Source organism: Barbus barbus (genome assembly GCF_936440315.1).
Source record: "Barbus barbus genome assembly, chromosome: 40".
Classification (NCBI taxonomy): domain Eukaryota; kingdom Metazoa; phylum Chordata; class Actinopteri; order Cypriniformes; family Cyprinidae; genus Barbus; species Barbus barbus.
Window position 1 is genome coordinate 23,818,913 of NC_136718.1, and position 105,143 is coordinate 23,924,055.

Below are 105,143 nucleotides of genomic sequence, written 5' to 3' on the forward strand. Positions count from 1 at the left end.
TTTATTCAAATATTGACTTTGAATTGGTAATCAATTGTTGAAGCTACAATATTAAGGTGTGCTGACACAAAAATCTTTTAAAAACCAAGTTTAAACCAGTAACCAGGCATCACAGCTGGCAAAGGGGCATATATTGTCATTATTATGTTTTATTGCTGGTCTTCAATGATAATGTCAAGTTACTTCAATGTATTTGCACCAAAAAAATGATAAGGATTTATGCTGATATTGTCCAAAACCACACTTTGCCAGGGGTGTTTCCAAACTTTTGGAGGGCAGTGTACCGCTAGACCATGAAAATACTGAAGAAAATATATTTAAAATGATTTTTGTTCAGTTCATATGGTATGTATAAGCACAATGTCCCCTTCGGGAACTCGAGCTACGTCCGAAACGCTTAGGGAACGCCTTCGGCGTGACCGCGCTCTGAATCATCTGTACGATCAGTCCAATGGAAGGGCGAGGCTACACGGGCAGGTGACGTCACGACCAGGAAGCTTTAAAAGCACGTGAGGTGGAGCCGGCTTCAGCTTTCTGTCCTTCAGCAAGCGGTCTGTCAGTCCGATATTTGTTTTGTGAGTCTTATTTGGTGTTGTTTGTCAAAATAAAGCACTCCAAGGCCACAAGTAAACCAAAGCATAAGGGCGATCTCGGATCACGGTTCAAGCTGTGTGTTCCTCCCTGCTCTCGCTACAATCACGAGCGGGGATACACACAGTTTGCGCGTGGTCTGCCTGGGCGCGAAGCATGCTGAGTCGGCTCTCGAGGGAGCGGCTTCGCTACGCACGCTTCGCTCCCGGAGGGCTCTCTTCGAGAAGGGAGCCTTTGGGAGTGTTCCTCACGGTGCTGGCTGCCGAGGCAGAGCGGCGGCTGCACTCGTGGGGCTCGCACATGGATCAGGTGGAGGGGATGAAGACGGGCGAGCCCCTATCTTCTCCCTTTCCCATCAGATCCAGTGCCCACTGGAAGCCCGCCCCGCGGTTTCTTCCCCTAGAGAGAGGGCTCGACGCTCCGTTTGTCTTCCTCCGAGGAGGTGGACGTGAAGGACGTCGATGAGCTTTGTAAAGCTGCAGTGTTTGCACAAGCATATTATGAATGACGACATCATTATATTCGCGCGGTCAGCTCAAAGATAAGGGCTGATTGTGCTTTTCCCCGCCGTAAGATCTCGCGGTTCCGGTCCGCAACTGCTGAGGCATGGCTGTGAGTGAGATCGCGGGGATTGCAACATGGATCTGGCGGATGGGTTGGAGACGGGTTCGCCCTATCTCCACCTGCATTACCCAGATCTATCACTCTCGCTTGGGGCTGGAAGCTCGCGGTGCGGTTCTTCCCCTTTGAGTAGTGATGTTACGTTCGTGAACGAATCGTTCTTTTTGAACGAATCTTTTAGGTGAACGAATCATTCTCGTTCACGTAATCCATTGACTGAGACTCATATTTCTCGTTCACTGAAATTCCTCCCTCCACCGCAGCGCGCCGCTATTGCGCGCATGCGTAGCTCTGGACCGTTTCATCTGTCAAAGAATGACTAAACCTCGAGCCAATAGCCTTCGAGTATGATACGAGGACGGAGCATGTGATTTGTTGAATCTAGTGAACGAATACGCCCTTCATTGAGTTGCTTTGAGTTTGAAAGAGTCAAATGAACTGTTACATACATACATCTCGTCTCATTATTACGTTCGTCGTTCGAACAACTGGTTCTTTGTTTTATTTTTTTATATTATTGTTTTATTTTTTTTATTATTTTTTTATTTATCATTTTGTTTTATTTATTTATATTATTGTTGTTTTATGTTTGAACAGTTACATACTTTTAAATAAAAAAATATTTAATTATGTTAGTCATGTCATGCACTTTTGTTTGTTTAAAAACTGTGAAACATAAAAAAATATGGCAGTATTGATTATTTGCGTCACGTCATCCCATCTCATTTGCGTCACGTGACTCACGTCAGCAAATAGCATTTCAGCTCGGGTTTAGAAGGGGCATGTAATTGGTTGGATCGAACGAACGAACGAATATAATAGCATCATTGACCGAGATGGCTCTGTTTTGAGTCTGAACGAGAGAGAGATCTCCCGTTCGTGAACGAATTGAACGAACTGGTAGCTATACCCAGTTCGTTGACCGGGTAGGTCGGCCATTCTGTCAATCTAGTTCATCAATCAGCAGAAAGCGGATGCAAAGCACAGGTATCCGTACTGTGCACGCTTGTTTATATTCATATTTTACATACAGAATAACTCCTCGTTTAACATAATCTCAGATTTGAACGTGTAAATCTCTGCCTAAACAATTAAATGTTAACTAGCCTAGTATGCAAACAAATAAAAAAACACTTGTGCATTGGTCATCCGAAAAGAGTATAATTTAAAAGATAAAAAGAGTAATGACTTTGATTACTTATTTAGACTTATTTTATTCATTTAATGAGAAGGGCACACTTTTTAATGAAGCCAAATCGGTTTTTATTTTGTAACAAGTAAATACGTTAGTTGAACGGCACATGCTGACGTATTTGTGTAATATGGAAAAATGGTCACTGAACGAATTAGTGAACGAATCTGAACGAATCATTTTGGTGAACGAACGAAAAATGAACGAGTCTCTGGAAAGAACGAAAATTTCCACCACTACCTTTGAGTGAGAGCTCTTTTGCAGCGCGTTGCCGAGGCGACCGCGTGCATTACATCATTCTCGTTCTTATTATGAATCCTTTTCAGACCGTGTTCACTCGTCTGGTTGTCTTTCTGCATTTAATTTTTGAGGAATTAAATGATGCAGTTCATCTAACTAGGAGAAGTTAGATGTGTATTATGTATACACATGTGTATATAGGAGCCTCTTGGGACTTTTCTCGAGTGAGAGCACGATGCTGTACCTTTCTTCCTCTGAGTGGTCCAGCTCCTTATTTAGGGAGCATCACCTCTCGTACTCCCGATAATATTGGAGTCAGAGTGGCGCTCCCGGGCCAAAGGCTTCTAGCAGAAGGCGGATCTGCGGATCGTCATTCTCACTTAATTTGTGGATGCGGCACTGGCCCCGCTGCGGCTTCAGGGCATCCGCATACTGAATTATATCGACGATTGGTTGATCCTAGCTCAATCAGAGCAAACGGCGGCTCGACATCGAGATGTCGATCTCGCCCACATGAAAGACCTGGGGTTAAGACTAAATGCCAAGAAAAGTGTGCTTTCTCCATTACAGAGGACCACTTATCTGGGCGTGGTGTGGGATTCGACCACGATGCAGGCACGTCTGTCCCCTGCTCGTAACGAGTCGATCCTCACAGTCAAGAGAGTGAAAGAAGGCCAGTCACTCACTGTCAAGCAGTTTCAGAGACTGCTGGGTCTGAGGACAGCGCGTCCAACGTGATACCTTTTGGCCTGCTGTACATGAGACCCCTACAGTGGTGGCTCAAGGCCAAGGGGTTTTGGTTCTCAAGACCAAAACCACTCCGCACTTTCAAGGTCATGAGACGTTGCATACATGCCTTAGACATGTGAAGGAAACCTTGGTTCTTATCCCAGGGCCTGGTGTTGGGAGCTCCTTGTCGCCGTGTAACACTAGCGACGGACGCGTCCCTCACCAGTTGGGGAGCGGTCATGAGTGGCCACTCTGCCCGCGGTCTGTGGAGTGGCCGCCATCTGACATGGCATATCAATTGGCTGGAGATGCTGGCCGTGTTTCGAGCACTCAAACACTTCCTCCCAGACCTAAGAGACCACCACATAAACCACCAGGGAAGTCTGCGGTCGCAACCCTTGTATAAGCTGGCGCACCAGATCCTTGTGTGATCCCAGGACAAACTCCTCTCATTAAGAGCAGTGCACATTCCTGGGCATCTCAATGTGAGAGCAGACGTTCTGTCGGGAAAGGGGCCGAGGCCCAGGGAATGGATGCTTCACCCCAAGGTGGTGAAGCAGATATGGAGAGGGTTTGGCCAGGCACAGGTGGACCTGTTTGTGACTATAGTGTCAGTTCAATGTCCCCTCTGGTCCTCTCTGACTACTCCAGCTCCTCTAGGACTGGATGCTATGGTACAGACTTGGCTGAGGCTTCGTCTGTACGATTTTCCCCCTATCGCTCTGCTCCTGGGAGTTCTGGCGAGAGTGCGCCGTGACGAGGTCAGTCTACTACTGGTAGCGCCGTTCTGGCCGGGCCGAGTATGGTTCTCAGACCTGATTTCTCTCCTCGACGGCACTCCATGGGAGATTCCCGTCACGGGAAATCTCCTCTCACAGGCGGGGGGCACAATCGTCCACCCTCGCCCGGAGCTGTGGAAGCTGCGGGTGTGGCCACTGAGGGGGCACAGCTCATAGCTTCCGGTCTCTCAACCGAGGTTGCTGAGACCATCCTCCAATCCAGAGCTCCCTCTACGAGGAAACTGTACGCCCTGAAGTGGAAGCTCTTCACTTCATGGTGCGGAGGTTGCCAGCTCGACCCAGCTAACGCCCCGATTGGTGCAGTTCTGGAGTTCGTGCAGGCCTGTCTCTCCGCAGGGTTAACCCACTCCACCATTAAGGTGTACATGGCGGCCATTGCGGACTACCACGTTCCTATCAGTGGTCAGTCAGTGGTAGACACCCCCTAGTTACACGTTTCCTCCGTGGTGCGCTGAGGCTGAGGCCGCCGGTACGTTCACTTGTCCCCACGTGGGACCTGGCTGTGGTACTAGAGGCTCTTTGCAAGGCTCCCTTTGAGCCCATTGAGGAGATATCTGACAGACTCCTCACATTAAGACTGCCTTCCTTCTGGCTATTTCCTCTCTAAAGAGAGTTGGTGATCTACAGGCCCTTTCAGTGGCCCCTGCCTATCTTGACTTTGCGCCCGGTATGGCCAAAGTTTTTCTCTACCCCCGAGCGGGGTATGTACCTAAAGTTCCCTCTGTGAAGCCACAGCCCGTTGTACTTCAGGCCTACTGTCCTCCTCCCTTCAGGGAGTCCGACCAGCAGAAGCTTGGATAGTGGATGCTATTAATATTGCCTATGAGTCCTCTCAGCTTCCCTTGCCGATGGGAGTCAGAGCTCACTCAATCCAAGGTGTGGTGGCCTCCAAGGCCTTCCTAGCAGGTGTGTCTATGCAGGACATCTGCAACGCTGCTGGGTGGTCCACGCCCCTCACTTTTGTAAGGTTCTATGACCTCGACATGCGAGTCGCTCCGGGCTCTCCTGTTCTCTTGTCCTAGTACACACTGGGCAGGGACTTGTCAGTCTGGCGGCGTGGATATCTCGTTCCCTAAGCGTTTTGGATGCAGCGTCTCATTCCTGAAGGGGAACGTCTCAGGTTACGCTCTCCACCCTCAATACCACGACTGAGGTGCCCTTGAGCAAGGCACCGAACCCCCAATTGCTCCCCGGGCGCTGCAGCATGGCTGCCCACTGCTCCGGGTGTGTGTTCACGGTGTGTGTGTGTGTGTGTGTGTGCATTTGTTCACTACTCACTGCTGTGTGTGTGCACTTGGATGGGTTAAACGCAGAGCACCAATTTCGAGTATGGGTCACCATACTTGACAATACGTCACGACGACTTTAACCATGGTTCCCCGAAGGGAACGAGATGCTGCGTCTCGAGGCCATACCTCCGGCATCCCTGCCAGCGCTTGCTTCATTCCTTGAAGCTGAAGCCGGCTCCACCTCACGTGCTTTTAAAGCTTCCTGGTCATGACGTCACCCGCCCGTGATGCCTCGCCCTTCCATTGGACTGATTGTACAGATGATTCAGAGCACGGTCACGCTGAAGACGTTCCCTAAGCGTTTAGGACGCAGCATCTCGTTCCCTTCAGGGAACCATGGTTACATAACCTGAGACGATTTTGCTGCATTGAAGTTCCTACAAAAGAGAGGAAATACATTTTTTATTTAGTCACCAGATCCAATATTTACTGGCATTTTGCTGTTTAGCGAGTGTTGTTTTTGGACCCTGGGTATGGTGCATTAAGGAACATCTGTGAACCAATAAATATCCCCGCTTCCTCAAATTATGTATGTATATAATTAATGATGGAATTCATGGGCCAATATTTTGTTAATACTGTGGAAAATAATGCATCAAAGCATTTTATATACAATATTTTGTTTTGTGATGAATTGGGCAATAATGCAGTGGACTCCATGTTTCTTTCCTTTCAAAGAACTCATCCTTGTTTAATAAACATCACTAATAAATGTGTGGTAATACCCAAACCTTGCTTACTTACACAATATGATGAGTAGCAGTATTTACACAATTAGCTCTGGGGATTTGAACAAACCACTAACCTCAAGCAAGCACATAACGACAAAACCAAGAACCATAACTCAAATATGTGACCTGTTAAAGGAAGAATGGCAGGGCTGTTTTGCTAAACACAAACATATAATTATGCACAGATGGGATTGTAAAATAAATTTAGGGAGAGGATTATTAAAAAATAAATAAATAAAAATTTACTTTTTGTTGGTGGTGTCAAAGGTTTTTTCCAAAAAAACACAACATCTTGACAAGTATCCTATTTATCTGTCACTTGTTTGCAGCTAGCAAAATTAGATGCCAATGCGTCCTCAAAACATGCCATTAAAAGAAAATATGACCTAAATTAAATGTTAATTTGTGTAAAGGATAAATATTTTTGTGTTTAATTATTAGCTGAGAGGAGGAATAATTGAATTTAAAAATAGAAACAATAATAAAACAATCAAAACATTCTTGACAATCAACTCTAAAATGTTTTTAATGCATATTAATGTTGTTTCACTCAGCTGTTAAGTGATTTTATTACAATTAAGACTGCAAAAAGTAGGCCTATGCTGTTGAAGAGAAAGACAAGGTAAAATACTGTTCATCTACTTCTCCCATTTGATCTTTTTACTTTGACTATCACCCTAATACAATCAGATACAACAGTAATTTCTCATATTTATTACAATATATTTATCCAGTCATCTCATACCATTAAATTATATATAATAAATCCTGATAAATTGAACATTCAATACGGTAAGAGATGACTGGATGCTTTCAAATTATTTCCTATCGAACTGTCACCAACTGAACTGCGGTCAAGCTTAAAATATAGTGAATTAAGCTACAAACTCGATAATGTACAATGTTTCCATCTAAATACATTTTGAGGTCCAGCTCGTCATTTTAACCCATATGGAAAAATACTATAGTAATTTATAGTAAATACTATAGTGTTTTTGAACCATACTATAGTAAAGTGTATTATACTGTATATATAATATAATATTTACAACACTTTGTTAATAAATGCTACAGCATACTGTAGAATTAACTATAGTGAACTAATAAATACTGTAGTATAGCCTAGTTATTTTTCACTTCAGTTTACTGTAATAATTATTGTAATATAATATAGGTTACCCTATAGTTGTAGAAAATTTAGGACAGTATTGGGTAAAGTAATTTGTTTATATTACTATAGTTGTTATATTACCACAGCAACTATACCACAGAATTACCACAACAAATTAATTTATGTACTTTACTATAGTATGGTTCAAAAACAATATAGTATTTACTATTCACTATTATCAGTAAACCAGTTACCTCACCTGAATATGTTCATAGATTTGTGTTGGATGTCTATTTGTAAACATCAACCTTTTTCACATATTTCAGTTAATGTTATAAAATAATAATAATAATAATAATAAAGGTAGGTGGTAGACCTGATAAGTCTTTCAAAGTGGCCTGGGGAGCGAAGGTTTCCAAAGCACATCAACTGCTCACTGGAGTTCCTCAGGGTTCAGTTCTTGGACCTCTCCTCTTCTCCATATACACTACATCACTGGGTCCCATTATACAAGCACTTGGTTTCTCATACCATTGCTATGCTGATGGCACACAGCTCTATCTTTCATTTCAACCAGATGATCCAACGGTAGCTGCATAGGTTTCAGACTGCCTGGCAGACATCTCGGCATGGATGAAAGAACATCAACCATAGCTCAACCTGGCAAAGACTGAGCTTCTTGTCTTTCCTGCCACTCCAACATTACAGCATGATTTTACCATCCAGTTCATCAATAATTAGCCCATCAATTTCGGTCAGAAATCTTCAATGACCAGCTGACTTTGAAAGACCACACTGCAAAAACTGCTCGATTTTGCAGGTTTGCATGGCACAACATCAGAAAGATCAGGCCCTTCCTTACACAGCATGCAGCATGACTACTGCAATGCTCATCGGGCTGGACTTTCATCATGCACTGTCAAACCTTTACAAATGATTGAGAATGCTGCGGCATGACTGGTCTTCAGCGAACCCAAAAGGGCCCATGTCACACCTCTCTTTATCTCCCTGCACTAGCTTCCAGTTGCAGCTCGCATCAAGTTCAAGACACTGATGTTTGCATATACAACAGCCACAGGCTCAGCACCTTCCTACTTCCACTCACTTTTGAGAATTTACATCCCTTCCAGAAGTCTGAGATCTACGAGTAAACGACGCCTCGTGGTACCATCATAGAGAGGCACAAAATCACTTTACAGAACTTTTTCGTTCACCGTTCCTGGCTGGTAGAACTTCCCACCCTTATCCGGAATGCTGACAATTTTCAAGTGACACCTGAAAACTCATCCCTTTTGTCACCATTTGACTTAATCTTAAAAAAAAAAACCACTTTGCTTTCTCTTTCCTTAATCTCTCCCTGTCTATCTTACACTAATCTGATCAATGCAAGCGCTTTCCACATTTATTTGCCTCTTTATGATAAATTGTTATTGTATTCCTCAACTGTAAGTCGCTTTGGATAAAAGCATCTGCTAAATGAATAAATGTAAATGTAATAATAAACTTACACCTTAAGAGTAAATTTACATGTTAAATGAAATGTCCTGTGAGGATGACAGGCTTACAATCTTGAGTTTTTAGTAGAAGGGAATAAACAGAGTAAATTATTACTATGGGCGAGATTTCTGTCTTCACATGATGTGTTTGTCTACGTATTTGCATTGCATATCATACACAGTTACCCGCCTCTTTACGTTCATTAGTTCAGACAGAAAATGAACGTAATTATTTCTAGGAAACGACTGCCAGTTCATACACCCTCTGTGCTACAGAAGAACTTTCCATTCTTTAAGCTCTGAAAATGATTTTCCGAGAAAATCACCTGATGAATAATGCTGAAGAACAGCCAAGATATGTTTGAACAAAATGAATAGTGCTCAAATATTCCGGTACATGACGATAAGAAAAATTATCAATTATCAGACTCAAAGTTGAAATCATTCATTATTTTTTACTCAAACTCATATCGTTACCGTTTCCCAGTAAGTCCAAAAAAAGGAGAATTTTTGAAGAATATTGCAGGTGCAGGTCTTATCTACATAATGACCAAAAAAGTTTTTGATTTGAATAAAATTGGTGTAACCTGACAAGACGTTCACCCGGAATTTGAATTGAAATGAAATGCAAGTGGAATTTTCATGTAATTGAATGAAATACCCATTTTGGTTGCATTCTGGGCAATTAAGTGTTTTTCAACCCTTCAACTCATAAATCTTTCTTTAAAATATTCAAATTTCAAGACTTTTTTTGTCAAATACAAAAACACAAATTTGTGAAAATGGAGATGCTGTGTGCATGCGTATGACATGTTTCTTTACAATCTGACAACTACTTGTCTGGCATGCGTTGCCAGCATTTTAAGTGATTTTTGCAGATCTGTGTGAACAGATCATTTTGCCAACATTGTCTGGATGCTTGCAAAAGTTTGGAATGGAACAATTTTAGCACATTTTTCTATGTAAGATGTAAGAGCATTTCTACTTAAATTGACAAAAATATTATGACTTCAGATAAAAGCTTTTTTTTTTTCAGTACAGTCTTCCTTTCAGAAAAAAAAATACCCAGAGCCTTTTCTCTGGAGAATGAAATTATAATTTCATAGCACAAAACGGTTTACTCTTGTAAACACAATGAGCAATGAGCCATGACTGAGCAAACACCACAAAAACAAAAAATAAAAGACAACCAATACAATTGTCCGGCATCCTGCACCAGATATTAATGTATATGACTTTGGTTTTCTTACTATTGCATCCTATTACAATATAAAGTCAAAATTGTGAAATTAGTAGAGAAATTAGTAATAGCACAATTAGTATTTTCCTTTCTCATGTCTAAAAATATCTCCCAATGCACTCAGATATAATCAAATACTGTGTTTATAATAATCACTTTCTGTCAGCAGCAACAATGCATTTATAATCTCAAACTGGTTGTCATTTTTATTTTATTTTTGAGTGAGGGAAAGTTCAGGGCATGATTTTTTTTTTTTTTTGTTTTTTTTTTTTCTATCTGTGACTCATGAACGTTTTGCTTCCTCTTCTTCATATGGTAACTCCTCATCTTCCTCCTCCACCTGCTCTCCGGATTGGCCTCGGTTGGGAGAGATGTTACCGTGGCCAATGTCCAACACCTGAAGCTTGGACAGGTGAGAAAAAGACTCTTCGGACACCGAATGAACTGAGAGACGGTTAAATCTGAGGGAGAAAGAGAACGAGAGGCAGAGAAAGAGTTAATGCAACGGAAGCATCACGTCAAGGCTGATTTAAAAGCAACTTATCAGAATCATCACAAGTGAAACCTGCAAATCAAATGCAATCAGGAAGACATTTTCTAAAAAATGGAAAATGTTTCAGCATGTCATCTCGTTCCAGTTTAAGCTGCGAGTGGAGCCATTTCTCAGAAAACATGAGTGGCTTCATCCTGAAACATCACATGTTCTTAAATCAAACAGGAGTTCAATGAGGACGAGAAGCGTGCAAGCCTGTATTGTTATGAATAGACTAGCTAAATTGCCAAAAAGTTACACTGACATGGGTTGTAATGGCTCAGGCATGTCCATTAAGAAACGTCCATTGAGTTCATATCCTTCCACTTGAGACTGAGCACAGAGTGTTTTATTGACGCACATGAATCTATCTTTTTCATTATCTTCCATCTTTTTATTGATAGAGGCTGTAGAGAGCAGAGGACACGATGTGCGGGAGGAATGTGCCTCTCCCACAGGAACATTGGGTTTGGAATCAATTGCCAAATTTATACTTTTTCATTATGTTCACTTCTGTTAATGCTTCTTGAACATCTGTGTTCTTCTCCTCATGTAAATGATCATTTTTATTTTTGGACAAACTATTCCTTTCATATTGCTCCTGGAAAGCTGTATTGCTTTAATTATTTTCTTTCTTGAATATTATAAAAGTCCAGAAATTTGACTGAATAAAGAACAATGTAGGTCAATACTGGTAAAAAAAAAAAAAAAAAGAACTGTTATTTATATATTTATTTATTTTCCAGGACATTATCCAATAATGTTATGGAAAATAGTAAAATGCACAATACAATGAAATGCAAAATTCAAAATACAGGTAAAATAACTGTTAAAAAAATATATATTTTAAATATGGAAAGTTCCTTCATATTAATACAGTATATTGTGCCCTGTTTTACAGATTTTGTACAGTGCAGTAACATTAAAGTCTTTCCATTTTATTGAAAATTGAAATTACATGATATTTTTATCACTTTCTCTCAATAAAGCTCTGTTCATGAAGAAAAAGGGGAAAAAAATGAAAGACCCAAAAATCTGGTAACATTTTTCCTCAGTAAAACTGTTTAATAATAATAATAATAATTATTATTATTATTGTTTCTATTGTTCTTATTTGTAAGATTACCTTGAATGTTGTGAAATATATAGATAAAATGGAACAATAATAAATTACTTTGAAATATAAATTACTAAATTACTAATTTATAGTAAAATATAAACAACTAATTTTTCAGTCGTTATACATAAAAATCCATCTTCGAAATGCATCATTGTAATACATAACACATAGTTCAGTTATTCAAAATTATGCAACCATACTATGGTGGCTTTATTACAAAAATGAATTATTATTTTAATGATAAATGTTTTGTTCATAGTAAATATTGAGAGACTAAGATTTGATTTAAGTTTGCATTTCATTGTGATTTTTATTGCACCATATACTGGTGACTGAAATATACATATGGTTTATATTATTTGATTATGTGCTAGACAAAATTTATTGTTCCGACATAGTGACTTATTTGCTGAAAAGTTGTCAAATCTTACATAAAAAGAGTGTTTATCCTTTTAATATACATATATTCTATTAAATAATTTTGCATTTAACCCCCAAAATAACTACATATAGAAAGTCATTTTGTTCATCTGCAGTGGCACCTGCTGGTTTTGAAAGCATGCAACCAGCACTTAAACCAGTCCAAATCTATCTCTGTTCCATATGTTTCTGAAACTGATAATCAGGTCTATTGTGTGCTTTCTTTCATGCGCTCCACATGCTCTCAGTCTCTGTTTACAGTCTGAACGCTGTTACTGTATGATTTTATGGGAAATGTTCTCACCTCACGTTATTGTGGCAGTAAGTGCAGCTGTGAAAGCTTCAATATTGAGTTTATTACAGCAGAGCAGATCAAGAAACATATGTTTACATGAGAGTTTGAACTCGTCTGATTTTTATCCAGTTTTGACACCAAAATATAAGCATTCAGTCTCTGCTTGCGTTTCTGCACGTCTAAAATGCAAAATCTAAATTTGCTAAATCAGGATGATAGACAAAAGTCTGTATGTGCTGATCAGGTTTTGATAAAACAGTTTATGACTTTTACCTAAAGGATGCAAAAGACACAAAAACGTGAATGAAAAGACAATAAGGAAAGGATCAGCGAGTCACCTGAGGAAGATGCTTTTGATGTTGGGTGTGTTGAGGAAGGCTGTGGCAGAAACGGAGCTGATTCTGTTGTTCTGCAGGTGAAGGAACTCAAGAGACTCGGGCAGGTCAGGAGGAACGTGTGACAACATGTTACCGGAGAGATCCAGCGTCTGAAACGCACAAAGCAAGTTCAAGCATCCTCTTTCTCCAGATATCAAGGGGAGATTCGGCCAAGCCTTTGAAATGGGAAATTATACTTTGCGGTTGAGCAGAATCTTTCCTTGGCTGGAAACAGCTTTTAGGAAATCATGCAGTGAAACAGACTGCTTCTTTTTATATCTTATCTTTATTCCTCATGTAAGAGCAGAGGGTCTGCTTTTCCTTTCCAGCTGATAACAGAAAACAAGCTTATCTACAGGCAAAAGAAAGGAAAAATGAAAAGAAATAAACTATAAACATAGGAATTTTTTTTTTTTTTAAAAGACATGAAAAACTACATAAAGAATTATATAAAATAATATGAAACAAAATATTACAAAAATAAAACTTATTTATTTTCATCAGGTCACCTTATAACATTAGTCAAGGTTACTTGCACAAAAACAGCTGCAATCTAGTTGATTACTTGGCAAACTTTACCTCATTTTAAGAGCGTAGAGTCTGCTTTTCTTATCCAGGTAATAACAAAAAATAAAATTAAAAAAACCTTACCCCACAGGCAAAATTAAACAAAATAACAAAATATAAAATGAGGTGGAAGAACTTATTATTCATGAGCCCAGCAGTCTGTCAGAATTGATCGTGTTTCATATTTGTAGTATTTTATTGTTTTTTTTTTTTTACTGAAAAGCTGAATTACCAGGAATGTCTAAAGCACCATGCATAAGAAGAATAGGCTATACATTCACACTTTTTCATTCATACACGGTTGCCACATTTTGTTCTAATCATTAAAGTACAATTATAAAATTTCTTGAGTGGCTGATGATCTCTCACCGTGAGCGCGCTCAGCTCCTGCCAGGCTCCTTGGTAGATGGAGTTCAGCTTCAGCTGGTTGTTGGTCAGGTAGAGCTCCCTCAGTGAACTCATTCCCTTCAGAGCTCCTTCCGGTATCTCTGACATCTGATTGTCCTTCACCTTCAAAACCTGGAGGCTCTTGGGAAGACCCAACGGCAGCATCTGCAGCTTGTTTCCCGACAGATCCAGGGTCTCCAGGATGCGGAGCTTCCTGAAGGCCTCTCTGTGGAGCTTGGCGCTGGTGAGGCGGTTGTAGCTGAGGTTGAGCTCCGTCAGGGTGTAGAGGGTGATCAGATCGTTGCGTCCGATCTCACTGATGAGGTTGTGGAGCAGCATGAGGGTCTTGGCGCGGCGAGGAAGGCCGCGGGGAACCCGCTCCAGAAGGTTGTTGTACATGTGGACGGTGTGGAGACGTTTGAGACCCTGGAAGGCAGCCGGATGAATGGTGCGGGAGCGGAGGTGGTTGTTGTGGAGGAGCAGGTATTCCAGGTTTCGGACGGACGTCAATGCGTTCACTGTGATGCTTTGGATTGAATTCTTCTCCAAGTGAAGCAGGATGAGATTTCGAGGAAGCCCGAGAGGAACCGTGGTCAGGTTGTTATTGGACAAATCCAGATATTCCAGACTGTTCAAGTGACTGAGGAGAGAAGGCAGGAGAGTTTCCATCAGTTACAGCTCAGGTAGGGGTTTTACAAGGTTAGGAAGACGAGAGCTGTGCAGAAGAAAGAGTGCAAGGTAAATTATGTGTTTCTTGGATTGTTCAGTCATGCTGACCTGAAGGTCTCGTTGTCCATGCCGTCGTTACTCAGGAAGTTGTTTTGCAGGTAAAGTTCTCGAAGATGGAACAAATTATCGAATGCACCTGCGGGGATCTTTTCCAGCTTGTTGTTCTGCATAGAAACAGACGAAAAAAATAATCATGACAACTCATTTTGAGGTGCATTGATGCAATGATGCCATTATGTATCTGTATATTTTAGATTTTTGCTTTGATGTCCTGCTGCATGTCTCTTGATGTCGGAAGGAGGTTTTAGATGGTTTGTTCACCCAAATTAACAATTTGCATCAAAATCAATGAACCAATGACATTTGCCATTATTGACAATCTCGTTTAATTCAAATATGGCAGATCAAGACTAACAATGCATCGATGCTGACATTTTGAAGAATATCTCAAATTGAAAAGAAAAATTAAAATAGATAATTACTTTTATGTCATGGCCGATAACTAACAAAATGCTAATTTTTATTCTACAACCAAAAAATAATAAAATAAATACAAATAGTAAAGCAAAGCAAGCTACTGTACAAGCAAATTTAGCACCATAATCATCATTATGAAACATGGATAAATGCTTCTTCTTTTAAAATCTGCTACATGAAAACTATAAAAAAGTTTCTTATTAGTGTACAATAACTGCTCCACCCAACATGTGGTGTTAAAATGGTAAAACTTTGCCATAATATATAGTTTTCACTTTTAATTCAATACTATGTAAGTTTTATGTAAGTTTTTAAAGCTAGATATTGCCTCACACTTGATGGTGGTGATATATTGTGAAAGCCTAGTCAAGACAAACCATGCACGTTTGACATTAACAATGAGACAAGCACATTGTGACGCACCGTATTTGAATAAAACAAGACTTTCAGTGCTGAGCATGAATGAGATGTGACATCTGAACCGGAAGATGCATTAGGGAGTCAGGAGGGGAACTCATCATTTTTGTCAAATTTATTTTTGGCTGCACTGCAATGACTACCTACTTTCGATTATTATCAAAGATTGCATATGGGGACGTGCTTGGGGAATTTGGCAATTGAAAATACAACATTTTAATTTAATTCTGCAAATGTACAAAATGACATGAATAAATATTACTTAATTTGGCTGAAAGAAAGATTCTAAAGATCCAAGTCCTTCATTTACAACCGTCATTCTAGCAGGTTGAACAACAGGAAACCATCTGGAAATAAACTCGAACAAAACTAAAAGATGGTTTACTTGGCAGCCATATGTGCAAGGCCTCCAAACAGCTTTTTAGTTCACGCTGGACCAACGAAGAAATCTCAAGCTCAAAAACTATACTTGCCAAAGTCACATTTCACATGAACATCTAATAAGTGTTTTTAATATACTGAAACAGCATTAAAAACCTTATTTCAGGTTGGTCACTTTCTATGGGATCCAAAGCTTCTAACAGCAGTTGCAGTGATGCAGTGACTTTACCAGTTGGTGATTGGCTCTTTTATTTAGGAGGCGGAACTTATTTGGTCATATTGGGAGCTCCAATTTCTCCTGTTCATAGTAATGCGAGTAAACCACCTTGGATTAATAGAGGCCTAAACCATTAAAGACCCAAAACTACAGAAGAAGTGGGAGTTCAAAAAGATGGAACTATACCTAGTTGATAAAAACATGTTCTAAGCACGTTTTGAAAATGTTACGTCTGAATGTTCTGTGAGACACAAGAACTATTAAATGTAAGAGCACAATCAATCTTCTCATTCTGTTCAAACACTCATAGCTATCTATAGCTTCAGAAGGTTTGAAATATTGTGCTTACAGGCCACTTTATGGTGCTTTTTGTGAGAAAATACCACTTTAGACCTTGTACAAAGCATATGTATGTCTTAGGAGAATGAAAGTGGTTTAAAATGACATGAGACTGAGTACATGATGACTGAACTTATTATTTCACCATTTAATGAGCCTCGCAGTGGTCTTACCTTAAGGTGTAGGCGGTAGAGGGCGGTGGGCAGAATCTTAGGGACATAACGGAGGAAATTACTGGACATAATGAGGATCTCGAGGTTGTTTGATCCATTAAACATGTTCTCTGGCAGACCGGCATCTGTTAGCTTGTTGTTATGGAGATACACTGACCTGAAGCACAGCACACAGACTGTTAACACGGAGTCAGAAAGCAACACTCAAACCCTGCCGTGAGAGCGCTTTGGGCTTACTTCAGAGCCGGCTTCTGGCCGAACGTGTTGGGGAAGATTTTAGTGAGCTGGTTAGCAGCAAAATCAGCGCTGACCAAAGAGGGAGGAAGGTGTCTGGGAGCTGCTGTGAGCTGCAAACAAGTTTAAAGGACAATGTCAAAACAAGTCGGTCATTACGGCAAAATGAACACTATGTAGTGGAATGGGTTATTTATATGGATTGTTAACAAATAGATAAATAAATGGACTGAAAGACTGATTTGGGTTGAAATTATTTCATTATGTGAGAAGAAAGAGCTAAACTACAGTTTACAGTTGGCAAGATTTTTTTGTGTTTTTAAAAGATATTACTTCTGCTCACCAAAGCTGCATTTATTTGAATAAAAATACGGTAAAAACAGTAATTGTAAGAGAACTGTTGTGTGTGTGTCATGTGTTCCTGCCTCTTGTGCCCATATTTGGTTTGTTTCCTGTTCTCGTTTCATGTAACTAGTAGTTTATTCGTGTCCAGCCGTGTTCGTTAAGTTACCTGTGTATTTATAGTCCTGTCTGTGTTGTGCCATTTTGTCTGGTCTACTCGTTACTCCCCGGTGTTCCTGTCAGTGTCTGCCTTGCCTTGTCCTGCCCTGATGTCCTAGTAAAGTATGTTTTTGAGTTACATCCTTGTTTCCGTGTTTCCTGTGTCCTCCCTGCGTGTGCACCGTGACAGTAATACTATCAAGTTTAAAATAGTGGTAATCTGAATATATTTTAAAATGAAATTTATTCCTGTGATGCGCAGCTGAATTTTCAGCATCATTGCTCCAGTCTTCAGTGTCGCATGATCCTTCAGAAATCATATGATCAAATATGCAGATTTGATGCTCAAGAAACATTTATTATTATCAATGTTGAAAACAATTGTTCTGCTCTATATTTTTGTGGAAACCAGGGCACCAGGATTTTTTTTTTTTTTTTTTTTTTTTTTTTTTTTTTTAAAAACATTCAAAGCTTTATTTTAATTGGTACTCCTCCTTCACAAAATATTCATGTAAAAAAAGTCACACAAAAGGACACCAATATAGCATTGTGGGGTAAAATATAGCAATACCTTGAAATACATATTTCCCAATAGATTTTATTGATTTTTTTTTTTTTTTTTTTTTTTTTTTTTTTTTTTTTTTTTTTGCTTCAACAAAAGGTTTATTTTATTTATTTATTTTTTGCTTCAACAGAAGGTTTATTATTTTTATTTTATTTTTTTTATTTTTAAATTATTATTTTTTTTGCTTCAACAAAAGGTTTATGTTTTTTATTTTTTTGCTTCAACAGAAGGTTTATTATTATTTTTTTTTTTTTTTTTTTTTTTTTTTTTTTTTAATTTTAAATGCACCCAGGCACCATAAAGAAAAGATTGCATTGAAAACCCTGGATCTCCATTGTCATGTAACTCTAACATACTTCAAGGTTAAATAGTTTTTTTTTGTTTTTTTTTTAAAAGAAGTTATATTTATGTTAAAGTTATGTGTGCAAAATAAATATTCCATTCAAAGCTCAAGGAAGTCGTGAACCAGAGCCTCTGAAAGAGCTGAAGTGTGTGTTGTGACCAAGACCTCCAGCGAGATGAAGGTGTTCAGAGATCCTTCAGAGTATATCAGTGTGAAGTGGACAGATTGAAAAGAGAGATATGAGCAAAAGAAGATATGCAACACGCTGCAGTTACTGAGCTGCCAGGTCACATTTATAGTGGTGCATCTGTCATATTCAGCCATTAAACGATTTTCAGTAACGAGTCTTGATTATGTGTTTCATATGGAGATTTCATTTCTGGTCACAGTACTTAAGATTCAGCTAGGCAAATTATCCAATGCATTATGCAATGCAAGTATAGCATCACTACAGATGCATAAAATAGGCTACACATTGAAGGAGTGTATTGCAGATCTACAATGGCCCTCATAATAATGTTAATGTTAATAATAATTATTTATCAAAGTTACATTTATGTATGTTAGAAAATAAGTTGAATATGGCTTTAGTCTGCCTTTTTACTCTCTAAGAAGCTGCTCTCATTGTGTGTGTGTAGTTAAGCATATTTGATCAAATTCAGGGCAGAGCCCGGCAACCTTGAAGTACAGATAACTGTTCTCTGTGTATGTGTGTGAATGTCTTTGCAGCTAGATGCAGAGAGAGAGCTCTAGAAATCGTCATTTGCCATCACCCTGATGTCCATCTCTGGAGAGACCTATTGCGTCTGACCTCTGATCAATTGTCTTCAAAATAAACACTAGAAGATATGCTTCAAGTTTTACATCCATGTGTGGAAATTTTCTAAGTTTATCTACCAACCAGAATCTTGCTTACCTATGTATTGACGTAATTAGTGACTCTAATTAATGTTAGAGTATAACTATTGGTGTCTAGAACATGTACGCAGAGCGGAGTGTTGAAGCTGACCTTTGCAGATGAAACCGCAAACTATTTTCTTCAGTAATTGTTTCTTTAATTTATTGCATCTCTGACTCCTGGTCTTTGTTCATCATACCTGGTCCTTGGGTTTTAACTATAATTCCCCAACAACAGTCACAGTCATTATCACAAGATGTTAACTGATGGACTGGAGTGGTGTGGATTATTGTGATGTTTTTATCAGCTGTTTGGACTCTCATTCTGACGGCACCCATTCACTGCAGAGGATCCTTTGCTGAGCAAGTGATGAAATGCTACATTTCTCCAAATCTGTTCTGATGAAGAAACACACTTATCTACATCTTAAGTGGCCTGAGGGGGAGTAAATCTTTGGCTGAACTATTCCTTTAACAGACTGGGGTGGCAGTTTGTACAGAAAACAACGACCAAAAAAAATGGTAAAAATATAGGCTTGGTCAAAATATGCACAAAAGTTAAAAAGTAGAGATTATTTCCTGGATAATAAATATTTCTGCTCACAAACATGCTATTAAGAGCCTCGAACAAGTCTGAATACCTTGCATGTAATTTAAGCCACAAAGGTAGCAAACTTCGCCAAATTTACTGACTCAATATGGCAAGAATGAAAGTTACACGTCCAACACAATTAACGGGAAACATTCACATCGGCGCGCATGCTTTCATTGGTGTCTTGCTTTTCCAGCAGGACGGTGAGATTACACTGGCCAGTGTCGGATAAAATCTCAGTAGGATCTCTTTCTCTTGCCGTTATCCTTTTTTAAGTCCATCAGCAACAAATCTGTCCAGCGCACGCTCTGGAGGTCGCCGGGACCGCTTTAGCTCCCACCGCCTGGCACGCACAGCTGGGTGATTAACAGGGAAAGCTGGCACGGTATGTCCAGAGAGCATGTGTGCGCGTTAAAGCCTTGCCATCACTGTTACCAGCTGGCATAAGAACAATCCACAGCACTGACGGAACGAGGGACTGAGGGGAGATGCTCACGCCAAACTGGCTGCCAATAACAGAACACGACCGACTGTCTCATGACCAACATAAACATCAAACTCCAGTTCCCACCAGTCAGTGTTAAACAGACCTGGAAAAGGCTTCGGTCTTGGAAAACGAATGTTAGTGAGTCACTCTCAGGGGCCGTGACCCCTGGCATTAATTGAAACTCTACATTTTAGAGACTCATCTAATTCTGTTTTTAGTTTGTTGTGAAAAGCGTGCACTTTGCCAACAAAAATGTCGCAATTAAACCACAGTAAGCTTGATTACATGATAAATAGCAACACAGATTTAGTTTTTGAAAACATGTTTTCTGGGTCATGTGAGCGTTAAAATTCTAATTGAAAATTTTGAATGTTCTCTGAACATTCTAAAACAAGCAGGAACATATTTAAAAAAGCGTTAGACAAACGTCCAGCTAAAACATTTTAGGAAAAAAAAGTTCCATGATATGGAAATTCCATTTAAACTTTGAACAAACATTCTATCAATGTTACTGGAAAAAAATGTTTGTTCATAACTTTGCCAGAATGTTAACCAAAGTAGGCCGACTACTCGAGAATGTTCCCTGTTATCTGGGTAGCATTATGCTGATACACGCTGAGAACACATTAGCAACCACAAAGCAATGCCCTGCCAACTACTCTAGCCTCATGGCAATCAGAAAACGAGGAGATATAAAAGTCCAAATTTGGATGCAAAAATACTTGTGGTTATCATTCCACAATCATTAGCTCATTAACACATGACCACCCACAATTACATGTGAACGGCTATTCAGTCTATAAAATGCTGTAGGAAGGAGGGAATTATGCTGTGAGGTCAATCATAACAGAGGTCATTTGCAAAAAGTCTTAAAGGTCTTAAAATGATGTGTTCAGGGAAATGTAGGATATATCCTCATTAAACTCAAGCCATGAAAACTTCACATCTGAGCCTGTGATCTGCATTCAAGTTAGTGAATAAAGAAGAAAGAGAGAGAGAATAATAATAATAATTTGTTACATTTATATAGCACTTTTCAAGGCACTCAAAGCGCTTTACATACAAGGGGGAATCTCCTCATCCAGTGTGCAGCATCCACCTGGTGATGCGCCAGAACGCCCACCACACTCCAGCTTATTAGTGGAGAGGAGATGGAGTGATGAATCCAATCAGTGTATGGGGATGATTAGGAGGCCATGATGGTCAGAGGCCAATGGGCAAATTTGGCCAGGATGCCAGGGTAACACCCCTACTCTTTTTCAAAAGACATCCTGGGATTTTTAATGACCACAGAGAGTCAGGACCTCGATTTAACATCTCATCAGAAGGACGAAAGAGAGAGAGAGAGAGAGAGATGAGAGTTTGAGAACAAACATCGATGACTCACCTTATTATTTGCCAAGTATAAATAACTCAGCCTTTCCAGAATATGAAACCCTTCATCATCAAGGCCTGCATGCGCACACACACACACACACACACACACACGTTATTGCTTGACATGCCTCAAATACCTCCATTTCATATTGCATTTCAAGAATGATTAATGTTTATATTAGCGATGTATACACACACAGCTACATAAACACACTCTATAATTCAAAAGTTTGGAAAATGTTTAAAAGTCTCTTCTGCTCACCAAGGCTGTATTTATTTGATCAAAGATACAGTAAAAACAGTAATTATTACACTTTCAAATAACTGTTTTCTTTTTGTTAATATTGTAAAATGTAATTTATTTCTGTGATCAAAGCTGAATTTTCAGCATCATTACTCCAGTCTTCAGTCACATGATCCTTCAGAAATCATAATAATAATAATAATATGCTGATTTGCTGCTCAAGAAATATTTCTGATTATTATCAGTGTTAAACATTTTTTTTAGGATTCTTTGATGAATAGAAAGTTTAAAAGAACTGCATATTTTGAAACAGAAATCTTTGTTACATTACAAATGTCTTTAGTGTCACTTTTGATCAATTTAATGCATCCTCGTGTCCATGTATGGAACAGCATGTGTGTTTGAACAACTTGAGAGGGAGTAAATAATATCAGGAATTTCATTTTTAGCCACACTTATGCTTTAAAGAAAAGTAATCTGATGTTTCTGCTGATTTATTTAAATAAAAACATTTCCATTTCAAACAGTCATGTTGACCACACATGCAGGAAAAAGTGCGATCCAAAGCCAGCAGCTCTTTCAGCACTCTTCCCTTCTGCATCCCTCCATCCTGCTCTCTCTCTCTCTCTCATCCTGACCCTCTGTAACAGATTACTCTGTGCTGTTTTCAGCCTCTGTCCTCTGCTGACCCTCTCAGCAGCCGTACCTTGTGTTGTGAGCCGGTTGTTCTGTAGGTTTAGGGTCTCCAGCTGCTGAAGACGTGACAGATGCTCCAGCATGACCTCAGTGATTTGGTTATTCTGGGACAGAACAGAAAAATAAATCACATTTAACTCTGATGCCAGGAAAGACACATATCAACATGCTCAAACCGTGGCTGAAAAACCTGCTGCACACAATTTACCACATGCCTTCTGACGTCTGATTGATAGTTCTCACTTTTTTACCAAGTATAATTGCACAAACACCCACATTTAGCTCGGGCTTCACATGTCTTTTTGCTGTCAAATCTATACTGATGTTTATAAAGTGAATGTAAGAATAACTTTTATAGCAACTTGGGTTTACTTGATCATATATGCATCAATCATCATTGTATTGCATAATGCATTGCTTTATGTTTTGATCATAAAAGTAAGGATTTAAATATCATCTTACTAAGACATATTATTGGCAGATATAGAGCAACGACTGATTTGTCATTTTATGTAAATATCTGCTATACTGATATTCATCTCACTGATTTAATATACTATATGAGACATAAAAGCATGATAGATCAAATGATACTCAACAAAAAACACATATGCAAACTTTTCTTTCAGATATTTTGTCTAAAGTTTTAATAAACTGTTCCATTTCAATAAATGTAATTTTTCGGATTATTATTTAATATGTCGGGATTTAAAAGGGTTGAAGGGATCATTTACTCACCTTCATGTTGTTCCAAACCCGTACAACTTTCTTTCTTCTGTGAAACACAAATGGAGAAGTTTAGCAGAACGTCCCGGCTGCTGTTTGCTATACACTAATAAAAGTTATATGAATGAGAATGGATGCTTTCAAGTTCCAAAAGGACAAAAAAAAAAAGTCTTCTGGAGCCATAAAATAATTTAGTCTGCTTTCCGATCTTAATTGCATTTCCATATTCAAACTAGTGCATCATTATCAGTTATCAGACTGTCATTTTTTTAAATGAATTATGTAAATAATTACAAGAGAGTTTGAGTCAATTGTCAAATTATAAAACATCACAAAGTATGATAATCATTAGTGTTTTTATTCTTAATGACCCTAAAATAACCATTAAATTGAATGGCCTGGTTACAATACAAGCACCCATAATATATTTTCAGTGAACATTGATATGATTTTTATGTTTATCACTAAAAGCTACCATATGGCATCCGAAGAACTGAAATATAGTGCACCAGTCATATGAACTACTGTTTTTGTGCATTTTATTGACTTTTTTTTTAATTCAACAGCCTTGTAATTAAAAGTAATCTGGACATTCTGCAGTCTGTCTTCATTTGTATTTCTTAAAACAAAGAAAGCATACAGGTTTGAAATAACATGAGGGGCATTTTTAGGTGAACTATCCCTTCAATGGGTTGGAAAATGTATATTAATTTATTTAGGTCTTTTTTTATATATTTTTTTTAATGTTTTTGAAAGATGTCTCTTCTGTTCACCAAGGCTGCATTTTTCTTTTTTTCTTTTTTTAAATACATAATACTTAAAAAGGTATTTATTTACTCAGCAAGAGACTTAACAGACATTTATAATGTTACAAAAGATTTCTAGTTCATTCAAATAAATTTATTTATTTTATTTAAAGCAAATTATTATGATTTCTGAAGGATCATGTGACGCTGAAGACTGGAGTAATGATGCTGAAAAATTTTAACAGTATATTCAAATAGAAAAAATATATTTTAAATTGCAATTGCAATTACAGCTTTTACTGTATTTTTGTTCAAATAAATGCAGCCTTGCTGAGCATAAGAGACCTTTCAAAAACATAAAAAAATTAGTAACACTTTTATTTATGAATAAATTAATCAGTTGAAGTGGAGCAGACCTCCCAGCTCTCACATTTCAAGCATTTAAGATGATGATGAGTTGATGATCTCTGTCAGATTTTATCACCAAATAAACAAGAAGCAAAATATACAGGAAAAGTGTGCATGGGGAAGCAATCAGAATCTGCAAACAAACCCACGCACCTGCAGGGACAGCTGACGGGTCTGTTCGGATAAATCCTGTGGGAATTCAGTGAGACTGACTCCATTACAGTCCACCGCTCCCTCCTCACTGCAGCTGCATTTCTCCGGACAAGATATCTGCAGCTCCTCATTTTTCACTGTTACGGGTGGGTCCTCCGCCTCTCCGTCCTCCTCACCCAGCTTCAGATCCGCTGTTTCCACCTGACCTCGAACCAGAGTCCAGCCCAGCAAAACCAAACACAGCAGCTCCAGCAGGCCACGCAGCTGACCCATCGCTTCCGGGACTCAGTGCTTTCACTCGGGCCAAACGAGATCTGAAAACCCTCGCCAGACACTGAATGGTGTTCCCCGATCCAGCTAGAAACTGTGACCTGTGATTCAAAAGAATTGATACTTTATGGATGTACTAAAGTGGTCATCTGGGGATAAACCTTCTAGAAAAATCAGTGAGGAAAGAATATTCTTACAGCAGCTCCAGGGTTATTATAGTATTATTATATTTTCTAACTGATCAGACTTACAGTTTTCTTAAAAATGCCAATTAAAATTCTGAAAAATTATTTAGACTATCTATCTATCTATCTATCTATCTATCTATCTATCTATCTATCTATCTATCTATCTGTCTGTCTGTCTGTCTGTCTGTCTGTCTGTCTGTCTGTCTGTCTGTCTGTCTGTATATCATCTATCTGTCTGTCTGTCTGTCTGTCTGTCTATCTATGGCTTTCTCTAGCCAACATAAAGTTTGTACATAAATTATTTCAATGTTTCAGTTTTATTTAACAACACAACACTGCTCCAAACCCCTTATGACCATCATTTTGCCAATAGGTCCTGTTACAACATCGTTTGTTCACAACATTTTAGTCAAACAGCATAGTTGTAACTGTATTCCCAACCTAAAACCAAGGGAAATGATAGCTTGATGTGAACATCTGTCAATCTTCACAATCTTCACAACAAGGATGTTGATCCAGGAACATGTTCTACTTGGCAAAATCATTTTTAGCATACTGAAATATCAATTTCAGTGACTCATCACATGCATAGCAGGCAGTTTACATACAGTGAGGTCCAAAAAGGGATCACAATAAACTAAAACAAGGAAATAATACTCCATATAGAACCTTTTACATCCATAGAATCTTTACATTTCACAAAAAGTTCTTAAATTACAGTCCCTGTTATAGTGTAATTATACATTTAAGTACGGAGTAATATTAATTAACTACATGTACTTAATATATGGTTAGGATTAGGGTTACTTGCATGTAATTATGCTTAATTTATTGTTATTATAATAGTAAGTACATGTAACAAGGATTTTTAAAATGTTCTTCAGACACACATTTTTTTCCACCTTTATTTTTAGGATTGTGAATAACATAATTGATCATGAAGACATTAACCATGTGATTTATTTTCTTGCCCTGAAGCTCGTTTGAACAGCTCAAATCATGCTGGAGAACATGATCAAACAAAAGAGACACTACTTACTAAGACGTTAAGAAAAGCTCAAAAAGGAAGCTTTTGGACCACGCTATGCATATTTAATGCTCAAATTCTTTGCCAAACAATAAAAGTCTCATATTAATGCATAAAATGTTGTTTCTAAAAAAAAACAAACCATCTGTTCACGGTTTCCATAAAGTTCACTGTTATGTAACACTGACTGTAACTCAAGAACATCATCCTCAGGTCAGCTACTAAAACATATAGTACTATGAAAAACACATGACTCTAGATAACCTCTAGCACACCTGTTTAACATCAAAAACAACTGGAATCAGTTCACATGCTGTAGGAAAACTGAATGGATTGTAAGGGAAACAACATGTATGCAAAGTATAAAAGTATAACTTCATACCTCTGCTTCTTCTGAAAGTATCCAACAGAGTTAAAGCCAAAGTCCAGCGTACGAAAGCTTCCTAAAACAGCCCAAACACATCATAAGACCAGCAGCGCTGGAGAGACACGGTCAGCCGTATTACCTTCCAGATGTGTGAAGAGCCAGAGAGGGAGAGAACGCAGAAGAGGAAAGAGGAAAGTGGTGTCGCCAAAAAATTAACGCCTTACTTCTGTTCCTCTTGAAAAAAAACTTTTCCATGATTGTAGTTGAAATATGAGGCTGGTATGGATTTTTTTTTCTTATTCTGGGAAAACATACAGTAATTTTGCACACACTGTAAGTAGCTGGTTGAGAAATGTTCTCACTTTACTCTTCACATTAAGAAAGTTCCTGAGCAAATAGGAAACAAATAGGTCAACCCAGAGGAACATGTGGTTCTTATTTGTCTCTTGGGTTTGAACTGCATCACTTATCATACGCATGCCTCTGTAGATCTCATCTAACTGCATGTTGTTGTTTTTATTCATTGCCAAATGAAAATTCACTGTTATTTGTCAAATGTCTGCAATGGATCCTCTGCAGTGAATGGGTGCCGTCAGAATGAGAGTCCAAACAGCTCATAAAAACATCACAATAATGCACACGTAATCCACACCACTCGTCCATCAGTTAATATCTTGCAAAGCCAAAATCTGTGTGTTTGTAAGAAACAGATCCATCATTAAGATGTTTTTAATCTCAAACCTTCGTTTTTGGGCTAAAATACGAGTCCATACAGTATAATCTATAATAACGCTTTCTTCAGTGAAAAAATCATCTTGTCCAAATCAGGAGAGAAATATGCACAGATCAAGCACTATCCATTATAAATTAAGAAGACGATTAAAGAAAACTAATATTTTATTAAAAGTTCAAAATTGGCAGATGACAAAATAGAAACTTTTTTTTTTTTTTGAAGTAGCATGCATAATAACACCACAATTGTGCTATTAGAAAGCAAATAGGACTCATTTTTGATTTCATATTGAGTTATTTTGTGTATTAATGTACAAAAACTGTCCCATGCAGAGACGAGCATTAGAACTCTGGAGCTGCAGAGGTACACAAACAACAAGAGCGGATAGAGAATTCCTGATCCTGCCAAGGACAAACTCTAATGTTAAAGACGGGGAGAGTCTCTCGTGTAAACACATTTCACAGTCGTTATCTCAGGCAGTTGCACTTGCAGACTTTTTCAATGCACTGAAATGTTTCCTTAATGGCCACAAAAATGAGACAATGTGCAAGATGAGAGTCACTGCGGTTCAGCTTCAGGCTGATGTTCTGATTTGTGCGCGAGGAAAAGGCACTTAACCACAACCTGAAAAACTAAGGCACACACACTTCACAGCTTGTTTCCTAAGATTGTATGCTATGAATATTGATGACAAATTGCTTATGTTCCTGATTCAGATTAAATGTCTGCTAACCGGATAAATGTAAGTGTAAATCTAACACATGCATCTACAACAAACAGGATATTTACAACTTACAATTTAACTAAATTCAACAAATTGAATCATTGTTCCTATTCATTTACTTTTAAATCTATGTTATAGTTTCTAATAGCCATATTCTTATCATATAGATATGCCGTCAGAATGAGAGTCCAAACAGCTGATAAAAACATCACAATAATCCACACCACTCCAGTCCATCTTGAGAAGAGAAAAAAGTGCATGTTTGTAAGAGACAAATCCATCATTAAGATATTTTTACCCTCAAACCAATGTCTCAGGCTAAAATGAGAATCATCTATCCATAATATGGATTTTTTTTATTAATTTTTTTTTTTGAAAAGGTCATTTGGTCAGAATTAGGAAAAAAAATATATACACAGACGGCCTGAAAGTGAGTAAATGTTTAGCAAATTTTAAATTTCTGGGTGAACTATGCTTTTAAACTAGGACAGAATAGAGTATTTCAACACAGAAGGAAAATGACACTCTTCAGCTTTAAGCGTTTCAGGTGGCCAAACACCTGCTCAGAGCCGCAGTTTAATAAAAGTCACTTTCCTTTTTATTCCTCTGTGTCTGGTGGCTGTTATGTCGGACATGAGGAAACAGACAATAAAATTGATGGCCTAGAAATTTATTGCCTCAATACACACTTCCTGGAGAAGCGCCGGCGAACACTCCCTGAGGTCAGACAACAGATGAGACCTACAGCACACGCTGGCAATCCAATATGCAACTCGATTTCCCTTCTTTTTAGCTCATCCCTCCTCTGAAATTTAGAAAACAGGACCCAATTTGAATACCAATATGAGTTCATGAAAGGTGCATTTGATGCTTGGAGTTCAGCTCTCAGGAGAAGAAGCTACAAGAAAACTATTTCAAAGTGAAGGTCGTTGAGAAACATAGGATGCAATACAACGCCTACAGAGAAAAAACAGTGCTTTTAACAGTCATTTTGCTGTGAAAAGCTCAAGCATGCTTTCATGAGAACGAAAATCAACAGCTGCTTCTCTAGAAAACATTTATTTCTATATAGCATTACTTTCTCAGTCTGTCTTTGAAACCAGTGAAAAACAACATTAACTGTAAATGTAAGAATGTGAATCAATTCCGCTCATTTTACTCTACTGCTAATCCATGTTTACTGTACCTTTAAAAGGTTGTTGAAGTTTCAAAGTACCTGTTTATAACTAGATGTGTGCAAAACTCCACCAAACCTAAACATCTCATCTCAATTTGTAATTATATCAATGCAAGAGCACTAGAAGGAGCAGCAAATTATATAAAGCTACTCTAGTGTTTTTACCATGGTAAGAGGTGTTATGCATCATACAAAGAAAAACATTCTTAACCGTGGTAAAAAATCACTGTAAAGTGGAGACTCAAGTCAATTACTGCTGTAAAGAAAATGCAACAGGAATAAATGAAAGATACTGATTTTCTAAAAATGATAAGATTAATAATATACAACAGTTTACAGTTAGGCAATATGATATTCTGATATGAATCTCAACTGATGTGAAATAACAGGTGTGCATATATTGCCTATTTTTATCAGCTCAGCAAATGAGATTTTAGTCATAACATTTTCATAAAAAAAAATAATTGTCAAGTCAGGTCACCTTTATTCATATAGCGCTTTTAACAATATAGACTGTGTCAAAGCAACTTTACCATATCAATATAGGAAAATGTAAATGTAATGTAAAACAACAAGATTAAACACTCATCGTCCAGCTCAGTTTAAATAGTATCTGTGCAATCAAGTCGACGATCTAGCTGGAAATTAATTGTCCCCAACTAAGCAAGCCAGAGGCGACAGCGGCAAGGAACCAAAACTCCATCGGTGACAGAATGGAGAAAAAAACCTTGGAGAAACCAGGCTCAGTCGGGGGCCAGTTCTCCTCTGGCCAAACGAACCAGCAGTTTGTGCTGAGGACTCATCCGGTTCCCGAAGTCTTGTCCTGATGGCCATCTAGGTGATGAGTTCTTCACTGGGGATCTGTCTCTGGGGCTCATCTAGGTGTCCTGGTCTCCGCTGACATTCAGGGCTGTAGAGGTCATCTCTAGGTGCTGATCCACCATCTGGTATGATTATGATTAAAAGATGAATATGAGACAAAACTACAGAATGTCACATTTTATTATTAGCTGTTTCAACACATAATGTTTTACCAAATAAAAAGAACAGCACTTTTAGAAATCATCCCACTCATTGATGTGAGCATAAATATTGGGACAGTTGAACATAAGGCAGATATAAAAGATTAAAAGCTATTATTTAGTCGCAGATCCCTTGCACACAATCACAGCAGTGAGTCTGTGACCCATAGACATCACCAGACTCTTGGTCTCATCCTTTGAAATACTTTTCCCAGCCTTTAATGCAGCCAGTTCCAATTGTTGTTTGCTTTGGGGACTTTCTGCCTTTACTCTCCTCTTCAGCTGGTGAAATTCATGTTCAATCAGATTTAAATCTGGAGATTGACTTGGGCAATCTAAGACTTTCCATTTCTTTGCTCTTATAAATTACTGGCAGGGTGTTTTGGGTCATTGTCCTGATGCAATATGAAGCACTTCCCAATGAATCTGGTGGCATTTTCTTGAATATTGGTAGGCAAGATGGTTTTGTACCCTTCCAAATTCATTCTGCTACTGTCATCATACATTAAGTCATCAGTAAATTTGAGAGGGCCTGTTCCAGAGACAGCCATGCATGCCCGTGCCATGACACCACCTCCACCATGCTTTACAGATGAGGCTGTATGCTTGGGATCATTGCGGTTCCCTTTTTTTCTCCACATTTTTGCTTCCATCACTTAGATAAAGGTTCATCTTTGTCTCATCGGTCCATAAATACAGTTCCAAAACTCTTCTGGCTCACCTTTGTGCTTTTTTGCAAACTCTAATCTTACCTTTCTATTTTTGGTGCTGGTCAGAGGTTTGCATCTTGCTGTGTAGCATCTGTAATTCTGTGTCAAAGTCTCCTGAGGACAGTAGATTGTCAGAGCATCACCCCAGCTTTCTGGAAGTTGTTGGTGATTTTACAGACATATCTTTTAGGGTTCATTTTCACAGCTTTTATGATTTGTCTGTCATCAACTACTGTTGTTTTCTCAGCCGATCAGGTTGTTGTTGGTTGCTGGTGTCGCTGGTGGTTTCCAAACTCTAGATTTCTTCATGCCCTTTGTTTTTTGGGGAAGTCGTGGCCTAATGGTTAGAGAGTCGGACTTGTAATCCGAAGGTTGCGGGTTTGAGTCTCGGGCCGGCAGGGATTGTAGGTGGGGGGAGTGAATGTCCAGCGCTCTCTCCACCCTCAATACCACGACTGAGGTGCCCTTGAGCAAGGCACCGAACCCCCAACTGCTCCCCGGGCGCCGCAGCATAAAATGGCTGCCCACTGCTCCGGGTGTATGTTCACGGTGTGTGTGTGTGTTCACTGCTGTGTGTGTGCACGTTGGGTGGGTTAAATGCAGAGCACGAATTCCGAGTATGGGTCACCATACTTGGCTGAATGTCACTTCACTATCACTTCACTATTTTGCTAGAGCTCTAATTGACTTCCTCTTTTCTTTTAGCATCCAAATTGCTTGCTTTTCTCTCAAAGTCAGCTCCCTCATCTTCATCCTGGTTTGTGTGTGTCATCATCGAATGCAAGATTCAGAATACAGAAGTAATGGATATAACTGATTCAACACATTCCCTGCTTTTAATATCTGAAGAATTAATGCAACAGGACACAGCTGATCACTTAGAAAGACCTGTGAGGCAACTGCTCCAATACTTATGCTCTCATCAGATAGAGGGATGAAACTCTAAAAGTGCTGAACTTCTTAGCTGGTAAAACATCTATGTGTTGAATCACTCAGTAATAAAATGTGACATTCTGTAGTTTTGTCTCATATTCATCTTTTAATCATATTTGTAAATGTCTTGACTCCACAGCCAACAGAGCAATTTTGTCTTTACTGTTCCAATACTTTTGGAGGGCACTGTATATATATATATATATATATATATATATATATATATATACAAACTGGAACCATATGCTAACATTGGGGAAACATTCTGTGTTCGCAGAGTTTATGATTGACAGCTGACAGCTTTGTTTGTCTGACCAGCAGTAGAGGGGAAAATGTTCAAGAAACCTGTTTGAAAAACATAATTTTTGCAAATTCGCTTTCATGCTAATATGACTAATATAATATGATACAATAATAAGCATTCAGAACTGTAATTAATACTGCATATAATACTGAAGAAATGAAGGATTCAAATGAAGGACAGAGAGAGTCGAGCTGTGGAATGTAGGTCAGAGCTTGTTAACAATTTCAGGGATTTAGTGTTTCAGCTAAAGTTTTCAAAGGAAAAACAAAAGCGTGGCAGGCTGGACATCGGCCAGTAGCTTTGGGTGGAAATGTCTGAGCTTTCCATGAGCGCTGGAATGCACACTTACACCGGATCATCTCACGAGAAGAGCAAGAAAACGATATACAGACAAACAAGCTTCAACATGATCTGAACACTCAGCAAAAAGAAAAACGCTGGTTTATGTACGCCTTGTTTTCATGGCCTCCACATTAGTTGTTTAACAGACCTGTATGCAAATTGACTTCAGTTAGTCTTATTACACGGAAATTCCTCTTTTGTCCCTGCTTCCCTCAACAAAAAACTTTTTTTTTTTCTTTCAGTGGTTTTGGATTGAGGAAAATAACAAGTTTATGATTCATACACGTTTTGTTCATGATAATCAAATTAAATTGATAAATTAAAAACAGACACTTCCCATTTTGATGAGAAAGATTAGGTTTATTTAGTACAAAAGTATTTTAGCATCTGATGGGGAAACACTCAAAAAACATTGACATGATGCTACAATTATACCTGTGAGATGCTGTCAAATATATCCATACACTGTTCTGATATATTTTTATTAATCGGTGTTTGTTTTATCAGAGCAGCACTGTAAACCTGCTCCTAATAACCTAGAATAACTATAAAGACGAAAGAGAATTAATCACAATGCTGCTGCACATTTTAATAACACATCCGTCCATCAGAGCCTAGTGTGTAAGTTTATAGTTCGCTGGCACTTTCCCAGGCTTCACTTCCAATAAACCCATTCAGAGCAAACAATCAATCCACACACATACAATTTAAACAGTTATTGGTGCCAATCAAAGGGGAAAAAAATAAAAATCTAGAACATTATTAATATAGCACTTTTGTAACCATCTATCAGACTCCTGTGATTCATTTAAATAATTAGATAATTCACCCAAAAATGAGATTTCTGGCATAATTCACTCACAAACCCACGCTCGTAACGCTTGAAGTTTATCTTCAGAAAAAGACTAAGAATAGCCGTATGGTTTACATTATGGAAAAGTGAGTAAACAATGGCCAAATGTTTATTTTTGGGTGAACTATCACTTTACCTTGTTAGAAAGAGCCTCAAACTACAGCGCAGAAACTCATTCGGTGTCTGACTCCTGCAGCTACTCTAACAGACTCGGTGGGAGGGGCTATTTATGAAGGCTCCGCCTCTCACAGCTTGGCTTTGCCCGGCTGCAGCTGCAGGTTTTGAAGCTTCATTGCCATGCCCATGTTTCCGGTGATCTTCAGTTTGCCTTGGAAGAACGCCTGCATGAAGGAGAGAGCACAAAAGAATGATTAAAACATTGAGTTTTTAGAAAACTTAACCTCCTGAGAGGATAAGCTATTCATTTGTGTCCCAGAAATTCATTTGCGTCTTGGCAGAGGACATTAGTTTTTTTGAAGTGTTTTTCTGTGACCTTACATACCGCACTTCAGCGTCTCAGAAACAACATGAAGGGCTATTCAGAGATACTAAAAGGGGGTTTGGCCATGAAAACATCCTCTGCCTGTTTTTTTTTTTTTTAAACAAATGAACAAAAACATTTGATTTTGTATTTCATTTCATTATCTGATTGATATTCAGATTGATTCTTGTAAAAGCCTTGCAGAAAAATTACAGTGTATACAGCCGAATATGATTTTCTTTTTCAATAAATACATTGAACTTGTTTTTTTTTTCGAAAAAGCACTTTGTAAGGACATCAGGAATAAGCACATAAAACAAAAATGAATAAATGCTGTATTGTATAATATGGAATATTTAGACAATATACTATATGTAGTAACAAATTGTGTAATGAGTAAGGAATTGAACATTGTATAAAAAAAGTTATATGTATGTTTAATGGAAGTTAACATTTATGTGAAAAAGCTGAAAAACACAGCTGAGATCAAATAAATAAATAAACACTAATATTTACATTAACATAAAAATAGATAATTTGATATATTCTACATAACACATTATTTAAGTCACAAAGTAAATATTGTTTAAACAAATGATTTTGTAATACTTTTCATAAAATATTTCAATACTAAGTTGAAAGTTTGGTTCATATATTTAATCGAAGTTAACGCTAATGTTAAAACAACACACTAAATGAATGATCAAATGAACAATAAATAAATGAGTCATACATCGCATGCAGAGGCATAGCACACGTGAACGTAATATTGTAATTTTTTTTATTAATTTAATTAATTTTTGATGTTCTGATGCAAGTTCACCAAAAAAAAAAAAAATCAAGGCTAAACAATTCAGTTAACCTTCATTTACTGTCAGGTGAATTATCTCTCTAGTCACATAAAAAGACGAGCCGTGACATGATTGTGCAAGATCAACAGCAGCTGCGGTCGTCCTGACAGGCTTTAATGAGTGCAGAAATGCTCCTCGCAGAAGGGATGAACCCTGAAGTCATTTCAGTGAGTGACTCATTAAAGCTTTGTCTGTAAGCGGTGCACAATCCCGTACGCCTCCATCCCTGCTAACAGGAAGCACTCAGGTAGCACTAAAACAGAGCCGCGAGTGAACGCAGTTAATGACTTCTCGTTTCAGACTGTTCCCAAACATCGGTTACCAGCTGCGTGGAAGCAATTACAGAATACAAAAATGAATTAAGGTCAGGTAAATATAGCCAGATTTCACGCTGATGGATGGTACTACAAAGCGAGCGAGGAAACCACCTCACTTGTGAAACTCACTTTTCCCACAGACATGGCTCAGTGAGAGGAATCTCAATTCATTTACATTAAAAATTATGTAGATGAGTTTTTTTCTTCATCAGATTAGGAGAAATGTAGCATTCCATCACTTGCTCACCAATGGATCCTCTGCAGTGAATGGGTGCCGTCAGAATGATAGCGGATAAAAACACCACAATAATCCACACCACTCCAGTCCATCAGTTAACATCTTGTGAAGCCAAAAGTTGCATGTTTGAAAGAAACAAATCCATCGTTAAAGTGTTTTAACTTTAAACTATCACTTCTGGCCAAAATGTGAGTCCATAATCCTTAATAACGCTTCCTCCAATAAAAAGATCCATCTCCTGTTGTCCTCTCACATTAAAATCCACAGACATATTTGTTTAGAGTTGTTTTTGCTTAAACGGTGCTTGATTTGTTCATATTTCTCTCCTGATTCAGACAAGAGGACTTTTTCACTGGAGAAAGAAATATTGTGAATAGAGGACTCGTATTTTAGCCAGAAGCAACGGTTTGAAGTTAAAAACATCTTAATGATTCATTTGTTTCTTAAAAACACGCAGCTTTTGGCTTCTCAAGATGTTAACTGATTGGTGTGGTGTGGATTATTGTGATGTTTTTATCAGCTGTTTGGAGTCTCATTCTGACGGCACCCATTCACTTCAAGTTGACATAATGCTACATTTCTTCAAATCTGATGAAGAAACTCATTTCAGATGATTTCAGATGGCCTGAGGGTGATTACATATTTAGCAAATTTGTATTTTTGTGTAAACCTTTCCTTGGGTTTGTGGTGGCATAATAATCACAATTTAAAACTAGATCTAATAGCTAATAAACAATGATGAATGCAAAGGTGGAAAGAAAAGAAAGAAAGTCAAATCCTAGAAATCCTTACTACAAAAAAGATGAATCACGAAACTTCAAATTTAAATGAAAAATGGTTATTTCGTTTTCGTTTTGATAAACCCGCATTTCCCAAAAATTAAATGATTTTTTCCTTACAATAACCTGGTTATTGTAAAAAAAAAAAAAAAAAAAAAGTGTAATTTGTGGTTACTGAACCAGTTCAGGTTGATCGGTTTAAACGGTCTCACTGGAGCTTGTTGATCAGTCAGGGGTCAAAAACATCTTTCGCTCCATCTGTGGCTTTTCCATGAAGGGTGAGGTGGGGAAATTTGAAGGAAACTCTCTCTGTTCCAGATGGGAAGCCTCACAATAATCTCTCTTTCTGAATGTGGGCCATTAGCATTAAAAAAGGAAAGTGAGTGGGGAGAAAGTGTTTTTGAGCGTTCATGGAAAACAGGAGGTGGATTGAGATAATGTACAAAAGGAGGGTGGGAGCTACACGAACTGGGCTTTTAAGCACTCAACCTTGATGTTCCTCTACAGAGAGACCTTGAATAGAAAATGTCTTTACATTTCCTTTATTCAGTTGTGAATCACAAATTGATATAAAAAGGCACTCTCCTAGCTAAAAACAATATCGCTTTGAATTCACCACCACATGCAGATCTTAATGCATCAAAAAAACTACGCAGGACAGTGTAAAGGAAAGAAAAATATCTGGGTTCATGTGGGATGAGTCTCTGTGGTACGTTCAAACAGGAAAACTGAGACTAATCAGCCAAAATCATAATTATAACCATACAAACCACTGCTTTTGCAGACATTCTAGGGTTCCTGCTTTTTTCAAGTTATTATTTTCCAGGATATGTTATGCAACCTATGTTTAAAAGTCAGCATGAAATGACATTTGCAACCTATTTTAATTGTATAATTTGACACAGTACTGTTCAAAAGTTTGGGGTAGGTAAGATTTTTTATGAAAGAAGTCTCTTCTGCTCACCATGGCATGCATTTATTCGATTAAACAATTTTAAAATATTACTACAATTCAAAATAGCTGTTTTCTATGTCAATATATTTTACAATGTAATTTATTGCTGTGATCAAAGCTGAATTTTCAGCATCATTACTCCAGTCTTCAGTGCCGCATGATCCTTCAGAAATCATTCTAATATGCTGATTTTCTGTTCTAGAAAGATGTATTATTATGCTTAACATATTTGTGAAAACTGCAATATTTTTATGAATAAAAGGCATTATAAAAGTACGGAAGCGTATTGCATTCACTTGAGGAAAAAAAAACTACTCTGTTTTTCTGAATTAACGACTAAATTATCTCAGAATTACGAGATAATTTTTCATGAAAAAAAATAGTTTTTGCTCTGTTTTTCTGAATTAATTTTTCATGGAAAAAAAGATTTTGCTCTGTTTTTCTGAATTAACGACTTAATTATCTCAGAATTACGAGATAATTTTTCATTAAAAAAAAGTTTTTGCTCTGTTTTTCTGAATTAATGACTATTATTGAGTAGTTTTTTTTTTCCTCAAGTGAATGCAATACGCTTCCGTATAAAAGGAATACAAATTTTCTTTAAAAATGTGTAAGTTTACTGTCACTTTGATCAGCTTAATGCATGCTTTCTGAATAAAAGCATGAATTTATTTAAAAACAAAAAAAACGTACTGACTCCAAACGTTTGCATGCTAGTGTACTTTCAAATGAGTAAAAAATTACTTAAAAAACATTAAATCACTTAACAATCCTAAAACAAGAAAAACTGCAACAAAGATATTAAAAGTAATTTTCAGAGAATATGCCTTGAATTAAATGTATTTTACTTGATCCACTAGCAAGCTATTTTCTTGTTTAAAAATTATTGTTTTTTTCTTAAAACAAGACAAGTTATAGCTTGTTTTATAGATGTTTTTATATTTTTAATAGGGAAAAAGAGACAAAAAACTCATTTTTTTGCAGTCTAGTTTGAATAGTAGTATAGGTGGTTCACATTATTGCACAGACGGAGGGAGGGATGTTTTGGTGATTTGTCTGTCTGCTTCATCAGCACTTACGGTCTGTGGATTCATCTTTCCAGTCATGAGGTCCAGCAGGTCTGAGTCGGCCATCGCTATGGTGCAGTCTGCTTTCTTTTCTGAGAAAGAAAAAGGCAGAGCATTAATGAGGAATGGGAACCAGGATGACACAGCAGCTCAAAACTCGTTGGTTTGGTGCATTTAGCTCTTGTTACACAACGAAAGAGAATCCGGCACGCGTGAGCAGCTTTGATTCTGGTCATTAGGCTACACACACACACAACTCTCGCTTGCTTTCATTTCCTCTCATCCTCCACACAAATCTCATGGACTCTCACACACACACACACCTGTGAATATCTGAGACGTCACACACCCACACATCATTAAAACAGATGAGGAAGGTGAGGAAGAGCACAAGCGCTTGCACTACCAGAGAAACGGCACCAAATGCCTCAAGAACCACTAATGTCACATGGACTATTTTAACAATGTCCTTGCTATGTTTCTTGGTCAGAAACATTTCAGTTGCATTGTGGTCTATGCAGGGTCAGAAAGTTCTGGGATTTCATCAAAAACATCTTATTTGTGTTCCGAAGGTGAACGAAGGTCTTACAGGTTTGGAACAAAGTGAGGATGAATAATTCATGACAGAATTTTCATTTTTGGATGAAAACAGTTCTTTTAAAAGAACAGCTTTTGAAATGTTTTACAAAAGTAGTGACTTTATTCAACAATTCTTCTCCTCCGCGCACCATCTGCCGCCATTATTGAGAGTACCGTGACGCAGGTCTTGCCATGAACGAAGGTCTTACAGCAGGGATGGGCAACTTCGGTCCTGGAGGGCCACTGTCCTGCAGAGTTTAGCTCCAACCCTAATCAAACACACCTGCCTGTAGCTTTCTAGTGACCTTGAAGACCTTGATTAGCTGGTTCAGGTGTGTTTGATTCAACTCTGCAGGACCGAAGTTGCCCATCCCTGTCTTGCAGGTTCATGAGGGTGAATAATTCATGACAGAATTTTCATTTTTGGATGAACTAGCCCTTAAATGATGTATAATTTCAATTGATTTAATAAAAGTTTTTAAATAATTTAAAAACTGTTCTTTTAATAGCATTGCTAATTATGTATAAATTACATTTAATAGAGTTTAATTAACATTTTAAAAGCTGTTAATAATGTATAATTTGCATTAATTTAATACATTTTAGTCATTTAAAAGCTTATGTGTAATTTGCATAAAAGTTAAAATATTTTAAAAGCTGTTTTTAATATTATTGTTAATCATGTATAATTTGTATTCATTTAATACATTTTAATTGCAATATTTTAAAAGCTATTTCAATATTTTATTTAAAATATTTCAAAGGTTTTTAAAAGAACTGTTTAATATGTATATTGGTATTCATGCAATATATTTTTTAAGTAATTTAAAAGCTGTTTAATTTAAAAAGCTGTGTATTGTTAATTATGCATAACTAGATTTTATAATAAATGTTATAAAAATGTATAATATGTATTAATTTAATGTATTTTACTAAGAATATGTTATTTAATTGTATTATGTATACTGTATTATGGATTACTGTAATTTGTTTACAATTTTTAAATGATTTAAAAAGCTGTTATTTTGATAGTGTTGGTAATTATGAATTCTTTGTATTAATGTAAAACATTTTACTGATTTCAGTTTATTAATCGAGTATTATTTATTAATTTTAAGTGAGTTTTGTGTGTGTGTGTGTGTGTCAGAGCAGGAGTTGTTCTGATAACCATTAGCAGTTTTCAGAAACACATAGGAAAATGTCAAACTCTGGGGACAATAACGAACCACTCCTTCAACCCATGACCCCAAAAAACTATTTGTGCGGCCTTTTTCCAAGTAACATAACTACACCTGATCCAGATGCATCCCGCCAGACACATTGATGAGCTGGAAAATGTCATCCGCTCACAGATCAATACAGTCTGCATTTAGAACAGACTCACCAGCATCATTGTGAACGGAGCCTGTCCCGTTCTTAACATCAACGATCCAGATGGCTTCCTTTCCTCCCGGCCCGTCCTTCACCTTGAAGGCAAACACACCTCCGATCTTCTTCACAAACTGCTCTCCGTCCTGCAAACACACACAAATGTCACCGAGTACATCAGTTGCACAACCACCGTAAACTGTGAACCGCAGCTAAACTTAAATGATAGTGAAAAGATAACTTTTGTTCCCCTCAATCAGAAATAAATTTGTATATTTTATAATACACCAGTGTTAATTCAGGATAAGTGGGCCACTTTTCCCAGTCATCTTAATAACAAAAAGTGACCAAACTGACCTAAAGTTATCCTAATATAAATACGCATTATTTATGCAGAACCAGAAAATGTTGCAAGCCTTTAGTATAGGGACCAATTCTCACTATTAACTAGTTGCTTATTAGCATGCCTATTATTAACATATTGGCTGTTTATTAGTATTTATAAAGCACATATTGTGCATGACCATATTCTACATCCCTAATCCTACCCAATACCTAAACTTAACAACTACCTTACTATTAATAAGCAGCAAAAAAAAAAAAAAAAAAGTAGGATGAGACTTGATTTTTACCTTGGAAAGAGATGATAAAACGTAAGCAAATAGCTGAAGTGCATACAAACAACAACCTATTTGTTACATAAAGTGTCATAAACAGCTGCAAAACAGCATTGAAATGCAGGCTATTAACATAAAGCACCTCGCTCAGCCTTCCAGCCTGTGAGAGCGAAGCGTTAAATTTCCCCATAAAATTACACACTGCATTTCAGAGCGTAATGGAGCAAAACTGATCTGAAAGCGCATCGGTTTTTCCCAGAGTCCGTCCGGTTGTGTAACAGGCTGTTATTTGAGTCATTTTTTTGGCAGGAGCTGAAATGTGGCTGATGGTGGGAGATTATCAGCGTCTCGGCCGTGTGGAGCTAAACAGGGCAAATCTCCAGAGGGTGCGAGTGTCACGGCTGAACATTAACAAACACACATCATTGAACATAACCACGACTGAACTCCAAATTACAGCGAGAACCAGAGGCATGGATGAATAAATGAGGGCTTGTAAGGGTTAGTTCATGCAAACGTTAAAATTGTTGTTTATTCACCCTCATGTCATTCCAAAGCCATCGGAAAGGATACACAAAAGAAGATATCTCGCAAAGATATTTACAGAGCTGATGCTTTCCATTCAATGCAAGTCCAAGGCCATTTTTACTATCAAGTTTCAAAAAGGATCAAGAAACATAAAAGTAGACAAAATGAAGTCTTCTGAAGTCAAACAGTGCATTTATATAAAATGCATTTATGGCTGCCAAAGTTAATATGTGCACTTGATTATATATTTAACATCCCGGAAATATGGTTACGCTGACGACCTGGCCATTATGATGAGACGACAAACATGGGAGCAGATGCAGGCCAGCCTAAACCAGGACATGGACACCTTGGCAGCCTACCTGCGTGAGTGGCGTTTACAACTCAGCATCGGCAGTTGCAGCAGCTTACCACCTGAACAACAGTGAGGCCAGACGGGAACTGGACATATTCGTTAATAACAAGCGCCTTGAGTTCCAGCAAGCCCCACGGTACCTCGGCGTACGCCTGGATAGATCTCTAACATTCAAACAACACCTTGAAGAAGTGACGGCCAAAGTGTCATCAAGGGTCGCAATAATTCGACGTCTCGCTGGTACTAGCTGGGGTGCAACTGCCAAGGTGCTTCGAATATCAACAGTAGCTCTTGTCTTCTCCACAGCTGAATACTGTGCCCCAGCCTGGTGCAGAAGCCCACACGTCAGGAAAGTCGACACTGCCATAAACACCGCCCTTCGGACTATAACTGGCTGCCTGAAATCTACCCCTGTCTACCATCACTAGCGGGAATTGCCCCGGCCGGCCTCCGACGAGAGGCTGCTACCCTCGCTCTTGCAAGGAAAGCCCAAAGATACAACTGGCATATCCTGCACAATACCACCACAATAGCACTGCCTCCTTATAGACTGAAGTCCCGCCACCCGTACAACAAGGCGGCACAAGACCTGCTCAGGTCCATCCCCGAGGACCTGTCTACAGAGGCATGGCTCGCGGCAGCCTGGAAGCAGGAGTGGGAGTCAGCAGGGCCCTCACGAATCCACCGTTACATCTATGACCCTGGAGGCGGTCTTGAAGGAGAGGATTTGCCACGCCGGCAATGGACTCTGCTAAACCGCCTGCGAACTGGGGTTGGACGTTACAAAGCATCAATGAGGAAGTGGGGCCTGGAGGACAGAGCAGTGTGTGAGTGTGGGGAGCCAGAGCAGACCGCTGAGCACATAATCACCACCTGTCCACTGTATAAACCACCCTCGGAGGCCGGCCTCTTTGATGTGGGACCTGAGATGAGAACGTGGCTGAGTTCTACTGAGCTGGACATTTGATGACGACACACGAAAGAAGAAGACAATTTAAAATAGATGTTTTCTATGTAAATATATTGTAAAATGTAATTTATTCCTGTGATCAAAGCTGAATTTTCAGCATCATTACTCCAGTCTTCAGTGTCACATGATCCTTCAGAAATCATTCTAATCATGCTGGTTTGCTGCTACAGAAACATTTTTTATTATTATCAGTGTTGAAAATGGTTGTACGGCTTCACATTTTTGCATTCAAAAGAACTTCCTCGGACATTCTGCAAAAAATGTCCCTTTTATGTTGCAAAGAAGAAAGTAAACCATATGAGTTTGGCACAATATGTGACCCTGGAGCACAAAGGCAGGTATATTTGTAGCAATAGCCAAAAATACACTGTATGGGTCAAAATTATTGCTTTTATTTTTATGCCAAAAATCATTAGGATATTAAGTAAAGATCATGTTCCATGAAGATATTTTGTCAATTTAATACCGTAAATATATCAACTTAATTTTTGATTAGTAATACGCATTGCTAAGAAAATAATTTGGCGATTTTCTTAATATTTAGATTTTTTTTGCACCCTCAGATTCAAAATTTACAAATAGTTGTATCTCAGCCAAATATTGTCTGATCCTAACAAACCATACATCAATGGAAAACGTTCAGATGATGCATAAATCTGTTTAAAAAAACTGACCCTTTTGTGCTCCAGGGTCACAAATTAGGTCAATTCTGTAAACCTGGATGATGAGGCCAAGTTGTGGCTTGATTTCTAATATTAACCAGGTTATGAGCAAAATGGGGAAGGGGATGGTCACATGTGTCACCAAACACCTTAAAAGACATGAAATGGCATGAAAAAGATCGTCCAGTTAAGACTGAGGAATTTAGGTTTAATGAAAAGACACTCTTTGTAGTCTGAATAAAAACCTTTCACACCAGCCAGCAGGGAAAAGCAGGCCTGAAGCCTGACCGAGGATCACTGCTGACATGATTAAAGCTGGGTAATAACACAGATTCAGATTGATCTTGCTGTAGCCTTGGGCAGAGATGTTGAAGTGTTAAGAGGCTTTAACAGTGCAGCCCATGAATTCAAATAATTGAACCGAACAGGGTTTCTCGTACCTCATGCAGCTTTTTATTGATCTCCTGGAAGACGGCGTGAGCTTTGAAGCCCTCTAGACCCGAGGATGAGCTGGTCAACACCCCCTGGATGCGTGGAGAGCTGGGAATGAGAGAAATATACACACTCAGAAAACGTGGTTGAAAGATTAATTCACCCAATAGATCTTCTGTGTGATTCAGGTTTGAAACCAACAGCGTGAGTGAGTTAATACTTTTTGGGTGTACTCTCACTTTAAGTAGATTTGCACAGTGAGGAAAACACGGAAGGAATCACGGAATCCAGTCACATGAATGGAACTTACCGTATAACACGGAACGACACAAAATTGGGCAAGTTTTGGATGATTAATTCAAAAGAAGTGCTGTACAATTAATTAAATGGTGATATGAGGACATGAACTTCATTTCAAGAACTGCTCTACTCGTTCAAAATGTTCATTTTACCGTTACTCAACCGTTTAACTCCTGGGGAGTTGTGAAATGAGCCTATTTCCAAAAAAAGTGGAGTGTTCCTTTAAACAGGCATTCGTGGTCTCATGAATCTATTATTTGTTCCTGTCATATCGTTTTGACTAAGCACAAAGTTTAACTTTATATTTTGAACTTTACCGTAGTAACTTACAGCACTGACTTTGTAGCATATGTTTGACTGAATTGTTTGCTTTTGTCTTTATTTCCTCTTATATAAGCCTCTTATACTTTTATAATATTATTGTTCATTCAAACTGACATAAAAGAGGCAGAGTTGTGCTTTATTGTCGATTGCTACTTTCCGGCATACACCTGGCCTATCAAGTAAAGGATGCTGTTGGCAGTGGAAACGCAAGCTGGATCAGGGTGTTCGGTCCCGAACCGTACCGTACCGTACTGCACTGACCCATACCGCTTGGTGGAAACAAGCCATAAAAAGCATGCCTAATCAGTTAAATTAAACCATTAAAATGGAATCCAGAAAAATTCAAATGGCACACACAGAATTTGGAAAAAAATATATTGTTGATACAATTAGGCTCCTATTTATTGGGAATAAAGTTTCATGATTTTAATTCATTAGACATGTTTTGGTTACTAAAATATAATTTAAACACTAAAACGGAGCACAGAAAATGTAAAAAAACAAACAAAAAGAAAAGAAAAAGAACATTTTTTATATATATATATATATATATATATATATATATATATATATATATAAACCGATTTCATAGAGCCCTATTTAAGAATTAATGCGATTCACAAGTACACAGGTTTGAATCCAGTCAGCTTTACACGCTGATCTCTCTCTACTCATCTTGACATAAACACATGCAAACCACATACATCCCATCTACAAAAGAACAATGGGGCTGTTTTAAGTTCAGCACAAATATTATGCACAGGAAGACACAAAGATCTCTGGACGAACTGATCACACAACACATGTGGAGTTACTCAAAGATTTATACCAAACTCTCACATAAACATGCTGGAGACAGCGAGATCAAAACAGTTTGCTCTTCAACAAGCTACACAAACTTTTTTGTTTGTTTGTTTTTTCGGATATCAAGAACAATTGCACAATCGTGGATATTTTCTCATGGGTAAAACAAAAAATTATAGTATTAAATGAACTCTTAGCTGAAAAAAAACTACCACTGAAAATAATAATAATAATATTATTACAAATGACATTAATATTTATTTTACATTTTTATATAATTCTTTATTTTGTTTTATAGGCTAGATATAAGTAAATATGCGTAACGCATGGCAATACATAGTATATATTAAAAGACAAATCCTCAAATATAATTTAATTTGCACAATTACAGTGTATTTTAAATGCTGAATTTGTCTTAAACCTGAGAATTTAGCTCCAGTGAGACAACTATAAGATCAATCCTCTGTCATCATTCAAAACACTCGGAATATTTCATATTAGCGAATTAAAAACAGAAATCCTGTAATAAATGGCACACAAAGATGTAATGACCTCCATATGCTGCTGCCACACTCTGATCTCTGCAGAAGCATTAACACACTCTGGGTGATTATAAACACATCATCATCATCATCATCCTCACCTGGACACCTGTGGGACTCGCATTGCTGCTGAATATGAACTGCAGACAGACAGGTGAACGCAAGGCCGCTGGCACTCGGACAATCAGCGATACATTTGTATCTGATCGCCACTTCCGGGTTCTGTGGCCATGAGGCAGACCTGAATAATCCAACACTGATCGAGAGGATAGTACATAAATGTGACCCGATATTCCCAAAGTATGCAATGAGACAAGGGGTGCCTTAAAACTCTCCAAATTCATATTTATTGAATTCATGTTAGCCTATACTTTATTTATACATGTTAAGTCAATAAGAACACAAATAAATAATGTAATAAAGAAAAAAAAGGGTTTATAGATTAAGGCACTAACACATTCTAATTATTTATTTGTAAATATTTTTAAATGTTGTCCAAAAAAGCTAGATTACATGTTGTGTTTACAGTTTTATCAATCCTTTGGCTCCTATAAGTGTGTCTTGACACAAAGGACAGAACATCAAACAATGAAAAATCCCATAATTAAAAAGTCAAGGCTTAGTTTAAATAAGCCTACATTACACTACATGCATCAGTGACGGCTGGCAATACAACGCTGTACCTGCTAATCTACTGGCAGAGAAAGAAATAAGAGATAAACAGAGCAATAAATAAAATAAAAAGAAAGTTTTGATACATAACTACTATTATAAATATAAGAATATAGAATATATTGAGAATATATTGCATTTTAGTAAGTAGAATGTTCCCTTAATCCCCAAAATCTGCAGTGTTACACCTGTGCTGCAGTAATATTTTTCATGCAAATTACAACACTTATGCCACAGCACTATATATCTGGATTTGGCAATATTTATCAGTGTATGTTGTATCTATATGCTCACTAATTCAACCGAGATTCAGGCTCCAAACATGCCATCTTTACAAACAAATAAATAAACAAAATAACTAAATAAATGCATGTCTTGGACTAAAATATGTAAATCATATATCACTTGTAGATGACTGTGGTCCTTGCCTCTTTTTGAGAGAGATAAAATTATGCAGTGGGGGAGCATCTTATACTATAACACATTATAAATGTCTTTTATAAAGATTTTTATAAGATTATAACACTTCATAAATGTCTCATTATCATTATTATTTTCTAATAATATCTATTATAGGCCTATTTCCATAAACATATTGGATAATTTATTAAATGGCATCGTCAAGTGAATGCAAACATCACTTTGATGCTTAATAACATAAAACTGTTTTCTAAAGTAGTTTTTGTAAAGCTACACTGTATTACGTGGCAAGGCTATTTATGTAAATAGTTTTGTTCTTTATTTATGTTTTTGCTTTGATACCTTGGCAATAAAAATGATTGTGGATTTGTGGTGAAGCACCGCCAGGATGGTCTTCTGCTGTCATCTTCTGGACAGAGCTGGTTAACAATCCAAAGGGTGGTGGGGGCGCAGTGGATAAGACACATGCCTTTGGTGTGAGAGACCCGGGTTCGAATCCACTGTGAGACACCAATGTGTCCCTGAGCAAGACACTTAACCCCTAGTTGCTCCAGAGGCGTGCGACCTCTGACATATATAGCAATTGTAAGTCGCTTTGGATAAAAGCGTCAGCTAAATGAATAAATGCAATCCACCTTCTTTTCAGAATCAGCTTTATTCGACCAGTGTGCGGTTTTTCAGAAGCTCTTGGTACATATATACACACCTATCTGACATGAGAACAGAAACATTTAAATAAGACTTAACAGTAAATGCTATGAATCTGGAACAGAAGATTTATGTCCAGATTTGTGCATTATTTACAGCTGTATAGAAAATATGCATATGTATTTACACAGTACTTGAGAAAGGCAATACTTAGAGATGGAGAATGAATTACAGAGCACAGGTAATAATTCCTGTGTTAGCTGTTTAGGCTGGAGATGGCATGCTGATGTTGGTTTTCAAACGCAGAAATTATATTAGGCCTACCAAAGAAATCGAAAAATCTGTCATTTTTAGCCTTTCCTTGTTCAGTGTCACTATTCACGTTTATTTTATGGACAAAATATGCAATGAAAGTATTTATTTTCTTTCTTTTTTTTGACTATACTAAACTATAGCCTACTGTTAATGCTTTTGTGAAAAGTGGTGACATCCCATAGGCGTAATGGTTTTTATACTGTACAAGCTGTATGTGCGATTGCCCTACAGCTAAACTTAGCCCTCACAGGAGACTGTGCATTTCAACTTTCCCCCCAAAAAACTCACTCTGTATGATTTATAAGCATTTTGAAAAGTGGGGACATGGGTCAATGTCCTGAAAAGTCACCTTTACCTTGTCATACCTGTGTCATTACACAAATTGATGTCCTCGTTTGTCACAAAAACACAAACACACGTACACACACACACACACACACACGTACACACACACACACACACACGTACACACACACACACACACGTACACACACACACACACAGACACACACGCACACACAGATGATTAGTATATTCAAAAGAACAGTTAGGAGTATACTGTTCCATATGTTCTGGTCACAGACAACAAAAATCAACATGGTTTATTATGTTTTATTTCTGAATAAAGCAAAATATATACCTATATAATATTGATAATGAAACATGCACAAACATGTTTGAAATAAAAATAAAGATAATATGAAGATACACTCCAGTTGAGCATATCAGCCTAAACTGAATTCTGTTCAATCACCACAGATTATTGGGAGGCAACAGAAATGGGCCCAAAATTGATCCCGTCTCAAGAAATGTAATTTAGTTGTCGAGGAGTGTTAGGAAGTTTGAGGATTCGTCACAGTGCTGAGAATCTGGATAAGGTGTGAAGGTGCTGTCAGTGTTGGGAAAAAATAACAATCATACATGTTTATTCTCTGCTTGCGGCGTGGGCTTTCCAGATTTGGTCGTTTCTTGACAGTCAATCTGCATAAAGAGACAGAAATGCATTAATGAGCATGTGTGAAAGAAAATATTTAGAATATTTTAAGTCAAAACCAAATGTGATCATTTTAAATGTTTGGGATAGTCAGTGCGAAACTACAGTTTAAAGTTACAGGTTATCTGGCAAACATTAATCTTCATGTCAACATTTTAATTGTGCCATATCAAAATATTGATATAAGAGACGTAACATGACCCTTAAATACTTAATAAGTTACAAATGACACAGATAGTGCTCTCTTCACTTATATAATAAGGTTTGGGTTTTCCTAAGGGTGCAGACTGAAGTCAGTTTATTTTACCTTTTTATCAGCACATGTGGACTCTTTAACCGATTAAATTAATAACCAAATGAAGCACAGTGTGGGCGAACAAAGTCAGCAAAGGCTCTTTCTGGTGAAATGGACAAGAACTCGCCTTTATTCTGAGGATTAATCTGGATTCTCAGACACACTGAAGAAGACATGAAGACATTATTAAATGAAATAAGTACTTATTTCTATATAAAAAATTTATAAATAATAATAATAAAAAAAACTATCCCCTAATGTCAACGCTGTACTATTTTGTGCACATCAAGAAATGCAGCACAAGAATGAACCAATTAGCCTAAAGGGCAGTTGGAGTCGTGTCATTGACAAGCAATAAAAATAGAAGAATAAATAAGTAAAATGCATGTTTAGTAAATGAACAATTTATATAATAACACAAACATAAACACACCATCCCAGTACTGGATAGACTATGTGCAATAAATCAATGACCTGCAAGAATAAACCAGTGAGGCACAGGGGGCTTCTTCCTCCAGGGGGCGCTAGATGGCTCAACATCCAATTTGGGATTTTTTAAATGCCTCATCCAATAATTAGAAATGACAATGTGCAAGCAATGAGAAATAACATCACGTGTCATCATGAGTCAGAATAGCATAATATATAAAACTGAATACTGTTGTTTTTTCCTGGCCAAGTACAGTTTTAAGTAGGAAATAAAGAAAAACCGCATTTCATTCAAAAGACGTGTGTATAAAGAATGGTTAAGATCTTAGGTGCAACTTCTATAAATATATACCTATACAACTAAATATCACGAAACCAGACCAAACTGCAACTTCTGAAAGGCGCTGTATTCAGGTGTTAAAATAATGTAATCTGCAAGTTGCAAAGAAACGTTAAAAAAACAGTACCTAAATGCAACCAGGCCAAATGTTTGTGTGTAAATGGGAAAATATTGTGATACAATTGTCCATGGGCGCCGATTTATGTCAAACAAAATGCACAGAAATGAAGATTCTTCCAGAAATGAACAAAGTCTAAATGCTGTGAGAAGGAAACTCACATGTAAACATGTTCCCTGAATTCATTAAAACAGTAAAATTAATATGCAAATTAGAATTCAGTCCATCTTTTTTGAAGTAAATTTTATTTTATTTCTTCGTATCGCCTACTTTGTGTATGCTACTTATCGTTAACTATGAAACCAAATTGTTGTGAACTTTCCTCAAGGAGGCTCAGAAAGCCCAAATCCATTGAAATCGCTGGACAATGAATTAAAGATTAATAGATGTAAAATAAAATAAAAATAGAGATCTGAACTAACTAAAAAAATTAATTTAGTCCGCTAATCCCACCCATTTTATCTTTCCCTTTTATGGTAATTTTATTCTACTCACTTCGATTTCTATTGTTTGACGCGGCCGGGACGTCACGAGCGCGCATGCGCAGTAGAGTCTTTCTGCTCAGCGCTTCCTAAACACGGATTCAAACTCCTGCGGGTAAAGTTTCCATTTATACTCTGTTTTTCTGCGGGATATTTGAATTGCGATTTGTTTTCCCCCCTCCACGTACGCACATCTGCCGCTACTTGTTTCTATTTAACTCCGTCAATTTGGGCAAAGCGCAAACATTCAGCGATAAAGCTGAAAACACTGCTAATCTGTGAGTTGAAGACTGCAAACATCCTTAATATAATCAGTCATTATCAATAAATGCAATTACTGATTGTACTAATAATAAAATATGTAATGCTATTCGAAATTTACCATAGTATTTAAAGAGGTCTTTTGAATACAAAGGCACATCGTTTAGTACCATGATATATATTAAAAATATAAGGTAAAAACATCTGATTCATAATTTTACTGTGGTACCAATACACATATCTGCCAGAGGGGTCTGAAAACTTGTTTTACCTTTGAATTAAGTTGGCCCATTGGCAGATATTTGCTCTTGTTTCAAAAACTCATTTAATTTTGCCCAAACCAACACTTCTTAGTTCACGCCATTTAGCTTCTCGAGTAAATATACCTTGATTTAAGAATATTTAGACGTTTGGACTGCAAAAAGTGATGCTCTTCCTCAGTATTTTTGTCTTATTTTCCAGTGTGCGAACAGTAATTTCTATATTTGTGTGGTTTGGAAGCAGAGCATTGTTTCATAAGTGTGGTACCAATACAGTACTGAATAAACTTAACTGCTGTGAGTCAATAAAACCTCATGTAAAATTCAACTTCCTTTCCTCACCCATCAGATGCTGATTGACACCTGTCAGATGCTGATAACCTCATGGCATCGTCCTCTGAGGTGAACGTCCACATGGAGGAAGTGGTGGTGGTCACGACCCCTGACACAGCGGGTCAGACTTCATCCGCCGAGGAGGAGAAGAATATTCTGGTGGCGACGGATCTGGAACAGTCTGGGTGAGCGTTTAGCTCTTTTGTGACTCCATCTTCACCTCCCCATCATGCACCTCTTCCAGACTCACAGCAGGTTTTGTCTTTTCCTGCACAGGGAAAACATTGAGCAAACCATGGAGTCCGAGGCTGAGTCTAGCACTACTATCTCCCTGCCCAAGGACACTGTGTTGGGTAGGAATTGCTTTTCGCAGAGTCAAGACACTCTAACAGAGCAATAATCCTCTCAGAGGGGTTTATTGTAGTGATTTTACCAGTTTATGCATGTCTTCAAAAAGTCTTAATTTAGACCTAAAAAGGTCTTAACCTGGAACACAAAGACTTAGCTTCAAGAAGTCATGTCATTAAATGTTGCATAAAACTGCGAACACATACACACACACAACTTTTTTCCACAGTGTTAAATCAAAATACATTGACTTGAGATGCAAACTGTACATAAGAAGTCTTGTTTTCTGAGAAATCGAGCAAAATTAAATGAGTTTCTGCTTTAAACACGAACAAATATCTGCCAGTGGGTTATGAAAACTTGTTTTTCCTTCGAATTTAGTTGTTTTTTTTCTTGGCCCATTGGTAGATATTTGTTCTTTTTTTCAAAAACTCATTTAATTTTGATAAATTTACAGAAGCCAACACTTCTTATTTAGCTTTTCGAGTAAATGTGTCTTGATTTAAGAATCTTTAGATATTTGGACTGATAAATAAGACAAAAAATACTGAGGAAGAGCATCGCTTTTTGCAGTGTGTTATCAGAAGGTACAATAATTTCTATAATTTAAGCATTAAGTTGTTATTTCATAACATAAGTTTTGATATAGCATCATTGGTATACTACGATTGTTTTATTTTGAATTGCCTTTTTTGGTTTCATTTTAATTTTAAAGCTAGTAATGTTGTCATTTGTATTATTTTTAAACTATATCACTTATATATTTATTTAGTTTTAATGATTTTAGTGTGTCAAATAAAATTGAAGTTTACATTTTTTATTTTTTTATTTAATTTCAAATCGTTTATTTTAAGTAATCACATTTTTAATGGTTTTAGTTAATAGTATATTAACCTTGTATAACATTTTAGTACATGCCATGTTCATATTTAAAAATATTTTGCAGATGTAGAGGGTGATATTTTCTACCCAATAACCTGTGGGGACAGCAAAGCCAACCTTGTCTGGAAGAAGTTTGTTTGTCCGGGGATCAACATCAAATGTGTGCAGGTAAATATGTGATATAATCTGTTTTAAAACAGTGTTTGGACACACTTCAGTTTATTTATTTATTTTTCTCTTTTTGATTTAATGGCTTGTTCTTAAATTAGGGCTGTCAAGCCAATTCAGATAATCACTATTTATTGTCATGTTCAGTTTTTAGTTAATGCATTCATTTCCTTTAGAAATTTCAATAATGCTATAATATGCTTATATTATTAAATGACTATTATTATATTATGTTTGCAGCAGTGCTGATTACTCTGCTTGCATAAAAACAACAGATCCAATATTTCTCAAACTGCATCAAAAAAATCTGTGAATTTTTAAAAAATCATCATTTTTATGACATATTTTTTTAATAATTATTAATAATTTGCAAACAGCACTGATTACCCATTTTACGTAAAAACAACAGACTCTGTTTTTCTAAAACCGCATCAAAATTAAACTTAAAAAAAGCTTATTTTAATAAGAGTTTTGATTTATTTAGCCTGTTGTAGTCACTACTACAGTATATTATACAGTCATTAGTGTTATTTCATGGTTTTGATGACCTTTAAATTTTACTAAAATGTGGTAAACAGTAATAATAAAGAATGAGCAGATGTGAATGATAATGTTTACTATCATATCTAAACCTTATCTCTCTATAAACATTAAGAAAATTGTCATGAATAATTTCAGAAAAGATCTGTAAGTAATGATTGTGAAGCTCCTGCATTTTTAGTTTTTTTGCTATAAATGTGCTGCTCTGAGTAACGGACTGTCTGCATATCTTTGCCTCATAGACAGTTTTATCTGTTCCTGAATTAATATAACTGCTTTCCATTTCCGGCGCTGTGTCTGTGCTCGTCATAATGCTTGATATTCATTCCTGCTGTGTTCCAGCTGAACGAGCATCTCATCAGTCCCAAGGAGTTTGTCTATATAGCGGGAAAGTCCACGCTGAAGGACTGGAAGAGAGCCATTCGCCTTAATGGGACCATGTTAAGGTTTTCTGACCTTTTATAATTTTTTATCATATATTATTACATTTTGTGCAGTGCATTATGATGAATACTGTTTGAGACAATTTTATATACATGTGAAGCAGCACAACTGTTGATCACAGGACTCTGATCACAGGAATGAATTACATTTTAACATATATTCGCATAGAAAGTAGTTATTTTGACTTGTAAGAATATTTTACAATTTTTAATCTATTTTTGATCACATAAATACATACCATAAATGCAAAGCAATTTCCAAGTGAAAATATGAAAACGTTGTATTTTTTCTTTGGAATATAGAGCACTGAGGAATTGTTCAAGATAAATGTACTGTTTGGTTGTTTCTGCAGGAAGATCATGGATTCAGGTGAGTTGGACTTCTATCAGCACTCCAGGCTGTGTTCAAACACCTGCCGCAGTACCAAGATTGACCTGGTGGGGTCACGAGTGTCTCTCAGCAGCCAGCAGTCCACAGAAACGGCTCCTGCGACCCCCGTCTCCGTCGACGGTATGAATGCATGGACGAGTTTATGCATGGACTTTCACATATGTATATGACTTTTTTTTTTTTGCGTTTCAGAATGTTTGTTCATAGTAGTTCCACTGAATGGTTTGAGCAGTGATTAATCATTGGTATATATGTTTAAGTGAATGGATCCTCAGCTTCGATTTCGGCAGATGCTGGTGATGACAGCACAGAATGGGTGACAGCTATCGGAGGTGAGAGACCTGTGTGATGTATTGTAGTTGAGTTGTGTAGTGAATGGTTTTAACACTCTCACCGGCCGTTCTGCTCCATGTCAGAGGACACCATGACGTTCTGGAGAGGACTGAAGGACGCTGGGCTCCTGGAGGAGGTGATGGAGGACTTGCAGAGAGATATCCAGGAGATTCTCACGGGCCTGGAGGAGCGAATCCAAGACCCACCGCTTCAGGTTAAAGGTCAGAGTTACAGTGCTAAACCTGCTCTTGCTAAACAACCTGATGCTACAATCAGTTTGAACCCACTTGACATTTAATTGCCACATAGTTGCTACTGGCCAAACATTTAAGATTTTTCAGAATCTTAAAACCCTTTTGATTCACAAATATATTCTATGTCTGTTTTTTGTGTTTTTATTTCTGATTTAATTTGCTGCAAATGTACACAGATATTCTATTGAACGTCAGACTAATTTGATATTGTTCATTACTTGAATCTGTCAACAGATGCTGCTTTGCTCAACAATATAGTCCAGAACTTCGGGATGTTGGACCTGGTGAAGAAAGTTCTTGCCAGTCACAAAAGCCAAATGGACCGCTGTAGGGAGCAGTACACGCGCAGCTTAGTGGGTCAGTACCTGTTTTTGGGTTTATCTCTTTAACCAGCAACCAGGCTTTTTGTGCATATTGTTTTTGAACAGAAAAGTGAAGTGAGCTTTAACTTTGTGCATTTATAGCCCTAGAGCAACAGTGTGACGAGCATCGCAAACGCGCTAAAGAACTGAAGAGCAAATCGCAGCACCTCAACAACGTCCTGATGACCTTGACCCCCGTGACCTCGCCTCCCACCGCCAAGCGCCCCCGTTTGACCCGTGCCGTCTCGGGTCCCGCCACAATGGCCTCCACGCCCGCCCAACCCATGCACTTCACCCTGCCCATCACGCAGCTCACCGGCATCACGCTGGACAAAATGCTGTCCGCTTCGTCCCAGTCGCCCCTGATTGGTGGGTACACGGTGCTGACGTCACCCGGAGGCACCGAACTCCAGTCTGAAGGCTCTAACTTAACCGTGTTGAGCACCGCTGCGGTTCCGCAAGGATCCACGGCACCCACTATCGTCAAAATGGTCAGTCCGTTTCAGCTGGTCACGCTGCCCACAGTAGGAGCTGGAGCTACGGTGCAGAATCTGGCAGCTCCAGTAGGGGGCGCCGTGGGAGGCACTGTAGTGGCGGTACCCATCAGCACCGTAAACACTGCCACTGTGGAGACCGTTGGGCCGCAGGTGGAAGCGGCTACAGAACTGAGAGACGACCAGGAGTGAAATTCTCCTGAAACCCTGTTTTGTTCAGTTTTACATGTCAGTGTATATATGTGTTATATCCTCTATATTTGTATATAGAGGATGATCTTTTTTTTTTTTTTTTTTTTTTTTTTATAGTTAATTTGCTACTTTTTTTTTCCAAAAACAGCCATGGTGTGGTAATGAATGTCTTTTCTCTTTTTTTGCATTGCATTTGATTTAATTGTAATCTTAATTACAATGTGGTAAAATATAGCTTGAATTGTTTAAAGCGATAGTGCACCCATCATTTACTCACCCTCAAGTTGTTCCAAACCTGTGTGAGTTTTTCTTATATGGCACATGAAAGAAGATATTTTGGTAACCAAAGAGTTGTTGGTAGCCATTAACATCCATAGAATTTTTTTAATTCATACTATGGAAGTCAATGGCTACAGTAAACTGTTTGGTTGCCAACATTTTTCAAAATATCATCTTTTGTGCTCAACCGAAGAAAAAAATGTATACATTCGGAATAACTTGAGGGTGAGTAAATGATGACAGAATTTTAATTTTTGGGTGAACTGTCCCTTTAAGGATGTTTTTTTTATAAAATCCAAGGCACATTTTGTCCTTAATTTCCTGGTTGACCAGTGTGTGCATAATTTGTAGTTAGAATGTTTTTTGGACATAACGCTCACACGTTATTTATAACATTTTCTCTTATTTTTTCTATATTGATGTTTCATCTTAGTATTTCTGAAAATACTTGTTACAGTGAAATCTGTACTTGAAGTAATTGATCATTTAAAATGCATTAACCTGGACCATGACAATCTTGTCTTTTAAAATAAATACAGCAAATTGACCTCCTAAACAACGTCATTTTAGAGATTAGGGGATCAAATGCCAAATTTTAAGAATAGGCGGTCATTGAAAAAACTGCATTTTTTTTCTGCTGCAAGTTTTGCATTTTTCTTAACATTCATACCATAGTAAAACAAGGTGTTTTAGCTGTTTCACAGAAAAGACATAAGGTCTGAGGTGCTTTTTGCATTGTTAAGTCTTTCTTCAGCACAATACTTCAGGAAAATATACTTTTCACACAAAAGATTTACGAACAATTTTAGCAGGTAAAGTTGTTGCCCTTTATTGGTCATCTTAAACAAGCATTATCTGCAGGATGTTCTGATTGCTTACATGGGGTAAAGTTAACGGGAAACAACAAGTGGTCGGTCACTGAAACGTCCCGAGCGCATGAATGACAGGTTGACAGTGGTGATTGATGGTGTCCAGAGGTCAGCAGCCATTTGGGATAGTAAAACAGCCTCAACACGTGTAAGGTCATGACATTTGACCCGGACCACAAAACCAGTCATAGGGTCAATTTTTGGAAACTGAGATTTATATATCATGTGAGAGCTGAATAACTAGGCTTTCCATTGATGTATGGTTTGTTAAGGTAGCACAATATTTGGCTGAGAGCCTACAACTAGGTCTATTTGAAAATCTGAGGGTGCAAAAAAATCTAAATACTGAGCCTTTAAAGTTGTCCAAATTAAGTTCTTAGCAATGCATAGGCTATTACTATCTACTAATTAAGTTTTAATAATTTACAGTAGGAAATTGACCAAATATCTTCATGGAACGTGATCTTTACTTAATATGATTTTTGGCATAAAAGAAAAATCTGTCATTTTGACGCATACATATATGACTGGTTTTGTGCTCCAGGGTCACATATGTGGGGGAAACTGAAAAGCTGGCTTAATGAGTTCTGGTTGGGTTATCTATGATATAATAGCCTATAAAGCATAGTCCTCGTAAGATGAGGGCTCTTCGTCAGAGCGCACGGAGATTTTAAAATGACGCCGTAAAAACCCTCCATATCGCTTTTGGTTGTCCCACCTCAACTTCGGGCGAATTCTTCGCATAAACCCGCCGTATCTCTTCTGCAACACCTGCGGGCTGCTGTTATCCTCAAAGTTGCTTCTTTTTGGCCCGAATTTGCGGAGAAACCCGCCGTAGCGTTTGACTTCGTTTAAAGGAACGTCGTTATCGTAAACTCCCGATTCGTTTTCCGCAGTCACATCTTCACCCTCGTCGTCTTCCGTGATCGACGGGACGTCTCGCTCGCCCGGTTTTGAGAGCGATTCTCCGTATTTCTTCCCGAATAGTTCTTTTAGAATGGCGTTCTCCTTCCAGGGTGAGGCGAAAAACTTCTTTTTATTCTTATCGATCCTCTTGATGAAGCCCCCGTATCGTTTGACCAGGTTGGATGCCTTCTCTTGGAGATCCTCCGCGTTTAACGCGCCGCGTTCTCCGTCGGCGTCGGGGTTAAGGTCCGCGAATTCATCTGAAAGCTCCTGTAAAGCTTTCTCACATCTGTCTAATGTACTGGTAGCTGGAACAGCTCCTTCGCATTCTAAAGTGCAAGTCTGCAGAAAGAAGAGTAGGTTAAGATTGACTCTGTGCACTCTTGAAAATAAGAGTTACAGGGTTTTAAGAATGTTTTATTTAGTAAAACCATCACATAGAGATCTTAGAAACCCGTGCACGTTTTGCAGAGCCTAAAATTGAACCCATGGTGCCTTTTGATCTCAAAAGAATATCATAGTAACTCGAGGACTACAGCTAAAATAGTTATTGGTAAGATTGTTTTTTGAAGAACCATTTAGGTTCTTATCATTTTTATTAGAACCAATTCTGGGGTTTTATTGTCTGATGCTATAAAGTTTTCAAGTTCTAGTACAAGTAGCATTTTATCTATAAAACCATCTAAATCTTCTTTTTTATCGAAAGGATTAATGCCGAATAATTAGTAATTCTACAGTGGAAAGACATATTTTTAGTATAGGTTTCTCCAGTATGATAATCTAAACGAGCGCGCTCTCCATGGTGCTGAATGCGCGCGCCCCATAAGGGATGCGCCCAGTTTACATGTAAATGACAAAGGATGCGACCATTTCTCAAGTTTAAAACCTTTCTATTTTTCATTTATAAAGGCTTGATTTGTATTCAGTTGAGTTTGAAGTCATTGTCTGTCCTTATTCATTCATATTACCATTACTATAATTTACATTACCATGCATGCTTAATTTGTTCAATTTAGTTAATGCAATATACTATTTGCTTCTGATTATATGAAAACTTTATTTTATTGTGCATGGTACAAAGTACAAAGCCAATAAAGTTGAATTTATTTCTGTCGTTTTGCCATTTTCATCTTCTCATTCATCACATTTATGGATAAATTAAGCGCATGCAAACAAAATCTGGATATAACTGTTTGACAATAAGGAGTATTCTTACCAAGCGGTTCATTGCGGAGTCCAGGTCGGAGATCTGTTGCGCGCATCTCAGACATTGCGCTGAACAATCTGCCTGACTCAAGGTTGGCAAGCTCAGCATCAACACCAAAACATACCACTCCATCATCTACAGCGGTACGAGAGAAGAAAACAGTGCACTCATGTAATCTCTGCAGGGAGGAGTTTTTCAAAAATGCATCTATAATGTTTGAGATCTTTGTTTTTCTAGGTATGTCTTTGTCTTACCAGTTTAATATCCAAACCCTTTTGTATACAGTGAGGCCAACACAAAATCTCCTCTATTACCTTGAGTACCTACAGAGCTTCTTGTTCTCCAAGCGTCAAGGCGATCACTTGGGGAAGCTGGCTGAAACTTCTTTGTTCTCGTGTCCTTTTGATAGAGTCACTCTTTATCCATCTACGGTTTGCTCTTACTTGGACTCAGTCTCCATACTTTTATTCATGCAGCCCACACAGCCACCTGAACGAACCAATGAGAACCACGAGCCAAATGATTGACTGCTCCCACCCACGCGATGATGCAGCTTTTCGGGAATAATAATATAAACAATAACGAAACACTATTATTAAGGCAAAAGGGTTAAGCATGGTTTAAAAATAAATAAAAAACATTATAGCCTATGGATAGGCTTCAAGGTTAAGAAATTAGTTCTAATTATTCACAAAGGTAGAATAGCCTTTCATTAAATTAAAACAACACCCACTTTGAAGAGGAGGATGTGTCAGGTAATTAGTATGACTGAGTTGCAGTATTAGCTCAAGGCTGCAGGCTTGTCTTCTCTTTTCTTTTTCGTTTATTGGGCCATTCAAGGAAAGACGGCTGCAGATCTGTAGTGCCGTGGTAATATCGTTTGATTACGACTCATTTCTAATGAATCCGCAACGTTGAATCTTTTTTGCACTCAAACGTTCTTAAACAGAAGTTATGTATGTATTTATTTTTCATGCATAGGATATGTGATATGCAAATCTATAATAAAGTGATAAATAGGCCTGATGGTTGTATGTTTTGTTGTAGGCTATCGTCTCATCACACTATTTTTTGCTGTTATGTGGATTTTTTATTTTTTTATTTTACACAATACGAGTGCTAGCGAGCAATCAGCAAATTATACGGTTATAAACACTTTTTTTTTTTCCTGGACGTAATCTGAAAGTTTTTCTAACGCAAGTAAAATTATGGTTTATTAGGCCTACCTCTAAATACATAATCTGACTAGTTGTAAGGTGCACGTTTGGTGTTGCTCAAGTGTTGTTTATAAATGACAATACGCGTACAATAATTGTGTTAAAGCAGGAGATTTTTACGTTAATTTTTAATTTCATAAAACATATCAATTCTACAAAAACAGATGACACACCTAAGGCTAAAACCTGTACAAAAAAAAAAACAAAAAAAACACTAGTCTCAATTTTGGGTGGTTCAAGCTAAATGAATTTTGTGAATACCTACAAAGTTGTAGTTACCAGCTCAGATCTTAACTCATCACCTCTGTAAGAACTGGAGCTATGTGATGTGATGTGTTGACTCGTAGTACAGTGAGAGACACGCGCTGTCAGTGATCTTCAATAAATTAATGGCAGTTTCTAAGCAACCTCACCTAACGGTATAATGTGTGTTAGTCTCCTGAGCTCGTTTGGACATGTTGATCTTCCTGCTTGTTGCCAAAGAACCAAAGAAAAAACCTATTAATTTAGGTTGTCACGGAGGACGCACAGATTGATCTTCTCTCCTCCCAGGAGAAGTTCAATGACGCGTCTGAGCCAAAAATGAATTAGTTCTATACGCGTCTTCACAAACTCTATACACGTAAGGATTTCAAAGTAATAAAAGGATAACAATAACGATAATAATATCTGTATAATTATATGAGAAAAGGGAAGCCCACACTTGATAATGACAGCGAATATATAGCTAGAATGACTTTCAGAAAGATTTTTTCCAGCTGAAAAATGACTAAAGGTGTCATGAACGGTGCCATTATCTTTTGACAAATAAGAGGTCATAGTAGGCCTACTATAAAAACACCCTAAAAGTTTCAGAACTCAAAACGTTGTCGTTACTCTAAAAACAGCTTGTATTGAAGTAAGTCTGTCCCGATCTCACTAAAGTGCGTATCAATAGCACAAGTTTATGTTTCCATTTGGCGTACTATTTATACGCAGAAATGGACTTGCATATTATACGCAATGGGTAGGAATATGTGGAAAGTTACTTTTAAAAGTAATGCATTACAATATTGCGTTACTCACTAAAAAGTAACTAATTACGTTACTTAGCTACTTTTTATGGAAAGTAATGCTTTACGTTACTTTCACGTTGCTTTTTAAATATGAGCAGGGCTTGATTGTTTTTTAATACAAGAAGTTCTAATTGTAGCAAATGTAAAAGCCCTTTCACACCAAAAAGTGTAATGAACAAACCTCAGACTGAAGGAAAAGTAAATTGACGTCTGTAAAGTAGAACGCAGGAGAAGAAGGTTCACTCTTCAGCAATAAAAAAAACAATGAAGCACAATTGTTAGTTTATCTAAAGCCATTTTTGCTTATTAGTATGATTGAACTGGGTCATTAAAGGTCAATAGCAAAGACATTGGTTAATAAAATGGGATTAGATACATTTGTGTTGTTTAACATTTAAGTATTGCAGGTTTGCGTCATATTCTGAGTTTGCATTTCACTGTTTTAATTCATTTTGATGAATACTAAATCTGCGAGTGGGATGAATTAATGCACATTCACATTTAGTATAGGACTACAGTAACAGCATGCTCACACAGCGCACTGGCAGTCAATAAATGGGAAAAAAGTAACTCAGAAATTTTCTTGTCAATTAAAAAGTAATGCGTTACATTACTAGTTACTTGAAAAAAGTAATATTATTACATAACTCGTGTTACTTGTAATGCGTTACCCCCAACACTGGGAATAGGGTTGTGGGGTAGATGTGTATGCGTATTGCCAACAAATTGCATATCATATGCATGTGAAAACTAAGTATTATATACACTTCAAAGTCCATTTCTGCATATCAATAGCACGATTTTCTGTTTGTATTTGGCATACTATTTATACACATTTTCATGAGACCAGGCTCCCCAGACAGCTTGTGGAATGTGCCACTCTATGATGTAATAGTGTGGATAAGCACTGCCTCTGCAGAAGAAGATCGACGTCACTGCCTGTTTAGCCCCGCCCACCGATTCGCGCATGTAGTTTTTAAGAGAGAGGACAAGGCGCAGAAATCAAACGATAAAGATGCTCTGAAGACAACAAGACCCGAATTAACGTTATGTTTTAATGAAGATCTAGACCACGTCAGTGTAAGCACTTTATTGGTATGTTCACTTCATTTTACAGCGGATTCGTTTACAAACAAGGCACAATTCGATGCTGGATTTTCAAAAATATTAAAACTAAAAGACTATATTGGATCTGAAAGTAATGTCGCAACACAAGTGTGAGTAACTGTTTTTATTATGCGGTCACTATTATTTTGCCTCTTCTTACAGATTGTTTGAGTATTTGTGCGTTTCTGACCTAAATTACGGCAGCTTCCATCTATGAGGAATGAATGCACGCTGTCAAATATACACAACTGTTAGCCAATCATAGCAGTGGGCATTTATTTCTGAGTCTACAGTCCATAGATACGTATAGATACCCTATTCGACCGCTCCAGATACGTTGATGCGTCCGCCATCTTGGAACGGTCAACTTGACATCATTCACCATAATAATCAATGAATATTCAAAGATATAAAAATGTATAACTTGCTATTGTAGACGCACACAGTCAATGGGCTCAAAAGTTTGTAGACCATTCCAGAAATGGCGGATGGCTTATGTATCGTGGCCCATAGAAACAGTCCATAATGAGGCCTCTACATATATATATATATATATATATATATATATATATATATATATATATATATATATATATATATATGCTACAATCTGCCACGCTTATTCAAACAGAGTGTTCTGATGAGGGGGGTTAAAAACCAGACAGACAATAGCTTATTACTTCTAAATGATGTTTTTTTGATGTAAAAATCTTTATAAACGGACCTCAGAGAACAGTTCATGACCCCTTTAAAAAACAGCCAATCAGAATCCATCATGGTTCAAAGAATGCGAGTATTTAAAACAGCAGACTACAAAGCTGGTGTGTACACTAATATAATTATCCTAGTTGTAGTTATTCTTACAATCGTTCTTGGTGAAGAAAAGACACTGTTAACAAAGAAATGTTGACCTTTTGAAACAACATAGAGGGAGGGGTTTATTTTAGTGCACCTCCTCGGAGGGGCATGGTTAAAGGGATAGTTCACCCAAAAATGAAAATGCTGTCATTAATTACTCACCCTCATGTCGTTCCAAACCCGTAAGACCTTTGTTCATCTTCGGAACACAAATTAAGATATTTTTGATGCATTCCGAGAGCTCTCTGACCCTCCCGATCAAGGCTCAGAAATGTAGCAAGGAGATCATTAAAATAATCCATGTGACATCAGTGGTTCAACCATAATTTTACGAAGCTACGAGAATACTGTGTGCATAGAAAACAAAAATAATGACTATATTCAACAATTTGTCTCCTCCTCGTCACCCTATAGCGCCATTTCGGATAGTGTCACATACATAAACAACGTTTACATTTTAACAGGTAATGCCATATTCTGAAAGCTGGAACATTCTTCCACACAATCCTGGAGGCGTTTCGGACAGAAGTGTGTCGTGTACCAGCTCTGTTGTAAGTCCTGAATAAATCATTAATCTAATGCTGGGTCTTGTTCAAACACAATACTCAATTATCTATGCGGGCCCATCAGTGAACACTGACAGTAGAACGGTAGAGTATATAAAACAGTGTTTATCCTTCCCAGTAACCTGGAAACAAAAGCATGTCAATCCTGAGTCATTACAAATGGAAACATCCTGTTTTACATCTAAAATTGTCCTATGAAAATGCTTTCAAATGTTGTGCACGTGAGATGTGACTTCAAATTAGCCTCAATATGAAATATATTTTAAAAATAGAGTATTATTTTCTCTGTTCTAAATCCTAGTGACATAGTTTAAATCCATCACTTATTTATTTCATGGAAGCTGCATATGTTGACAGCAGACAACAGGGAAGATCACTAGGTCTTGGAACAGAGCCATTATGTTGCATTTATAATCATTAATTAAGCAGATGCATATGGTCATTGAATGCAGCTAAATTATAGGCAAGTGACCCTTTTGAAAAAGGCATTAGCCGTACTTTTGTATACTTAAGCACGGCAACTAAGTACACAGAAGCTTGTTAAGTGGGCAATCATTTTAAAATATACATCAGTTAGATCATATCACAAAAATCTCCATTAGAATGAACATATTTTTGCTACAAATTTAAAAACATAAGCTGCCTCAAGCTTAAAATCTTTTAAAATATGTTAGATCATATTACAAAAAACGAGGGTCTGCATTGAGACAAGCATTTTTTCATAAACTGCCTCAAAAAAGGGCTTCAAATGAATCTCTAAACCATATTAGTCAATCAGTTTGTTCGGATGGCTCATCAAAGGAATCTGATTCGACTGAATTTAAATTGAATTCAATTTAATCAGATTCCTTCGAATTCAATGAACCATCCAAACAAACTGATTGACTCTTCTTAATCTGATACAAAAACATCTGATTCAAACACTGAATTCAAATGAATCATTCTCATTAGAATCCAACTGAATCTGATTCCGAATAATCCGATTCACTGATTCAAAGTCAATTATTTGAAAGTTAATTCAAAGAATCAAAGTTAATTATTTAAGTCTGTATCTTCTTAAACCATTTAAATAGCATGTAAGTGTACCGGTAAGTGAATAACTATTCTTTTGAATTCAGTTTCATCAGATTCAAAAGAATCAGACTCAAAAGAATCAGACTCACTGATTCTTTAGAAGTCAATTCTTTTAAGTACTGCAAACTATCTTCTTAAAGTATTTAAACAATTTCTTAAATATATGACTATTAGATGATATTTATTTGTCACAAAACAATTAAGATAACAGCATTGACATTTTTAAACATACTTCTACACTAAACAACCTACTCTCTGTTTACTGATCACATGCAACCTGCTGCTACTGTCCTTCTCACTCGATTAGCTAGTGAGTCTGTAATGAGTTTTGAAAGCAGCAAATCCATGACGTAAAGACAACGAGGGAGAAATATGTATCTAATTTAGAATGAATTGCACCTGAACTTTCTCCTGCATGGCATGATCGTAACCATAGCAGCAGGGATCATTTTATTGTTGCCATAAATAATTACTGTGGGAGTCGCAACTTTTAACTTCTAATTACATCCCATAACCCCCGACTCATCCTCAAGACCTGACAGGCCTGGAGCAGCATTAACAGGTGAAACGAGAAGACGCAAGCTTATTTATTTCACAGCTTGGTGAATAGATCGACGACACCGCGTGACGTACTGCATTAGGCCAATTCAGTGTTTTTCAAGAGCTCAGAGAGACATTATGACAATGATTCATTTTGATAAAAATACATCTCAGAAAAGGAATTGAAACATATGAAGCATTGCAAAGACCTGATCACACTCTGCTTTTGAATTAGCAGATGAATGGAGCTATTTTAGTCCTTTTTCATAATGTTCTAATGTGCTTAATATGCTTTATTTCTGTACACCCATGTTCATTTACACAAATACAACAGAAATGTGAAGTACTTGCACCATATATGACCGCATAACTTGCAAAACATTAATGCCAGAAACATGGATTAGATGATTTCCTAAGCACCAATTCCTGAAAATAATTAATGCCTCCTTTATCAAGAACACCAAGAACTATAGTTATAAAGATAGGCTTAACTACAACTACATGGATAAGTTCTGTTATTATAAGTTCACTGCAGTTTTGTCATCTGCCACATTAAATGTTTGCGGTTGAATTCTGATTGGCTGTTTTTAACATCAGCTGGAAAAATAAAAATTCTGAAAGTTATTGATATCATTCTTCTGTGTCATTACTTTTTATAGCTGCGGTGTAGGCTGACTTCTCACAGAATTAGAACAATTATTAAGACTTTATAGTTATAATCTTTGGTGTGAATGTTCTCTATCAATTCAGTCCTAATCATCCACCCATGCAGTTTCAGTTAATACAACAAAAATGATTCATGTAGTCTCAAAAGTAAATTTCAATTTGACATGTTTTGCAAAAGTCATTTAACTAAGTACATTGAATAAGCAGCAATTAGCTGGTTTTAAAGTATTTTCTCCAGCACTGAATGATATTTCGTGAGATCAGTTAAAGATCAGAAGTGGAGGCTTTGAGTCTTTGAGTTCTGATTAGATGACTCGGAAGGCAATCTGTCTTAGTCACTAACACGCTGGATTTTTTCTGCCGTATCTTTGGAGACCAAGGTCACTTTCTACTGTACTAATTCCTAGTGTGAAAATAAGCGCTATTCAGACACAGAAACACGTCATACTTTATATTTATGATTTGTTTCAGTGTTACTGCACAGACACGCTCATTGAAGGATAAGTTTAAGGACAAAAGGACAAAAGGTTTTTCAGGAGCTTGCTGCTTCAAAGATGCCACATGCCAGGATAAAGTGTGCGCTTTGCTTCTTATACTTCCTTCCCAGCTAACAGGGAACATTCTCACAACGTTGGCTAATATCCAAGGTTCTCTCAAATTATGTTCTTCCAATAACGTTCATAAAATGTTTGTTCAGAGCTGTCTGGACTTCTGTTCTCAAAACATTAAACGTCTCACAAAACATTATTTATACATCATTCATGGAACATTTTTTTATTTTCTAAAATGTTTTGGCGTACTTTTTTCAGAATGTTCAGTCGAAATCCAAAAGTAACATTTCATACTGTTCCATTCTGAAATAACTTATTACTTAATTCATTACTTAATGAATGTTTAGAATTTTCAGAGAACATTCTGAAATAACGTTTTCATAATTTAATGAACATTAGCAAAATAGTTGCACACCCAAATTGAGCTGCAGGCCTAATAATGGCCTTATGTTTTATTATGCTAATACCCACCTTTTGCAGCATAATGTTGTTGCCTCTCTTCATATTTATTTAAACATAAACATCAGCTCGTTCCTTTCAGTTTGCTTGAATGCTGAGAAATAATTCAGATCAGAATCTGCCGAAATCTGAGATCAGCTTTGAGATTGTCGTGCTACACATGCTACATATATCGGTTCTGATCTCAGATCAGCGTTTATAACAGGCAGAGCTCTGTGGCTCTCGTAAGCAGCATGGAGTTGTTGTATATGCATGTGGAGGCTGAAAGCTTTCCGGCGTTTCCGGAAGGAGGACAAAAGCGTTCCACTTCAACGCAGCAGGACTGGGTGCCCGCAGTTCAAGGAGAACATGACGGGGGACAATGACTGGCGCACATCTTCAGGTTCATATTGCTGAGGATTTGAAAGAAAATTAGCTGGGTGTAAAGTCAATCCTATAAGGCACTAAAACACAAACAACACTGATTGGACCTGATTGCATTTCACAACTCTCCTTGTATGATTGTGTCCTGCATCCTCACCTTTCATTAACTAATGCAGAAATGCAAAGAAAATGATTCAGTGTAGTATTTGTTCCTGTCAAACATTAAAGGTGAAAATGATATACAGTGCTGCTGGAACGTTTGTGAACCCGTTCTATATTTCTGCATAAATATAACCCAAAACATAATCAGATTTTTGCACAAGTCCTGAAAGTAGACAAAGAGAACCCAATCAAACAAATGAGATATTTTCTTTCTCATTTATTTATTCAGGAAAATTATTCAATATTGCATATCTGTGAGTGGCAAAAGTATGTGAATCTCTTGGATTAGCAGTTAATTTAGAGGTTAAATTAGAGTCCATCTGTGCAGAGGGCTTTTCAGTCAGTGCAGTGACGATCAAATGTCAGTACGTGACCTGTTTTATTCAAAGAACAGGGATCTATCAAAGTCTGATCATGTTTGTGGAAGTGAATCGTGTCATGAACAAAGGTCGATGTTGCTCATCAGGCTAGAAAAGGTTACAAAACCATCTCTAAAGTGTTTGGACTCCACATATCCACAGTCAGATTGTGTACAAATGGAGGAAGTTCAAGACCACTGTTACCTTCCCGAGAAGTGGTCGACCAACAAAGATCACTCCAAAGCAGACCGTGTAATAGTCTGCAAGGTTGCAAAATTCCCCAGGGTAACTTCTAAGCAGCTAAAGGCCTTTCTCACATTGTCTAATGTTAATGTTCAGGAGCCCATCATCAGGAGAACACTGAGCAACCATGGTGTGCATGGCAGAAAGAAGAAAAGTTGCACGTCCAAAATTGCTTTTTTCGACTAGAAAGTGAAGCTCTGGACCCTCTTGTGATGTAAAAAAGAAAAAGATTGATGTCTTGTATGTGTGTATAACTTTTGCTGGGTGAAATGGTCAGCAGTGCTTTTCAGTAGATTTTTATTTGTCCACGAGACGAGTTACACATCACATCTCTCTGAAGCTCATGTTTGTGACAGACTCACAAAGTGCAGTTCGGTGTTTAGACAGAGGGAGGTGCCAGGCACAGGTCACCGTTAATCACAGGGCAACAGACAATACCCAAGACAACACCGAGCAACAGATAATCGTATGTAAATTAGCCTGGAATTTAATCTGGCTTTATATTAATTGAGTTATCGTGAAGCCTAGCCTGTTAGTTGTCTATTGCATCTCCTCTGTGCTATCTCATAGTCTGAAAACATAAATAGTTTGTTACATTCTTAACCAGTTTTACAAGCATTTTTAATTTTAGCACATTTTCTCCCTCCTTTTTCTCTTTTTTTCTATTTCTAGTGCTGTTTACATCAAGGAGGTGTGTATAATAGTAAAAAAAGGTGCAATATATATATATTTACTTTCTGTAGTGAAGGAGAAATGACTTATTGTACGCACAGCATGAGCGCGTGTTTATAATGACCTTAATGTATTGACAAATGTGTATGATGAGAGAGGGATTCTGGGTAAAAGATTATCTTTTGATTTCTTCTCTCTTATGAATCTATAGTCAGAGCTTGAAGAAGAGCTGCCTCTTAAAATCTTGTGTTCATGAGTCTGTCCAGCTCCAGCTGAGTGGGTTGTAAACCCAATGAATAATAACTTGTTTTTTCTCCCCATTTTGTTAAATACATATTAAAATGTGATTCAATACATGATACAAATGTTTAGCTGATCAAACTGCACAAAAACAAAATCATTAAAAATCATTTATTCATGGTGACTTTATAAAAAAACATATATTTACGGTGTAAAAAAATTTTTTTTCAAAGTTGTAAACAAAAAAATATTAATATACATTTAAAAAAAATATCATTTCAGTTTTCTACTTCAAAATTCCAAACCTTTAAAATTTCAAAATGTAAGTTAAATTTTAATTTTTAAATTTCTGAGTGAAAATAGTTTCTACACCAAATTTGCAGTCTTTTAATTTGTAAATATCTTTGTTACCATATGTAATATATGCTAATATTAGTGGGCAATTAATATATCAGATCTGCTTTTTACCTTTCCAAAGAAGAACAAAAACATGTTGTTGTGAAGCTGCTTGCGTGCTTTTTCATTTATGTTTGTGAAAAAAATAAAAATATGCCGGCCTTCATGTTGCCGTGGCAACGTGAGGCCACATGATGCATTGTGCGGTGTGTAAAAGTAAGAGAATGACAGAGATAGAGGAGAAAGAAAGGCATGTGAGTCATAAAATGCTGTGACCCTGACACTTGAGCAGAAAAAAACTGCCTACAGAAAGAACGAAGGCTATGGAGGGTCAAGAGCAAGCTGCAGTCAAAATGACCTAAACAATGGCCGTTGATGGTGTTCGGTTAACTAGCCGGGGAGTCACAGAGAAATGTAATCAAACTGCTGAAATGCCTGAAGTGTTTCGGTGTAATTTCTAAACGTGAGGAGGAGAGGCAGAATTTAATGATGTGAGAGCGGTGCGCTTGTGATTTGATCTTCAGCCGTCTTGTTGTTGTCACGTCTCAAAGAGGCCTTTTAGCCTGAAACTATCACTGGCATTGAGTGGGCAGCAATTAAAGCTGTAAACTCTTGGGCTCGGCCCTGTGGTGTTTGAATTCAATTACATAGTTGTTTATTGAAAGACATTCTATTCTTTCTGGCCATTCTCCAGCTTTGTGCTTTGGAGAAATGGAGAAATCAATGGAATTGATTTAATTTTTTTTGTCTCGCATAAGAGTTGCATAGTGATTTTACCTAAATAACGGTGCTTTTTGACTCTTCACACTAAATTACAGAGAAAACAAAGAGTCTTTTCTTTGTAGAAGCTATTGATGTCTGTATAAATGACCTAAAATCATATTTCAGTCTTTCTTAAGCTAATCACCAGTTGAGTCTTGACTAATCTATATATATTTATTTGTTCAACTTCAAAGGACACCCATTTTAGCAAGCCTTTGAATGAGAAATGTCATAAAATTCGCTGCATTTACATATGAGACAAGATAAAATAATAATAAAAAATCCACTGACAAAAATTGCAGTTATTGAGATTTTTGTTTGTTTTGAAATTAAAATATTTTTTTTAATAAATACAAAATTTAATTAAATTAAATTGAATGAAAACACATTTTTAGAGATAACATACATAAAATTAATGTTTTAATTTATATACTTTTTATTTGAACTCTCATTTGTCCAAATCGTGATGATGATGATGATGACTTTAAATCAGGTTAACTGATATGCAAAAGGCTATATATATATATATATATATATATGCACACACACACACACACACACACACACACACACACGTGTATTCATGCATATATACTTCATTCAATATATAGGTTGATTGAATCAAGTATATGAATAAACACATATTGTGATGGAACAAATACAAAAAAACAAAGAAGCATATACTGAAGCACAAAGCAACATATACTTGCATAAAGAAGCAGCCCCCTGATGTTGTCACGGTCTGTCTGTGAGTGGAACATGCTGTACCGCACGTGCCTCCCTCCATCCATTCACGTGCAGACCCCCGCCGCAGAGGAAGGTCGCTGTCATTACATAAACGTAAACGTTTTTTTTTTTTTTTTTTTTTATCAGTTTATGTTTGCTGAATTTCACCCGCATCAATGTTTAATTAAGGGCAAATATGCAACTTCGTTCCCCACCCCTATGGAGGAGTGCATGGGATCTCCCTATTTTGCTTATTAACTACAGAATGAGGGCTTTTTTTTTTTTTTTTTTTTTTTTTTGTCGTTGTTGTTGTTTTGAAGACAGAAGTTCCCAAACTCATAAAAAAAATAATTATTGAAAAATACGAAACCTGTGAAATGTGACTAATTGCAAACATTTTATTATTATTATGTATTTTGTTTATTCTATTGTATCTCTTGGTTTGTATTTTTTTTTCGAATCAATAATAAATGTATATGTCACCACTGATTTATAATAGAAAAAGGCGCCCATATGAATGTATAATTTAATAAAATTGTGGCTTAAAGAACTTTTGCCACATTTTAAAGGTATTTTTCTTAACACATAAACAACATATAGTAGCCTATATAAATCTAATTTAATTATGGTTTAAACCAAAAACTTTTACCACATAGTATTACAGGTTTTGTTCTTAACACATAAAAAACATATAATAACTTTTAGTTACCCTTATAAAAAAATATGTGTTTGTTCCCCATACTTATAGGCTATTATAGCTTTTATTCAACTAAATTTTATTTTATTTCATCCAGATGTCAGCCCATTTACAATCACACCCGCTCCCCTTTATTAAAATGTTGTGCAATTCTATAAATAAAAACTATTATACATGACATGTGTGACATGTGACTTATATTATTGTCAGAAAACGTATGTGACCTGGACCACAAAACCAGTCATATGGGTCAATGTTTTAGAAACTGAGATTTATACATCATCTGAAAGCTGAATAAACAAGCTTTCCATTGCTAGAATAGCAGAATATTTGGCTGAAATACAACTATTTGAAGATCTGGAATATGAGGATGCAAAAAAAAAATAGCCTTTAAAGTTATCCAGATGAAGTTCTTAGCAATGAATAGTACTAAACAAAAAGTTTTGATATATTTACAGGAGGAAATTTACAAAATATCTTCATGGAACGTGATCTTTACTTAATATCCTAATGATTTCAGGCATAAAAGAAAAATTGATAATTTTGACCGATACAATGTAACTTTGACTATTGCTACATATATACCTGCCTTTGTGCTCCAGGGTCACATATGATGGAACGATTAACTTCTTAAGACATTTATTAAAAAAAAAAATGGGGGGGCACCCTAAATATTATTAAATTTTGTATTCGTATATTTAAATACACATTGTGCGAATAAATCGCTTAAATTGTGTTTAAACTAAGGAAAAAAGCTTAAAAATAAGTCGCATTTGTGACACGCATCCCCCGTCTTATGAATGAAATGGAACAGGCCGCTGATGCCACGCCCCCTCCGCGCTCTCTCCACAGTTGATGTTATTATTGTTTACGTCAGTCAGAGTCGTTTGATGGAGGAAGTGACAAAAAACACTCAAACAAACCTGTCGCGTTTCCCCAAAAGCGACAACTCCCGCTGCTTTTCAGGGACGTTATGAAAAACAGGATTATTGCCCCGAAACATATGTTAACGCAGGGGGTAATAAACTCATGGAGCTGCGCAACGGCACACAGGGGAGATTAACGCGCCTCCGGCGGAGCTGCAAGCGAGCCAAGCCGCCCAGCGTCAGCATGAGACGGGATGCCAGTAAAGTTCTGCGCCCGCTGCCTGTGGAGACCAACGAGGATGATGAGGAGCTCATGGAGGAGGAGGACTGTTTCTCCACGGGCTTCCTCAAGCGTGACAGTCTCCATCCCGCGAGGTTCCTCAAGACGCCCAGGTATAGCTTGATCCGGGAGGTGGGTCGCGGGAGCTACGGTGTGGTGTACGAGGCCATCGCCCGCAGGTCCGGAGCTCGGTTGGCGGTGAAGAAGCTCCGCTGCGACGCGCCAGAGAAAGTGGAGCTGGCGCTGGCGGAGTTCTGGGCCCTGGCGAGCCTGGAGAAGAAGCACGAGAACGTGGTGCAACTGGAGGAGTGCGTGCTGCAAAGAAACGGGATGGCACAGAAAATGAGCCATGGGAACAAACGAAACAAGCAGTATTTGAGATTAGTGGAAACTTCACTCAAAGGTAAAGAACCGTAGAGCTGTTAAATCATGATGTGATATTGATTGATATCTGATTAATTTTTTTCTGAGTGTCAACACAAGTGGATTGTTTTGTGCTGAGATGCATAAAAGCAATGCAACTTTGTAAGCATGATAAATTGCACGATTTTAATGTAACGCACGCCTGTTATTGTGCATCTTAGATGCATGTCATTAAACGTGCACTAAGTAGGAAGAGAAGGCATTCAGTGCGTGAGGGAACATCATGTTCTAGCACCCATCATGCATTAACCCCTTCATTCCCATACAGGCCAGTTTGGAAGTTCACCTCTGCCAATCTACTTTGGTCTTTATTTGCAGTTTTTAAAGTTTGAGTCACTTTTTCCAGTAGATTTAATACTATTGTAATTTCCGTGTCATTTGTTGACTTGTCAAAATCAGATTAAAGTCTACTGTCATTGAGCATAATACAAGTACTTCTGAAGACATTTACAGAATAAAGATTCATTTTTAAGTCATTGCAATCTCAAACGTTCAATTTGAGCTCATTAGGTGTGTTAAGATTGTATTACTTTGTATTGTAGTAGGCCTGGGCATCTATTTGTTTCTGATATTTCCATGCACATGTGAACCTTGAATATAGTTATGGCATGAATTATTTACACATCCTGCAGTCTGATATGCTGTACTCAATCAAAAATGGTTTTAAATGGGATTTGTGAATATATTCACAAAAAAGAAAATTACACAATGTGTATAATTTTTCAAATGGCACATTGGCATTTTGTGGTTTGGTGTGTAGAGGTTGCGTGTTTGTGGTGTCGTGCGAGTGCTATATTTGTGGTTGTGCTCAGCAGTAGCAGGATCTATTTTGTGCTGACTGCTGTTATGTAAGTGTCACCATTTAGTAGCCCTCGTCCACAATGGAAAAATTAATCCACACGCGACAGGCTTGTTTAGAAATTATTCAAATATAAATGTTTTTGCTGATGCATTTTGGGGTTGTTTAATGTCGTTCTACAAATATATGTATTTGCAAATATATGTGTATGAGTTTGGGAATTATTGACATGTGTCTATCTGACTAGGCCAGTTTTTTTGTGTTTGTGACCTGTGATCAGTAGGTCATTTGGCTAATAAACACAAACACCACTTAGTTTTTCAAAATGATTTCTTTTTTTATTGCCAGGCAAATTCTATGACTTAAAAATATTTCTTCTTGATCACTGTGTGCAATTTGAGGCACTTTTGCATTATTTTTCTAGTAGATTTATTAATATACTGTCATTGTGCAGAGTTGATGTACAGATATTTACAGGATCAAGATTAATTTTTAAATCATTGCATCATAAAAATAAATAAATAAATAAATTAAATGTTACAGGGTGGTGCATTAACTTTGCAATAACATTTCCAAATTTTTCCATGAATTTGTAAGATTTTATGTTTATTACAGAGCAGTCATTCTGCATTTGTGACCTGTAATCATACAGTAGGTCAGTTTTGGCAGTAAACATATTTACAGCTCACGATTTTGCCAGTCAAACCCCCTGAAAGTTTATTATATTTTAAGAATTTTACAACACATTCACATGTTCACAGTTCAATAAAGATACATTTTTAAGTCATTGCAAAAAAAAAAAAAAAAAAACAATTTAGCAACAATTTTAGCAAATAATCTTATTTAAATAAAAAGAGTGGTGCATAAATTGAAAAATATAAATTGCCAATGATTTTTAAAAAAATTTATTACTTCATATACAATTTTTTTGAGTCCTGGAAATTGTCATTTTTAAAATTCCCCAAAATTTCGATGGTCATGGTAACCCTGAACATAGTTTTGACATGAAGTATTGAATTTTTTAAAGATTTTATTTTTTATTACAGAACAAACAAATTAAAGTATTTAAAGATTTTTAATTGTTTTATTTTGATCATTTGTTATTATTTAAAATAAATAAATAATTAAAATGATTTATTAGCTTTTCTTCAGTTCTCTGGGGCTTTTTTGTCAATGCTTCCTAATACAATTGTAATTTTTCTTGTGGGTTTTTAATTTTTGTCTTAAATATATATGGCGGCAAATGTCAAAATGTTTAAAAACCCCAGTTGGAAGTTTGCAACTTCGTGACCTACATGTTTTTTTTTTAGGATTATGGGAGACGCGCGTTCCCAAGTGTTTATACGTTTTTACAGCATTTGTATGGGTCAGAGTCCACCTGTTCTCCATGCATTTTCCTAACCCTTGTTTCCTGAAGTTAAGCTATGTTCGTTATCACAGAACGCAGACAGATTATTAGGGTTTACTTTCATACAGTGCTCTTTGGAAAGCCTCCAAATGTGCCGCTCAGCGGAAATCTGTGCACAGCTAAAGTCTGATGTGTTTGGTGTTTTGCTAGCCTGTCTGAGTTAGCTAAACCAACGCTTTAGTTCTAGGGCTCAGAGCATGAACAGTAAAGCTGCTGTAGTTTGAACAGGACTGGGATTAATCAAACACAACCATGTCTGTTTGTTAACGAGTCCGAAATGGCAGCTTGTCAGTTAGAAACCAGCGACATTCAATAAAGAACCATTTTGTCTGACTCGGCACAAATAACTCAATGAAGCACATGAGGAGATTATGGAGTGGGTTTGATCTGCCACCAGTGGTTTACACTAACCTCAAATGCTAGTTCTAACTAGGGTTACTAAAGTTAATTTAGAAGAAAGCCATGAAAAAATCATTACTTCAAATAAACTACAATCTATATATAATAAACTTAACTAGTCTACTTGCCAAGGCAACATTTCTTACATTTATTTACTTTAACTTGATATATTAAAATTACTAACACTGAAATAAGAATTAAATAGAAATTACACAGACATATACAAATTTTTAAAATGAATAAAGATATAAACAAAACACACAACACAAATTACTAAAACTTTACCTAAATTTAAAAGGAATAAGGAGACTATAAAAAACAAATCAAAATATTGTAATAAATAATAAAATAGTTAAATATAAAAATAAATGTAAAATATACTTAATACAAATTATAGTACAGTATCTCAGTGATATTAAAATAACACTAGTATTAAAACAACAATTGGAAAACATTGTTGTCCTCTGATATTAAAAAAAATATATTTAATACATTTAAATTTAATTACATTTAAAAAAAAAAAAGCCAAGAGTACCAGAAAATAAATAAATAAAAAAGATTAGATGCTATATGTTGGATGCTATTTTTAACCATATTTACTTTTTTAATACACATATCTAATCTTATTTTAAATGATAAATTGGTGCATATTGTGATCTTTGCAATCTTTGCTCCGTCTCTGAAACCGCTTTCAATTTTGACTAACATAATACGGCATAATTTGACTGACTGATAATAATTAGAAATGTTTTGTTGAGCAACAAATCAGATTATTAGAAGGATTTCTGAAGGATCATGTGACACTGAAGACTGGAGTAATGATGCTGAAAATACAGATTTGATCACAGGAATAAATTGCATTTTACAATATATTCAAATAGAAAACCGTTATTTTAAATTGTAATAATATTTCACAATATTACTGATTTTACTGCATTTTTAATCAAATGAATGGAGCCTTGGTGAGCAGAAGTGTTGCTAACCTCATTCTACTATCATTTCAGGTGAGCGTATCTTGGGTTACCCAGAGGAACCATGTTATCTTTGGTTTGTCATGGAGTTCTGCGATGGCGGCGACCTCAACCAGTATATCCTCTCGCGGCGGCCTGATCCTCGGACCAACCGTAGTTTCATGAAGCAGATGACCAGCGCTGTGGCCTTCCTCCATAAGAACAACATCGTCCACCGGGACCTCAAACCAGACAACATTCTCATCTCGCAGAAATCCGGCGATCCGGTCATCAAGGTCGCCGACTTTGGCCTCAGCAAGGTTTGCGCGGGACTCATGGAGAGCGAAGGCAACAACCAGGTGAACAAAAACATGGTGAACATTAACAAATTCTGGCTGTCGTCAGCGTGCGGCTCCGACTTCTACATGGCGCCGGAGGTGTGGGAGGGCCACTACACCGCCAAAGCAGACATTTTCGCACTCGGTATCATCATTTGGGCCATGATCGAGCGGATCACGTTCATCGATGCCGAGTCCAAGCGAGAGCTCCTCGGCACGTACATCCGCCAGGGGACCGAGATCATCCCAGTGGGCGAGGCCCTGCTTGAGAACCCAAAGATGGTCCTGAACATCCCGCAGAAGACGCGGAGCATCATGTCTGAAGGCGTCAAGCGGCTTCTGCAGGACATGTTGGCGGTCAACCCGCAGGACCGGCCTGATGCGTCTCAGTTGGAGGTTAGAATGGACCAAGTCACATGTGCGGCGTAAGACGAACCCATTGGCCGAAACGAGCACGCAAATTTTTCAGGTGGGTTGCAATTTCTTGGTTTCATTTTAGATGCTGTATTCACAGTTTTTGTTCACCTAAGACCAGAATCTCCAAGAGTAGTTTAGTTTAGATGCAGTTTAGATCCGAGGTCGCTTTAACCAAAAATTTTCCGTCATTGACAGAATTGTTTTTAGCGGTGATGGAAAAATCTGAAGGTCGTCCATCACTTTGACAGATTACATTGAAGGGTGATCTATTGTAATTTGTAACTGTAATTCCCATCCCTGTCCAGCTGGTGGCAAGTGTGCTCCAGTGAGGCAGCAGAGCGCAGGATAATCAGCTCCAGAGCAAAAATAAAACTGTCACAAGTCTTTTGCTATGCGTTTGATTACACATAGGCGAGTACCCACTAGTAAAGCGAAAGCACTTTGCGCTGCCGCTTCGCTTGATCTGAGATGTCTACCGCGATCTATCAAATCACATTAAAGAGCGCCAAAATGGTTTATATTGAATTTGAAATCTGAGACTTTGTTTATTATATAAAGTATCAACGCAAAAAGCTTAGCCTTTTGCGATTTATTGAATGCAAGGCGCACTATATGTACGGTTCATTCATCAACTGAAACAGCATCAATTGGATTTAAGAGTCGTTATTGGTTCATAAAAATGAGGATCTATTAAAATCGAGAAATCGTTTTTTTTGTTTTGTTTTACTCATTTACCCATTAGTATAATTAGTTTACTTTATCAATCTTTGTTGCATTATAAGCCAATTGTGATGGTTAAAATAATGGGAAAAAGCACTTTTTTTTCTTTTTTTTTTACCAAAGTTTGCATGGCTGTAACTCACAAGGTATTAAAGATATCTTAATATCCTTTTAGATTTAGTTTTTTAACAAACTTTTATTTTGGTATGCTTGTTTTTAAGGTCCTATATGGTTCAGTTCCGGAGATATTGGGATCTCAATATGGCTCCAAGAGTAAATTGTTAAATTGTACATATTTTCATTGGTCAAAAACCAAATGTGGGTCATTTTGCATACAGCTCATACTTATTGTATTTAAAGAGGAATATCTGAAGAACAAATAATATTGAAACTAGAAATGTGTCTTGTTTCTCTCTATCAAAACAATTGTATAGAAAAATAGGTCTACAAAATACGTCATGTCTTCAGCACTCTATTGGTAGCCTTTAGTTACGTAAATTTACTTATGTGTTAAAGTACTCTAAGGTGCCAAGTTGATTTTAATCCAAGCTAGGCCGATCTTGAGTTCGCTTCCCAGAGTTCTTCAATTATTCAATAATTTCTCATCGTTCCTGCTGCTTTGTATTTCTCGGCTCAAACCCATGTATTTGGCCTCAGGGGCCGTGCCCTACCCATCGCTCAACTCACAGGCCTGTTTGGTTTTCTGACGCCACACCCTGAGCTCCAGGAGTGATCGGATTAACAAGATCCAACACCTTTTTAGCAGCAGAATGCACTCAGCCAGAGGCCATAGCGTTAGAGTTTAATACGCGACATACTCCCAACCAGGTGCTGCATGTTTTGAGTAGGAACCAAAGGTTATACAACATCAGTTTATTGCATTCTTTTATGGGTTTTGCAATGGATGGGATTCAATTGAAAAGGCCATGGGATATTAAATGCATTTTAGAAGCCACTTTAGCTTTTATACGTAAATTATACTGAAGCTCTGTTTATACGGGTTTAATTTAACGTAATGTAATGTGTAATATTATGTAAATGATCCATATTAATAATATTTAATTTCACCATTTATTTTAATAATAATAAAAAAAGTATTTATTTATTTCATGTTGGAATGTTATAAATCTGTTAAATCAGTAATAATTAGTATCAGTAAATCTATAAAGTAATTTGGTAAATCAGCAATAGTTACACATCAGTAATAATTATAGCTGTATGTTTGTCCTCTTTTATTAAAATTTAGGGCTGTCAGTCATTTATACATTTTAATTTAAAATAAATAAATAAATATATGAATATTCTGATTATTCAAAATGTATTATCCACACACACATATATATATATATATATATATATATATATATATATATATATATATATATATATATATATATATATATATATATATATATATATATATATATATATATATATAGCTCATGGTTTTCTAAAATATTTATATTTTTTTAATATCTCAATATTTTTATACTTAATATTTAAATAAAACAAAATATATTATATTTTTGTGGCAAGTAATTCACTGAAATTAGACAAAGTGCCACTGTAAGTCTCTCTCTCTCTCTCTCTCTCTATATATATATATATATATATATATATATATATATATATATATATATATATATATATATATATATATATATAATATAGACTCCTGAAATTCAGACTTTAAAGTCAGCGTTTCATACGCGAAACCGGGTGCTTCATGTTTTGGGTAAAAGAAGAACCAATTGTTACACAACATCAGTAATACAGGAATGGCGTTCCCGCAGAGTTTATTGCGTTCTTTTAAGGATTTTGCATTGGATGAGATTCAACTGAAAAGGCCAGAGGAAATTAAATGCCTTTTAAAAGTGGCTTTATAGCACAATTTTAATCAAAACTCTCTGGGTTGGTGTCCCGAGGCAAGAACATTCAAAAACAATGAGACTAGCACGCATCTCCAGCGAAATGCAGTGACGACGGCTTATTGGGTGTCAGATGGGTAGAGCGTCGTGTGCACGGGCCGTATATACGTGACTGATGCGTCATTCTTTCAGCGAGCATATAGAGCAGTTATGCAACCCGCCTGGGCCCAAACCCTCCCTCCTCTCCCGGACGGCCTGAATGGAAGCAGCCATCCGTCAAAACAAGCTGGCTGGGAGTGAGCCATGAGTCTGGCTGTTTGTCTCACAGGGGGCGTTTTAGGGGGTATTTTTGCATATTGACACCCCGAGCGCTTTTCGTTCCCTTAGACTTTTAGCCTGGGACGAGGAGGTGAATACAGCTGTGTACAGAAGCCCCTGCTCACGTTCAGAACATTTTGTTCTTTGCCTGCCGGCCTGCAGCGCCTCAGTTGCTACTATACTGCGTCTGTATTACTGAGTACAGTACTCGCATCGGAGGATCATAAATGTGCTGAATCTATAAAACATAAACATTTGAAATATAGCACTAATGATATTGTTTCTCCTTTTTCAATAAATAATCACATAATTTACATCACAAGAATGAAAATACATGTGTAAGAGTATGTCAATTATATTCCTCATCAATAATAATGTTTTATAATGTTTCCTAATTGTGTAATTAATTTGATTTATTTTTAACTTTTATTTGTTTGTTTGTTTGTTTATTTATATATTTTATTGTTATTTTTAATACTTTTATTTTTAATATTTTATTTTATTTAATTAATGCTACTACTAATAATAATTCATTTTATTATTAGTAGTGTCTAATTTTATTATTTTTAATACTATTTAATACTGTTTAAAAATTCACACTCGCTGTAATTCACACTACATTAATGTACGTTATGTGTAACATTAATGTGTGATGTTTGATAATGTTTCATAATTTTATGTAATTGTTATTTATTTGTAATTTTATTAGCTTTATTATTTCATTTATTTATTGCTTCATATGTAATGTTATTACTTTTGATACTTTTTAATGTTTTATAATATTTCATAAATTAATTCACCTATTTAATGAATATTTAATTTGTTTAATACTCTTTATTGCTTCTTTTTTATTTATTTATGTACTTATCATATTATTATTATTATTATGTTAATACAATTTATTTAAATGTAGTATTTTGAAAAAAATTCTCTATATAAATATTTGCAAAGAAAAGCCTTAAATGAAGGTAATTCAAATACATTACATTATTGTGGCAAGTAAATCATTAAATGGATAAAGTGGTTTTAGAAGTCCGTATATTGTAAATAAAGTCAATAAAGTCTTTTATTAACTTGAAATTCATATTCACTTCTGTCTTAAGCTGTATGCACATTAGTTTCGTTACTTTTTCTAATTATTATACAGTAATTATATTATTTTTATATTACTACTACAGTATTCCCAGACACAGCTATTTCTGTGCTCGGCTCATTCACAGACACCAAGCCGTCTCGAGCCGCTCATCTTGTGTCTGTGTTGGTTCTGTGATTCTCGTCATTAGTTAAGTGGGTCATTGTGTGTTCCTCTGTTCACACCAAGATAATCATCACTGCAGCTTCTGTACTACATACAATCATAGGTGAGCGGAAAATGAGTGTTCATGTGAAAGTTTGACAGGAACTACATGTAAGAAATGCATTAGAATGCACCGATATCTGTCAGGTTTTAACAGAGCATTTGTCTCTTTCCAGAACTCATGTCTTGTTGAAGCTGTGTTCATTGTTTGTTTGCATTGTGGAGATTCAGGCTCCTTTGGGAAAGCTGGGGCTGGTTTTGGAGTGTTTTCCAGGATTGTTGGGGAGGAGCGAGTGTTTATAGACTGTTATGTAAGCAGGAATAACATTTCGCTGATAATTGGAGAAAAACATTGTTTTTCCATTTATTTAGCACACTTTTCCAATCAGAGGCTGCTTTTTTTCTTTTAAATGGATGTGAAGTCATTTTTTAAGCTATCAGATTACATTAATGTATAAAATTTCATTTTAGTTAAAGAAAAAAAAATCTTTTATGCTATTAAATTAAAGGCCTATAAGATGTGAAACTGTAGTAGTTTGTACTCTAAAAAAAAAAAATCAGAGTTAATTAGAACAAAGTACATTTTACAATTTTTTTTATATATTTATACAAATTGTGTGTAATTCAACTTGCTGTTTCTTTAATAATTTTTTACATTTTAAATATTATTTTTAGATATTTATTTCTTTTTAAATTATTGATTTGTATTATTTTTCATACTTTTTAAAAATATTTTTAATGCATTTGCATTATTATTATTTTATTATGAATCTTTTATTTATAGTTATTTTTAAAACTATTTAAGAACTATGTAATTAACACCACAATGTGATGGGAAACATTATGTAAGTGATATTCATTCATATTAATAATATTTTAGAATGTTTTATTTATATATATATATATATATATATATATTAATTTATTTCTGTGTGAAAACTGTACACCAATTTTTTTCAGTGTGTCTCAGAATAACAGGCTAAAGGTGTCTATTTACCCAATTTTGTTTATGTAGTCCTTTTGTGAAAAATCTCGCTCAGGTCAAACTCAGAAAAACAATTGGACAGACGGCATTATTGACATTATTGGATAGCTTGCAGCCATAGTTGGCCGGGGATGAAATCGGATCTGATGCAGAAACAGCTTGGATGACACCATGTTGCATCAGTAAATCATCTACTGGCCAGCTGTCTGACACATGGACCTGCGATTACAAACACAGCAGAACAACAAGCCATGTAGTCTGTGATTATAGTGCGCTTGAGTAGAATATCTAAATTAGAAATATCATAGTCTCCATCAGAGAAACCCTCTCAGGTTTGTTCTGTGGTGGAGGAGAACAAGTTTCCACGTGATGTTTGGAAGGAAGCCCTCGTACTTTACCACAGCTACTGGATTCTGCTGACTCAGATCACACATCCGTCAACACCTCCATGTTATTATGTTCAGCTCAGATATCAGCTGTCTGCTGAGGCACTGCGATCAATAACCACAGTTCGCCTCTGTCTGATGTCTTTATTTTCCTCTATTAACCTGTCACGCGCGGACTCACTGAATTATTGTGTTTTCAAATCAGTTATTCATGATGTTTGATAAATATAACTATTGCTAACTTTATTTAAAGTTCAGGTCTGTCAGCATGCAAGCCTTACAAAGTATTCTTGAGCAAGGATGACAAAAATAGTCAGATTTATGAGATATAAAAGTCATAATTATGACATAAAATATCAAATTAAAAGATAAAAAAGTCTAAATTATGACGCAAGTCAAAATTGAGATAGCAAGAAATACCAAGTAATTTTAGTCATAATTATGACTAAAAGCCACCATTATGAAATATAAAAAGCCAAAAGTAATAATTATGGCCTAAAAAGTAGAAATTATCACATAAAAAGTTAAAATTATGGGATAAATATGAAAAGTCATAATTATGACATAAACAGGTGAAATAATGAAATACTAGATGATAAATAATACTTAAAAATTAAAAAATTTTAAAAAGTGAAATGTCAAAATTACGACATAAGTCAAAAAGATGAGATAACTAAGTAATAATTACAACTTAAAAAGTCATAATTATGACATAAAAAGCCAAAATAATGAGAGCCAATCATTTTGGGCTAAAAAGTAGAAATTATTACATGAAAAGTTACAATGAAATTATGATAAAAGAGATAAAAGGCCATTAAATTATGACATAAAAAGTCAGATTTATGAGATACCAAATAATAATTACTTGAAATTTTTGACTGAAAGGGTTAAATTACGATAGTCAAAATTATGGCATAAATCAAAATTAAGATGTTTAGTAATAATTACAACCTAAACAGTCACAATTATGAGATGTGAAAGTCATAATTAAGACAAGTAGCAATTATGAGATAAGAAAGTCATAATTATGAGATACTAAGTAATAATTATGTTCAAAACTTATAATTTAAAAGTCAAAATTGTAACATAAAAAGTTAAAATTATGAGATTGACTTGCCATAATTATGACTAAGTAATAATTACTACCTAAAAAGTACAAATTATGACATACAAATGTAAAATTATGAGATAGAAAGTCAATTGTGAGATAAAAAGATGAAATTATGAGATTCTAAATAATACTTGCAAACAATTTGGTACATTTATTAGATAATTATGACATGAGTTGAAGTTATGGGATATTATGAAATAATTACACCCTAAAAAGTCTAAATTATTAGATAAAGTCAAAATGATGACATTAATCTATTCCGACTTTTTATCTCCTAATGCCATTATTTAATTTTTTTCACCATAATTTGATTCACCAAAGCAGGATTTATTTTGATATGTGGTGAAAATGAGAGTACGGTTGAGTAACCGTTTAGTTTTTCTCTCTCTCTACAGGTCTGCAGAGTAGGATTGCCCGGCGATGGAAATGAAAAAGGGACAGCGGATCCAGGAACTGTGAATTTGGTTTTGTGACCGCTTCCATAAAGCAGAAGTGAAATCAAATGACTTGATATCTATATTTAAACCCCCTCACAAGGAAATGCTATGCAGGTTTCTGTATTATCACGCTCATTTTCTACTCCGGATCCTCATGCAAGTCTTCCGTTTTCCTGCTCAGATCTCACCAGCAATGTTTTCCGGTCCCTCTCGTTCTCTGCTGTGACTGTGCTGTTGTTTTGGACCAAATTGAGACACCCATGTCCTCAAACAAACATATCCCGTCTGCACCTCTGTGAAAACGACCTAACGTTTACCAGACAGTACAGATGTAAATAGTTAATGTTCATAATGCAGCACTAGGATCCAATGTTGTTCAATGCTCTAAAATAGTCACAGAACAACAGAGAAGGAAGTTATTATAAAACTCACAACCACATACTGTGAACGATATAATGTGAATGACTGGGTGCACAGTGACCCGTCTCTCCTGGTGTGACTGTTTCTGACCCTAACAACAGCACCTCTTTAAAAAAAAACACCCTTTGTGCCTTATTTTTACAGTTTTAGAAAGTGTTTGGATTCTTATTTAAATGTTTTATTTTTTTCCCCTTTTTTAGGATTTTTTTTATTTGAAATGTCACCATTTTGGTTTAAGATTACAGTTCTCTTAACAAAGCATTTGCAAAAAATAAAAAATAAATATATATATTCCTTTGACAGGATCAATTAATGCAGTTACAAATAACTTCTCCACATCATCCCATTTTTAACAATTTCATCTAGATATAGATCAGGTATAAGCAAAAGCAGACTATTATTTGTACTAATGCCGTTGAACAGGAGATTATTTGATTTTCTATGCATAAATATTAATTTGGTGAGGGATCAAATGAGTTTTGTTGTTGTTAGCCTTTGTTTTCATCTGACTTCACATTGTTGAAGCAAAATGTCTGATTTCCTTTTGGTCATTCACATCAAAAAAGCTTTCAAACGGGAGTTACATTCACATTGTCTGGAGTGTTTTGGTTCCGTTGGAATGGAACATTTGAAATGTAGCGCCTCACATCATGTGATTCCATACAGAATGTTGCATGGTTCTGTTTCTATGGGCGCCATTGAGTCACTGTAGCTTGATTTCTCTTCAGTATGTTTGACCCAAACACACTACCACATACTTTAGAGCTTTGTGATCATTTAAAGATGCATGTTAATTGTACTCCTGATCACATTCAAGAATAGTTTTGCCGAAAATGCACTCGCTTTCAGGCCATCCAAGATGTAGATGAGTTTGTTTCTGCATCAGATTTGAAGAAATTGAAGATCTTCGATATAGCAATAGATCTTCTGCAGTGAATGGGTGCCGTCAGACTGGATTATTGTGATGTTTTTATCAGCTGTTTGGACTCTCATTCTGACGGCACCCATTCACTGCAGAGTAAGTGATGGAATGCCACATTTCTCCAAATCTGTTCCCATTAAGAAACAATCTATTGTTCATCTGGGAAGGAATAATTTTGATTTTTAAATCTAAAGAAGCTAGTCACTGTTTTTTCCTGTGAACTGGACATTTGTACCAGGTAAAGCCAGTGAGAAATAGTTTTGGTTTACATATTCAGTGTTTCTACCTCACTTTTCCTCACTATCGTGCGTCGCATTTAGTTTGATCTTATGCCGTTCGCATCTTTTCAGTGGCAGTGCTTTTATCCGTAGCTTCTCGAAGAGCCTTTGCATTTCACTGTTTGTTGTTTTTTTTGTATTAACTAGTTGCAGAGCCAGTTGAAATCTTCATTTATTATCATAAAACTGAAAGGTCTTTGCATTTATCGCACATGATCTCTAGTTCCTGATATACCTCCTCTTCAAATGCTTTCTTCAGGTTTTTTCACTTTTAGTTGTTCTTTTACCAAGACAAAATCCACAGGAAGTTGATGTTTTTCAAAGGACGTTCGAGGTCTGAAGTTGTTAGGATCGTACTTTTGGTGTAACTCACCTTGAAATACCAAAAACCTCATCGAGTCGCAGTAACGTCATGTTTCTTGTCCCTCAGGTGTTCACTGAAAAATGTTTGCCGGTCAAGCAAACACGACGACTGTTCAACAGTCTTCAACAGTTTCTCTCAGAATACTAACCTAACCAGAGACACGCACACTGACTAATCACTACAGACACGGAAACCAAACTCTTACCTTTCTACTCAATTGTTTTCTTTCTGTCCGATTTTCACAGATTATTTTGACATGACAGAGGTTTTATATTGTACAAATGTCTTCTTGTTAATACTGAACTGGGTTTGGTTTATGATGCTATGAGCCATTTGATGTTTTTGCAAAGCAATCTTTCTTAAATGTATGTAGCCTCTTGTTTTGTTGAAATAAAGACATAGAAGTAAATATTTCTGTCTTGATTGTTGTGAGGTTTTGCTTTGTCAAGAGTTATGTCTTTTTATTCTATAATGACAAATTTGACTTTATTTCTACTTAGACTTATGACAATTATGACATTTGTCATACTTTCTACATTTTATGCTCAAATTATGACTTTTTATCTCATTAGGACTATCATAATTTTGACTGTTTATATTTCTAAATTTTATTTGACTTATCTCATAATTACAACTTCATATACAGTATCAATTTTTGCTTTTTATCGCCTAATTACTATTTATATCATAATTTTTACTTTTATCCCAATGATTGTCACAATTTGACTTTTTATCTCTATTTCTGCTTTTTATTTGACACTTTCTCAATTTTTTTGTTGTAATTTTGAGTTTTTATAAAATTTACTTTGTTATAATTTTTATTTTTTATCTCCTAATTTCTGCTTTTTATGATATTATGACCAAATTGAAATTATTTTGAATTTTGAGCTCCTAAATTCTACTTTTATGTCAGAATTTCGAATTTGTGTATCATAATTTCATTTTTTTAATCTCCTAATTTCTGCTTTTTCCCTTTTGGTCTGCTTTTATGTCATAACTTTGACTTTTGATCTCATTTTCTACTTTTTGTCATAATTTCGACATAATTATGGCTGTCGTGATTTTGACTTTTTGTCTTTTTAATTTCTACTCTTTGTATCTCCTAATTTCTCATTTCTTTTAGTCATTATTTAAATTTTTTCATGTCATCGTGATGATTTTTAACTTCATTTATAAAATAGAAATAAATATTTGTATCTTGATTATTGTCAGTTTTGCTGTGTTAGACCTGCTATTGCAATTTTAGCCATAATTATAATTACCCATTTGGCACATTCGAAAATATAATTAATTTAAGTTTGGCTTGACTTCTCAAACATGTCACAGGAGATGTGTGTCAAACTTCCCAGCCTTTGTTTTTCACCGTTGGCCTGTATAAATGCATCTAATTACCTATGCAAATACTTGCACAGCATGCCGTGAGCTTGCGGTGCGCTCCTGTTGAAGACGTGATGACTGAGACACAGGACATGAGCTGAGTGAAAGGTCAGAGCTGTACTGTTTAAGGGTCTGTTAGAGGAGGTCAGTAGTGCTCGATGGATCATAATCTGTTGTAATCAGTTTTGCGGTGACGGCTCAAGCACATTAGAGGTCAGTAATGAAGCCGAGTGGCTGTGGAGAGCTTTCTTCCTTTAGCATTCATAACAGTTATTCAGCTGCAGCAGGCACTGCATCAACTATACTGGAATGGTTTTCAATTATTTATTTATTGTTAGAATACAAGGCTACTTTTTGGCAACATAATGCCACAGTTATGGAAGGAAGAAAGAAAGCCTAACAAATCAGCAAGCAAAGATTTTATAATTTCATAATTTAATTTCACACAGATATTAAAATGATTCTACTGTTTATTTATTTATACAATTGATATGAATTTGTTTTTAAAATGTTAAAGGTTTACAAATTGTATGTTTATATTATATGATAATATAAACCAAATTATTTTCTAAAATAACTTTGACAAACCATCTCTGTTGAATCCATGTTTTAAAAGAACGAAAAGTTTTGTATAATTTCATATTATAAACAATTCTTAAATATATTTTCGTGCACATATTGAAATTTTTCATTTTAATTGCAATGTTTTTTTTCTCTGTTTAGATCATATTTGACCAAATTTTGTATAATTATAGGATTTTTAAAATAATTTTCACAAATCAATTATATTTATATCATATTTTATACATTCATTCATACATAATTTTATATTTCATTTTTAATAAAAACTTCATTAAAACTTCATGTATATACACCAATTTTAATTTTTTATGTATCATTTTGAATAAATTGAATAAAATCAATTCATCAAAAATCAAAGATGAATAACATTAAAAAGCTGATCTAAAAAGTGTAGAATAATTGTGCGTGCGTATGTGTGTGTCTATATATATATATATATATATATATATACTATACTGCCAAAAGTATTGGCACTGTAATGTTAGAATAGAAAAGGGTCCTGTCCAAACTGTTGCTATAAAATTAGAAGCACACAATTCCCTAGAATATCATTATATGCTTTAACATTAAGATTTGTTCTCATAGAAATTACTAAAGTAGTCAAACATGTTCATTAGAAGGGGGTGACCCAATACTTTTGGCAATATAGTGTATACACACACACACACACACACAATTATCAGATTAGATTTGTAATGTTATTCATCTTGTTACAATCGGTTTGCATAGTTTCAGATGAAATGGGGCAAATAATCTGTACAGATATAGAAAATTAAAGACACTGGACATTAGTTTTATTTTTAATAGTGTCTGTTTTTATCTGGACGCTTTTAAAATGCCATGAAATGTTTGAATGTCAGAAGATTTGTAGACACTGAGCAGGTAAACACAAAAATCTTGAGCATGCTAAAGAGGAGGTGTGTTGTTTATTCATGCCACATGCTCTAATCAGCAAGCACAGGAAGTGTCTGAGAGCTGCTGTGATTGGATGGTATTATTACCATGACGACTGCAGCACATCAGGACAGATGATGACCAATGTGAATCAAACACTCTTCACTCTAGTCTGTCAGCGTCACGCTGCCCTCAGACACTCAGTGTTATTTATGCTCTTCAGGAGGTTTATTTGATGTTTCTGATCTTCAATTAAGGAATTCAAATGATAAATAAATAAATAAAAAAAAGATATTGACATATTTCTCATTAAATACACAGTTTCGTTTCAGTTGCACTACAGTTGGCAGTGTTCTTCTGCCCACCAAAGCTACATTTTTTTAAATTAAAAATACTGTAAATTCAGTAAAATCGTGAAATAATATTGCAATTCAAAACAGCTTTTTTTCCATGGGAATATATTGTAAAATGTATTATATTTCTGTGAAGAAACCCTGTATTTTCAGCATCATTACTCCAGTTTTCAGTGTCACATGATCCTTCAGAAATCATAATAATATAATGATTTGCTGCTCAAGAAACATTTCTGATTATTATCAATGTTGAAAAAAAAGTCCTACTTCATATTTTTATGGAAACTGACACATTTTTCATGATTCTTATATAGAAAGTTCTAAAGAACAGCATTAATTGAAATAGAAATCTTTGTAACATTATAAATGTCTTTTATTGTCACTTTTGTTCAATTTATTGCATGCTTGCTGAATAAAAGTATTAATTTGCTACAAAGTTATTTAAATGTTCATATAGGCCTAGACGCAGAAAGAGACTGATGGGGTTTTTTTACATGAAAACTTTATTGTGAGGTGATGCCAAATAATAAATTAGTATTATATGAGTTGGTTTGATGTGGATGATGTATTGCAAAAAGTCGGTAAAACAGAAGATGAAACAAACATGATAAACGTGTTTCATCATGAACATCATCTTGTTGATGAGCGTGACTCTTTTGTTGTGTTATTCATCACTGAGATCCTCCACACTCTTCATTATCCGGCCAAATGTCAAATTAATTGGCGCTCATTGAAGACGGTGAAGGTTCATGTGAATCGTTATCAGCTCGCATGCTCTTTGCGTGCATTATGAAGATGTGGGAGAATCAGACTGCAAATGTAATTAATCTCATTGAGTTTAATAAATACCTCGGGAGACCCTTTGTATTCGGTCTTTTCATTGTGAGTTGAGGACTACAGCGAGAAAGAGATGGGGAAGGTGGAGGACACAGACTTTCTTCTCATGTCACCGTCACAAAAGACTCCATCAACACATCACAAACATACCGTTTTTGTGCTTCTCTGTGACTAAAAGGACCAGCATTGATCTCGCTTATGGACGGACGTGGTTTGAAATGCACAAAAACAGCCTAATAAACAAACATCAGGCCAGCTTCCCTGTTAATGAGGCTGTGGAGCAGGACAGACAGACTTCAGGCCTGAAATCTCCTGTTGAGTCACAAAAGAGCCGGAGCTTTGAGAGGCGCCAGAAGAGCGCAGAGCTGAAAAGGTAAAAAACTAATGGACGACACTTTATTGTCTGCAGCCTTTTCAGTCTGAGACACGCTGTGAGCAAGTGATAAAGGAGATCCATTAAAAAGTCGAAATTTCATTTGAACATCTATGTTTGAATTATGTGTGTCTTTAGCACAAATATTATATTATTATACGATGATTAATTGTATGTATATTAATAGTTGGATATTAATCATATAATATATAATAATCACTCTTTATATAACATTAGTGGTTATTAATATAATATCATATATATCAAATATTTTATATAATATTTTGATGTATTTTATATATATGTATATGAACATCTACAATGCATACAAACCAATTAAAATAAATAATAAAAATATTACTTAAAAGTTAATTTTTTTTTAAATTAATTTATTTAAAAATTAAATGAAACACAGTCACATATATATATATATATATATATATATATATATATATATATATATATATATATATATATATGCAAGATTTGTAATTTTTTTTTTTTTTTTTTTTTACTGGAATTTAAAATAATGGCTTTCTATTTTAGTATACTTTAAAATATAATTTATTCCTGTGATCAAAGCTGAATTTTCAGCATCATTACTCCAGTCTTCAGTGTCACATTACCCTTAAGAAATCATTCTGATAAGCTGATTTATTATCAATGTTGAAAACAGTTTTGCTGCTTAATATTTTTTGGAGCCTGTGATACTTTTGAAGGGCACTCTGTGTGTATATATACAGTGCCCTCCAAAAGTATTGGAACAGTAAAGACAAAATTGCTCTGTTGGCTGTGGAGTCAAGACATTTACAAATATGATTAAAAGATGAATATGAGACAAAACTACAGAATGTCACATTTTATTACTGAGTGATTCAACACATAGATGTTTTACCAGCTAAGAAGTTGAGCACTTTTAGAGTTTCATCCCTCTATCTGATGTGAGCATAAGTATTGGAGCAGTTGCCTCTCAGGTCTTTCTAAGTGATCAGCTGTGTCCTGTTGCATTAATTCTTCAGATATTAAAAGCAGGGAATGTGTCGTATCAGTTATATCCATTACTTCTGTATTCTGAATCTTGCATTCGATGATGACACACACAAACCAGGATGAAGATGAGGGAGCTGACTTTGAGAGAAAAGCAAGCAATTTGGATGCTAAAAGAAAAGAGGAAGTCAGTTAGAGCTCCAGCAAAAACAAAGGGCATGGAGAAATCAAGAGTTTGGAAACCACCAGCGACACCAGAAACCAACAACGACCTGATCGGCTGAGAAAACAACAGTAGTTGATGACAGACAAATCATAAAATCTGTGAAAAAAGACGTGTCTGTAAAATCACCAACAACTTCCAGAAAGCTGGGGTGATGCTCTGACAATCTACTGTCCTCAGGAGACTTTGACACAGAATTACAGATGCTACACAGCAAGATGCAAACCTCTGACCAGCACCAAACATAGAAAGGCAAGATTAGAGTTTGCAAAAAAGCACAAAGGTGAGCCAGAAGAGTTTTGGGACTGTGTTTATGGACCGATGAGACAAAGATGAACCTTTATCTAAGTGATGGGAAAGCAAAGATGTGGAGAAAAAAAGGGAACTGCAAATGATCCCAAGCATCCAGCCTCATCTGTAAAGCATGGTGGAGGTGGTGTCATGGCATGGGCGTGCATGGCTGTCTCTGGAACAGGCCCTCTCAACTTTACTGATGACTTAATGTATGATGACAGCAGCAGAATGAATTTGGAAGGGTACAAAACCATCTCGCCTACCAATATTCAAGAAAATGCCACCAGATTCATTGGGAAGTGCTTCATATTGCATCAGGACAATGACCCAAAACACCCTGCCAGTTCAGTCAAGGAGTTTATAAGGGCAAAGAATTGGAAAGTCTTAGATTGCCCAAGACCATCTCCAGATTTACATCCGATTGAACATGAATTTCAGCAGCTGGAGAGGAGAGTAAAGGCAGAAACTCCCCAAAACCAGCAACAATTGGAATTGGCTGCATTAAAGGCTGGGAAAAGTATTTCAAAGGATGAGACCAAGAGTCTGGTGATGTCTATGGGTCACAGACTCACTGCTGTGATTGTGTGCAAGGGATCTGCAACTAAATAATAGCTTTTAATCTTTTATATCTGCCTTATGTTCAACTGTCCCAATACTTATGCTCACATCAATGAGTGGGATGGACTCTAAAAGTGCTGTTCTTTTTATTTGGTAAAACATTATATGTTGAAACGGCTTATAATAAAATGTGACATTCTGTAGTTTTGTCTCATATTCATCTTTTAATCATATTTGCAAATGTCTTGACTCCACAGCCAACAGAGCAATTTTGTCTTTACTGTTTCAATACTTATGGAAGGGACTGTATGTATAGCCTATACAATGAATTTAAATAGTTCAGTATAACCATTATAACGTTTTGTTGATGTTAATGATACTGTACATTTACACCTTGAATAAAAAAATGCAGCAACTGATGCTTTTTAACCTCAAAACATTTTGCAAAGTTTGTATCATTAATGTCCTTCAGCATTTAGTTGTGTACAGAAATAAAATATGACACTCCAAATGAAAACTAATGAAAAAAGTATGAAACCCAACAAGTTTATTTGTATAGCGCTTTTTTACGATACAAATCGTTGCAAAGCAGCTCTACAGGAAATTAAGTTTCCACAATATATTTATATATTGCAGAGCCTTCATATATTTAACTTATGGCAAAATTAGGTAATTCTGTATGTTGTCTGAGCTTTGGCATCCTCTGAGGTCCTCTGAGGGGTTGGCATCATCTTTTCTCAGGTGTTCGGTCATCTCAGATCATTTAAGGGTTGGATCCAGACTGAAACTTCTGTAATTCCTGGTTACCACAGGATGTGGTAACAAGATCACGAGTTTCTTTCTTGAGAGAATGGGTATAACTGTTGTACCATGGCACAGTACGTTTTTCTCTAACCTTTTTCAATTTGAGGGGGCAACAGCTTCTAATGTATTAGAGAAGATAGTGCCCATGTTGCTAGTCATTTCGTCTAGTTCATGTGTATTTACGGGTACACCGAGCAGTTGAGATAAATCAGGGAGGTTATTTGTGAATCTGTCTTTGGTGGCTGGAACAATAGTTCTGCCCGGACGATAACGCGGAGCCATATAATTAATATCAGTAATACGCAGCATGCACGATACAAGGAAATGATCAGTAACATCATCACGTTGAGGTACGATATCTATATCGGTAAGATAAATTCCATGCGATATAATTAAATCTAGCATATGATTAAAACGATGAGTGGGCCCGGCGACTCTCTTCGCCCCTTCAGGATCGTGGGTATCTGCGCAAAAACATTGAGAACATGAGCACCGGGGAAACAGTGAGTGTGCACTTTACCTTTAGCGAAGTAGCACGGACGTGCCGGACGAAGGAGTCTCCGTCGATCACAGCGTCGCGTTCCGTCTTGCGGAGGGGAGCGAAGTGGTTTCTAGATCTTGAAGACCAGAGGTGGAGAGGTCGTCGCCCGGGGCTTGGCTCGCCTCTTCCGCTGCTGGTGCACCCAGGGTCCGTGGCGTCCCGGCTCCGGAGTGAAGGACATCTGGGAAGATCGCGTCCTGGATGCACAGGGTCTGTGCAGAGAAACACACGGAGTAGAGGTGGTGGGAGTGTTAGCAGCGTGCTGCATACTTACCCCGGACTTGTGAGCGTCAGCCCGGGATGTTTCCAGCACAGCTCTCTGCTCTCTCAGCTGGGCCTGCTTCTCCACCAGATCGCGGATCTGCTTCTCCACGGTCTCCAGCTCCAGCTGCACCGAATGTGTCCTCACCTGCACTCAAAGGTAGACACAAATCCGCCATTTAAGCAAGTAACAGTGAAACAATGGTAATGTGTGTGAATAGAGTATTAGCAATCTAAGCGAGATTATCGGCGTGTGAAACAAAACTGTATCTGATTAGTAACTAGTAACCTTGGTGTACAAGATGACTTTGACTAGTTCAAAGACCTGAAGTAAACCTACTGCCAAACACATCTGCTGCTTTAACAAGAGCGTAAATAAGCAGAGATGAGCATGAGAGGGATGCAGAAAGGAAAACGTGAGAGATGAGGATTAGAAGAGAGAATGCTCTTCTCTGATAAAAGTGAGACAGTAATGGTCATTCTCTGGTCGTGACCTGACAGTCGCAGACAGACAAAGATGAGCGGGACACCATGTCCCAGAACAGTTTGTGTCGGCTGACAGATCTGACCCACTTCTACAATCCCAACTCATCTGTCTCAGCTGGCACGTGCCACACACCCACGTGACCAGAGCAGTCCTCGGCCCTGCGAAGCGCAAAAACACACTTTTTTCTTGACACCAGATTCTGTTACCATTTCCACAACTGTGGGAGATTAAACCTAATCTATAGCACAAACTTCTGATTTTCATATGGAATTGATTTTCAATTCAATGAAATTCAAGAAAAATGTTATGTACTGTATGTCATAATTTACATAAAAATACAGTATATACATATTATATACAGTAATATATATATTGCTGAGAGATAATGTATTTTGATGTAAATTATGACAAAGGAAATTTAAATTATGATTTCAGGTATTTCAGGTTTCCGGTCTGAATGTTTATATACAATGTGAAATATCAGTTACAACCAATTATGAAAAATATGAAAATCAATTGAAAATATCACTAAAATGTGATGACCTAACACTGCAGAATCCAGGCATCCCACTGTCTGACTCTTCCAATCCGTTTCCTCACAGCTCCTGACGGGGTTAATCCTGTTTTCTGGGAACAGCTAATCTGTTCTTGGCCCAGAGGAAAGTGACACAGCACAAAGTCAATTCAGACCACAAATAGTCGTCTATACACGCTGTGGGAAATACCATGTGTCATGCATGCCGAAGTGGCCCCCAAAAGTAGCTATTTGACGCTTAACGCTGCAATATGCGGTTTTTCAACCACTAGATATCGCATGAGAGCAGCGCATCTCAAACCAAAACAAACTCTCAACATATCGAGAAAACTGGAAATATAATGAAACTGAGATACATCTGGCATTTATAAATAATATAAAGTAATTTAACTCACAGCTAAAGTAGTTCCAGGCAGGTCTTCAGTGCATTTCATGTATGTATCACTTCGCCAAATGTTTTCAGTTACTTCAAAGGTCCTTGAAACCTAAAACAGCAAAATAACCAAAACCCACAACGACACTGACCAAGCTAATACATATACTAAAAAAACAAGATAAAAACAACAAATTATTTCCATGGTTTTGCCACAAAATTACTTTGCTTCACATTGCAGATGCATCACCTCCTCGTTTATGTATCTTGTTGTAAATAATTATAACCAAATTTAAAATGCATAGTGTAAAAATGAATTGACAAGTGTTATAATGTATTAACTATGGTTACAATTATTCATGAGAACAGTGCATTATAAGGTGCATTATGAAGCATAATTAATGCATTAAAACTACTTTTATAATGCATTATACATAAAGGCTTTAAGTAAAGTATTTCCGAAGGTTTCACTAACTTTACGGATGCTGAAAACTGTTGAAATGATAAATTTCGCCAATATCCTTCAGAGGCCTGTCTGTAAAGACCTTTGACCCTCTGATATATTTATATCTCCTAAAAGAGCCCTTTGCATGCTGACTAATTTTTGTTTTCCCTTGCATTGATGTACTTTGTCATCCAGATATTTATGTAATTCCTAGTTTATACAGCATTTAGACACAGAGGAGTCTGAGGTGGGTAAATAAAAAGTGGCACACAGTAAAATATCGCTGCTGCACGATGACAGAGCGCCTGCAAGGTGTTGTGGTGGGATGTGGGAGTCGTTCCCACTCTGCGCCGGTGGCACCAGCACACAGCCGCCCACTAAGAGTCATAGCAGAGGCCAGATCTCCATCGCTCTGTGCTCAGTGCTGCGAGGGACATGAGCAGGTTACAAACGCTGTAGGAGGAGTGAAGGCAGGGGTGGCTGCTGTTATAACCCTCGTACACCCGGCAGTGCATTGTGTACTGGGCATGAGTTTATTTTTTGTGTACCTCTGTGTTATGACATGCTGTGTTGGTTTCAGGTCCTGGTGTATGTTCATGGGGACATCTTGGGTTTTTTTCTGTAACAGAAAAAAAGATGAAAAGAACAAATGTCAAATAAATGCACAAATTATTATACGATTTACATATTCTGTGTTGATATATGGTTGTATTATACGACATAATGCACACACACACACACACACACACACACACACACACACATATAATATTATTTAATAGGTTACAGGCCTATAATAAATAATAACATTTAATATGTTAATATAAATATATAAATATTGTAGAAATATCATATTAATAAGAAAGAAGAAGAAAAGAAGAAGAGTCAAACATACAAATGACTTGCAAGAAAACTTTGGTTCTTTTTTCAGGTTTGCCTTTTGGTTAAAGAACACGAGCACGATATGATCCTGAACTGCAGAGGAACGGACGCGAGCGCCCCCCAGCGGATCACCGACTGAAAAGAGCAGCACAACAGCCGTGAATCACGGGAATATTATGCAGGGCTGTGTAGTGCTTCATCCAGGGGCGGATCTACCGGGGTGGCACGAAGTAAAACATTGCCACTCATAATTTAGCCCAGTATAAAATATAAATGTAAGAATTACATACATATGATGACCCCAATAGATCATTTCAAGTTGCCAGATTAGATTAAATATATTGCTATCCATATCTAAAATACATATTTGTTTCATTTGTCTTTTTCAGGATATTTATTATAAAAATTATAGACATTTATTTAATATAGTGGCATGAATAATAAAACAAACACTTAAACTGCAAGCATAGGCTAATAGAAATACATGAGAAAAAATGAAAAAAGCCTAGATAAAGGTTTCAGATAAAGTTTTGAGCTGCATATCATATCTTCACATTCATTTGAAACTGACACCCTATGAAATGTGATCCGAAGTCCTGATCTGAATCAAATGATTCAGGAACCCGTTCTGAAGTCCCGTTCTGAATACTGATTCACAAACCATTATTCAGATCTGAATCAAAAGATTTGTGAACCCGCTACAAAGTTTCAATCTAAATCAAATAATTCACTAGCTATATGTCTTTGCAGTCCTGATCTGAATCAAAAGATTTGCGGACCCGCTGTGAAGATCTAAAAATGCTTTGAAGTTCCGTTCTGAATCAAAAGATTCGCAAAACACGCTCCGAAGTCCCGATCTAAATAAAATGATTCATGAACCCGAAGTTCCAATTTAAATCAAATCATTCAGGATACATGCTTTGAAGTTTATATCTGGATCAAAAGATTTGTGAACCAGCTCTGAAGTTTCATTTTGAATCATTCAGGATACGTACTTCGAAGTCTAGATCTAAATCAAAAGATTTGCGAATCTGCTCCGAAGTTTCGTTTTGAATCATTCAGGATACGTGCTTGGAAGTCTGGATCTAAATCAAAAGATTTGCGAATCTGCTCCGAAGTTTCGTTTTGAATCATTCAGGATACGTGCTTGGAAGTCTGGATCTAAATCAAAAGATTTGCGAATCTGCTCCGACGTTTTGTTTTGAATCATTCAGGATACGTGCTTGGAAGAAGTCTGGATCTAAATCAAAAGATTTGCGAATCTACTCCGAAGTTTCGTTTTGAATCATTCAGGATATGTGCTTGGAAGTCTGGATCTAAATCAAAAGATTTGCAAATCTGCTCCGAAGTTTCGTTTTGAATCATTCAGGATACGTGCTTCGAAGTCTGGATAAATCAAAAGATTTGCGAATCTGCTCCGAAGTTTCGTTTTGAATCATTCAGGATACGTGCTTCGAAGTCTGGATCTATATCAAAAGATTTGCAAATCTGCTCCGAAGTTTCGTTTTGAATCATTCAGGATACGTGCTTGGAAGTCTGGATCTAAATCAAAAGATTTGCAAATCTGCTCCGAAGTTTCATTTTGAATCATTCAGGATACGTGCTTCGAAGTCTGGATCTAAATCAAAAGATTTGCGAATCTGCTCCGAAGTTTCATTTTGAATCATTCAGGATACGTGCTTGGAAGTCTGGATCTAAATCAAAAGATTTGCGAATCTGCTCCGAAGTTTCATTTTGAATCATTCAGGATACGTGCTTCGAAGTCTGGATCTAAATCAAAAGATTTGCAAATCTGCTCCGAAGTTTCATTTTGAATCATTCAGGATACGTGCTTCGAAGTCTGGATCTAAATCAAAAGATTTGCGAATCTGCTCCGACGTTTTGTTTTGAATCATTCAGGATACGTGCTTCGAAGTCTGGATAAATCAAAAGATTTGCGAATCTGCTCCGAAGTTTCGTTTTGAATCATTCAGGATACGTGCTTCGAAGTCTGGATCTAAATCAAAAGATTTGCGAATCTGCGCCGAAGTTTCGTTTTGAATCATTCAGGATACGTGCTTCGAAGTCTGGATAAATCACAAGATTTGCGAATCTGCTCTGAAGTTTCGTTTTGAATCATTCAGGATATGTGCTTGGAAGTCTGGATCTAAATCAAAAGATTTGCGAATCTGCGCCGAAGTTTTGTTTTGAATCATTCAGGATACGTGCTTGGAAGAAGTCTGGATCTAAATCAAAAGATTTGCGAATCTACTCCGAAGTTTAGTTTTGAATCATTCAGGATACGTGCTTGGAAGTCTGGATCTAAATCAAAAGATTTGCGAATCTGCTCCGACGTTTTGTTTTGAATCATTCAGGATATGTGCTTGGAAGTCTGGATCTAAATCAAAAGATTTGCGAATCTGCGCCGAAGTTTTGTTTTGAATCATTCAGGATACGTGTCTGCTCTGAAGTTCCGATCTAAATCAAATGATTCACGATACAAGCTTTGAAGAGCCAATCAGAATCAAAAGATTTGCAAACCCTCTCCAAAATTCCGATCTAAATCAAATGATTCATAAATCCGCTCTGAAGTTCCGATGTAAATCAAATGGTCTGTTATACAAAGATTTGCGAACCAGCTTCGAAGCTCTGATCTAAATCAAGTGATTTGCACCAAGTCCCATTAAGGCAAGTCATGTCACTCAGTGGCCATCTTTGAAATGCCTCTCCGGCATGCATGTGCAGCTTTTTTCTCTTTGATTTTCATCAAGCTTAATAATAAATTTAATTTTTGAAATCACCAATGAAATCTGACAACAATAAATAAAAGTTGTTTATTTTGCTCAAATAGCGTTAAAAAACCCCTGATTTCTCAGGCTAGACCAGCCAGAGCGCATGCACAGTCCTAGGCACAAGTCTCAGAACACTGACTGTTTCTATAGCAACCGGTAGTTTCAATGGCAGCTGCAGTGACGTGCTGAATTGACCAGTTTTGCTCAGTAGGCGGGGCTTCCTTCGATATAGCAGCCATATTGAGCGCTGAATTTTCCCTATTCAAAACTATATGAGTGACAAGTCTTTGATTTGCCATACATGCTCCGAAGTTCCGATCTAAATCAAATGATTTGCGATACACGCTTTGAAGTCCTGATCTGGGACTTCAAAGAAGGAATGCTATTTGAGGTGATCCGATTCTAGCGCTTCGAAACAGTAAATCATTTTGTTTCGAGAAGCTCTTCAGCCATGTTTATACTATAAGGTCAATACTACTACTGGCTTAGCTTGCTAGTTTTATGAGATTAATTAAAATACGATAAGAAAAAGTATGATGTTGTTTACAAATAAACATCCATATTTCCATTCCGAAGGTAGCAGTTTTCCACGTTGAAACATCCAACACAAATCAATGCAAATATTCAGGTGAGGTAACCGGTTTTCTGATAACTTGCAGAACACTCCATTAATATTAAGAGTGCTGCACCTCAAAATACATGTTCCATGGAAACATTGTGCGTTATGATCGAGTTTGTAGTTTAATTAAGTATATCTGAAATAGTTTGACCTCTGCAATTCAGTTAAGTTAATAGAGGTTTCTATGCATACATTTCAATATGTTTCTATCATTAACTCGGCACATCCAGGCTTTATGTGTGATGCATCTTCAGTTTGTTTGACAATATATTTGATGCACACAGTCTTGTCTCAACCAGTAGCCTACAATCTGTAAAGAAACGAGCATATTGCTGGAGTCTGAAGGCATATTTATGATGCTGGATTAAAGTTCATTCTATGCAGAAATGACCAGAGGAAGAACTAGCAGGTGGTTTTTATGACTGCATAAATTGTTTGCATCTGTTGTCGCTGAACAGTGTAATGGCTTTCCACTAAAGTGTTGTTAACATTTGTCTTGAGGAGCGCCAGAGCTCTTGATTTAATATCTTTGTGGATTTTCAGCCTTCATAGTCTGAGGAAGACTCTCTCCGCTGGGGATCAAGTTGTTTATTTCTCAAATAAGATGCGGGACCTGGAGATCTCGATCATTTTACGACTGTAAAGATTTTTGACTAAAACAAAAACACACACAGCCTATGCAAATGAAGTCCACACACACAAAAAAGATTCAAATGTATTATGATAACAGATATAATATAATATAATTTAACTTCATATAATGTAATATAATAATTGATTTACTTTATTTTTTTCTTCTATAATTTTAATATAATAAAATAATTATAATTATACATTATTTCTATGTATAATATAATAATATGATATAACATAATTTACATGAATTTAGTTTAATATAATGATAAAATGTAAATATGTTGTTTTAAAAACATTTTTTACATATCAAAAAGTAAACGTATTATAGCTTGTTATTATATTAAAACATTTCAAATTAATTAATTAAATGTAACACTAATAAATAGAATGGAGTAGAATAATGATAAAAACTGAACTGAAACTGAAAAATAATGTAAATGCAAGAATACTTTGGTTCTTTTGTCAGCTTTGCCTTTTTGGTTAAAGAAAAGGAGCAAGATTTTGATCTACATGAAACAGACACAAATTAATAACTAACCACAAATGAACTGGTTATTTGCATGCATACATACACACAAACAAACTGATTAACATATAATTTAACTAATAGATGATTTCATGATGACAAGCAGAGACCGGAGACCGTGAATCTGTGTATCTCTTCATGTCTTTGTGCTCTGGTTCTCTGGCGTGTTTTAGTGTGAGTATTAATGCCAGTGAATTTTAATTCCTGTCTTTGGTGATAATGAGTAAAGAGATTCATAAAAAAACATTAATTAACACACACAGGGTCTGTTGTGCGTCATTAGAGGACACACAAGCCTAAAAACTCTTCCCAATGTCAGCCGAGGGCAAAATCAGTGCGCAGCGGATCTGAGCCAGCGTTTCAATCTCAGAGTCACATGGTCTTCAATGAAAGCTATTAGCATCACAGACCTTTACAACACTGTGTACTGAAGCTCTCAAAGACAAAACCTTTTTTTGTCTCAGATTTGATGTCGCTCAGTGTAAAATCTTCAGACGTTCTTGAATTTGTAGGGGTTAATTTGCTCTGTAGGACACACACACACACACACATACATATACAGTATATATATATATATATATATATATATATATGTATATACAGTGCAGTGAAAAGGTTTTTGCCCCGTCCTGTCTTTTAAATTTTTTTAATATTTGTCACACTTAAAAGATTCAGATCATCAAACAAATTTTAATATTACACAAAGATAATGCAAGCAACTACAAAATGCAGTTTTTAAATGATGATTTCATTTATTAAGGGAAAAAAGCTGTCCAAACCTACCTGGCCCTACATGAAAAGTGAATTGCCCCCTCCTGTTAAATCATGAAAGAACTGTGATTAACCACATTATTTAAGAAAGCGGAGTTAATTTTCACGAGCCAAACTCAAGTCTGATTACTGCCAGATCTGTTGAATCAAGAAATCACTTAAATAGAACATGTCTGACAAAGTGAAGCATGCTTAAAGAGCAACACATCATGCCGCGACCTAAAGAAATTCAAGAACAGATGAGAACAATATAGTTGACATGTATCAATCTGGAAAGGATTATAAAGCCATTTATAAAGCTTTGGGACTCCAGCAAACCACGGTCAGAACCATTATCCACAAATGGAGAAAACTTGGAACAGTGGTGAACCTTCCCAGGAGTGGCTTGCCTACCAAAATTACTCCAAGAGTGCAATGACAACCCATCCAGGAGGTCATAAAAGAACCCAGAACAACATCTAAAGAACTGCAGGCCTCACTTGCCTCAATTAAGGTCAGTGTTCATGATTCAACAATAAGAAAGAGACTGGGCAAAAACGGCATCCATGGGAGAGTTCCAAGACGAAAGCCACTGCTGACCAAAAAGAACACAAAGGCTTGTCTCACATTTGCCAAAAAATATCTTGATTATCCCTAAAATCTTTGGGCATATATTCTGTGGACTGATGAGACAAAAGTTAAATTTTTTGGAAGTAGTGTGTCCCGATACATCTGGCGTAAAACCAACACAGCATTTCATAAAAAGAACATCATACCAACAATCAAACATGGCGGTGATAGTGTGATGGTCTGGGGCTGCTTTGCAGCTTCAGGACCTGGATGACTTGCCATAATTGATGCAACCATGAATTCTGCAATCTATCAGAAAATCTTGAAGGAGAATATCCGGCCTTCAGTTTTTGACCTCAAGCTCAAGCGCACTTGGGTTCTGCAGCAGGACAATGATCCTAAACACACCAGCAAGTCCACCTCTGAATGGCTCAAGAAAAACAAAATAAAGGTTTTGGAGTGGCCAAGTCAAAGTCCGATTGAGATGCTGTGGCATGACCTTCAACAGTCCATTCATGCTCGAAAACCCTCCGATGTGGCTGAATTAAAACAATTCTGCAAAGAAGAGTTGGCCAAAATTCCTCGACAGCGATACGAAAGATTCATTACCAGTTATCGCAAACGCTTGATTGCAGTTGTTGCTACAAAGGGTGGCACAACCAGTTATTAGATTTACTAATAACTGCTTAAGATTTAGCAATTACTTTTTCACGTAGTGCCAGGCAGGTTTGGACAGCTTTTTTCGCTTAATAAATGAAATCATTATTTCAAAACTGAAATTGTTATTTACTCGGGTTATCTTTGTGTAAAATTAAAATTTGTTTGATCTGAATCTTTTAAGTGTGACAAATGTGACCCTGGACCACAAAACCAGTTATAAACCAAAAACTTTTGTATTTAATCATTTATAAGTGATAGAGATATATAATTGTCCATGAAAGCTGGAAGTGAAAGAACTCCTCATATTCAGGTTATTAAGCAGCTTTTCTTTATAGAAAAAAAAAATAAGCCAAAAAGAGATTAACCGCAGACTGAAAAGGAAAAAATGATTAAATGCCCACGAGAAGAAGAATAATGCAATACTAGAATTTGCAAAGTTAAGGCATGACCATTGGACAGCGAAATGCTCTTTGGGTAAGAACAAAAAAAATCAGGTGGAGAAGAAAAGACGCACGATAACGGCTAAAGAAATAAGAATTAAGGTGAATAAGTATAAATGCACAAAAATGCATTTGTGATCGCATTTTTAATAGTGACTCAAATGAGACTGATTTATATAACTCTAACTCTATATAATCTATTATTTCAAAAATTCGGCCTCATAAAGGGACACATTATTCCTGTCATGTGTGGGCCAGATTTCAGCTTTATGAAAACAGAGTGACCTTTCAGTGATTTTATTATTATCTTATCTTTGAATGTCCAGCAATCATCTGAGCATTGTAGGTGAAGATCACTGAACTGGATATTTCTCTATTGATGAGTTCTCCGTCTTCATTCTCTGTGTGTAATCCAGCAACGCAGCGATGGGATGCTCCTCAGATGTGTGGGTGTTTGTCAAGCAGGCTTACGCTGCTCATGACGGATGTGTTGGTTTGCAGGATGAGGTAAAGCTCTCCGGCCCGCTGGAACACAATAATCCCCCGTTTTAGACAGAGGCTTCATCATGATGAGGACGATCAATCTGAATATCAGGCCTGCAGAGACCTGCGGACACCACTGCATCAAACACTGAGACCATGGGAACGTGAGAGACAGCCAAAGATGTGAGTGAGTGTGTTTTCTTAAACGTATAAGGGACAAATATTAATAATAAGAACAGAAGCTTGTCAGTAAAAAGTTGTAAGCCAAGAAGCAAACCCATCAGCCCTGAGATAAATTCACAAGTGAACCTCAAAGTTTAGGAAAGTTTAAATAAGTAAATTAATAAATAAAAAGCTATAACAAACATATCATCTTAATGTAAAATAATTTTAAATAAATACATGTAAATAATAAATGAATGCAAAAATGAAAATACGTAAATAAATACATTTTAAATATTTAAAATAAATAATTACATTTTTACTATCTGTCTGTCTGTCTGTCTGTCTGTCTGTCTGTCTGACTGTCTGTCTGTCTGTCTGTCTGTCTGACTGTCTGTCTGTCTGTCTGTCTGTCTGTCTGTCTGTCTGACTGTCTGTCTGTCTGTCTGTCTGTCTGTCTGTCTGTCTGTCTGACTGTCTGTCTGTCTGTCTGTCTGTCTGTCTGTCTGTCTGTCTGTCTGTCTGTC

At 36.6% G+C, this 105,143-nt stretch overlaps 5 protein-coding genes across 7 annotated transcripts; 2 read left to right on the forward strand and 3 right to left on the reverse strand.

The window, feature by feature from the left end:
• Window positions 1-9,237: 9,237 nt before the first annotated feature.
• Window positions 9,238-26,449, reverse strand: LOC306859512 (podocan-like). Of its 3 annotated transcripts, XM_079400566.1 has the most exons (11): window positions 26,308-26,445; window positions 24,441-24,811; window positions 23,146-23,182; window positions 22,418-22,511; window positions 21,478-21,542; window positions 16,709-16,818; window positions 16,472-16,628; window positions 14,516-14,631; window positions 13,721-14,378; window positions 12,746-12,894; window positions 9,238-10,501 (listed from the first exon to the last, which is right to left on the reverse strand). In XM_079400566.1, exons 2-11 carry the CDS (start codon window positions 24,569-24,571, stop codon window positions 10,324-10,326), a joined length of 1,695 nt encoding a protein of 564 aa, XP_079256692.1. In that variant the 5' UTR covers window positions 24,572-24,811; window positions 26,308-26,445; the 3' UTR covers window positions 9,238-10,323. The 3 variants fall into 3 exon arrangements, with proteins under 3 accessions (XP_079256692.1, XP_079256691.1, XP_079256693.1); XM_079400565.1 differs by lacking the exon at window positions 23,146-23,182 and having other exon boundaries at window positions 26,308-26,449; XM_079400567.1 differs by lacking the exons at window positions 16,472-16,628; window positions 16,709-16,818; window positions 23,146-23,182 and having other exon boundaries at window positions 26,308-26,449.
• Window positions 26,450-32,573: 6,124 nt separating this feature from the next.
• LOC306860103 (sterol carrier protein 2-like) lies at window positions 32,574-45,521 on the reverse strand. The gene is made up of 5 exons (XM_079401634.1): window positions 45,361-45,521; window positions 43,298-43,397; window positions 39,742-39,871; window positions 37,791-37,870; window positions 32,574-33,431 (listed from the first exon to the last, which is right to left on the reverse strand). The coding sequence occupies exons 1-5, from the start codon at window positions 45,381-45,383 to the stop codon at window positions 33,336-33,338; spliced, it is 429 nt and encodes a 142-aa protein (XP_079257760.1). The 5' UTR covers window positions 45,384-45,521; the 3' UTR covers window positions 32,574-33,335.
• Window positions 45,522-50,038: 4,517 nt separating this feature from the next.
• On the forward strand, window positions 50,039-56,065 carry LOC306859355 (glucocorticoid modulatory element-binding protein 2-like). The gene is made up of 10 exons (XM_079400370.1): window positions 50,039-50,087; window positions 50,843-51,011; window positions 51,103-51,179; window positions 52,121-52,224; window positions 53,107-53,210; window positions 53,561-53,718; window positions 53,859-53,930; window positions 54,015-54,152; window positions 54,420-54,542; window positions 54,650-56,065. Exons 2-10 carry the CDS (start codon window positions 50,878-50,880, stop codon window positions 55,231-55,233), a joined length of 1,494 nt encoding a protein of 497 aa, XP_079256496.1. The 5' UTR covers window positions 50,039-50,087; window positions 50,843-50,877; the 3' UTR covers window positions 55,234-56,065.
• A 432-nt stretch (window positions 56,066-56,497) lies between these two features.
• Window positions 56,498-58,925, reverse strand: LOC306860102 (proenkephalin-B-like). Its single transcript, XM_079401633.1, has 3 exons — window positions 58,809-58,925; window positions 58,504-58,629; window positions 56,498-57,629 (listed from the first exon to the last, which is right to left on the reverse strand). The coding sequence occupies exons 2-3, from the start codon at window positions 58,627-58,629 to the stop codon at window positions 56,997-56,999; spliced, it is 759 nt and encodes a 252-aa protein (XP_079257759.1). The 5' UTR covers window positions 58,809-58,925; the 3' UTR covers window positions 56,498-56,996.
• A 13,136-nt stretch (window positions 58,926-72,061) lies between these two features.
• LOC306859480 (serine/threonine-protein kinase 35-like) lies at window positions 72,062-86,599 on the forward strand. The gene is made up of 3 exons (XM_079400520.1): window positions 72,062-72,756; window positions 76,387-77,139; window positions 84,168-86,599. Exons 1-2 carry the CDS (start codon window positions 72,237-72,239, stop codon window positions 77,097-77,099), a joined length of 1,233 nt encoding a protein of 410 aa, XP_079256646.1. The 5' UTR covers window positions 72,062-72,236; the 3' UTR covers window positions 77,100-77,139; window positions 84,168-86,599.
• The last annotated feature ends 18,544 nt before the right edge of the window (window positions 86,600-105,143 follow it).

What these genes read in the sequence shown, in the direction of transcription:
- LOC306859512 (XM_079400565.1), bottom strand. Translation starts at nt 24,713, where the DNA reads ATGGGTCAGCTGCGTGGCCTGCTGGAGCTGCTGTGTTTGGTTTTGCTG. An exon ending in GGCCAGAAGCCGGCTCTGAA is followed by an intron (nt 16,629 to 16,708) that starts GTAAGCCCAAAG and finishes GCTGTGCTTCAG; the next exon opens with GTCAGTGTATCTCCATAACA. An exon ending in AGGAGCTGAGCGCGCTCACG is followed by an intron (nt 12,895 to 13,720) that starts GTGAGAGATCAT and finishes TGTGCGTTTCAG; the next exon opens with ACGCTGGATCTCTCCGGTAA.
- LOC306860103 (XM_079401634.1), bottom strand. Translation starts at nt 45,383, where the DNA reads ATGCGAGTCCCACAGGTGTCCAG. An exon ending in TCAATAAAAAGCTGCATGAG is followed by an intron (nt 39,872 to 43,297) that starts GTACGAGAAACC and finishes GTGTGTTTGCAG; the next exon opens with GACGGAGAGCAGTTTGTGAA. An exon ending in CTCCGTTCACAATGATGCTG is followed by an intron (nt 37,871 to 39,741) that starts GTGAGTCTGTTC and finishes TTTCTTTCTCAG; the next exon opens with AAAAGAAAGCAGACTGCACC.
- LOC306859355 (XM_079400370.1), top strand. Translation starts at nt 50,878, where the DNA reads ATGGCATCGTCCTCTGAGGTGAACGTCCACATGGAGGAAGTGGTGGTG. An exon ending in GACCCCCGTCTCCGTCGACG is followed by an intron (nt 53,719 to 53,858) that starts GTATGAATGCAT and finishes TATATGTTTAAG; the next exon opens with TGAATGGATCCTCAGCTTCG. An exon ending in GTACACGCGCAGCTTAGTGG is followed by an intron (nt 54,543 to 54,649) that starts GTCAGTACCTGT and finishes GTGCATTTATAG; the next exon opens with CCCTAGAGCAACAGTGTGAC.
- LOC306860102 (XM_079401633.1), bottom strand. Translation starts at nt 58,629, where the DNA reads ATGATGGAGTGGTATGTTTTGGTGTTGATGCTGAGCTTGCCAACCTTG. An exon ending in ACTCCGCAATGAACCGCTTG is followed by an intron (nt 57,630 to 58,503) that starts GTAAGAATACTC and finishes TTCTTTCTGCAG; the next exon opens with ACTTGCACTTTAGAATGCGA.
- LOC306859480 (XM_079400520.1), top strand. Translation starts at nt 72,237, where the DNA reads ATGGAGCTGCGCAACGGCACACAGGGGAGATTAACGCGCCTCCGGCGG. An exon ending in AGTGGAAACTTCACTCAAAG is followed by an intron (nt 72,757 to 76,386) that starts GTAAAGAACCGT and finishes CTATCATTTCAG; the next exon opens with GTGAGCGTATCTTGGGTTAC.